Here is a 144,179-nt window from a genome sequence, read left to right as displayed (position 1 = left end):
TGTGGTCAATTCATTCATGTTAATCTCACTCTAGTTCTGTGTCTTGTGTAGGCACAATAATCTCTGTCTATTGTCACACATGCCTAAGGTCGGTACAAATATATATAAGAAGACAACTTAATTGCCCACAATTGTAGGACTTTAATCGGAGAGTCCAAAATAGACAAGGAAACCAATTTTCGCACATAACAAGAAGGTGTAACCAATTCAACTTTTGCACTTCTCGGAACTATCGTTGTAACCTAAATTACTCAAGAGCAACAAGTTGCATCTCCACAACACAAGTGCGACCGGTCTAAAGAAAGTGACCAATTGCATTTCTCTGTAAGTGTAATTTGCGAGTGATCAAGTTCCACAGCCTCAACAAACAGAAGTAGGCAATGTTTTAAGTAGGAATTGAAAATAATGTTGATGAAATATTTAGAAAAAAATTAATTAGTGGTATTGACTACACTAATTCAGTTTCAGTTAAGGGTAGACTTTATCATAGAACGAGTATTCTTTTTTTTTTTTTTTTTTTTTTTTCACATGTTTTTATGAAGACTTGAACCCTCAACTTTAAAGTTAAAAAATATCACTAGATTACCTTCTTTAGCGATAAGTGCTTAGACAAATTAAAATTGTAAGACGTTAAGCTTTCTTTGTTTTTGTTTTTGTTTTTGTTTTTTCTTGGCAAATGAACTAATTAACCCACTTCATTTTGCATGAAGACTTAAACTCTCTCCCTTCCACTATGATACACAATCTTTTGTGGTTTTAACTTGTTTATTTTGTAAGCAACCCATTTTCTAAAAATTTCCTTTACTCAACTCTTTCCCTGTTCTTTTTTTTTTTTTTTTTCCTTACAATATAACAGTTGTTATAACCCGCTTCTTTCCCATGTCTCGATGATGATGTACTGTGAAACTCTAATCGCTACTATAATTTTGAAAAAAGCTATAATGAAGGTGTTGTAACTACATAGATCTCCCATGTTTAATAAGTATGCAAAAGTCATGAGTACCCCTTATCAAACTTAAGTAAGCCTTTTACCTTTTTGTCCAGGACAGTTTTTCTACTATAAGTTGAGAAGTGTGCCAATGATCATCAGCCGGGGTGGTGTGCAACGTCTCAAGCCCCTTATCAGGAGTAATATTGAAAGTGTGAATTTAGCTTTGACTTTCACGAAGGAAAATAAAAGTAAAAAATTGTAATAGAACTAAAAAAGTAAGGATAAATGTGATATTTTGAATTTTAATTTTGCCAGCATATGTAAATTATGCATTTGACTTCATCAACTATTAACCTAAGAGGAATATATTAATTAGAAATTATGCATTTGACTTCATCAACCATTAACCTAAGAGGAATATATTAATTAGAAGGTTAATGAAATAATATTGAAGGTTAATGAAATAATATTTGAATTGTGAACTTCTTCGTAATCCAAGTGGATGAATTACAGTTTGTTGTAGAGATTTCGGTTTCGAACTTTATATATTTATTAATAGGAGAGATCCATTGTGATTAATCTTTCATTTTAGTTGGCTTATCTTTCACACGTTCCTGTTGATGGCTTTATGCCTCTAATAAATTAATGGAGGCTAACTTGATTCATGAATCATGAGTAAAACCATTATTTTTCCCTTGATTACTTTAATCAAATAGTACTTACATTTCACGTGTTCCTATTCATTTGTCCGCAATCCCCCACGTCATTTTCTTTAGTTTTTCTTATTTTTTTACTTTTGCTTTAATATAGGACCTATATAGCATAATGTTGTAAGGTGTCTTTAGCTGATAAGATTTGTTGAATCGACCAAACTAGGGATTGAAGGTAAAATGTTGCTTATTTATCATGATCACGACTCTAATCTTTATCTCAAGCAAATTAAATATTGATTTGTATCACATATTTTGAGCCAAATTACTAAAATAGACATAGGTGGCAAATTACCGACCTTATCAAAGAGTAGCAATTACTGTACTTTATAGTCTAATGAGATTAAGGCTCCGTTGGTTTGGACTTAAAATATTTTTTAAAAAATATTTTTTTATTCTCTGGTGTTTAGTTGGTAAAATATTTACGAAGAAAAGAAATATTAAAATTTAACAAAACAAAAAAAAACTTATCTATCAATTTTCGACAAATTATTTTGCATGTCTCGCCCGATGGACTTTATCTCAACCTCGACGTAAACCTTTGCTAAACACCGACAAAGTAAAAATAAAAGAATATTTTACCTGAAAAAAAATATATATATGTTTCAAAAAGAATATTTTACGTCGAAACAAACAGAACCTAAGAGACTTAAAATCCTTTTAGGGACATTACAGCCCAACACAGAGAACCCAGCTCAAAACATGGGCAACCCAGCTTATCCATTGACTATATCCAAGAACCAAATTGTAAATATTATCATATACATATATTATTATTATTATTATTATAATATAAATATATATATATATACAATCATCTTAATTTTCAAAAATAAAAACAAAAAAATTACAAAAACACTCCGTTGTGTCGAAAAAGAAATTTTAGGACACTACTAGCCACAACACTTCCGTGCTTTTTAACCTATAGTTGCACTTAAATTACCTCAAAAATTGAGTTACCGTTACAATTTCTACATTGGTTTTTACACTTCTAACCAAAACACGCATAAAAAAAGTTTGTTTTAGTGATATCACTATCCTAAAAGTTTTTAATGAAAGGCTAGTTTTAAAAACAAACAGAAAATTGAATTTGTTTATGAGGATGCCAAAAACAGCATGGGCCGGTTGCGACCCAGATCGCTAGAAGTGACCCGGGTAAGTGGTATTGGTTCGAACCAGATCCTCAAGGGTCTGGCCAAGGAATGTAAGATGAGGCTAGAAGCCCAATCCAAAGGGTCAGACCATGATCAAGAGGAAGCCCAGCATGAGGGGTTGGTTAGGAAACTTCTAAAAGGTTTGTGATAGTCTATAAATAAGTAGAAAATAGAGAGAAAAGTGGTTGGAAAAATTCTTGAAGTGTAGAGTTATTCTTTCCAAATCGAGAGAGAAATTTCTTGCATCTTCAATGGCGCCGTCTGTGGGAATTGAACCCACGACCAGGTTCCCTAGGAAAAATTCTTGAAGTGTAGAGTTGTTTACGCCAGCCCAGATGATGTTGACAAGGAATTGAAGATCAGTCCCCCAGGAGTCTATGTTGACTCGGACCCCACACTTACCGAGCGTATCTTTGAAGAATGACAAGAGATTGCATCTTCTAGGGTCGTTCCTATCCCTTCACCTGATCAACCTCTAGATGTTCCCCCTTTATCCTCCATGATTCCCCCTACACCTGTTGCTGAGGGCGGAACTCAACATAACGAAATGATAATCCAACTCGACTCTTCTCCCCAAGGAGATGGGACAGTTAATGATGGTGAGGAAAATGTCGAGCGTGGTCTAGAGACCAAGGGAACATATATGGCTAGCTAGGAACTTACAAATGTGCCATCCTTTTGCATTGTATTCATTTCATCAGGATACTTCATTCTTATAACTCAGAATTTGCAATGAATTGAATGGAATGAATGACTTTTGGCCGACTTTTGTTCCATCTCTTAACACTTATCTTGTTGCTTTTCCCTTTGGGCTCACACCTGGTGCTCATCCGTGATAACATTCCATTAGTCGATTTTTGGTGCAAGTTTTTGGCATTCGGCTCGTAGTGCCATTTGTCACTTACTTGGCTTAAGTGCTTAGCGCTCGGCTAGAATGCCACTTGCCACTTCACTTTTTTTTATTTATTTTAGTGCAAGTTTTCGGAGTTCAACTCGTAGTGCCATTTGCCACTTACTTGGCTCAAGTACTTGGTGCTCGGCTGAATGCCATTTGCCATTTCACCTTTTTATTTTCGTGCAAGTGTCTGGCGTTCAGCTCGTAGTGCCATTTGCTACTTACTTGACTTAAGTACTTAGCACTCGGCTAGAATGTCACTTGCCACTTCACTTTTTTTTATTTTGGTACAAGTTTTTTCCAAATAGAGATGCTGATAGCCAGGGGAGAGTTTGCAAGATATATCTAAGAACTAACTATGGAGCAAGGTCAGCCGGCAGAGCAAGTGAAGAAGAATTAAAAGCTAAGCTACCATAACGCACAGCCCGTTTGGATAATAAATGCAATTCACGGCCGACCAAAGCCAATCTAAGAGTCAGAAGAATTACTCTGAATGCGCCTCTGCTAAGCACAGATGAAGAAAAGGATCGACAACATCAACACTCTACACTAGCAGAGTGCATTAGTTCAGATAAAAATTTGCCAGAACAGATCTGCTGCGTGTACAGGTCCCACACGAAGATCCTCTGGTAGTCAGTTTGACAGTGGCAGAATGCTTGGTGTGGAGAGTTCTGATTGAGGGAGCAGTGCAAATGTCATGACGAGAATAACATTTGACTGGCTCGAAATTAAGCCAGAAAAGCTCAAACCCACCGGGAATCCATTGCTGGGGTTTGATGGGAAATGGGTAGAGCCCATTGGTATGGTGGAATTACCAATATAAGTTGCTGAAAGAGTTTTGACAGAGAACTTCGTGGTCATTGAGATCCATCCGTCTTACAACCTCTTGATGGGAAGAGGATGGATTCACAGGGTCCAGGGTGTCCCATCAACTCTACACTAGGTAATAAGATGTTTAAGCCCAGATGGAAGCAAGGTGATTGACATCCATGGGGATCAGATTGCAACCGAAGAATGTTACTTAGTGACCATAAAAATTATTGGTAAGGGAAAAGCTCTAGCCCGATTTGATAATACGAGATAGCAATTATAGGATCCTCCCCCCAAAGCGATCGGAGGGGAGGGTGAGGTTATGGTTCTTACCGAAGAGCCCCTCATTGATGTGCAGATAGATCCTCATAAGCTAGAAAGAACGAAAAGGGTAAGGTCAGGCCTTGTAGAGAGGGAGAAACAATAGTTGATTAACTTCCTATCCTAGAACGCAGATGTGTTTGCTTGGAGCCACTCGGATATGCCAGGGATCGATCCCTTTATCTCTTGTCATTCCCTCAATGTCGACCTGAACGTCAAGCCCATAAGACAGAAGCAGAGGAGATTCGCCTCTGAACGCAACCAAATCATAGTAGATGAAGTTGACAGATTATTGGAAGCAGGGTTCATTAGAGAATTTCAATATCCGTCATGGCTCTCAAATGTGGTTATAGTACAAAAGAAGAATGGGAAATGAAGAGTCTGCATTGACTTTACCAACTTGAACAAACATGCCCGAAGAACAGTTTTCCATTGCCAAAGGTTGACCAAATGGTGGATGCCACAACTAGGTACAAATGGCTAACCTTTCTAGATGCTTACTTAGGCTACAATCAAATCCCTGGATCCGAATGATGAAGAAAAGACTTCTTTTGTCTCTGAATGAGGGATCTATTGTTATAAGGTGATGCCGTTCGGATTGAAGAACGCTACGGCAATTTACAAAAGGTTGGTCAGCAAGATTTTCAAAGATCAAATAGGAAAGACCGGGGAGGTGTATATTGACGACATAGTGGTAAAGACCAGAAGGAAGGACCATCATTTGCAACACTTGTAAGATGTGTTCAGGGTGCTAAGAAGGTATAGAATAAAGCTGAACCCAACCAAGTGCTCGTTCGGTGTAGGTTCTGGGCAGTTCTTGTGGCATGTGGTTAATAATAGAAGGATTGAAGTCAGTCCAGCCTAGGCGGAAGTTCTGCTGAATAATGCAGAACCATGTATAGTCAAAGAGGTGCAAGTTCTCACCGGACGAATAGCAGCACTGAGCTGATTTATTTCTAAAATGTCTGATCGCTGTAAGCCATTCTTCAACACAATAAGAAGCCACGGCAAGCAGTCTTGGGGGGATGAACAAAGGCAGGCATTGACCAAGTTGAAAGAATATATGCGGAACCCTCCAGTCTTAATTGCTCCAAAACCAGGTGAAAAGCTCTTCATGTATCTTAGAGTGTCCAGCATTGTAACAAGCGCCGCTCTGATACGGTGTGAGGAAAAAAAGCAATTCCCAGTGTTCTATGTCAGTAAAACAATGACCAAGCCAAAAAGAAGGTATTCGAAGGCCGAATGAGTAATCCTGTCATTGGTGAATGCAAAGAGGAAACTGAGGCACTATTTCGAGTCCCATCCTATAGTTGTTTTGACCACATTTCCTATAAGGGTGATCTTGCAAAAACCTGATCTGTCGGGAAGAATGATAAAGTAGACAATAGAGTTGAGCTCATTTAACATAACGTAAGAACCTAGAACGGTAATCAAAGGGCAAGCGGTGGCTGATTTCTTATTGGAATGTGATGAAGGAGACCCCGAAAGAAATCCTGCAGGACCTTTATGGAAGCTTTTCGTTGATGGTTCTTCGAATCAAGCGGGGGCATGAATTGGGATCAAACTGTAGATGTGAGAAGGCACCTCGCTAAGTCAAGCAATCAGACTTGAGGTCAGAGCAACCAATAATGAAGCAGAATATAAAGCATTGTTGGCAGGACTAAGGTTCGCAAAAGAGCTAAAGGTCAAAAACCTAGTCGTATTTAGTGATTCCTAGCTGATCGTTTGGCAGGTGACTGGGGAGTACGCAACCAAGGATGAAGGCATACCATTCTGCTGTTATTCGTGAGGCAAAAGATTTTGATAAAACTGAGTTCTTCCAATTGCCGAGAGAACGTAACGAGGATGCTAATCGTTTAGCATGCAGTGCGTCAAGTTCTGGAGAAACACTGGCAAGGGTGATTCCAGTTGGTATATTGTGCCAATTATCTATCTTTGAGGAACCATTAGGCTAGGATCCTTGGCAAGTGAATGTCATACCGTATGAACTGAGTTAGATCGATCCAATCATAACATTTATACGAGATGATGTTCTACCCGAACAAAGGGATGAAACAAAAAAGATCAGATCGAATGCTGCAAAGTCTGCTATAGTGCATAACCAGTGGTATAAAAGATCTTTCTTAGGACTGTACTTGAAATGTGTTACCCCCACAAAAGCTAGGCAGATTTTACGGACTATCCATGAGGGCGTATGTGGTAATCATTCATGGGGGGAGATCTCTAGAGCACAAAGCGATGATGCAGGGATACTTTTGGCCAAACATATCATGTGATGTAGAAGAATACTCTAGAAGATGTGATAAGTGCCAAAGGTTCGGACCATTGATCCACCAACCACCTAGAGACTTGCACGTAATGACCAAACCATGGCCTTTCGTGCAATGGGGGATGGATGTGGTTGGCTCGCTGCCGACTGCGAGATTATAAAATAAGTACGTTCTGCTTGCAATAGATTATTTTACCAAATAGGTGGAGGAGGAACCATACCCCAGCATGACCCAGACTCAAGTGAGATGCTTCATTTGGAGTAATATCATTTGTTTATTTGGTGTACCCAGGTATATTGTTATGGACAATGGAACTAATCTTAATAGTAAGCAAGTGAGGGAATTACTTGAAGAGTATGGAATTAATCAAAAGTTGGTAGCGGTTAGTCATCCGCAGGAAAATGGTGAAGCTGAGATTACGAACAGAACAATCTTTGCTTGTATAAAAAAGAAGCTTGAAAAAGAAAAAGGGAAATGGTTGGACGAGCTTCCGAATGTCCTGTGAGCTTATAGAACAACTCTAAGACGACCGACTGGAGAAAGCCCATTCGCTATGGCGTACGGCACCGAGGCAGTAATACCGGTTGAACACTTAGTACCAACTATTTGAAGCTTAGCATGGAATCAAGAGCAAAACAACAATATATTAAAATTTAACCTCTACTTGCTAGAAGAGAAAAGAGACGTAGCAGCAATAAGGCTCGCATCCTATCAGCAGACACTCAGGAATAGTCACAACAAAAAAGTGAGGCATAGAGACTTTGCACCTGGTGATTTGGTTTTAAAAAAGAAGGTGGGGATTGTCAAGAAGATGATGTCACCATGGGAAGGCCCATACGGAGTGGCAGAAGCCATAGGAAAAGGGGCATACATTTTAGAAATTATAGCAGGAAGATTAGACAACAAGCCATGGAATGCCACGTCTCTAAAGAGGTATTACCAGTAGAAATTGAATTCCATTTTGAGCAATGTTCATTCTGAATTACACATTTATAAAATGTATAGAATCTCCAAGATATATAAAAAGAGTTCAGTTTGTTTCAAAGAGTTGATTAAAAAAAAGGGGGACGAACTTAAAACAAGCAAGTGGCAGATGGCGCTACGAGCTGAACGCCAGACACTTGTACGAAAATAAAAAAAGGTAAAGTGGCAAGTGGCATTCTAGCCGAGCGCCAAGCATTTAAGCCAAGTAAGTGGCAAATGGCACTACAAGCCGAACGCCAAAATCTTACACCAAAATAATAAAAAAAAGTGAAGTGGCAAGTGGCATTCTAGCTGAGCGGCAAGCACTTAAGCCAAGTAAGTGCCAAATGACACTACGAGCCGAACGCCGAAACCTTGCACCAAAATAAAAAAAAGTGAAGTGGCAAGTGGCATTCTAGTAGAGCGCCAAGCACTTAAGCCAAGTAAGTGGCAAATGGCACTACGAGCCGAATGCCAAACACTTGCACGATAATAAAAAGGTTAAGTGGCAAGTGGCATTCTAGCCGAGCGCCAAACACTTGAGCCAAGTAAGTGGCAAATGGCACTACGAGCTGAACGCCAAAAAACTTGCACCAAAATAAAAAAAATGAAGTGGCAAGTGGCATTCTAGCCAAGCACCAAGCACTTAAGCCAAGTAAGTGGCAAATGGCACTACAAGCCGATCGCCAAAAACTTGCACCAAAAATCAACTAATGGAATGTTATCACAGATGAGCACCAGGTGCGAGCCCAAAGGGAAAAGCAACAAGATAGATGTTAAGAGATGGAACAAGAGTCTGTCAAAAGTCATTCATTCCATTCAATTCATTGTAAATTCTGAGTTATAAGAATGAAGTATCATGATGAAATGAATACAATGCAAAATGATGGCATATCTATAAGTTCCTATGTAGCCTTATCTGTTCCCTCAGTCTCTTGACCACGCTCGACATTTTCCTCACCATCGTTAGCTGTCCCATCTCCTTGGGGAGGAGAGTCGAGCTGGACTATCATTTCATTATGTTGAGTTCTGCCCTCAGGAACAGGTGTAGGGGGAATCATGGAGGATAAAGAGGGAACATATAGAGGTTGATCAGGTGAAGGGATAGGAATGACCCCAGAAGATGCAATCTCTTGGTATTCTTCAAAGATACACTCAGCAAGAGTGGGGTCCGGTTTAGCATAGACTCCTAGGGGACTAATCTTCAATTCCTTATCAACATCATCTAGGCCGGCGTAGGAATTGGTTTGACCTTTAGTAGGAGAGCGGTCAGTGTAGCCATCTCTGTACCCTTCTGCGTACCTGAGGACCCCGATCCAAGAGAAACAACCATGGAGAGCTCTCATTCCATCGTCAACCATTCCAATGATACCGAGTAAGGCTTCATGTTCATGCAATGCTTTCTTCTCTAGAGCCAGTCGCATTGACCATTCGTTATCCAGCAAACACTGGAGATTTTCTTTTTCAAGCCTCAATGCTTCCCGCTTGGTCTGCAGAACGTTCTTCTCAATCTAAATAATGTTCTTCTCATCTTGAAGGAAGTTTGCATCCTATTTCAGAATGTCCTTTTCTTTCTCAACGTTGTGCAATTGCACCATCAATTTGGCATTTTTGGTGCTGATGATTTTGTTTTCTTTGTTGGACAATTCAAGACCACTGGCGAACCTACGTGCGCGAGCATTAGATGACTTAATATGCTTTTGCATTGTCATTATCCTGAATAAAGTCTGTAAACAGATGCATGAATACTAATTAAGCCGAATATATATTCAAAGAGGTCAGAGTATGAAGGCTTTCTTAATTTAACCAAGTAAGGGGTGGAAAATTACCTCCATGGAAGCCAGGGGAAAACGGCTGAATGTTTCCTTCTGGGTCAGCACTTTGGCCATTTCAATGTCCTTAGGGGACAACAAATGCTTGTAGTAGGCCAGAGTGGTATGGCCTTCCTTGAACATAGTTTCATTGGATTTGACGACCGACCCATCCGCTTAGATGAATTGTGGGGTCCATGGGATTGCTTCAGAAGGAGAGAAGGAAGCTTCACCGGTTCCAGGAGTGGCGGTAGTTTTGGTTTGGGAGGTTGTGGATGGACCCACCCCAGAGGCTCGAACCCTTCGTGATAGAGGAATGTCATCAGGGTTAGGTTTGCTATCAGGCTGAGGTCTTTTCCCTCACTTTTTATCCAGAACAGACACAGAGGCACTAGCAGGGTTACTTGCCCTCGAAGCACTATTTAGATGGATGGATAGAGCATTAACATTTAGACTGATGGCAGGAACAACCTTTAGAGTGGTACTGGAGGTGGTGGCGAAAGTAGATGCCGAAGCTGGAGAAGAAGCCAAGGCAGGAATAATGACATTCCTAGGAGGGTCCTTCCTTCTGCTGAAAGAAGTGATCCAGATCTAGTTCATGAGAGCGCCCTGGAGTGAGATGTCGCTGAGATTCTTGGATACAAAGAGTTCCGAACAAGAAGGAACATTGTTCAGAACATATTCCTTTAGGTGGTTGATCCTATCCCTGCAAATGCTGTAACTCAGTTCGTTATGATGAATACCGAAAGAATTGCAAAGAAAAGAGCAGAGGCGAGGAATGCAAACTTTACAGGGCAGTTAGTCTTATGGTTTTTGTATTTTTTGTATGAAGAGACAGAGCATTCATCAAAGGCACTCGGGATAGGGTAATCCCTAGTAGCTAAAGCAAACCAAGCCCCTCTAACCCCAACTATGTTTTTCTTCTACTCTTTCTCGGAGTCAAGTTTATCCGTGGAGATGGATCTTTTTTCAATAGGATAACAGTGATAGTACATGTCATCTAATCTAATCTTATTGACCTTGTAGCAAAGGAAAAGATCTATGATATTAAGATCTAAACCCCAATCACGGTTTAGAAGTAAGAGAATGGACAAAACCCTATGAAAATTGGGGTTTACTTAAAGAGGAGAAAATCTTAGTCTGTTAAAGACATAGCAGAAAAAAGGATGCAAAGGAAATCTAACAATGTTCAGGTGAAGGAGAGAGAATGGGATTTCACCAGGAAGAAGACCTGCACCGGTTCTAATGTTCACATTGTTGGGACACTCCCTAATAAGAATATTGCTGGGGAGTTGAAGTTTCATGCGAAGAATATCTAAATCAATGGGCATGGTGAAGATGAACAGAATCCTCAAGGAAATGTGTAAAGTTTTTAAAAAAAGATAAAGGGAAGCAAAACTAACCTTAAAAGGATTGAAGATTACAAAAGATGCTACGGGATAGCTAAGAAGGGAGAGTCTTTTGCAAGAATTCATCGAGGAAGATTTGATTTGCTTGAAAGGGATGAGCGGTGAGTTGATTGACAATGATGTGTGATAGAGACAATAGAGAAAGCTGAGAGTACGGATTGGGGGATTTATAAAGGAGAAGTGGATCCAGTAACCGAAACGTCCGAAAAATGAAGAGATTTCAAATTTCAAAACATTAACTTCTGAACCAACCACTTGCTCCCACACGCCGTCATCCCGAGCCGTCCAGTTATGATTAGGTCCCTTTGATAACTCACCCTAATTAATTAAGAAGAGATTATGGGGGTAGGTGAGGATGCCAAAAACGGCATGGGCCGGTTACGACCTAGATCACTTGAAGCGGGTCGGGTGTGTGTCGTCAATTCAAACCCAAAGTTTATGTAACGTGGCCAAGTTTTACATTTAGAAATTGCCACTACTACCTTTCACTAAAAATATAGCTAGGACAAGTAGGGATCGTCCCAAGGGATTGAGGGTCGCACTAGGTTGAGGAATCAAAATTAGGGTTAGTAGGTCGAGTGATCAAAATAGTGGTTGGTTGGCCAGATTACACTAGATGCAAATTAAACTAAGGTAAACAATAATGCAATAGAGAGAATAAAAGAGAGAGAGATCTTGGGGTTTAGAGATCACCACTAAGCATACTTTTCTACACCTTTAATGAGTGATTAATGAGGGGAAGAACATGTATTTCAACAAAGTGTGTGTGTGTGGTTGTTCCAACAAGCATGGATGACAAATTAAGCATATATTGTCTAAACAACATGGTGGATAGCACAACATATCAAATTAATCCATTAATCCTTTCTTTAAGCTCACAATCCAAACACATCACAAGGTTAGAGATATATGTTACTTGCTTTCATAAGTATGGAACATCAACAACAAGTATGGATTGTCTTCCTATTTAACAACTACACTACAACTAAGCTAATGACATGAAATTAAACTAATTAAACTAAGGGAGAGGTACAATCCATCAAGAAATGAGTATAAACCATCAAATAAATCACAAGAACATGACATTAAGCACTATGTCTTGACAATCTCTAAATCTATAGCATCAATACACATAGACATGCATCAATAACACAAGAAATAGAGACAAATACATGAACATCTATTTTAGCATACATAGACATATGGATAGAATTAAATAATTAATTGGAAACATTAAACCACATAAATCATTGAATAAGCAAGATCTATATAAATAAAAGTGTCAAGACATGAATCACAATACATATCCCCTCAAAAATACATAAATCAAGAAGTATAAAACATGCTTAGGGCTAACTCTAGCCCCAAGAGGATGTCTAGCCACTCATGGATGATGTCCTCCAACCTTCAAGGGCAAGCTCCGTGGAAGAAATCTGTTCCTTGGTTGATGAAGAGTCTCCAATGGTGTCTCTAGCCTCCTCATCTCCTTTTTTTCCTCACTAAGTATTCTCTTCTCTAGGTATGTGTATCAAAGTATCCAAAGTCTCCTCAAAAAGTGGCTCATATTCCTTATATAAGTAGGTCAAAAATCACCCCAAATGAGCTGGGCTCGTACACCAATAATCCTCTAATGATTGGATATGAGACAACTTTTAATGAGCTAGAATTTGGATTTTTCTCGGGATTTGGGAAGTTTGATCGATTGAACTTGAGGTGAGATCGATCGAACATGGCTGAGATCTATCGAATTGAAGTTGGATCGATCCTCAATGGTGGCGCCTTTTTGGATAAAAACAAATCTGAGATATTTTGAAGATATTTTTGGGAAAAGGACAAAAGTGGTTAGTAGGGTGGTACAACTGGATAAGATCAATCATTTGGATAAGGACAAGATGGTTCGATCGATTAGAGAATGAGGTTGGATCGATCGAACTTTGAGATTTTTGAATAGGAACAAACATGGCTCAGATCCATCTTGAAGTGCTGAGATTGATGAAAGTTAGATCGATCGAACTTTTTTTAAGATCGATCGATGTTGCTGAAATTCCATCTTTTGCTTCCTTTTGCTCTACTTTGCTCATTTCTTTGATTCATCCCGGAATTGCTTCAATTATGCTCTTATTTGGCTGAGTTAGCTTATTCTGGGGATAAGTACCTGGAAATGGAAATAATACAAATCAATCTAAAGTCGGAAAATAAGATAGATAAAGGTCCTACAATACTTAAGCTTAAGGGGTTTAAATGTGCATTTTTCAGCACTCATCAGTGGCGTTGGTTCGAACCAGATCCTCAAGGGTCAGGCCTAGGAATGTAAGATGAGGCTAGAAGCCCAATCCAAAGGGTCAGACCCATGATTAAGAAGGACCCAAGAGGAAGCCCAGCACAAGGGGTTGGTTAGGAAACATCTAGAAGGTTTGTAATAGTCTATAAATAGGCGAAAAATAGAGAGAAAAATGGTTGGCAAATTTTTTGAAGTGTAGAGTTGTTCTTTCCAAATCAAGAGAGAAATTTCTTGCATCTTCAGTTTAAAAAAAAACTTTCCTCGACAATAATATTTGGTGAAGATTCAAACAGGGAGGAAAGATCGAATTTCTGTCTAGTATGAAAATAAAGATAGAATATTTGGCAAGAGCTCATAGTATGGATCTTTGAAATTGGTTTCACGGACTCGGTGGAATATAATGCACCATACCAACTTGAGGGAATGCCTCAATGTATCAAACAATATTCATGTGTTGCAAACTTGCAATGCAACATCCTAATCAAGTGATCAAAATCAAAGTCTACACAACTAAACCTGAATGAGATGGATTCAACTTCTAGCCAAATATAAATTTAATTAGATTAGAACATTGGCCATAAGGTGTGACTATGAAGAAAGTTTAACTCAGAATAAATTCCCAAAATATCCGTCAAAACTCGGAACAATTAATTTTGATTCCAATCAAGCAACAATGATATTTGGTCTTATTGACATTAAAACTTTGCTTCAAAAAAATAGCTGAGAAAAACACACAAGATAAGGTCTAGTCACGTCCACAGAAAGAATCACTATACGACTGTATAAAGTAATACAAGACAGCCAAGTAGATTTATAATATTGTTTTCTTTCAGTCTATACTTTCTTCCAAGCTTGTCTGTAAGAGTTCATAGCATCAAGTACTATGTATTGAGACTTCTTTTCTTAAAATAAGTCAGCATGTTTTGATAAATTCCTCTAAATACTTCATAGAAAATTTTGAAACAATATTCTTTTTGGTTCTTGTGAATTTTTATTCCTTATTTGTAAAACTCAGTAAGTCATTGGTGTAGGTGTAATTCAGTGGAGAAAAATTCGACCAAATGGTGATTGCTAACCTCGAAACAAAAGAATTCAAAGAACCAGAGGCTAACCTCTTAAAGGTTATGTTTACTCCATTATTTTTGGCCCAATGGAAATGCGACATGTGCCGAATTCCAATGGAACTTACCATGCTGAATCGCAACCCTAATAAATTATTATTGGAAGTTATGTAATATTACGTATTAATTAGACAAGTGGGTCAGTATAATCCTATCATGTGGGGTTTTTCTATTTTTAAAAGGAAAGAGGTGAGTCCTATTAGGACTTGCCATCTTTAAAAGTAAGGGCCCATATCTTCCTATATGGAATGAATTTTACCACACATGTCGAGTTTTACTAAGCTTACTATGGTGCTAACCACGGTGCATCAATTCTTTTGAGAGTTGGTATTATGGAAGGTTTATGAAAAGATCGTGCTTTCAAAGAAACCTAGAAGGAAGGTTTTTGATTATGTCAAGACCAGAGTTGACAAAGAGAACGTGGGGACTAAATTCTCTCCTTATTTTTAGGGAACTTCAGCAAATTGTCCAAGCCAAGTCAACTTTTGTTGCTGACATTTATCAAGACGTGGGGGGTGTTTATATATTTTTCAAAATACACACACACACACACACACACACGCGCGCGCGCACGCGCACACACACACACACACACACACACACATATATATATATATTTATCTCTCAGATTAATCCCACGATGAAGCAGTAGCTGAAATTAAGGAGCTATGGCGTCATGAATTTTATGCCTAGAAAGGAAGGTTTAGTTGAGGGAAGTTATAGAAAATCAAGGGAACGTGGGCAATGATTTATATTTATGGATATATATATATATATATATATATATATATATTCATTATATCAGATACATACCCATGATGAGAAGAAGCTATTGTAATTTTGGAAGCCACGACGTCATGTACTCTAAACTCAGATGGAAAGTCTGAAGAAGGGAAGTTATAGGAATTGAGGATACCAACCCATGATGAGAAAGACATTGAAACTTAAGAGGACATGACGCCATGAAAGGAAAGATCAAGTAGGAAAGTCCAACTAGAAGGAAGTTACCCAAAGATTAGGGAACGTGGGTCTACAAATAGCTTCTATATACATGCCTGATGTATATAGAATTATACAGGTAGAATGATTCGAAAGAATGTGGAGGATGATATATATTTATGCATACATATATATATATATATATATATATATATTTATTTATATCTCAGATACACAACCTACGATAGAAAAGTTATTAAAATTGTGAGGAGGGCCACGATGCCATGATTCAGAAAGGAAAGTCCAAACCAGATTAAGTTACCTAAAGATTAGGAGATGTGGAATACTTTGCCCAATATGATATATCAGTTGAAAGTGGCGGTACCTTATATTATAACTACCACTAACTGAAGAGAATTATAAGAAATCGTGGGTGACAAGATTGTGGATCATGAAATCATGTCTAAAGAGGGGAAGAAGTCTGCGACAGAGGAGGGAGAAGATAGAAGAAAGAAGTTACAACTTTCAAGAGAATTTGGGGCACTTGGTAGTCCAAAATCTGGCCACGTGGAAATTGCTGGAGTTGCCAAAACCTGGCCACGTGGAAATTGCTGGAGTTGCCACATCAAGCTGCTGTATGCATGGAAAACTCTATAAGTAGAACACTTAGAGCTAGTTTGCAAACCCTGTTCAAATCACACAGCCCAACAACACTTCAATTTCTTTACATTCATGTAATACACTTTTAATATGTTTAATTCAAGTCATGCACTTATTATTCCTACTTTCCAGCATTTTACTTTGAAGTCCTGCACTTTCAATACTGCTTTCCTTTCCACTAGCCATAAAATAGTCCAAAAGTCCTTTTTCAAAGCTAAAAAAACCTTTGAAAGTGGTAAATCCAGTCCTTCATTCAATCGCCTGATCCCTACAATCTCCTACTGGATAGTTGTTCGGATATCTGCTTTGGAACGACAGCAGTTCTTGGCACGCCCGACAGTCACCCTCCTTTCCCTACTTGGAAAGGACCTCGGTTTTTAGGAGTTGAATATTATTGGCATGCCCGGCAGGACATTCTAGACAAACTGTTTAATGGCCATTGGAAAAAGGCAAGGCAAGTCTATCCAAGACCCTGCCGAACTACAAGAGATGCAAGCTAGTGAACTTCTAGTGGAAAGTTCACGATTTGCACTTGATGAAAATGATATGGTGGAAAATTTTTCTCAAACAATAGAAAATGGACCCATCATAGACAACATCTACATGATGGCAATGCAGCAAGATAGGTTTACACAAGACCAAGCTAGAGACGCCCAAGACTTAGCCAAAGTTGCGCAAGACCAATCTAAGGCTAGTCAGGACCATACAAAAGCCATTCTTACGAATGAGTGGAAGTTAGAAGAAATGGTAGACCGAATCTCTCAAAGGTTCGAGTCTATGTTGGAATGGACCCTTGGAAGCTTAAACCAAGGTTTGGCCCCTCGGCCAAACAATTCTGAAGGGTCTCAACAGTCGGCCTTCCAAGTTAGTAGGCCGGCCACATTTGTTGAAGGAAGTTCTTCTCAGCAACATGCAGGGCCGTTCCCTCCAACTCAACAGCAGGTGCAGTTCCTTCCAATGGCTCAAACTTATATTCCAGTTGCACCTGTGACAGCTTTAGTGGCACAAATGACTGTTCTATAAGCTGTGCCTATGCCAACTATCCAGCAAGTTCAGAATCCTCCACCTGTGGCATTTCCACAGCAGACTTGGCATGATCAGCTATGCCAACCATGACCATACCACATCTCTCAAGCACAACAGAATGTTCCACCTGTGAACACTCAGCCAGCTGCATCTGTTCCAGCAAGGCCACCTATGGTCATTCCTATGGCGGTTGGGGAGCAACCTTTTCTAAAGGAGCCACTTCTTGACCAAGGAGGAAGGAACCGTGGTAGGAACAACTATACAGAAGCCAACCCCATGCTTATGGTAGGTGGGGCGCATCAAGTGGCCAATCAACCTCAAGGTTGTCCAGGCAACAACCCTCCACAGCTTATGGCGCTTGATAGAGGCCAATTTATAGAATTCCTTCAACAGGAATTTGGCCTAACTCGAAGGGGTGGAAGGCCAACTTACAGAAAGCCCTATCCAGAGTTCATTTGTGAAATTGAATTTCCAAGGAATTTCAGAATTCCAGAGGTTGCAACGTTCAATAGAGTGGGCGAACAGTCTACCTTGGAACATATCAGTCAGTTCACTGTCCAATGTAGAGAAACCGCAGCCAATCCATGGCTGAAAATACGTTTGTTTCCAAACACACTGACTAGATATGCTTTTAGGTGGTATTCCAACTTGCCAGCCAACTCCATCCAAAGTTGGCAGCAATTTGAGGATTCATTCCATACTCAGTTTTATAGAGCTGAGCCTGAAGTGTCCATAGCAGACCTTTCCAGACTTCATCAACTACCTGGAGAGTCGGTGATGAGCTTCGTTTCTAGATCCAGGCGGGAGAAGTACAAATGTAATTTGTCTTTACCACCAGAAGAATATATGAAGGTGGCTGTGAACAGTTTAAAATTTAAACTTCGTAAGAAGTTTGAAGGTGTATAATTTCATGACTTGTTTGACTTGCCCGGTAGAGTGGCTAAGTATGAAGAGCTCCTTCACGAAGAGCAAGACCGGAAGAGCTCATCCAAGGGCACCTACTATCGTGATTCTAATTATGAAGTGTACACCACTGAAACTGATAGGGAGTTGGAAGTAAATGTAATCGAGCTCAATATAAAGAAGGCCTATACTTGTGAGGCTTTGGCAAAACCAAAATCAGCCATGGCCAACTTGCAGGCGGCCTTTGGTTCCAAGTGGAAGGGGTAGACCCTTCCAGAAGTTACTTTTTTGACATCTCTAAAGCCGAGCAAATTTTTGATTTGCTCATGGCTGACAAGCAACTAATATTCATAGCAGGCCATAAGATGCCAACAATATCTAAAATGGCCGAGAAAAACTATTGCAAGTTTCATAATTCGTGGAGGCATTCCACTAACAATTGTGTTATTTTCCACAATATTGTGCAAAAGGCAATTGAGGATGGCAGGTTGAAGTTTCCAGAAAAAATAGAAGTTATGGGTGTTGATGGAAATCCTTTCCCCAAGGTCGTTGCCACAAATATTACTTCCCTTGCCTCGGAACACCCTCAAAGGAAGGTGAACTTAACAGGTCTAGCGGCCAGTGGAAAACTGGAAATTCCTAAGGCAACAACATCTATGGAGGGAACAGTGGTTGAGTTGGAAAGGTAACTCCGAGAGGCTCAGATTGCTTTAATCTAGCAAGGTTATTGCCCCAAAAGTAAAATTCAAAATGAAGGCTGTCATAGAGATATTCCAAAGGAAAAACAGAAGGAGAAGTTGTCCGATGATGACCGAGGCCAAAAAAGGAAGGTCCATGACCGACTGACTTTCCAAAAGGTGGAAAACACAGTTACTGTAACCATTCCAGAGAAGGAAAGCCGGGTCTATACAGAAAGAAGGGTAGCAAAAAGGAGATCAGAATTCCTTTCAAGGAGTTTGGAAAGGAATAGAATTTCCTATCAGACAAGGGCTCGTCCTAGTAGAAAGTATGAAAGTAGTAGTTGGCAAGGTAGAAGCTCTGAAAGTGATAGGCATTCCAAGCCAAAAATAACCTCGGAGATATGGGTTAGAAGGGGGAATGAGCATCTCTGACCAAGAATGGTTAAGCCTCCTACCTCACAAAATGTGAGGTGGAAGAGGCTTGATCATCCCAAGTTCCCTATTCATGATGATTCCTATATGACCTGCACACAAAAGCGAAGGTAGCAAAGGAAGAGGGTTGATAGTATGAAGTTATGGGAGAAAGAGCATGGTTGGTCCAACTGGCCAAAGAAGATGGATAAATCATCAGACTTATCTGAACTTCCAACTCAGGGAGGAGTTAGAGATCCTGATGATTTATTGGATTTGGTTTCAGAAGTAGGCAATTCTTTGACTGTAGACGGCCCTCCTACAAAGATATAATAGACTTGGGAATCTCCAACAGTTCCAACAGCAGCAAGAAAATCTATTTTGGGAACCTTCCAGGTGAATTTACTCGCAATATGGTAATAGTTCTTCCTTTATTTTTTGAGCCATAGCCAAATCAGCCAACTTCAATGGAAGGAGATGTAGTAGATACAAGTCCTCTCAAGGAAAGCCCTGGACAGTCTAGTTCCGGGCCAATCATAATGGAACCAAATAATGATATCCATATAGAATAAGTTTTCGAAGATGAAACTGAGCATCTTTAGAAATTAAAGGGAGTTATGATTGAAGAAAATAGCCCCACGAAACCAAAGAAGATCATTCTGGAAAAACCACCATATGGTATGACTCAGCAACTCAAACCTTTATAAATAAAGGTACTAGTGGAAGGGAGACCCCTGGCAAAAGTTCTGGTGGATAATGGTTCAATATTGAATGTTATTCCAGTTAATGTTATGCGTATGTTTGGAAAGTCGCCTGAAGACATTATTCCAACTGATGTATCCATTAGTGGGTTGACGGGAGGAATAGTGAAGACACAAGGCATTCTACCTTTGGAATTAACGGTGGAAATAGAACTTCCATAACAGCTTTCTTTGTTATTGAATCTATAGCCTATAACTTGCTTTTAGGCCGCGAATGGATTCACCCAAAATTTTGCATTCCATCCTCACTCCATCAAATGTTGATATTTTGGGATGGAGATGAGGTAGAAGTGGTGGAGGCTAATAACCGGCCATTTGTGACAAGGGTTTACCATGCAGATGTCAAGTTGTATAGTGAAGAATTCGTTCCAATCAGATTTATTGGAAAGGATAGCAAGGCCCGTCCAAGGAAGGCTACCATGAGGAGAACTCTCACGGAAGATGATGTAAGGGAGCTTTTCCAAGAAACACCAAGGCCAAGAATTCTACCCAAGGCTGATGTTCAGTACTACATTTCAAATAAAAGTTTTTATGGAAGAGAAACCTAAAGAAAATAGAATACTTGGCCAGGCGGTTAATTGCTGCCTTGCTAGGTTGAAAGCATATCTAGCCGAGTTATGGCTGGAAGGTTTGCCTCTGCCAGTACTTTATTTTCAACTAATGTTTTAGAGATTATGGAAGATATTGAAGACAAGTTGGATGATATCCAGTTAACAAACTTGAAGACAGCACCAATGAAGTCAGACGATCTCAAGGCTGAAATATAAGATCCTCTTTTGGAAGTTAATCTTAGAACAGGGCAAGATCCTCGGCCTACCTACATCAGTAAGCTTTTGGAACCAACCTTTAGAAAAGAATTGATTTCCTTACTTGAAGAATACAAAGATTACTTTACATAGACATATGAGGAAATGCCAGGACTTTCCAGAGAGCTAGTAGAGCATAAGCTGCCAATTAAGGAAGGTTTTAAGCCTTTCAAGCAGCCTCCAAGAAGGATGTCCCAAGAAGTTGTTCTAAAGGTCAAAGAAGAGATAGAAAGGATACACAAGGCTAGTTGTATAAGAACTGCTAGGTATGTTAACTGGATTTCCAATATAGTTCTAGTTATTAAGAAGAATGGTAAGCTAAGGGTATGTGTGGATTTCTGGACTATCAATCTTGCAACTCCAAAAAATGAATACCCCATGCCTGTTGCTGACCAGTTAGTAGATTCTACTACCAAGAATGAAATTCTATCATTCATGGATGGGCATTCCGGTACAACCAGATTTATATTGCGGAAGAAGATATTGCCAAGACGGCTTTCAGATGTCCAGGATCCATTGGAACTTTTGAATAGGTTGTCATGCCATTTGGGTTGATGAATGCCAGATCAACATATCAAAGGGCCATGAATGCCATTTTCCATGACATGATTAGCCATTTCTTGGAAGTCTACATTGATGATGTAGTCATCAAATCTTCAGCCAAGGCGCAACATCTCAATAATTTAAAGACGGCTTTTGAAAGAATGAGGTAGCACAAGTTGAAGATGAATCCCTTGAAGTGTGCCTTTGGGGTTTCAGCTGAAAACTTCCTGGGTTTCCTAGTCCATCAAATAGGTATTGAGATAGATCAAAATAAAGCAAAGGCAATTATTGAAGTAAAGCCACCGGCCACTAAGAAAGAACTACAAAGGTTTCTTGGCCAGGTTGGATATTTGAGGAGGTTCATTACCAACCATATTGGAAAAACTCATGCTTTCTCCCCATTGCTGAAATTAAAAGGGGCTAAAGAATACAAGTGGATAGAACAACACCAGTTAGCCTTTGAAGGTTTGAAAAGCTACCTGGCTAACCCTCCAGTGATGATGCTTCCAATCAAGAAGTGGCCTTTAAGATTATACTTATCGGCCGCTGATGAATCCATTGGAACTCTTCTAGCTTAGAACAATAAATGGAAAAAGGAGTAAGCCATCTATTATCTAAGTAGGGTGCTCACTCCAGTGGAATGTAGGTATACTTCTATTAAAAAGCTGTGCCTTTCCTTATATTATGCGGCTATGAAGTTGAGAACCTACGTGTTACCGGTAGCCATGTATATCATTTCTTAAACAAATTTGATTAAGTATATACTTTCAAGGCCTTTGATCATTGGACGTATTGGAAAGTGGTCATTGGCCTTAATGGAGTTTTCTTTCAAGTATATTCCACAAAAGGCAGTCAAAGGAAGGGCGGTGGCAGAATTTCTAGTAGACCATCCTTCTACCAAAATTGATTCAGAAATATGTGACGAGGTGGATAATCTTTACCTTGACTATACACCTTAGACTCTCATGTTTGGTAGTCAAGCACTCATGATAGAGGAGGAGCTGGAATAGTCATCATTTCACCAAAGGGAAGAAAAACCACATTTTCTTTCTTCTTGGATTTCAAGTGTACAAATAACCAAGCTGAGTATGAGACACTAATTATTAGGCTAGAAATCCTGCTTGAGTTAAAGGTGGAGAAGGTCCAGATTATTGGAGATTTCAATTTAATACTTAGCCAACTTTCTAAAGAATATAGATGTCTTAACTGGCATTTAAAGCTTTTCCACTCTTTGGCCTTGGAATTACTTTGCCAATTTAATAATTTGCAACTCAAATATTAGCCAAGACGTTTGAATATGGAAGCTAATGATTTAGCACAACTAGCCTCTCGAGTGAAAGTCCCACCGGGTAGAAGAAACTTTGATCACAATCAAAAGAAAGACTCTCCCTTCTATAGAGTCACGGTATGAGATGGCAGGTCATTTCCAAACTGACAAGCCAGAAAGGATTAAACCTGCCATGAAAACATGGGAGATTTTCAATGTTGATATAGATGGATTAGACTTGGAAGATTAGAGAACACTAATTATCCATTTCTTGCAGGAGCCTAGTACTAATGTGGACAAAAGAATTCAGCTTTTGGCACCATATTATATTTTGACTGATGGAGATCTCTACAGGAAAAGTAAAGAAGATGGGCTTTTGCTAAGATGTCTTGGCAAGAATGAGTCAATGACAGTGATGGCAGAATCACACCTTGGAATATGCGGAGCACATCAAGCTGGAATCAAAATGAGATGGCTTTTGAGAAGGTACGGTTATTATTGGAAGGGTATACTAAAGGATTACATAGAGTTTGCAAAGACTTGCACTGCATGTCAGGAACATAGCCCGGTCCAAAGAGTTCAAGTCATCAACATGCAGTCGGTAGTAAAAATAAGGCCATTTAGAGGGTAGACTTTGGACTTTATCGGAAAGTTAACACATGTAATGACCCGGTATTTTTCCTTCCTTTCCTTTTTCTCAAATTTTACGCATAAATTTTTTTCGTTTAATTTTCTTTTTCGAATTCTGTTTCTCATCATTTAGTATCATCTTAAGTGCTTGAAAGTGGTTTCTGAGACTCTTACATTTGGATTGACAACTTCCTTTAAGGATCGAGTCATTTCCACATTTTCACTTTTTGGATACTATTCACTTTTCGTCCTTTTCCCTATTTTGTCTTTTCCCCATTTGTCACTTTTTGATACAACCTCACTTTTTGTGCTCGGAGTTGGTTTTTGACTTCATGTATCTTTATACTAAGTGGTTTCCACGAAATACGTATATTTACTTCTGTAGAAAAGTATTCGAGTTGCTCCCGGTGTCCATAGGGGTATGGATGCACAGTTCTTCAGAATCTTTTTCTTTTTTTGGGGTGTTTTTCATAAATATCTTTTGAACATATTTTATTTCAAGGGTTTTTAAGAAAATATTTCTAGAAGATATTTTCATTCTGGGTCATTAGTGCAGTTAACCCTTTTTAGAGGGGCCATTATGCAATTAATGAAAGTTATTGCAAAATACCTCATTTTGAGCCTAGATCCTCGTACGGGATTCATTTTCACATTTCGTTGAGTCGTGTACTCTTAGAATTTTCTTCTGGTCGTTTTTCTCCAGTTTCAGGGTTTCTTGCCCCGGTTACCGCCGAACTTATTTGAGGCATATTTCTCTGCTTGGGCTAAGTCTTGGGCGACTCTAGTTTGGTCTTGTGCAAGACAATGCCTTCTTAGACCATAAAATGACTTTTTCCCAACTTAGAATCAGATTTGTCTCCTTACATCTTTGAAGCACAAGGGATAAATTTTGGAGACAGGAGTCAAAGGAAGATCCAGAGACGGAGAAATCATCCATGAATACTTCCAAAAACTTTTCAACCATATCAGAAAATATGGACACCATGCACCATTGGAAAGTTACCAGTGCATTGCATGGGGCATGCATCTATAAGCAAAGGTTCCAAAGGGACATGTGAATGTGGTCTTCTCTTAATCTTGAGGATCAATTGCAACTTGGTTATAGCCAGAATAACCATCAAGGAAACAATAGTAGCTTTAGCCGACAAGCCTTTCTAGTATTTGATCAATGAATGGGAGTGGGAAATGATCCTTCCTAGTGGTAGAATTGAGCTTCCGATAGTCAATAAACACACTCTACCCGGTGGTGGTGCGTTGTGGCACGAGCTCTCCCACTGAATTTTTAACAACGGTGAGGCTGGATTTCTTGGGAATAACTTGGGTGGGGCTCACCCACTTGCTATCAGAGATGGGGTAGATGATTCATGCATCTAGTAGCTTGATCACTTCTTTCATGACCACTTCTTTCATGTTTGGATTCAACCAGCACTGCACCTCTCTAGAAGGTTTAGCGTCGTCCTCCATATGAATGCGATGCATACAAATAGAAAGGTCGATTCCTTTCAAATCAGCCACTGCCCAGCTAATAGCTTCTTTGTGCTCTTGTAGCATTGCTAAAAGGCTATTGTCTTGGTCCTTTAAAAGGTCCGATGCAATGATGACTGGAAGAGTTTTATTTACACCAAGAAATACATACTTGAGGTGCACCACGAGTGGCTTTAACTCAAGTTGTGGTGGAGATTTCAAGGAAGGGACAGGAGGAGTAGTGGAAAGTTGAGGAAGTGGTTCTCTTGGCACCTTTCAAGGAGGAAAGTCCATGATAGCACCAAAGTCGAGCAAAGAATTTACTTCTTGGATGGATTGGTTGATATCAAAGTTTGTGAAATCAAATTGAGACATGCAAGTTTCAAGAGGATCTTTGCTTAGAATGAAGGGGAGAGATTCTTCGACCACTTCATCTACCACATTAATGAGAAAACAACCATCCTCTTCGGAAGGATGTTGAGTTGTATGGAAAATGTGGAGTTTGACTTGCATATTTCCAAAGGCAATATCCATCACCACGGTTTGACAATTTATTGAAGCATTAGCCGTAGCTAAGAAAGGCCTACCGAGGATCACGCGAATATGTTTCTTTGGATTATGGACCGGTTCCTTGTCAAGAACTACAAAGTCTACCAGGAAGTAGAATTTGTCCACTTTGATTATGACATCTTTAAGAATGCCTCGTGGGTGCTTTACCGATCTGTCGGCAAGCTGCAAGACCATGGTGGTTGGCTTTAGATCTCCAAACCCAAGTTGTAAGTAAACTGAATACGGAATCAGGTTTACACTAGCTCCTAAGTCAAGGAGGGCCCTCTCTATCTTGTTGTCACCAATGACACACGAGATTGTAGGGGTACCCTGATCTTTATACTTTGGAAGAGTGCTGTGCTAAATTATCGCACTCACTTGTTCAGTTAGCCTTACCTTCTTTGGTAAATGACTTTTGGAAGTGCGCTTTTGAGTGCACAAATCCTTTAGAAATTTGGCATACGGAGGAATTTGCTTGATAGCATCCAAGAGAGGTAGGTTGATCTTTACTTACTTAAAGACCTCCCACATGTCCTTAATTTTATAACTTTTGTTCCAAAAATGTGTTGACTCTTGGAGACGTTAAGGAAATGGAGAGTTAGGCTCATAAGAGGTCTCCACATTTAGGGTCACAAGCTTAGAATTTTCAGTGCTAGACTTTGGATTTTCAGGAGTGAAATTTGGATTAGATAAGCTAGAATTTAGATTTTTGGGAGAAAGAACTTGTTCCTCTTTTCCTCCATCAACCTTGTTGTCCATAATTTGACCACTCCTAAGGGTGGTGATTGGTAGGACTTGTTCATAAGTAGGCCCACTCGGAAGAGGGGCTTTATTAATCACATGCATCCCTTTAGGATTCTCAAATGGTTGAGCAGGGAGTTTTCCCTTATTTCTTTGAAGAAGTTGGTTCATTGAATTAGTTATTTGTCCCACTTGATTCTCAAGTTTAGCTATTGACTGAGTATGGGAATGAACCATTTGGAGAGTGGGCTGAAATGATGTCAATAGTTGCTTGTTAGATTCTAACATTTGCTTGTTAAGAGATTCCATCATTTGCTTATTTGCAGTGATAATTTCATCAGTTGGAAACATAGGAGATGGAGTAGAAACATTTGGATTATAGGGTGGACGGTAACTTAAAGAGGCCTGAAATTACCTATTTGGAAATTGAGAAGGGGGCTGATTTTGATGCCCTTGATTTTGAAACGCCGAATTTTGTGGGGCGGGTTGCCTTACGAGAAATTCGGATAATCTCTCCATCCCGGATTGTAGTTATTGGAATAAGAATTATTCCCGGGCCTAGAAAACATAACATTTACTTGCTCTTGATTATTACTATGAAATTGCTCCGGTGTGGGGTAATCTTTCGAGAGATAGAAAGGGCTAGTGCATAATGCACACATCGCACTTGCTGAATTTTGAGACAAGGAGGGAGAGAGATGTGGTGCCATTAATTGATAGAATTTATGAGCTATGGCATCTACTTGAGAAGATTCTTCCCTCATTGTCTTTGGTTGACATAGATTGGTGTTCTTTGCATCGGTTAAGGTTCGAGCCCTACGAAAATTATGTTACAATGAGTTTTCACTCAAATTCTCGAGTAAGGTCCAAGCCTCATCCGCATTTTTAGATATGAACATCCCTCTGCATGATGAGTCAACCATGAATCTATGTGGGTCGGTTAAACCAGCATACAAAGCTTGCACCAATTGCCATTTTGGAATTAGGTAGTGCGGACATTTCCTAAGGAGGTCTTGAAGTCTTTCCCAAGTCTTATGGAGTTGTTCTCCATCGCTTTCTGAAAAGCGAAGAATGGAACGCCTTATTTGGTTGGTCTTACTCACAGGATAGTACTTTTTAAAGAATTCTTGATGCAATTGAGCCCATGTATTGATGGAATTTACAGTAAGGGAGTTCAACCAATACTTTGCCCTATCTTTTAAGGCGAATGGGAAGAGATGCAAATGGAAAGCATTTTCAGCGAAGCCCCTCAACTTGATGGTAGAACAGATTTCAAGGAACTCATCAAGATGCTTATAGGGGTCTTCATTTTTAAAGCTATGAAAGGATGGAAGCATTTGAATTATGCTAGATTTGATCTCATATTAGGCTGCCTCGATGTTTGGCATCACTATGCAAGAAGGAGAGGCATAAGTGGTAAGGATGAAATGGTCCTTAAGAATCATAGGTACCACATTTGGAATTTCAGCCCTATCATTATTAATTCCCTCATTCCCGACATTTTCTTCATTACCGGCCATTGTATTGAATTCAAGTTCAATTCCTCTTATGTTTGCAGATTCCCTAAGGTTTCTTCTAAGAGTTCTTTTAAGCGAATTTATGTCAATGGGAGATTCAAGATATGGTAAAGATAATGATCTATGGCCAAGCATCAACAACACACTTCACAACAAGTATAACACTTCTTCACCATAACATCCACATACAATATTCCCTTTCTCCTCAATTATCAACAAGACAGAAAATAAATGGCCACGACAAGGACCGATGCTTTGTAAAATAGTAGAACAGAAATAGCCTCGATAAGGGCTCCATAATCAAATATCTCTAATTTAACCACATGCAAGATATTCACAATTTTGAAGCTAGAACTTCAAAAAACTTACCTAAAGTCCTCTAGACTTACAATATTTTCAGTTTTTCCTCGGCAAGCCTTGAGTCCCTAGAATCTCACAAGAAAACTTAGAACACAATGTCACCAAAACCAACAAGAAAATATTCACAAGACACAATATTCACAATCAAACCAAAGTTCATCTTTGAACCTCGGTTACCAAACCGTTTGCAATCCCCGACAACGGCGCCAAAAATTAGTCGGGCGATCCGATTACAATTATAATCAACCCTCTACAATAGTACAAATCATTGTAAAATAAGGCTATTGTACGGGTAAGTCGAACCACAGAGATTGCTAGTTTATGGCAACTAAGGTCTTTAAAATCACTTAGTTTGATGAAGGGGGTATAGAGTTTTTGTTTGGCTTGTCACTAGGTGACTTGGAATTAAAATGTGCATAAAACAATAAATTGAAGGAGATTAAGAGGAAAGAAACTTAGGTAGAGAGAACTAGGGAAGTGAATCCACTACCTATCCTATGAACATGCTAGATTATGATTACTTGGGGAAACAATATATATAAGTGGCCATGATATGTAGCGACACAAGATTACTACACTATTTTCAAGAATTTCATAGAATCAAGAATTAAGCATAATCCCTTAAAGTTACACATGCTTGACTACCTAAATTAGAGTATAGCTTCACATATTCACTAAACTAGGGACTATAAAACCCCTCAATAACTATGGTGATAGCACATAGAGCCAAGAATCAAGAAAATTCCATCAAAGGGGGATCGTAAGCCATGGACTAACAAGGTTCTCAAATACATGCCAATAAAAACCTTTTCACAATCTTTTTTCCATTGTCACTATAAAAATGCAAGTTATATGATCATGAGAAAAAGTAATCTGAGACAAGATAATCAACTCAAAATGATCATTTAAAAACATTAATATCCATTACAACATGTGTATAACTCTAGATTGTAAAAATGCCAAATATATACATCATTTCCCAAATTAAATCAAAATTAAGGCATGCTTACAAGAAAGGGCTACATCACCTCCCTAAAAAGGGAGTTAGTTACCCATAGACACAAAGCAGGAAAGAGTAAAGGTGATCTTACCCTCCATTTTCGCACCTAGAAGCCACAATACCCATACACACTCAAGAACTCAATATTTCTCTCTCTAGAACCCCTTGTATTATGAGATATACTATTACATTGGATCAAACACTTAATAATCAACCATAGCCATCCAACAACTCCATTTTCGTGGTCCAAAACTCCTAGACAAGTGTAGAGCAATCCCCCAAATTAAGGGGATAACATTAGGTGAAATAAAGAGGGCCATGCTCTCTTATCTGCAGATTGGCGTGCGCCCGCGCGGTGTCAAGGAGGCTCGAGGGTGGCACTTCGCGGGGGCCCGCGAGGCACGGTGAGGCCCCGTGAAAATCAAAGCATTCTGCCTCAATCAGCGGGCGCCCGCCATGCTTCTGGGCACTTTATTTCATCTTGAACTTCTTTTGGCTCGGTCCGTTAATGTGGTCCTTTTCCTTAGCGCTTTTTGCAGGGACAACCATGAGTTCAATAGATCATAGGCTTGGCCAAAATGAAGGTCCTTGGCAACGGCATGCTTTGATTCTTCAAGAATTCATCAAAACCGCACTTTTAACTATCTTTGGGGAACCAACCTGAAAGTAAAAAAAAACACGCAAATAAAGCTAATATATACAATATGATCAACTAATGGACTTAACTAATGCAAATAAGGGCGCTTGAATATGCAATATTCGGCGCTTATCACATGATGAGAAAGACGTTGAAATTCTGGAGGCCATGACGCCATGAAAGGAAAGATCAAATAGGAAAGTCCAACTAGAAGGAAGTTACCCAAAGATTAAGGGAACGTGGGTCTACAAATAGCTTCTATATACATGCCTAATGTACATAGAATTATACAGGTAGAAGGATTCTCAGAAGGAAAGAACGTGGAGGATGATATATATTTATGCATACATACATACATATATATATATATATATATATATATATATATATATTTATATCTCAGATATACTGCCTATGATGGAAAAGTTACTAAAATTGTGAGGAGGGCCACGATGCCATGATTCAGAAAGGAAAGTTCAGACCAGAATAAGTTATTTAAAGCTTAGGAGACGTGGAATACTTTGCCAAATATGATATATCAGCTGAAAGTGGTGGTACCTTATATGGTAACTACCACTAACTGAACAGAATTATAAGAAATTGTGGGTGACAAGATTGTGGATCATGAAATCGTGTCTGAAGAGGGGAAGAAGTCTGCGATAGAGGAGGGAGAAGATGGAGGAAAGAAGTTACAACTGCCAAGAAAACATGGGGCACTTGGCAGTGCAAAATCTGGCCACGTGGAAATCGCTGGAGTTGCCACATCAAGCTGCTGCATGCATGGAAAGCTCTATAAATAGACCACTTAGAGCTAGTTTGCAAACCTTGTTCAAATCACACAGCCCAACATCACTTCAATTTCTTTACATTCGTGTATCTTTACATTCATGTAATGCACTTTCAATATGTTTAATTCAAGTCATACACTTATTATTCCTACTTTCCATCACTTTACTTTGAAGTCCTGCACTTTCAATACTGCTTTCCTTTCCACTAGCCATAAAATAGTCCAAAAGTCCTTTTTCAAGGCAAAAAGAACCTTTGAAGGTGGTAATTCCAGTCCTTCATTCAATCGCCTGATCCTTACAATCTCCTACTGGATAGTTGTTCGGAAATTCACTTTAGAACGATCGCAGTTCCTGGCACGCCCGACATTCACCCTCCTTTCCCCACTTGGAAATGACCTCGGTTTGTAAGAGCCAAATATGTTATATGTTTAATGTATTATGTAGCAACATGGTGGACATATATTAGATTTATTTCATATTTTAAAGTTTTTCTGCTATAATAATTGTGTTTTGGGTCATTATAATATTATAAATTGTTATGTAGAAGTAAATTCATGAATATACAATAATTGGAGTCAAGCACTCATTTATTGTTGTTTATTGACTTTGATCTCATGATATAGTCAATATAACTCCATAAATCCATCTATTCATAAAAAAAATTAAAATTAAAATCCTTAATTTTATTCTAGGTGGATTGATTTATGTTAGGCTTATCTCCAAATGCATGAGGTCACTCATGCCAACACTTAAAACATGTGTTTAAGTCAATTGTTCCATCATTAGATTATTACAAAATGACACTATTTAAATTTAGTTCATAGTATAAACGTTTAAAGCATATGTAAGGCATATCTACCTACATTAATTAAAAATATATTCTATTGGCAATCTTATAAACGTTTATCGTGCTAATGAAAATGATCACTCTATAAATATTACACTAAAGTCATTTTTGAAGAGTCTATCACTCTAATTTTTCACTAATTGAATTCACTCGCCCGTGATTACATTAACATCACGTTTATTGTGTTAAATTATAGTGTCTAATCCCTTGACACTAGAATTGTACTTATCCTATGATGATGATCATTAGATTATTACAAAATGACACTATTTAAATTTAGTTCCGTCAGTTGGAACATGACTTTTAGCTTAATAAAAATAATTAACCAGATTCAGTCACATTATTCATATTTATGTTAAGAGCAAAGAATATCCTCCGGTGAGGTCATAAGATCATTACATAAACAAGAGTTTCATTGGATGGATTAATTAACATTGTTTAGCAACAATGAGCACTAAAATCAAACAAGTCACCTAATCTAATTAAACTATAGAAGCTACTCTCTGATATGGTCTATGGATTTAAAAAGTGGTATTAATCAAACATGAATTTCATTGCCACCAATTACCATTTCAGTAACTTGGATTAAAATATATGATGAAGTTCTCTAATTTCAATGGACAACAAACTATATTTTATGACCAATCCAAGATTTAACAAATCTTATTAGCCAAACACTCCTCAAAATATAATGTTGTAGTTAGATATTAAAGCAAAGTTGAAAAATTAAAAATTAAAAAAAATTTAACAAAAATGATGTGGACAGATCAATAGGAACATGTGACATGTAGTTACCGATTTAATCATGCCTTTAGTAATGAAACATGTTAGCCTGCATTAAATTCATTATTGTACTCATTTATCGGAGGCCTAAACACATCAACAAAAGTAAGCCAACTTAAGAAGAAAATAAATTTACTCACCTCTCATAGGATATAGTATAATTATATTATCCTCTCTCTTGATGTTAGTATTTTGTAATATATTCCTCTCTTATTTTACTGGTTGTAAAAGTCAAATGACATAATTTATATATGTTGTCAAAATTCTTTGAGATATGAAATTTGTAATTGGTGAATTTTGTTGTCAACACAAGTCCAATCGAGTTGTGATTTTAAGTTTAAATTTCAAGTTCGAGATCGGAAGCGAAATTGAAGAATTGTTCGTAATCAATAGCATGATAACATTGAAAAGGGTAAGAACAACACCTTAATAAGCTTAGCTAAATGGTAGGGACACTTGCATATTTTCGAAAATAAGCATTACCGAATTTTTCAAAATGGAAAAGTCTTCAGTTCAGGTCTGGCCAACTTGAACCGGTTCAAGAGCAGCTGAACCGGTTCAAGTGTTAAAGCTTTGTTTTTTTAAAAAATACACTGGCCAATTTGAACCAGTTCAAGGATTGCTGAACCAGTTCAGGTCTGGCCAACTTGAACCGGTTCAAAAGCAGCCGAACCGGTTCAAGTGTTAAAGCTTTGTTTTTTTTAAAAAATACACTGGTCAATTTGAATTGGTTCAAGGGCTGCTGAACTGGCTCAAGTCTTTTAGCAGATTATGGTAACTTTATTTCCTACTCTGTTTTAACTTCCTATTTTGCATAGAATTTCTCCTAAAAGCTTATGCATGGAATTTCTCCTAACTTCCTATTTTCCAAGTACAATTAGGATTTCTAAAGTTTATAAAAATATATTTTTCTCACTTGGGCTGATATGGATTTTTGCATTAAAATTTTGATTTTCATTGTGAAATTTTTAAGAACATACACACTATATACACACGAGTGAATTAGGGTGTTGTTTAGTTCCTGATCGAGTTCAAGTCTATTGAAGATTGCATCTACAATTATCAGAGAATGCAGATCTTATTTCTTCTACCACAAATTCAGATTCAAAAAAGGAGATTTTCCGATCACACTTTGAAGGGATCAAGGCACTTGCGGAGTGTTGTTGATCTACTAGCAATCCTTCTACAAGATTTGAGGCATAAGTCTGAAGTCAAGAGCTGTTGGATAGGAAGTTGCAAAGGCAGGGGCGTTCAGCCGATTAATTCTTGGTTGAGTGAAGGGGTGTGAGCTTGAGTCAAAATTCGGTGTACTTTGCTTTATACATAGTGGATTGTTTTACGCTTAAGAGAGCGTAAAAATCTTGGAGATTTTCCAATTAGTTTCTTTGCTAAAATCCTGTGTCACTCTAACTTTACTTTCTCATTATTTTATGTGTGATTGTTATTTGACCGGTAATTTTAGTAGTATAAAAATTAGATAAAGAAAACTTGATTAATTGCACTCTCTAAAACAGTTTTAAAACTCAACTTTCTACAACCTATTCCGCTGCACAACAATATTCCAAATGTCTTTAGTAGTTTTACAATCAGAAATTCTAGCATACTCAGATAGAACAACATAATTAATAATTGTATACAAAGCTTTTCCATTAGCATCATTACGCTCAGCCTTAAATGTAATGTAAGTGAAGGTGTGGCGACATTGTGGACGGGTGTGTGTGAGCATGTGCAGGTTCCACCAGTAGGCTATCATATTGGGTGAGCTACAGGTGCACAATCTCACATCGCCTGGGTATGAAAAAGGCAAGTGCTATATCTAGATTCAACACCCTTCTTTAATACAACGCGTTTTAAAGCCGTGATAGTCATGAACCCACCAGAACTCTAAAGTTAAGCTTGCTTAACTTGGAATAATATCAGGATGGGTAACCCTTTGGGAAGTCTCTGGTTTGGGGAAGCTAGAAGCGAACAATATTATGTCTGGGATAGGTGAGGGTTGTTATAAATGGTATCAGAGCCTAACCCAGCCGAAAGTGTGGCCAATGAGAACATTAGGCCCCAAATGGGGGGTGATTGTGGCGACCTTATGGGCCGATATGTGTGAGTGCCTACAGGTTGCACCAGTAGGATGCCACACTAGGCGAGTGCACAATTCCACATCACTTGGGTGTGGAAAAGACAAGTTCTATATGCAGATTCAACACCCTTCTTTGACATAGAACGTTTTAAAGTCGTGATGACCGTTAACCCACCAGAACTCTAGAGTTAAGCATACTTAACTTGAAGTAGTACTAGGATGGGTGACCCTGTGGGAAGTCTTTGGTTCGGGGAGTCAAAACGGACAATATTATGTCTGGACAGGGTGCGGGTTGTTACAGAAGGTGTCCTTCGAAACCTAAACAATCTTACCGTCTTGTGTCTTTTCTTCAGTTAAAGGTGTATAGTTTTCCTCAACAATAGCCCAGACTTTACTTCTTAAATTTTGTAAATAAGCTCTCATCTTTGATTTTTAAAATTATAATTGTCTCATTCGAATAAAGGACAACGCTGATTAGATCCACCCTTTTTCAAAACATAAGACATGATGAAAGAATTTTTGAAAACAAACAAAAACTTTCCACTACAATCAACATAATGTGTAGAGATTAGCTTTGATACCAATTGTGAGTTGTGTAGCGGAATAGATTGTGAAAAGTTTGAGTTTTTATAACTGTTTTGAGGGACGAATTAATCACATGTTTCTTTATCCAATTTACTCTACTAAAATTACGAGTTAATTAAAAATCACACATAAATTATAAGTAAGCAAAGTTTAGAGTGACACCGGATTTTAACGAGGAAACCAATTGGAAAACGTCGAGATTTTGTGCGCTATCCCCAGCGTAAAAAGATCAACTATGTATGAAGCAAAGTACACCAAATTTTGACTCAGACTCCAACCCCTTTGCTCTACCAAAACTTAATCTGCTAAACGTCCCAAACTTTATAACTTCCCTTCCAACAGCTCCCGACTTCAAACTTATGCCTCAAACCTTATAAAATGATTGTTGGTAGATCAACAACACTCTGTAAGTGCCTCGATCTCTTCAAAGTGGGATATGAAATTCTTCTTGTTCAAATCTGAATTTGATGTAGAAGAAATAAGATTTGCTTTCTCTGATCGTTGTAGATTCAATTTTTAATAGACTTGAACACGATCAGGATCTGAATAATACCCTTAATTCACTCGTGTGTATGTTCTTGAAAATCTCACAAAAAAGCTTTTAATCAAAATGAAAATTTTAATTTAAAAAGCCACATAACCCTAGATAAGAAAATATGTTTGTAAAGACTTTCAAAACCCCAATGTCACATGGAAAACAAGTTAATTTTGTGCATGAGTTTTTAGAAGGAATGTAATAACCGTGTCATCTTTTCTTTTCCCAATATATATATATATATATATATATATATATATATTATATCTTCTATTATTATTATTATATTATTATTATTATTATTATTATTATTATATTTTATTTATTTCTTTGTTGCCTTAGGGTTTTGAAAACCTAAGGTATGGTTTTGGTGTCTGGGATTGGTTCCCGACGCTCCATGCATTCATGCTAGTGCATTTCATTCTCATGGTATGATTCATTTATATAATAACGCATACTTGTTCATTTTCATTTTCATTTTCATTTTCATGGGGGTATATGTTCTAACTTTCTTTGAGGACATTTTTATTTTTGGTGACCTTTGTGCGATTATCTTTTGGAGATATTTTATTTTGGGGCATTAGTGTTATTATCTTTTGAAGATATTTCTAAGAAGGACTTTTGTGCAATTAAGGAAAATTTGAGACAAGTGTCTCATTTTCATTGAACCATGTGTTAAGAGGGGATTGGTGGCATATGTAGGGCTTGGATGATGCCAAGTATGTGGTTGGATGTGTGTTTTGTGTAGAGAGTTAAGATTGTCACAAGTGGAGGGTTTAGATGTTAGTGTGTGAGAGAGGTAATGCTAGGGTATGTGAAGTTGGTTTATATCATCACCTTTATGCACTTTTTCCTCTACTCTTCTTCTTCTTCTTCTTCCTCCTTGCCTTCTCTCTCTACCTCTATTGATTCTTAACCTTAGAGCTTAGATTTCGCCATCTTCCTCTCACCTTTTGCTCACACCAATGAAGGAAGAAAGCTTGCTTGCACCTTCGCCTACAAGGCTCTTGTCTTCGATTTCTCATTGTTCATCTTTTCCTTGGATTCTAGAAAAGCTTTCTCTAATGATGTGTGGGGTGTAGTATGATTGTAACCTAGGAGTTTTCATTGTGTTTTGGGGTTTACTATGAGTTATATGCTTGTTGTGTGAGTTGTAGGAAGATTCATAAGATTATCTTTCTTAACTTAAGCTTTTATATTGTTTCAAAGCATGTATATATATATTGTCTTATAAGCTTGTTATTCACTTGGTAGAAGGATATGTTAATACTAGTCTCATTGAGATATAACTCTTATAGTCTTGTATTATTCTTGCCATTATAACTTGCTAGAGATTTGTATAATGCTTGTATAGTTGTGCAGTCAAGGTATTAGAGACCTTGAGATGCTAGTATGAATTAATCTTTAAAAGTTGATTTCTTAATGTTAGCTTATGCGATTATACACCTTGCTTGATATCATGTTGGTGTGTCTAAGCACCGGAGCATGGAAAAGTGTATAGTGTGGCCAAGTTTAAATTTATAGAATGCCACTACCACTTCCAACTAAAAATATAGCTAGAGTGAGTAGGAATCGTCCTAAGGGAAAGGAGGTGTATTTGTGCTTGGAAATTAATGTCAGGTTAGTAGGTCAACTGATCAAAGATTGTTGGTGATTGATTAAGTAAACTAAAAAGCAATTAAAAATAATGTGAGTAAATAGCAATCTAGAAAAGAGGGAAAAGATATAGGAGAGAGGTCTTGGGGCTTAGAGTCACCACTAAGTTTCACATCATCAAATACTAGCAATTGTACATTAATGGAGAAATTTAAGCTGTAACTTGTGTGTGTGCGATAGTAATTGAAACTAAGCATGGATGGCAAATAAGTATAGATTGTTTAGTCAATATTAATGAATAGCACAACTTATTAAATAAGACCAATATCCATTCAATAAAACTACAATTAATACGCACACAAATATCTAGAGACATGCACTCCTTGCCTTCATAAGTATGGAACATTAAGAAACAAGAATGGATTGTCCACCTACCTAAGGAATTAAAGCAATTACACTTCAACTAGGCTAGAGACACGAAATTAAAACTAATTAAACTAGAGATGTGGTACAATCCATTAAGAAACAAGTGTGAACCATCAAATAAATCGTAAGAGTGTTCAATTAAGGACCATGCCTTGACCATCACTAGATTAACATCATCAACACACATAGACATGCATTAATTTCATTAAATCTAGAGACAAAAACATGAACATCAATTCTAGCATACATAGACATATGACTAGAGCCAAATGATCAATTGAAAGCATTAATCCATGCAAATCAAGTAGAAATCACAAGATCTATATTTGTTCATGCTCAAAACATCTATTACAACTAAAATCCCCAAAAATACACAAAAGGTAGGTTTAAGAAGCAAGCCTAGGGGCTATCTCTAGCCCCAAGAGAACGATTTAGCCACTAATTGTAGTGGTCATGGAACTCAAGGGCTAGCTTGGAGGTTGTCATCATCATCTTTATCCTTACTTTCTTCCCAAAACCCTAGTTCTAGACAGAGGAAATTTTTTTTTTTTTCTATAATTGGTAATATCTATCTATGATGGTATGATACAATATCATCCAATAAATCAATTACATAATCTTTTAAGTAAGGACCAAGTTAAGATTGTAGCCTATGATTAGAGGAAATTCGCAACTACACAAGTTAGGTAGAAATCGGCGCACTCGGGAATTAGAAAGCTCACTGTCGATCGAAGAGTCTCGATCGATCTAACTCTTAGCTTCGACCGATCTAACTCTTAGCTTCGTTCGATCAAAGTTGACGTGGCTCAAAAATATCTTCTTTGGCTTTATCCAATTAGCTGAGCTGGTATCGCCTCATTTCGATCAATTGTAGACCTCTTCGATTGATCGGGAGTTCCCTTCGATCGATCGAAGCTCTTCTGGTGCATTTTCTTGGTTTCGTTCCAACTTTGCTCCTTAGCTCCAAAATTAAGCTAAATGGCTCTTGTTAGCTTGTTTGAACTTTATTAATCTGAAATAGGCAAAAACACAAATAAGTATCTAAGACATGAAAGTAAGATAGATGAATGGACTAAAATACCCTAGCTTAGGTGCTAAAATGCGTCACATTTGAGCACTTATCACACCCCCAAACTTAGATAGTGCTAGTCCCTAGCAATGAACTACAAGGAAGAGAAAGAAATAAACAACTAAGTAACTATGAACTAGAAAGCAATAAAAAGGGACTGCCACTTTCGTAGGGAACACGATTGCATTTAGCGTATGCAACAAGCCTTTTAAATCCCTAGGTTACCCCTAGTGGATGAGTGAAGTCTCGTGAGGGTTTCCAGAAATGATATCCACAAACATTGAGCTCTTTCTCACAAGGGAGGCACCAATATACAAAACTAGCATTAGGAGAGAACTACCTCAAGTATGCAATTTTTCAACCCTTTCCAAGCAATCTACCAAAATTTCAACATCAAGCAAGCAAGTATGGTCCTCTACACATCAAGAAAATGATCATATAAGTATAAACAATTCTAGAATTCTTTTTGAGTGAACCGGCATTAAATATGTTGCTATCTAAGCCAACTAAAGAAATGATCACATCTTTACCCTCAAACTAGCACATAAATCTAGTACCAATCATCAAAATAAAGAGTAAACCATTTATTAAAGCTTTATTCATCTAGGAGCGCTTATTCTTTTCACTCGATTTTTTTTTTTTTTTTTTTCTATCCCTAAGGATCAAAGATGCAAGCATAGTGCAATGTGTTGATCTATTAAGCTTTCTAGCAATCCATGAGGTCGAGCGTTAGGTTAATGAATCCCAAACTGGACGGCTTTAAGGCATTAGGTGTTTAAATACCCTTAAGGACTTACAAGCTTAAATCAACTAGGCTACAAATCAAAATAACCTCCATCTAATCATTTCCCACTTCTTACATTTTGGGAGAATTCCTCACTTTTTTATTTACTTTTGCAACAACATTTTTTTTTTTCCCTTTTTCTTTTTTTCTTTAGAAATTATTAACCTAGAGTTTGGGCCTTCCACCTTTCGGTACGAGAAATTCAGTGCTTGATGAGGCTAGAATCCCAACTACTCAATGAAAAAGGATTGTTATCCACTTTTGTTAAGATGAAAGCTTTTAATGCACTACTAGCTCAATTGGGATATAACCAAATCAATAATCAACAAAGTATGTACCCCACAAATGAATACTAATGTGTGTCTGTACTAGTGTAGAATCCTATAGTGAATCTCAAAACAATCAAATCAAGATGATATGGACCATAAATGCAAGCAAGATATCAATCTTTCGAAAAATTTACTCCTAAATGGTATCCACAAGGCATACAAGGAGTATTGGACTCTCAAGTCAAGCAATTTTTAAAATTTAAGTATTATGGTGCTCAAAAGATCAAAATCACAGCCCAGGACTCTCAAATTATATCACATGCATAGAAAGTAAGTGCGACATGTAAAGTATGCAAATACACCCCCATATTTAACCTGTGCATTGTCCTCAATGTGCAAAGAAACAACAAAGAATCGAAAGAGTATACCAAAGGGGTAAAGTAAAAGGGACCCAGCAACGGAAGCTTAGCTTTGGAAGGCGCACCCCCAAACTTATATTCCGACAACCTGTCTGAAAATGGTCACACTAACAACTGTCAAAGCATATGCATCAATGATATAAATGAGAAGTGAAACTGAGAACTGGGCAAAAATCATGGCATCTAGCAATGTAAAGCTCATAATATCCAAAACTGATATCAAAGATCCAAAAATCCATATATAAAATATAAATGCAAGATCAAATATTGACAAATCAATGTACCAGTGCAATGGAAGCAATAATATCCAAAAATATCCAAAACATCCAAACAATATCCAAAACAATATCCAAATAATATCTAAATAAATATCTAAAACCAGTGCAAGTAACTAAATGGTGTAGAAAATCATAGTTATAGTAGTGCAGATAGCATTGATAGGTAATGAGTAGGAAAGAGAGAGAAAATGGAATTAGACGGTAGGATCTAGAGTAATCATGTTCGCAATATGCTGCTACATGGGAAACATCTCGGTACTGTAACGAGTGAGAGAATCGGTAAGGTTAGTGCGTAGTGTACCTAGCTCATGTCTCACCTCAGTATGGCTACCTGTGCTGCTGCTCTCTACTGCTGTGCATGTAGTCTCTTCATATCCGTGTTTGCCCTGTTCTTATGGCATGAATTGAAAGTCTTATTCCACCAGGCCAGATCATAAGCTCTTTTTGCACGCTCTGCATCAGGATCTGGAATCTCCTCGGGATCAAACTGATACCCCTGGTCTAGAAACAACTGAGTAATTAAATAGCCAAAAGGTAAAGGCCAGGTCTTTACTCTAGTACTGTGCGTGTGATGCAAGTTCTTCCAGAACTTGTGCATGAGCCCCTATATAAGTGCATGAATAGAAATCCAGTACCCTTGATTTAGACAATATCTGGCCTGAAAGATCTCCTCTCACCACTGAGTACCGCCTATCGGGAATGCATTGAGGTGCAGCACTGAATCAAAGAACCAATACCGGGGATCAATCTCGACCCGGTCTGCAAAAGTGTGCCCTTCAAATGCTACATGTGGAGATAATATAGCTACCATGGTCAGCTCAATGGGAAATGGTGTATGTGTAGGGTACAGAGGCTCTTGAGAATTATCTGCCAATGGAGAAGTATGGGGGCAGCGATTAGCAGCAGCTATGGCCAGAATAGAAATATCAATCTTCTGGCCGTTAATGGTAGTGTGTACAAGAAGTCTGTCATCCTCATCCATCAGGATGCACTGCTAGAACAAAGCAACTAACCGGGGATAGATGACTGTGTCTGCTGGAGTCATAATGGCATCAATGCCCCGCCTCACGAGCTCATCATAAGACCACTTAGTTTGATCCAGGGTGGAGAATAGGTTTCTATCAAATCTGTACTCGGTCTCCCATGCCTTACTGGCGTAAGACTCAGCAGGGACATCTTGGATAATAGCATGCTCAGCGTCCATGGCAGATGGCTCAGACTAGACTGATGCCAAAGATGAAGAAGATGAAGGCTTTTCAACTGGGGATGGAGGCTGTGGAACTCTGTGAACCCATTTCCTAGCAAGAGTCTTTCTTTTACACTGCATCTGCAAAAACACAAGTATAAATCATTACACAGGTATAAGATAAAGTAAGCAACTGATAAGGGAACACAAAGCAGTTCTGAATTAGATAAGAACAAAGGATAGATAGGAAAGATCATGCTTATGTAAGAAATGAATAAGAAAGCTTCAGAATCATCATCTTACATGCCTTAGCTAAATAGAACAGATCAGATATGCAATAATGGCATAGAGGGCAGAAAAGTCACATATGGAATATTCTGAGCAAATATATGATCAGCAAGACAAGTATAGGCTGTGATGTGCAAAAATGATGCACGCGCATTCACAAACCTAAAACTCAAGTAGATGTTGTAATGACATGACAAGTAGACCCTAGGATGACATCGTATCAATTCCTAAGCAAGAATGTCTACAAGTGCAATAGTGAAGATCAAATACAGTAAACAGGATAACATGGAGCATATAGGCTTGGCAAATGTCAACCTAAGAGTCAAAAAGCAGACATGTCATGTAATAAAGACTAAGTGAAATGTATGGTTGCAAAATACTACAATCCAAGGCATGTTATAACAAACAAGTTCAAGAATGAATCCTGGACATGGTATGCAATAAGATAGCATATATCAGAATGATGCACATATAACAACAACTCCAAACAAAGTAATATCCTGTACTACAATGCAACAAAATCAACATCCTATGATCACTCATGGCTCGTAACCTCCTCTATTGCTTAAATGAAGGATAAAATGGTTAAATACTGAGAATACAAGAAGCTTACCATCTGGAAGTCAGAATCTGGATCGGAAAGACCTTCGGTCATCAAGAATAGATCACAAGTGTATAAGATATCAAGATAATGGCATGTAAACCGATAAACATCAATATCAAGCAAACACAGTCCTAACTTGGTTCAAATTGCATTTCAAAATCTCAAGTAAGTGCAAGAATTGATACTAAGGCTAAAGAACCGATACAACATCCAAATCATGCATTGCAACTCAAGAATCCATAACACCCCCAAACTTAGTCAGAAATCAAATCAAGAAAATAGGCTCAAAAGCTACATAGAAAATCTCAAAAACTGGCAATGTGATACAAATGTGTGCAAAATGGTGTATATACAAGCAACAGGTTGCAATTATTCCAAAAGGCATACAATTATTCAAAAGAGATCACATCAGACAAGTTTCAAGGTCATTTAAGCAACAATGGAATTAATTGACTTCAAACAGATGGGTTGGAATGGCAATTCAACTCAGTTTGCAAGAGAAAATCAAGAATCATGATAAGGAAGTTCAAGAGACATCAAACTTATGCCTTAGCATGCCAAGAATCAAGAATTATATCACAAACAAGTTTAAAGGCACTTAACATCTACAAATGGATACAAAGGAATCAAATAGAACAAGTTTCAACTCAAACAAGGGCATTTTGTTCAATTTTGGAATTTCTCAATAATTTTGGAGCAAAATTAAAATTTTTGAAAACTTTGGGGTCAAAACATTCAATTACATTACAGAAAAACTTCATGATAGGAATCATGCAATGAATGAACAACAAAAGAAGGAATCATGTAACTCAACTTCACATTTTTCAAACAAAGTTAAAAAATTTCCCTTTTTAATCATTTGAAGCCCAACAAATGTGATCACAAAACATTTTAACAATGAAAGATCATTTTATCAAAATAATGCACTCAAGTCAATCAAAACTTTTAAAAGAGGTCCATTTGGAAAAAAATTATGCCTTGAAGAGAAGACTTAGCATTTTCTATTTCAAAATCACAAAATCAAATCAAGTTATGCTGCAAGTAAATAAGACAACTTACAACACATCCATGCACTTCATATTCAAGAAAGCAAATGAGACAAGGTGAAATTATGCTCACAACAATTCAAACTTTTCAATGCCATTTAATTTCATATAATATATCAAGTCCAAAGAAAATTTTCTTTTACTAAAAATATTTCTTTCTTTACAATTCAAATTCAACATCTAACTCTAAAAAGTGTTTTCACATTCCATCTCAAATTCCAAAATCAAACCACATGCCTTTTTTGTATTTTTTAAATCAAGGTTCAAAAATTTTACGAAAATCCAGCATGGTCTCCCCTTAAAAATGGACATCCCAAAAATTTCAAAACACATAAAATATCATGCATTTATCATTCAAGACAATCAATCAACTTCACATTCAAATCAATCCCATCATTTTACCAATAAGGGACACCGCCCACAACAATTCATAAACCCAATTCAATATTTGCCCGTTCTCCTTCTGATAACTACAATTCATAACCACAATTTATCATTCATTCTCAAAGTGTGCCCATTACCATTGCCATTCAAAAATAAAAGTAAGCAATCCAAGTTTCTTGTCCCAAAAATTGTTTCATTTTTCATCTCCTTCTTTTATAGAAATTGATTTTTTTTTTTAAAAAAAAAATTATTTTGTTTTCCAAATTATTTTATTTTTTTGTTTTCGTTCTTTCTTTTTTAATATATACAAAATGATAATTAAAATGCAAAACTAAGTAAAATGGAAATGGAAATAAAAATAAAAAATAAAAAATAAACAAAAGTAAAATAAAATAAAAATAAAAATAATAAAAATCAAATCGGAACATACCCGACTCAAAGAAGCAAAGAGGAGAGTGAAATGAAGAGATTTGGGCGAAAATGGGAGTTTTCTAACTTCACCGGCGTTAGAGAAGATGACCAGAGGCTCGCCAGAAAGTTCAGAGCTCGCCGGAATTTGAAACCAGATCTCTTTGGCCTAAATGGGCTGGAGATAAAGACTATGATGGAAAATGAGAGAGATTGGAGAGTTTGAAACTGGTTTTGGCCACTTTTGGGCCAAAAGCTCGCCAGATTCAATGGGGGTTGGCGGCGGCTTGGTGGCTTGCTTGCTTAGGGTTGTCGGGAATGAAAACGGGTGGTGATGTGGAGTGGTGGCACTCGCTGGAGTTTAAGGGAGTGAGAGTGTGAGAGATGGGAAGTGAGGGAAAGAATAGGGGAGAGAATGATGGAGGTTAGGGTTTGGGTGAGAGAGAAGATGAATAGGAAGAAAAGAAAGGGAAGAAAGAAAGAAAAGGAATAAGAAAAAGAAAAGAAAAGTAGGGAAAAAAGGAAGAAAAAGAAAAAGAAAAGAAAAATAATATTAAATAAAATAAAATTAGGGTTGGGGAGCTGAACGGCCAAAGTGATTTTTTGGAAAATTCAAATGACGCATTTTCGATCAATTGAAGGACTTCGATTGATTGAACGCTTAACTTTGATCGATCCAAAATGGGATCGATTGAGCTGGACTTTGATCGATCAAAATAGAATTTGAAAGGTCCTCAACACAGGTGATTCGATGGATCGAAGTGGATCAATCGAACTGGAGTTCAATCGATCGAAACCTCACAGGTAGTTCTCAAAATGCAGGAAATGGCCCATAAGCCAGATTTTTCAATTCAATATATATCTAGACGACATAGAAACATATAAAAACAGAAATGAGGAAGGAATAGGATTGTGAAACCCTACGGAATGCACTAGTCTTTAACGTCTCTAGCAAGACGTTGGGCTCTTTTAGGCCGGATCAAAAACCTTGTCGTGCATCCCCTCCATGACGGGGTGAATGGCATTTTGAATCCCACCCAACAAATTGTTCCCTAAAGAACTTGTTGGATTTGATTCAAAGGAGATTGATGGTCCTTTGTCAATCCAACTCTTGGGCTTCCATGCCCTTTCAACATTTGGTTTTAAAACACTTTTCTTTAAATTCTCTTTAGAAGCCAAATCATTGGAGGTTTCAACTTCAAATAAAGACTCAAATTTTTCAATTTCATTTTCAAGACACTTTTCAACAACACATACTTCTTCATGCTTGTCCATTAAACTCGAGGTTGGATTGAATATGTTCAATTTCACCTTCATATGCCCAAATGAAATTTTCATTATCCCCATCCTATAATTTATGTTGGCATTAATGGTTTCCAAGAAGTGACGGCCAAGGATAACGGGAATTTGGCTCTTGGGATTTGGGACCTGTTCCGTATAAATGACAACGAAATTGATCGGGAAAAAGAATTTATCAATTTTAATCAACACATCTTCAATAATACCCTAGGGCTTTTTGATGGATCGGTCAGCTAGTTGTAAAACTACCGATGTCGATTTTAAGTGTCCTAAGCCCAATTGAACATACACCGAATATGGAAGAAGGTTAACACTTGCTCCTAAATCAAGAAGAGCCCGGTTAATGACATAGTCACCAATGATGCAAGAAGTAGTAGGTGAACCAGGGTCCTTAAATTTTGGAAGAGTGTTGTGTTGCAAGATGAAGCTTACTTGCTCGGTCAAGACTAATTTCTTTGGTGCTTGGCTCTTGTTCTTCCTCTTTTGGGTGCAAAGATCTTTCAAGAATTTGGCATAAACCGGAATTTGTTTAATTGCATCCAAGAGAGGAAGATTTATCTTCACTTGCCTAAACACTTCAATTATTTCATTGGCCTTAGTCTTTTGCTTTTTTAAGAGAAATGGATCCTTTTAAGGCATCCAGAAATGGAGCTTTTAGCTTAAAATCTTTTTCAAAATCCTTTTGGGAATCATTTTCAACACAAGACTTTTTCAAATCATTTTTCAAAACTTTCTCAACAAAGTGTTCATGCACATGTAATGAAGAAGGAATAGAATGTGAGACGGGACGGGTGTCAACTTTTAGTTGCACCGATTCACTCTCTTCATTGTAAACACCAACCTGATTGTCAACAATTTTTCCACTTCCCAAGGTTGTCACCCCGTCGACATACTCAATTATAGGACCTTCAGATGAGGAATTGGTCTCCACAACAAATTATTGCTTTGGTGGATTCAAAGGCATGTTCCCTTTTTCCCTAGTATTCAATGTACTTGCTATTTGCCCAACTTGGGTTTCTAGCTTTGCAATGGATTGGGAATGAGAATGAAGTAATTGGGTATTTGCCTCCAAAGTACCCAAAGCGGTCAACACTTTTTCCTCAAAAACGGGACTCATAGGATTTCCTTGAGAATAAGATGATTGATTAGGAAAATGAGAGTTAGAAAATTGGTTTCCATGTGATGATTGAAAAGATGATCTATAACCTTGGGAACTTTGGCATTGCATTGGGGGCAGAACATACTTGCCTTGAAAACCACTTTGGGGAGGGTTTGAGCCTTCCCCTTTGCTTTTCGAAAAGAAGTTTGGATGATTCTGTAATGACCCACTCCACCACATGGTATGATATTGTCCACTTTGGGCCTGAGCCCGCACAGTTTTGCTCTTGGGCTTCACCCCAAAAGGCCTCGTACCAATTAGAGATGACACACTTACATATAAGCACTTCACATTTCCCTTACCTAGGCGATGTGGGACTTGTGCACCAATAGCTCGCCAGTATGGTAGCTTGATAGTGTCTCTCACACTCGCCCACGGCACACCCGCCCACAAGGTCATCACAATACACCCCCCTTAGAGGCCCGACGCCCTCGTCGGCACACTTCCAGCTAGGTCAGGCTCTGATACCAGTTGTAACGACCCACTCCACCACATGGTATGATATTGTCTATTTTGGGCCTGAGCCCGCACGATTTTGCTCTTGGACTTTACCCTAAAAGGCCTTATACCAATTGGAGATAACACACTTACATATAAGCACTTCACATTTCCCTTACCTAGGCGATGTGGGACTTGTGCACCCATAGCTCGCCAGTGTGGTAGCTTGATAGTGTCTCTCACACCCGCCCACGGCACACCCGCCCACAAGGTCATCACAATACACCCCCCTTAGAGGCCCGACGCCCTCGTCGGCACACTTCTACCTAGGTCAGGCTCTGATACCATTTGTAATGACCCACTCCACCACATGGTAGGATATTGTCCATTTTGGGCCTGAGCCAGCACGATTTTGCTCTTAGGCTTTACCCCAAAAGGCCTCATACTAATTGGAGATGATAAACTTACATATAAACACTTCACCTTTCCTCTACCCAGGCGATGTGGAACTGTGCACCCGTAGCTCGCCAGTGTGGTAGCCTAATAGTGTCTCTTGCACTAGCCTATGGCACACCCGCCCATAAGGTCATCACAGATTCCTCCACCCGGGATTGTAATGAGTGCCATAGGGATTATTCCCTTGGTTGACAAATGTGGCATTCACTTGTTCTTGGTGTTCACTTTGCACATGTTCATAGGGATAATTGGAAGTAGAATGTAAGATGCTATAATAAGTCATACAAGCTTCATTGAAATTATGATGATGATGACTAGGGGAGAATGATACTTGATTCACCGAATTTTGGTTGATCAAAAATTGATTAAACCTTTGATATAAAGACTTGACTTCGGCGGCTATGTCATTGGAATTGTCAACTTGATATAAGCCGACAATCTTTCTTCCACCTAGATTTCTACCATTCTTAGAAGACAAGGATCGATGCATTGAATTATCACTCATGCTCTCATAAAGACACTATACATCATCCTCATACCTATTAAGATATGAACCACCCATGGAAGCATCTACCATTCCTTTAAAATTATCCGACAAACTTTCAAAGAAAAATTGAACCAATTGCCATTTAGGATTGTCGTGATGTGGACACTTCCTAAGCAAGTCATTGAGGCGCTCCTATGCCTCATGAAACAATTCCCCTTCCCCTTGAGAAAATTCTCTAATTGAAGTTCTCATTGCATTGGTTTTTGAAACCGAATAGTACTTTTTCAAGAACTCTTGTTCTGCCCAAAAAGTTATCGAAAAAGGCCTAAAATTGTTGAACCAATATTTTGTCTTATCTTTAAGGGTGAAAGGAAAGAGTTTTAATCTCAAAACCTCTTCCGACATATCCGTGTATTTCACGGTGGAACACACTTCAAGAAACTCATCCAAATGCTTGTAAGGTTCTTCACTTGGAAGTCTATGATAATTAGGAAGCATTTGAATAGTTTGTGATTTAATTTCATAATGATGTGCTCCAAATGGGGCCAATTGAATGCATATAGGTAAATTATATTCATTTGGCACAAAATGATCATGCAAACCAAGAGGAGGATTCATAATTGGTGGCTGGACATAAGCACCTTGATTGCCTTGAATAATGGGAGGTTGTGGAGCAAAAATTAGCCGAGGCATTCCTAGTAGAACATGGCCTTGTTTTTGTGGTGGAATGAAAGGTCTTTGCATGCCTAATGGTACTTGAATGTTGTCATGATGCACATTAGGGTGAAGGATACCTTATTGGTGATTTGACCAAGGTCCTCCACATGGTCCTCATTGTGTTCCTCCATTGATGAAATAGAGTTACTAGAATTACCTCGTCCTTTAGAATTATGAAAAAATGGATTCAAGATTCAAATTAAGGGGACAAGAGTAGGATTTAATGACCTACGACCATGCATGGACAAACAAAACAAGCAACAAGCAACAAGCAAGTAGCAATCACTTCTCCTCCGTAACAAATCAATCAATAAACCTCCACATACAATGATCCCATACTCCCATGCTTTGAACAATATGCAAGAAAAATTAAATTTCATCTACGCGGGCTCACGATCTATCTAAGAAAATAAAGACTTGCCTCCACGCGGGCCGACGATTTAACTAGAGAAAGAGTTTAAAAAAGCTCAGAAAGGGTCCTTAAGCAGCTTTAAATTATTTTACAATTTTTTCTTTGCATTGGTTTGCTTTGCAAATTTTTTATTTTTTATTTTTTATTTTTATTTTTGAGCTTTTTATGCTCTTGCTTAGCTTTACTTGGCTTGCTTGCTTTTTTTGTTTTACAAATTCCCTTTGCTTTACTCTCTTGGCTCAATTCACCTAGCTAATCAAGAATAAACATAATAAGTAACCAAAATAAAATAAAAATAAAGACAAGATCAAAAGAGTAGTAATTCCTAATTAATTCCCAAAATACGACAGTGCCAATCCCCGGCAATGGTGCCAAAACTTGGTGTGTTAGAGCACCGAAGCATGCAAAAGTGTGTAGTGTGGCCAAGTTTAAACTAATAGAATGCCACCACCACTTCCAACTAAAAATATAGCTAGAGTGAGTAGGGATTGTCCCAAGGGAAAGGAGGTGTATTTGTGCTTGGAAATTAATGTCGGGTTAGTAGGTCAAGTGATCAAAGATTGTTGGTGATTGATTAAGTAAACTAAAATGCAATTAAAAATAATGTGAGTAAATAACAATCTAGAAAAGAGGGAAAAAATATAGGAGAGAGGTCTTAGAGTCACCACTAAGCTTCACTTCATCAAACACTAGCAATTGTACATTAATGGGGAAATTTAAGTTGTAACTTGTATGTGTGTGGCAATAATTGAAATTAAGCATGGATGGAAAATAAGTATAGATTGTCTAACCAATTTTAATGACTAGCACAACCTATCAAATGAGACTAATATCCATTCAATAAAACCACAATTAATGCACACACAAATATCTAGAGACATACACTTCTTGCCTTCACAAGTATGGAACATCAGAAACAAGAATGGATTGTCCACCTACCTAAGAAATTAAAGCAATTACACTACAACTAGGCTAGAGACATGAAATTAAAACTAAATAAACTAGAGATGCGGTACAATCCATCAAGAAACAAGTTTGAACCATTAAATAAATCACAAGAGTGTTCAATTAAGAACCATGCCTTGACCATCACTAGATTAACATCATCAACACACATAGACATGCATCAATTTCATTAAAGCTAGAAACAAAATCATGAACATCAATTCTAGCATACATAGACATATGACTAGAGCCAAATGATCAATTGAAAACATTAATCCATACAAATTAAGTAGAAATCACAAGATTTATATTTATTCATGGTCAAAACATCTATTCCAACTAAAATCCCCAGAAATACACAAAAGCTAGGTTTGAGAAGCAAGCCTAGGGGCTATCTCTAGCCCCAATAAAAGGATTTAGCCACTCACTGTAGTGTTCATGGAACCCTCAAGGGCTAGCTTGCAGGTTGGCATCATCATCTTCATCCTTGCTTTCTTCCCAAAACCCTAGTTCTAGAGAGAGGAAAATATTTTTTCTATAATTGGTAATATCTATCTGTGATGGTATAATACAATATTGTTCAATAAATCAATTACATACTCCTTTGAGTAAGGATGTGACGGCCCAAGTTTTGTAAACCCGGTGCGTCAATGATGACCAAAAGATGACCCGATAACGGATCCGAAATGCGGAAGTAAAAGGTGAAACAACGGTCTATAGGGATAGAATGAGTCTCTAAGACACCAATGTGACCCTCAATGAGGTCATGGAACCCAAAGGAAAACAAATGTGGAAGTGTCGTTTCAAAAACGGACAAAAAGGAACCTAGGGGCAAAATGGTCATTTTGTAAAAAAATGGATTCAAGTGCTATCGAGCACACCACTGGGAAGACAATGAAAAACTAATCATGATGGACTTAAGAATTTCATTATTCGGATTCCGGATGAAGGAGAAACGATAAAACAAAGAAAAACAAGCAATAAAGCTAAAAGGGTAAACTGGTAATTATCGAAAAATATTTGGGCACAAACGAGCACATTACTGGATAAACAATGAAAAAATAATCAATTTAAAAAAAAAAAAAAAATTAACTTGATTTGGCGCCCGGATGAGGGAGAAAGGTCAAAAACAAAATTGACGTTGCGGCGGCCCGACGAAGGCCGTGACAGCTACAGTGCCGTAAACCCACTACTACTGCAACTGAGAGTAAAAATGGGCATCTAAACGGACTCTTCTAGAAAAACTCAAAGAAGAAAAACCACTTAAAATCAAGTTTCCTACCCCGACTGCGGACGGAAACAAAAAAAATGCATTGTAAAATGCCCAGAATGCCCTGAAGAAAATTTGGTCAATGGGGTAAAAAATTTTCCGAGCTACTGCCCAAAGAAAGGAAATTAGGCTTCGAGAGGTTTTTAAATTACCTAAATTGAAAATGCAATCTTAAAATACACCGACAAGACCCCTGGAAGTTTCGGATCGGTCGTCACACTTTTCAAAAAAAAGTCGATGAATAGTACCAAGTACATTTGCACTAAAAATCTGCAAAACCTGGCAGCAAGGATTTTCCGGACAAATCTGGATTTTGAGGGCCAAGATGCCATTTTTTGGAAAAACACAAAGAAGAAAACCCCCTCAAAATTGAGTTTTCTACGTGACAAAAGAGGATAAATGAAAAAAACTCATTGTAAAGTACCCGATATGCCCCTGGAACAGAATAGGGTAAAACTCCATAAAAATGCTACTTAGAGTTTTTGTTTCATCAAGATGGTGTTGTTTGCCAAAGTTAGTATACAAGTGCATGCAACATGATAAAATAGATGTACCAACATGGCCTAAAGCCTCTTTACATTCCATTAATAAGTTTTAGCATACAAAGCCTCCATTTCTCACAAATAAGCTACAATGGCAATACTTGAGTTTTAGAGGAAACATACTTGTAACCTTTCAAGTTAATGGCCCTTGGCCTCATGTCATACATGTAAAATGAACACTTCCAATGTACTTAGATACTTATTACAAAAAGGAAGCCATCTTAACTTCTAAAATACCATACATCCATGGCATACAAAATATAACATCTAAAAGATAAAACATGTTAAACAAGTCTATGTCCATATACAAAAATGCTTCAAGTACTCATGAGCCCCTATGGATGATGAGCATCCACAATTATTGTCTCCTTACCTGTAAAATAACCCACACAACTAGGGTGAGTAATCAAGTTACTCGTAGGATGTAGTGCATGCGCATACCCTATAGTTTCAAGTATAATGTGAACCAAACATAGATCATCACTAGGGTGCATTCTACCTAATGTCTATGTTTTCGAGGTTCTATAAGGGATCATCTCAAGCTATACAAATATTTGAAATGACAACCACATAGCATTCAAGTATACATGAGCAAGTACACTAACCGCACTGAAACTAAAATCACCAAATCACAAGCTACAAGAAATCCATGATTTACAACTTGGAATATAATGCAAATCAAATAATGGAAAGACTAGGATATGTGGCCACAAGACCAAACAAGTTATTTTGGGTAATTACGACTCACAAGGTACTACCTAGTGCGTACTATGACTTAGGAGAATTCCTATCCTCCGTCTTAGAGCCAAACCCTAGCCATCAACATCTCATATCCTTACAAGCTTCCAAAAATCAACAAGTTCATGACATCTATGCAATCTCAATGCATGAAACTACCTACCAAGCACAAGTAGGGTAAAACCACACAACCCATGTCTTAAGGTTACATGTCTAAAGTGGCAAGTTAATGATATTACACATCATGTTATATCAATTTACTATCAATATAGGCCATAATTGTAAATTATGAAATATAGTAATCTACCTACAAGTAATTATAAGTGCCACACACAAGATTTTCATACTAAGCTTTCAATGAAATCTATATTACTTAACATCATAAATGTAATCTTAAGATATCCATAATAAAACCTCAATGGAATCATAAGTATTAGGCAATTTATTAGACAATAGCCTACCTATACAATTTAATAGTCACATACATGCTTTAATTCACAAATCCTAAGTCAAGCATATAAAATCTTTATTTACATGCTAGTACAAGAATTTAAAAAGGCATGTAATCAATATATATTAAGCTCCAATATATATAAAACCCAAAGAAGATAAACATACAACCACCCCTACCTCAATAGAGAATTTAATCTCTATAATCCAAGCAACCAAGCTCAAAATGGAAAACAAGTTTAAGGTTAATGAAGAGGGGAGTGAGAGGAAGCTTTTGTCTTCCAAGGTTTTATGTCTAAAGTGGGTGGAAAGAGGCCAAAATGAAGAAGAAAGATATTAACCAAGCTTTTCTCCAATGGTGGCTAGGTTATGGTTCTTGAAGACAAGTGAAAATGAAAATGATAAAGTGTAGAATGGTGAGTGGAAGTGCTAGAAATCCTCCACTATGTGCTCTTACACTACCTCTCTCACACACACAATGCAAGACTAAATGGTGAACCTACATTTGTCATGAATCTATGATTTATTCCTAGGCTTAATCTCAAGCCTACACTTGTCACCATCCTGTGTAAACTTCCAAGACTTAATATTGAACTTACACTTGTCAACCATCCATGCCAACAAGTGTACCAATCTTAGGCCAACAAGTGGGTGAATCTCCACCCTCCACATGTCATCATCCACGGTATCAAAGTGTTTCCACACAAATGTCAACAAGTGGACCAATGAGAGTGTGACACTTGTCACAATTTCTGAAAATTGCAAATAAGTCCTTTTTGAAAATATCTTCCAAATTAAATGGCAAAATGGTCCCTAAGACGAAAAATAATTACTTTGCATAATTACACTAAAACCCCTCAAGTTTAGGTTAATTACTAAAAAGTCATGATTTCATGCACTTTACAAGAAAAGTAAACATCCAATATGTTTTTCTACAAAAGTAAAAATGTAGATATCATAGAAATGAAATATCGTAGATGTATGCCAAGCCAGAATCAAATCCGAGCACAAAAAGTGAGGTTAAGTAAGGAAAAATGAAAAACGACTAAAGGACGAAAAAGGGAAAAAACGAAAAAATGAATAGTGTCAAAAAACAAAAAAATGTGGAAATGACTCGGTCCTCAAAAGAAGTTGTCAATCTAAACGAAAGAGTCTCAAAAACTATTTCCGAGCACTCGAGACGACACTAAGAGGCGGGAAATCGAACCCGAAAAAGAAAAGACAATGGAAAAAATTTATCCGCAAAATTTGAAGAAAGAGAAAGAAATGAAAATGACTGGGTCATTACAACCTTCCCACCTTAAAGGGATTTTGTCTCCAAAATCCAGCCCCAAGAAACTAAAGGTGAAACCAGGATAACTACGGAGTACATCTCCGAGTACCCCACACGACGTGCTACAAAAGCAATTCCAAAGTTGAAAGACAACGTACAAACCAATGTCATTCGCACCCACGTGCTTACGATAGGACAACCTCTCAAAAAGAAATTGACCACACGGTCACACGACAAGTCAAAAGTCACACACACAGAACCCAAGGTTGGACAAAGGAACGGAAGACAACAACCATAAGCATTCCTCCTGATAAATCATCATACCGATCCAAAAACAACCACCAAAAGAACTCTAAGATAACCACGTATCAAATCAGGGTACAGAACAAAGACAATGTGGCAGTACGAATAGCGACCATAACCCGCCCACACTTACTCGTCAGTAAGGTAGCATGACGGTACTATGTACTAATTCATGACTTGCCTCCCACTAGGTCTACCCATGAAACCTCTCGATACAAATGACATCAATGTCGGGAAAAGATCATCACCAAATACACTATGAAAACCAGGCATCGTGTGAGGGTTGGGGTAGCTAATCCCAAAACTTTGACAACAATGTCATAGGCACCACTATGCTTAAGGTCTTAAATCCTCAATACAACAAAACCAACTCCAATGTCTCAAAACACTCCTATTAACAACATCAATCAAAAATTCGAAGCCTGCCAAATAAATCAACACCACCATGAATCAAAACGAACCTCAATATAAGACATTTCATCGAAAGTCCCACATATCTCCTTGAAACAGATCAACTACAAAACTACACCGAAATTAAATATCAGATCCACATCCTTATCATGGATAACTAAGTCCTCGAAAAATAAGTCCACCACGTGGCATACACATCAAAATTTTGACAACCATGGTCATAAAAACAGAGTCTCTTAAAACCGTGCTTGGCAATACCAGGCTAAATCAAAATTCCTCAATTTCATTCCATACCCAATCACTGGAATTACAATTCCTCAAAACGATGCCTAGCCATAACTAGGACGAGAAAACTTCACAAACAAGCCAAATCCAACTACGATCCTTCAAAACCTCTCCTAAGGGTCAACCACATCCAGGTCTCCAAAATCGAAACAAGTCTCCAAAAGACATTCTCAAAAGAGCATTGAGCTCACCTCACGAATCAAAAAAATCCTCAATAATATGGACACAAGTCCTCATAAAATGATCTCACACAAATCAACTTAACTTGAGTACCATAACTCCGTCAACAAACACGGTAAAAACTCCCCAAGGGAAGACACGAAAGAAAGAAAACCACCAGTCCTAAGAAGGACAACACCACGACTCCACCTCTGAAATAAAAGACAACAAGGTCAAAGACTTCACCCCCTACTTGGAAGTAAGTCAACCAAAATCCACCAAACCTTCACCAAGGACTTAAGACAGCCATGGTGATCCGCACGGACCAACCAATCCCAAAACTGTGCACGAGGCGACGAAGAGAAGAGACAACCAAGAAAAAGAGGAGGAACCCTATCCCCCCATGAGTGTTAACACAACGAACACGAAAATGGAGTGTTCTTCCCACCTTAGGGAAGCGGACAACTCAAAACAAAACAAATGTGAAAACTCCTCCACAAGGAATCTTACCATGGAACCATTACAAAAACCGACATACGCACTAAGTGCGACCGGAGGAAACAAAAGGGAAAACTAAACATGAAAGTCATGCATATGACAAGGAATGCAACTACCAAATAAGTAAATCTACTCACATAGATAAAATCAAAGGTACATGCAACATGTTTCCACGTAACGCAAAAGCATATTATTAAAACATAGTAACAACATGGCATCTCTAAACATGTAAATAAGGTATGCTAATGTCATACAACAAGAAAACAAACGTGGATAGACCTCCACCTACTCATGCATTGTAATAACATAAATCATACTACTAACATGGTAGTAAAAGAAACTGTAGAAGATAAGATGATGCAACAATGAACCTTATGGACATCGTGTCCTAGAGTCTCTAGGTAAAAGGAAAACAAGTCCTAACTATAATCTGACTCCAAAAACAAATATGACAACAACCTGACTCAAAATAAACGTGATCCCTCACCACAATGGTAAGACTCTAACAATCCATCTCTAAATCTAAAGGTGACACTATGAGTGACACTAACAATGCAATGCTCTCACTAACCTAAAACATTGATCAATCGACTCGACCACAAAAGCATCATCATGCAAGGAGAACTCAAAGAAAATGACAACTATAGCCATACCATCAACAACCAAACCAATCTCAAGAATCGTCCCTAAAACGACCATCAATCACTAACCAAAAGGACTACGCCTATCGGAATAAAAACCAACGCCAATTCCATCTAAATTGCACTCGTAGCTAGCCAGTACGGTAGCATGACAGTGCCATGCCCCTACCCACAAACGTACCCGCCCACGAAAATTATAATCTCAGAGAAACCTTCCAAAATAACTAAGGATCCTAAGAGGTTCATAACCTCATCATAGTCCAAAACTAACAAATCCAGCCCTACAGCTACGCTTAATGACTCAACTCACGAGAGCCTAAAAAATTGGTGTCTCTCCACCTACCTCAAAACTGATGCTAGATCAACAATGACCTAAACTACAATAAAACTATGACTACAATCACCATCAATCTTAACTCGTGCCTCAATGACCAATCCCGTGTCATACCAAATATGCAAAACAGTTATGCATATACAAATCTAACTTAGCATACATCATATGTCATACTCTTTACAATGGAATATAATCATACTAAACAAACAGCATACCACATGTAGCACGTAAGCACATAAACATGTTATCAAACCAAAACATGTTATCATGAAGCATATAAACATGTAAAATGAAGCAACAAAATGTGATATGCACCCAAACCCGTCGTCCCAAGGTATTCAGACCTAGGAGCTCTGATACCACTTGTGACGGCCCAAGTTTTGTAAACTCGGTGCGTAAGTGATGACCAAAAGATGACCCGATAACGGATCCGAAATGTGGAACTGAAAGGTGAAACAACGGTCTCTAGGGATAGAATGCATCTCTAAGACAACAACGTGACCCTCAATGAGGTCATGGAACCGAAACGAAAACAAATGCGGAAGTGTCGTTAAAAACGGACAAAAATGAACCTAGGGGCAAAATGGTTATTTTGCAAAAAAATGGATTCAAGTGCTATCAAGCACACCACTGGGAATACAATGAAAAACTAATCATGATGGACTCAAGAATTTCATTATTCGGATTCCGGACGAAGGAGAAACGACAAAACAAAGAAAAACGAGCAATAAAGCTAAAAGGGTAAAATGGTAATTATTAAAAAATATCTGGGTGCAATCGAGCACATCGTTGGATAGACAATGAAAATTTAATCAATTTCAAAAAAAAATTCACTTGATTTGGAGTCCGGATGAGGGAGAAAGGTCGAAACAAATTTGACGTCGCGACGGCCCAACGAAGGCCGTGACAGCTATAGTGTCGTCAACCCACTACTGCTGCAACTGAGAGTAAAAACGGGCATGTAAACGGAATTTTTTGGAAAAACTCAAAGAAGAAACCCCCCCCCCCCCCTGAAATCAAGTTTCCTACCCCGAACACGGACGGAAACAAAAAAAATGCATTGTAAAATGCCTAGAATGCCCCCAAGAAAATCTAGTCAAAGGGGTAAAAAATTTGCCGGACTACTACCCAAAGAAAGGAAATAGGGCTTCGGGAGGTTTTTAAATTGCCTAAATTGAAAATGCAATCATAAAATACACCCACAAGACCCCTGGAAGTTTCGGATCGGTCGTCACACTTTTCAAAAAAAAGTCGATGAATTACCAAGTACATTTGCACTAAAAATCTGCAGAACCTGGCAGCAAGGATTTTTCGGACAAATCTGGATTTTTGAGGGCCAAGATGCCATTTTTTGGAAAAACACAAAGAAGAAAACCCCCTCAAAATTGAGTTTTCTACGTGAAAAAATAGGAAAAATGAAAAAAACGCATTGTGAAGTACCCGAAATGCCCCTGGAACAGAATAGGGTAAAACTCCCCAAAAATGCTACTTAGAGTTTTTGTTTCATCAAGGATGGTGTTGTTTGCCAAAGTGAGTATGCAAGTGCATGCAATACAATAAAATAGATGTACCAACATGGCCTAAAGCCTTTTTACATTCCATTAACAAGTTTTAACATACAAAGCCACCATTTCTCACAAATAAGCTATAATGGCAATACTTGAGTTTTAGAGGAAACATACTTGTAACCTTTCAAGTTAATGGCCCTTGGCCTCATGTCATAAATGTAAAATGAACACTTCCAAATGTACTTAGATACTTATTACAAAAAGGAAGCCATCTTAGCTTCTAAGATACCATACATCCATGGCATACAAAATATAACATCTAAAAGATAAAACATGCTAAACAAGTGCATGTCCATATACAAAAATGCTTCAAGTTTTCATGAGCCCCTATGGATGATGAGCATCCACAATTATTGTCTCCTTACCTGTAAAATAACCCACATAACTAGGGTGAGTAATCAAGTTACTCGTAGGATGTAGTGCATGCACATACCCTATAGTTTCAAGTATAATGTGAACCAAACATAGATCACTACAAGGGTGCATTCCACCTAATGTCTATGTTTTCAAGGTACTATAAGGGATCATCGTAAGCTATACAAATATTTCAAATGACAACCACACAGCATTCAAGTATACATGAACAAGTACACTAACCGTATTGAAACTAAAATCACCAAATCACAAGCTACAAGAAATCCATGATTTACAACTTGGAATATAATGTAAATCAAATAATGGAAAGACTAGGATATGTGGCTACGAGACCATACAAGTTATTTTGGGTAATTACGACCCACAAGGTACTACCTAGTGCGCACTATGACTTAGGAGAATTCCTATCCTCCATACTAGAGCCAAACCCTAGCCATCAACATCTCATATCCTTACAAGCTTCCAAAAATCAACAAGTTCATGACATTTATGCAATCTCAATGCATGTAACTACCTACCAAGCACAAGTAGGGTAAAACCACACAACCCATGTCTTAAGGTTACATGTCTGAAGTGGCAAGTTAATGATATTACACATCATGTTATATCAATTTACTATCAATATAGGCTATAATTGCAAATCATGAAATATAGTAATTTACCTACAAGTAATTATAAGTGCCACACACAAGATTTTCATACTAAGCTTTCAATGAAATCTATATTACTTAACATCATAAATGTAATCTCAAGATATCCATAATAAAACCTCAATGGAATCATAAGTATTAGGCAATTTATTAGACAATAGCCTACCTATACAATTTAATAGTCACATACATGCTTTAATTCACAAATCCTAAGTCAAACATATAAAATCTTTATTTACATGCTTGTACAAGAATTTAAAAAGGAATGTAATCAATATATATTAAGCTCCAATATATATAAAACCCAAAGAAGATAAACATACAACCACCCCTACCTCAATAGAGAATTGAATCTCTATAATCCAAGCAACCAAGCTCAAAATGGAAAACAAGTTTAGGATTAACGAAGAGGGGAGTGAGAGGAAGCTTTTGTCTTCCAAGGTTTTATGTCTAAGGTGAGTGGAAGGAGGCCAAAATGAAGAAGAAAGATATTAACCAAGCTTTTCTCCAATGGTGGCTAGGTTATGGTTCTTGAAGACAAGTGAAAATGAAAATTGTTAGTCACTAATTGACTCTAGAAGGGGGGTGAATAGAGTCAAGGATCAATTTTTTTAATTTAAAAATTATATTTCTACCAAACTGTTGAATATCAGTTTATTGAAATATTCAAGCAAAATAAAGCACAAAAATAAGAGAGATAGAGATAAGAGATTGCAAACAATGACTCGGTGATTTAGCGAGGTTCGGAAACTCCTACTCCTCGGCTCAAGATCCCCCTTGAGACTTCCCAAATTCACTAGAGCTTCTTCTTAATGGTGGAGAGCAAACCTTCACTTTTGAAACAAGATCTTGCTTCTCTTCTTTGCTAGGAGAACACCCTTCTCCTAGGCTTTCTTTTGGGTTACACCAACCCTTTACGATAGCTTTGAAATTTGAAGAAACAAGTGTACAAGAATCTCTCAAAGATAGATTACAGAGTTTAGCTCACAACTATAGAAAAGATGAATATACGTGAAGCATAGAATTGCTACAGTGATTGAAATAACAGAGAGGGAATGAAAGCTCAGAATACTTCTTTAATGCTTTTCAAGGAATGATAGAATGTTCTCTGTTAAAAAGGTATTTTAGTTTGAAGACCAACCTCAGTATTTATAGAATCAACAGAGTTCAATATAGCTGTTAGAGGTTGTTGAGAACATTTAATGAAAATGTTTACGTTACAGTTCAAAACCCTAAAGAGAGCCGTCTCTTGAAAACCAAAGAGCCTGCTCTTTGTTCATTTTCATTGGAAAGAGCCTGCTCAATAAAAACGTGAGCCTGCTCTTTATTTTGAAGATCCATTTTCGTAGCTTTCTTGGAACAAAAAGAGCCCTCTCTTTCTTTTGATTGAGCCCTCTCTTTTTCTTAAATACTTCTCAAAGACTTACTGGAGTTAAAGAAAAGAACCTTCTCAGAGCTCACTGAATAAGAGAAAAGAGCCTTCTCTTTATTTTCTGGAGCCTTCTCCATCTCACATTATGATACTTAATATGAAATTCTTTAAGTCCTGTGAATGTGATCATGAGCTGATTTTATTTTCTTTGAGAAATAAAATGGGAATGCAATGCATGGATTGAATTTTGAGCTTCAAATATATTCAAATTAACTTTGACATTAAATCTTAAGCTCTCACCATCTAATCTACCCTTTTCTTCAATCTTTGACCATGATCGATTAGCCTTTGATGGAGTACTTGAATAATCTTTGAATTCTTGCAACTTCAATGCTTCCTTGAATCCATTGCCTGAGTACTTGGAATGCTTCTGGCTCATTATGGAGGATTGAATTAATTGATCAACTATATAGCACTCAAGGAAAATATTAGTACATAAACATCATTAATGGTTTGTAATCATCAAAATATAAGATTGACCTTTAGATTAAATCCTTAGGCCAACAATCTCCCCCTTTTTGATGATGACAAAACATTAATGTGTTTATTGTCAAGGTGGAGTTGCATTTGGAAATAATGCTCCCCCTATCAATAAGCATATCTTGAATTCATGTCAACAACAAATATTTGAAAAAATATATGTCTCCCCCTATCAATGTGCGTCTATCAAAATAGCAATGCAATAAAATAGACACAATATAACATAGAACACATCTTTCTCCCCCTTTGTCATATCAAAAAAAATCTTCCTTTATCAATGGGAAATACTGACCTTTGCATGAAATATCAAAATTGATAAATAAAAGAGCAATTAAATAGCAAATATGGCATTTTATAGAAAGCAGAAGTTGAAACAGAAGGAGAATTAGAAGACAACTACCATATGGGTAGATAAAAGCATAGTTCATGATAAGGAGTTCAAAATGAAATAACATAAGTAAATAGAACATATCTAAAAATATGATTTTCTAAAGCAGATATAGCAAATGAGACCATAAAAATAGGTTTTAGACGGGGGTGATACTGTGCTAAGGAGAAGGAGGTCTATTTCCTCTGCGAAATGCTTCAAAATCTTCATTAAGATGAGTGATTGACATATGCACTTCGTCAAGTTGTCTTTGCTGTCGTGCAAGAGTGGTTTGTTGTTCTTCAAGAGTGGCTTGATTTTGACGAGTAGCTTCGAGAATTTTCAATAAAAGATCACGATTGGTGCAATTTTCAGCTGGAACATCGTCATCTTCAGCACTGTCATCACTGTCATGTTCTTCTTCATCCTCATCATCAACTTCCTCAATTTCTTCTCCTCTATCTCGAGCCTCTTCAAACCTTCATTGCTTATGATAGAACCACATACCATTTGAATCCCTTTTTAGCCCCATTGACGAAAGATTTAAAGCAGTGAGCATGTGTCTTGACCCTAGTTTAACTGCTTCAGAACTATCTAGCGGAACTTTCATATCCATGAATATGTGAGTGAGAACCATGGCATAATAAAGAGAGACCTTTTTCTTTCTCTTACAAGCAAGCAAATGATGAAATATTATGTATGCAAGATCAAAGGGCTTTCCATTTAAGACACACCAGATAAGGAAGACGTCCATGTGAGTGACTATGGATCTACTGCCGGATTTTGGAAGAATGGAGTACATGATGATCTTGTGAATCAATCGGGCTTCCATAGTTAATTGCCTGGTGTTTACCACTTTTGTATTGGTTACACGGGAATCATAACTCATTTGCTGAATAGTCATGAGTTTGTCAAAGCCTTGTCCAATAAACCATTTGGAAGGAGAATAGAATTGGATGCCACCCTCAAGTTTGAGAATTCGAGCAATGTTACTTCTATCAAGGTAAAAGTGAACTCCAGCTACATAACAATTAAGTTTGTCTTCTCCAGGACTTTCTTCAAGGTGAGTGTAAAATAACTTTACGAATTTTGGATAGTATTTGGTACTCAACCCAACAAAGTTTCCTAGGCCAATTTCGTCAAACAATCTATAGGTGTTGAGATTAAGATCATCGCAAATTTTTTTGGACAATACCATTGTTGCGGCCAATTTTCTATGTTGATAGATAGTGTCAAATGCTACTTTGTAGGTGGGGTTTCTATAAAGCATGGTAGCAGAGATTTGAGTTTGTGTACTAGGACTTGAACCAACATCTTGAGATCTTTGAGAGTTCCGTTTATGACCACGAGGAGGATTCTTTCTAAGAGAGGATGAAGCCGTGGACATTTCTAGAAATTGAAACTAAAATTTCAGAAGGAATACTTAGAACACATATCTAAAGAAAAATTCACTTAAATTTGTTTGGAGTAAAAAAAATTCAATTATCATATATTGGAAATTTCAAAGCTCAAATTGGTTTTGACTGAGAATTAATGATTATAATTGAAAATGATTTTGAACCAATGTACCAATTTAAGTTTTATACTAATTTAAGTTTTATGCTTAAAAAACCCAAAAAAAAAAAATTCAGATAATATGATCTAGGTAATAAAGTTTACAAATTCATCAAAATAAAATGGAATTCAAAGATAAATTGAAAATAAAGGGGTCTGAAAACAACATATATTTCTAAGATTTAATTGACATGAAATAAATTCATAGATTAGTCATATGACAAATGCATAACTACTAGAAATTTGAATTAACAAACCAAGAGAGTAGTAATTTCTACTCAAATATGTTCTTTCCATGCGAGGAGAAAGTCTACAGTGAAATCAAGGGTTTCATGGATGAGAGATGAAAAAGCAATGAACTCTGAAATTTGTTGAAAATAGATCAACTAAAATGCAAGAACTCATAACTTTGAGATGGAATTTGAGGAAAAGAGTTACCTGTGAAGATGCCCAATGGAGGAAATATTTCAACCCTAGCCGAGAGAGTGCTCTGGAATAAGCCTCTGTTATGTCTAGAATGGAGTCAGTATGCTGAATGGAAAGTGCCGAGATGGATTATGAAAGCCTACTGTGCACTTAAAATGAAACCGAGAATCTGTGTGTGTGGGTTTCATTGATTGAGCCGGCTCACTAGTTCATAGAGCCGGCTCAATGAAAGTTCTTGGAGCCAGCTCACTAGTTCATAGAGCCGGCTTAATGAAATTTCTTTGAGCCGGCTCTTCTATTTCATGGAGCCAGCTCTTTCATTCTTTTGCCCTGCATCCAAGTGCAAATGTGAGATGCCGAGAACAAGGAGATGTAATCCATCAATTGAGCAGGCTCCTCCTTCTAAAGAGAGACGTCTCCATTTATGTGTATTGAGCCGGCTCAAGCAAAATTGGAGCCGGCTCTTTACAACCTGTATGAGATCCCGAGAGTTGAGTGTTTAAATGAGTGTGTGTGAGCCGGGTCATTATGGAATTGGAGACTGCTCTTTCTGAAATCTGCATGAGATCCTGAGAGCAACAAAAGTGTATGCAGATTATGGTTTAGGTTAGGAGCCGTCTCTTGTTTTTATAGAGCCTGCTCTCTTAGTTTGTAGAGACTGCTCTTTCTCAAAAACATAGAGATCCCGAGAGTATGCACTTTGAAATCATTTGTGAAGCCTGCTCTGCTTTGTGTGGAGACAGCTCTTTTTCTGAATGGAGCTGGCTCTTTAGCTGCTAGAGTTACTTTAATATTTCTTCTTCTGCAGACATACCTATTTCTCTTCTGAGCAAGCAAAATCTATCCTCTTGGAGTGGTTTTGTGAAAATATCTGCTAGTTGTTTTTCAGTATTAATAAATACAAGCTCAATGTCTTCTTTTGAGACATAATCCCTAAGAAAATGGTACCTAATTTCTATATGCTTTGTCCTTGAATAGGATTTTTTGAGATACATATTGCACTTGTATTATCACACATAATAGGAGCATGATCAAAGTAAAGTCCAAAATCCTCAAGCTGTTGCTTAATGTAAAGCGTTTGAGCGCAGCAACTACCGGCTGCAATATATTTAGCTTCTGCCGTTGATAGAGCTACGGAATTTTGTTTCTTGCAAGACCAAGATACTAATGATTGTCCTAAGAAATGACAAGTTCCGCTAGTACTTTTTCTATCAACTTTGCATCCTCCAAAATCAGCGTCCGAGTAACCGACAAGCTCAAATGATGTATGCCTAGGATACCAAAGCCTTAAGAATGTAGTAAAACTTAAATAGCGAAAGATGCGTTTAACGGCACATAGATGAGATTCTTTAGGGCAAGATTGAAAACAAGCGCATAAGCATACACTAAACTTGATGTCCAGTCTACTTGCGGTTAAGTATAAAAGACTACCAATCATACCCCTATATTTTTTAATATCTACATTAGTGCCCTTTTCATCTTTGTCAAGTTTCAAAGATGAGCTCATTGGAGTATTGGCATGTTTGACTTCCTCCAAGCCAAATTTCTTTAGCAAATCTTTAACATACTTGGATTGGCAAACAAAAATGCCATCAAGTGTTTGTTTGATTTGCAACCCTAAGAAGAAAGTAAGTTCACCCATCATGCTCATTTCGAATTCATTTTGCATGCTAGAAGCAAATTTTTCACATAGCACACTATTGGTTGATCCAAAGATAATATCATCAACGTAAATTTGAATAACCAACAGGTTTCTATCAATGGTTTTAGTAAAAAGAGTATTATCAATTTTTCCTCTAACAAAACCATTAGCAAGTAAGAAACCACTTAGTCTTTCATACCAAGCTCTTGGAGCTTGTTTCAAACCATACAAAGCTTTTGATAATTTGAAAACATGGTTTGGATAAATGTAGCTTTCAAAGCCTGGCGGTTGTTCTACATATACTTCTTCTTCAATGAATCCATTTAAGAAAGTACTTTTTACATCCATTTGATATAATTTAAAGTTTTTATGGGATGCAAAAGCAAGGAGCATTCTTATAGCTTCAAGTCTAGCTACGGGGGCAAAGGTCTCCTCATAATCAATTCATTCTTCTTGATTATAGCCTTGAGCAACAAGCCTTGCCTTGTTTCTCATAATTATTCCCGATTCATCCTTTTTGTTCCTAAATACCCATTTTGTGTCAATGATAGTTTTATCTTTAGGCTTTGGAACCAAATGCCAGACTTTATTCCTTTCAAATTGGTTAAGTTCTTCTTGCATGGCCAAGAGCCAAGATTCATCATTTTCTGCTTCATGAATATTTTTTGGTTCAAGTTGGGAAACAAAAGCCACATAATTGCAAATGTTACTCGTTTGAGACCTAGTGCTTATTCCTTTAGATGGATCGCCAATGATTTGATTTATCGGATGATTAGGCACTTGCTTCCAAGGCTTAGGAAGAGTGTCTTTATGAGAGAGACTTTCTTTTAGAACATCTTTGGAGCTATCTTCAAGAGAAGAACCATTTAAATCAAGATTTTCAATATTCTTTTCAATCTCAATCACATCTTCATTATCATCTAATGAACGTCTAAGAGGGGGTAAGGGTGATTCATCGAATACAACATGTATTGATTCCACAACCACTCGTGTTATTTTGTTAAACACTCTAAATGCTTTGCTACGAGAAGAATATCCTAGAAAAATACCTTCATCCGATTTAGGTTCAAATTTTCCTAGATTATCTTTGTCATTTAACACGAAGCATTTACACCCAAAGACTTTAAAGTATCCAATGTTTGGCTTTTTTTTGTTCCAAAGATCATAAGGAGTCTTATTAAGGAGTTTTCTAATAATGACTCTATTTATAACATAGCATGAGGTGCTAACGGCTTCGGCCCATAGAGATCTAGGAGAATTATGTTCATTTAACATAGTCCTAGCCATTTCTTAGAGAGACCTATTTTTTCTTTCAACAACTCCATTTTTTTGAGGAGTCCTAGGAGCTGAAAGATTATGATTGTATCCATTGTCATCACAAAATCTTTCCACATCTTGGTTGTCGAACTCTCTACCTCTATCACTTCTAATGGACTTAATTTTACATTCTTTTTCATTTTCAACTCTCTTACAAAATTTAGCAAAGATTGTATGAACCCCATTCTTGTGTGTAAGGAAAAATACCCAAGTGAATCTAGAGAAGTCATCCACAATGACAAATGCATAGAGTTTTCCACCAAGACTAGCAATTCTCTCCGGACCGAATAAGTCCATGTGAATTAATTCAAGTGGTCTTGAAGTCGTTATATCATTTTTCCTTTTAAATGATGACTTGATTTGCTTGCCTATTTGGCATGCGCTACATGTTTTATCTTTAGAAAAATTAGTCTTTGCGAGGCCTTTGACCAATTCATTCTTAGATAGTTTTGAAATCAAATCCATACTAGCATGACCCAACCTTCTATGCCACAACCAACTATTTTCATTTGAGGATACAAGACATTTGACATCTTGATCATATAATTCACATAAAAGCAAAGTATATACATTACCATTTCTTAGAGCATGGAAAACTTCTACATTATCCTTTTTGACAATGCACTTGTCCGATTTAAACAAAACATCATATCCTTTATCACATAATTGGCTAATACTAAACAGATTATGCTTTAAGCCTTTAACAAGTAACACATCATCAATAGATAAGGAGGAGGAGATACCAATAGTTCCAATGCCAATGACCTTGCCTTTTGAGTTGTCGCCAAATGTGACGCTTCCTCCTTTATGAGGTTTAATGGAGCGAAATTTTGATTGATCTCCCGTCATATGCCTTGAGCATCCGCTATCAAGGAACCATTTGTCCTTGGATGAATATGGAGACTTCAAGCAAACCTACAAAAGAAATTTGAATAATCTTCTTTTGGTACCCACATTCTCTTGGGTCCATGAGAGTTAGGAAGAGGTGTATAAGTCCCTTTAATAACCCAAACTTCTTTTGTCCTACATAGCCTAATAGGACAATGATTGATCTTATGTCCTATTTTTTTACAATAGTTACATTGTGGACTAAAAGAGGAATTTTTAACAAAGTAATTGTTCAAAGGTATTCTCTTTTTCAATAAACAAGAATCTTTGTTGTGAGGATCAAATCCAAGTCCATCCTTGGCATAAGCATTTCTTTGCTTTCCAAGTATGAGACCCAAATTCTCTCTACCTTTTGTGAATTTAGCTAAAGTTTCAATTTGATCTTCAATTATAACTTTCAATGATTTATTTTCAGAAATTAAATCAATTGAAACCGATTCTTTAGCTAATTCTTTTTCCTTTTTCAAAGCTTCATTTTCAAGTTGAGATTTTTCAAGGTTTTGAGAGATGATATACATTTCCCTCTTGAGAGTAGCACATTTTTGAACCATTTTGCCTAATTCATCATGCAATTCTCTAAAAGCATCTAGCAAATAGTTGTGTACATCAACCAATTCATCATAAGTAGTTTCCAAATCAAATGAGTTATGATTAGAATTTACCTCATCTTCATCGGCCATGAGACAAAGATTAACCAATTCATTTAGTTCATCGTCACTTTCGGATCTATTTGAATCATCATCCTCCCATGTAGCTTGCATGGCTTTGCCTTTCTTTTTCCTTTCCTTTTCATTTTTGTAGGCATAGCAATCGGACTTGAAGTGCCCTGGTTTTCCACAATGGAAGCAAGTAGGTGCTTCTCTTTTTCCTTGCTCACTAGATGACCCATTTCTTTTGAAGTGGTTGCTCTTTTGGAACTTCTTCATTTGAAAAATTCTTCTTACGGTTTTGGTAATGAGAGCAACTTCTTCTTCTTCTTCATCATGAGGAACTTTATCAATTGTAACTTCTTTGGTAGTAGCTTGTAGAGCTATATCCTTCTTTTGAGTTTCTTCATCTCTATCATTCATTTCTAGCTCGTAAGCCATTAATGAACCAATAAGTTTGTCAATGGGAAGTGTGTTAAGATCTTTGGCTTCTTGGATGGCGGTCTTCTTAGCTTCCCAATTCTTTGGCAAAGATCTAAGGATTTTTCTTACATTGTCGGATGATGTATATTTTCTTCCAAGAGCTTTCAAGGGATTAACAATGTTAGTAAAGCGAGAGTACATTTCACTAATAGTTTCTTTGTTATTTATGGTAAAAAGTTCATATTTATGGACAAGCATATTCATTTTGGATTCTTTAACATGACTAGTGCCTATATAGGTAACTTCAAGTTTATCCCAAATTTCTTTGGCCGTTTCGCAATCCAAAATTCTATTGAATTCGTCTTTGCTTAAGGCACAATAGAGATTAGTGATAGCCTTGACATTACATTGTACAAGCCTACGGTCATTGAGGGTCTATTCAATATCGGGTGTTCGAACATTTTCACCTTCTACTATCTTGGTTGGAACATGGTCTCCTTTTTCTATGGCTTTCCAAACATCTACATCTATGCCTCTTAAGAAGGCTCTCATTTTGATTTTCCAATATTTATAGTCACTTCCATCAAACCAAGGGGGTCTATTGTTAGATTGACCTTCTTGATGGAAAAATGTATTGGCCATGATCGTTCTCTAAGATGATTAGTCTTTTTCTAGAGATTAGGCTCTGATACCAATTGTTAGTCACTAATTGACTCTAGAAGGGGGGTGAATAGAGTCAATGATCAATTTTTTCAATTTAAAAATTCTATTTCTACCAAACTGTTGAATATCAGTTTATTGAAATATTCAAGCAAAATAAAGCACAAAAATAAGAGAGATAGAGATAAGAGATTGCAAACAATGACTCGGTGATTTAGCGAGGTTCGGAAACTCCTACTCCTCGGCTCAAGATCCCCCTTGAGACTTCCCAAATTCACTAGAGCTTCTCCTTAATGGTGGAGAGCAAACCTTCACTTTTGAAACAAGATCTTGCTTCTCTTCTTTGCTAGGAGAACACCCTTCTCCTAGGCTTTCTTTTGGGTTACACCAACCCTTTACAATAGCTTTGAAATTTGAAGAAACAAGTGTACAAGAATCTCTCAAAGATAGATTACAGAGTTTAGCTCACAACTATAGAAAAGATGAATATACGTGAAGCTCAGAATTACTACAGTGATATGAAATAACAGAGAGGGAATGAAAGCTCAGAATACTTCTTTAATGCTTTTCAAGGAATGATAGAATGTTCTCTGTTAAAAAGGTATTTTAGTTTGAAGACCAACCTCAGTATTTATAGAATCAACAGAGTTCAATATAGCTGTTAGAGGTTGTTAAGAACATTTAATAAAAATGTTTACGTTACAGTTCAAAACCCTAAAGAGAGCCGTCTCTTGAAAACCAAAGAGCCTGCTCTTTGTTCATTTTCATTGGGAAGAGCCTGCTAAATAAAAACGTGAGCCTGCTCTTTATTTTGAAGATCCATTTTCGTAGCTTTCTTGGAACAAAAAGAGCCCTCTCTTTCTTTTGATTGAGCCCTCTCTTTTTCTTAAATACTTCTCAAAGACTTACTGGAGTTAAAGAAAAGAACATTCTCAGAGCTCACTGAATAAGAGAAAAGAGCCTTCTCTTTATTTTATGGAGCCTTGTCCATCTCACATTATGATACTTAATATGAAATTCTTTAAGTCCTGTGAATGTGATCATGAGCTGATTTTATTTTCTTTGAGAAATAAAATGGGAATGCAATGCATGGATTGAATTTTGAGCTTCAAATATATTCAAATTAACTTTGACATTAAATCTTAAGCTCTCACCATCTAATCTACCCTTTTCTTCAATCTTTGACCATGATCGGTTAGCCTTTGATGGAATACTTGAATAATCTTTGAATTCTTGCAACTTCAATGCTTCCTTGAATCCATTGCTTGAGTACTTGGAATGCTTTTGGCTCATTATTGAGGATTGAATTAATTGATCAACTATATAGCACTTAAGGAAAATATTAGTACATAAACATCATTAATGGTTTGTAATCATCAAAATATAAGATTGACCTTTAGATTAAATCCTTAGGCCAACAAAAATGATAAAGTGTAAAATGGTGAGTGGAAGGGCTAGAAATCCTCCACTCACTATGTGCTCTTACACTACCTCTCTCACACACACAATGCAAGACTAAATGATGAACCTACGCTTGTCATGAATCTATGGTTCATTCCTAGGCTTAATCTCAAGCCTACACTTGTCACCATCTTATGTAAACTTTCAAGACATAATATTGAACCTACACTTGTCAACCATCCATGCCAACAAGTGTACCAATCCTAGGCCAACAAGTGGGTGAATCTCCACCCTCTACATGTCATCATCCAATGTATCAAAGTGTTTCCACACAAATGTCAACAAGTGGACCAATAAGAGTGTGACACTTGTGACACTTTTCGAAAATTGCAAACAAGTCCTTTTTGAAAATATCTTCCAAATTAAATTACAAAATGGTCCCTAAGACGAAAAATAATTACTTTGCATAATTACACTAAAACCCCTCAAGTTTAAGTTAATTACCAAAAAGTCGTGCTTTCATGCACTTTAGAAGAAAAGTAAACATCCAATATGTTTTTCTACAAAAGTAAAAATATGGATATCATAGAAATGAAATATCATGGATGTATGCCAAGCCGGAATCAATTCCGAGAACAAAAAGTGAGGTTAAGTAAGGAAAAATGAAAAACGACTAAAGGACGAAAAAGGAAAAAGACGAAAAAATGAATAGTGTCGAAAAACAAAAAAATATGGAAATGACTCGATCTTCAAAGGAAGTTGTCAATCCAAAGGAAAAAATCTCATAAACCATTTCCGAGCACTCGAGACGATACTAAAAGGCAGGAAATCGAACCCGAAAAGGAAAAGACAATGGAAAAAATTTATCCGCAAAATTTGAAGAAAGGGAAAAAAATGAAAATGACAGGGTCATTACAAAGGACCATGTCAGAATTACAGCCTATGATTGGAGAAATTCACAGGTACACAAGTTAGGTAGAAATCGGCGCACTTGGGAATTAGACAGCTCACTGCCAGCAGGTATTTCGATCGATCGAAGATTCTCGATCGATCCAACTCTTACCTTCGATCGATCAAAGCTGATGTGGCTCGAAAATATCTTCTTTGGCCTTATCCAATTGGCTAAGTTGGCACCGCCTCATTTAGATCGATTATAGGTCTCTTCAATCGATTGGGACTTCCTTTCGATTGATCGAAGCTCCTCTGGTGTATTTTCTTGGCTTCTTTCCAACTTTGCTCTTTAGTTCCAAAATTGAGCTAAATGGCTCTTGTTAGCCTGTTTGAACTTTATTAACTAGAAATAGGCAAAAACACAAATAAATATCTAAGACATGAAAGTAAGATAGATGAATGGACTAAAATACCCTAGCTTAGGTGCTAAAATGCGTCACATTTGAGCACTTATCACATGTCATATTAGCGTTGAAGACTTAGGACATGAAATACTTGATATATGCATCTTATGTGTGCATGGAAGGTAAAACTTGATCATATACTATATCGGTATATTGTGTGACATTATTCTTGATTTTGGGAGAATCTTGGAACATTGCTACTTTAATAGCTAGAGTTTGGCTGTATTGAGGGAGGTATAAGTTCTCCCCAATTATAGTGGCCACTTGGGTAGTTCCTGACGGGTTAGCATCCTGGAAGAGTTAATTTTGTCTTGTTTGTGATATTCATAACCAGATGTTGGAGTCCAAGATATCCTTACTTTGTGATTTCATATTTAAATTCCAAGTTAACAACCCTATGTACTTGTAGCTTGGGTTTTTGTTATTGGATGTCCCAAAATTGTTAAAGTGCATTTTCTATGATGTGGATTTAAATTATGATACTTCAATGCTAGTTTTAGGATGATCCATTAGCTTCACATTAAATTAGACGCATAGGAGGCATGTTCCATGTATATGTATCTTATGTTATTCTTGTGAGGCTAATGAACCCTTAGGTTATCCTCATAATTTACTTTCCTACGGGGTAAATTAAATTATTCACACCTGTTGATAAATGTTTTTCAAGTAAGGAGGTACTTTTCTCAGATGCTCATCATCTTTGGCTCAGATATACTTTTGTGATTTTGGACATCTTTTGTTTTGTATACATGCAATGTGTTTAACATGTTTTGTTTAACTTTTGGGATATTGATATGTAATGTAACCATAGATTACTTGGCTTATCTTTTGAAGAGAGGAAATAGACTTAGAACTTGTCAATCTTTTGAGTGAGTTCTAAGTTCAATCCCATTATAGTATTCTCTTTTTGTATGACTTTGCAATCCATGTAATAAGGCCAAGGGCCATTTCTTTTTAAATGCATGTTAATGTGCTTTTTGTATCCAACGTATAATGGTGGTATCTTATAAAATTTAGGGTGTTTTTACATCGTTCTATGCTTTATTTAACTTGGTATAGCCCTTAGAGGCATTAGGGTTCAATTTAGAGCAAAGGGGATTAAGATACACAAATTGCATTTTTATCATTTTGGCCAAAAACACTATTCACCAGAATGTTGGCAAGCTGGCTACTGGTCACCCAAGCTAGCGACTGGTGGCCGCTTGTTATGGTGTGCCAGCATAGTGCACGTGGGAGTGCCCCCAGGGTGCTAGGCGACTAGTTGCATCCCCTTTTCATAACACCCTTTTTTTTTTTGCCTTGACCAATTTCTTCAACCGTTTTGTAACGACCATATCTCTTTCATCCCAAATACAAATTGGATGGTTCTTAAATCTAAGTTTATTTATTTTTCGTTGGATATCCATTGGTACACACCATAGCATCCAGTTTTGTTGTGAAATGACCATTTTACCCCTAGCCTCATATTATGACCATTTTGACTCTTGAACCTACTTATGTACCTATGTCTATCATACATGCTTAGCATTGATATGTGAGAGTGTCTTGAGTTCATGTAGTTCATTCTATCAAGATATTTGACCCTTTTTACCATTTTGACCTTAGCTTCCGTATTCGTTTTCTACTTGAGTCCTGTGACTTTTGTTGCCTAAGAGGTAGTGTCTATCTCTAGAGACCTCTTCACCTTTCTTGCTTTCGTGTTTCGGACTCGATATCGGGTCAGTTTTTGGGTTACTCATCAATGTACCAGGTTATGGAAATTCGGGCTGTTACAAGGAAATCTATGCAAAACAGGAAGTTAAAATAGAGTAAGAAATAAGTTACCTAAAACTACTCAGAAACTTGAACTGGTTTAGCTGCCTTGAACCGATTCAAGTTGGCTAGTGTTTTTTTATAAAATAAATAAAAATAAAAATAAAAATAAATAAACAAATCTTTACATCTTGAATCGGTTCAGCTGCCTTGAATCGGTTCAAGTTGGCTAGACCTGAACTAAAGGCATAAACACCTAGAAAAATTTCGGCAATGCTCATTTTGAAAAGCATACAATGTATGCAAGTGTCCTAACCTTCTAACTCAACTTTCTAAGGTGTTGTTCTTACTTTTTTGTAGTCTTCAAGCTATCAAACATGAATTACTCTTCAATTCCGCTTTCGATCTCAAACTTGAATTTTGAACTCATAATTACAACTCGATCGGACTAATTTTGACAATGAAATTAGCTAATCACAAAATTTATATACCTTACAGAACTTTGATATACATCTTCTGGTTTTGAATGAAAGGAATTCTCTTGCTATAATATTTTATATATCTATGTTTGTTAAATTGTCTAAACCAATTAATAGTGAAGGGATGAGTGATGTAGAAAAGATTACAGATGACTTTGGAATACGTTTTGACCGTAAAAAGGTCAAATGACTAGGCTGAGTAGTATTTTTTGGGATAATGTTGACAAGTCCATTTTGACCTGAAAATTAAAACCCTAGTCTGATCAGAAACGACCAAACTCACAAAAATCAGAAACTTTTCTGCTAAGGTAGGACGCCTTTAAGCCGAATTCAATTGTTTATGGCTTGGGAATTGTGTTTTCCCAATTTTGAATATTTCAGAATTTTTGTTAGAAGACCAAATAGATTTGAATTACTTTTATTTTTGGTATTTAATAGTTTTTAGCAATTAGGTTTCGTACTTTATTTTTACAGAATTTTTGGACAAGTTTGATTTTGAGCAGTTTCTTTATCCTGCTAGTTTCCTTAATTATGTTTTTAGGGTTTCCTTTGCTGATTAGGGTTTTATTTATAAATACATTTACTGCAGAGTAGATCACTCATTCAATTATCAATACAATATGATATTTTTCTTTTAAATTTCTTTTACTTTGTGGATTCAAAGTAACCATGTTCCTTGTGACCCTGTTTCTTGCGAATAATACACAGTTTTCTGCTACATCAACTAGACTAAACAAAAAGGAAAAGAAAATGATTAAACTGAGGAAAATAATATAGAAAGTGATATAATTGTTGTGACTTAACAAAAAATGAAAAGGGATTGAAATCTATCAAGAAGCCATCATTATATTCTATCATGGAAGAATGTTTAGAAATTGAGACTTATATGCATATATTTATTATTTTTCTATTTCTAATTGTGTACAACCATTTTTTATTTTTTATTTTTTGGTCTCAAAACTCCAAACTAATGAACAATGCATTATTTAAAAATAAATTTAAGTTTTTTCAGTTTTAAGTTTAAGGTGATGCTCCAGAACTTCTTGCATCTACATATCATACTTATACTCTAAATTTCTTCCCCTCTTTGAATTTTATTTTTCATTTTTAATTTGATCAAACCATCACGCATCCATGCAGCTAAACGATCATATTAATAGACTATGCACTGAGACGAATATTTGAAATATTTCCATGAAACTTAAAGACCCATAGAAAAAATCTATAGTAATTTGTTGCATAGTGATTTTTTTTAGCTGTCTACTGTTTGTTATTGTTTTTAATACATATAATGTGAGAAAGGCAATATGGAAATGGAAAAGGGTAAAATTAGGATATCAAATTTACTTTATGTCAATTTTTGTTTAAAAATGGTTATAGGGGTGTATTTGCACATTTTTTAAAAATAAATAAATAAGTGATGAACCAAGAGGTCATAGGGGTTCTTCCACTTCTTTTAAATACTTGTTTTAACACTTTGTCAATTTTCTGGTTTACTTGAGGTGTTGTGATCACAGTTTGTTACAAGTGTTTGGAACCACAATGCAATCACTGAGACACGATTTTTTACAAGGAAAACCCTTCTCAATAGGGATTTAAAAAAAACATTGGTTCTTGGGCTCACCCAATGTAAATCCACTAGTTATGTTGCAAATTGATACACACTCAATTGTCTCACACTGTACACATATACCATAGTTCACCACAGTGTATACAACACTCCCCCTATCCTAAGCACCCCTGCTTGGACCTCATGAGCTCACGTAGCTCCTCAAATACATGAAAACATAAATAACAACATTATAAAATGGCTTTTAGAACTAATAAGAGTGAGATCATTACTGAAAGATGAACACAATTGAAACCCTTGTTTAACTTCTATAGAATCTGAGGTTTGAGATGTCAATTCACAATGCAGCTTTACCACAAACCTAACTTTGACATCCACAGCCTTTACTCAACTAAATACACTCTCACATATAACAAACACAATGAACACAACAAGGTATAGCAGCTTCAATACATAGAGCATGCCATTTTCTCAACCAACAGTGATTAGTTAGCTTTGAGGATTCAAACCCAGAAGCAGTCTGAGCATAACTTAGTTCTCAGCACACATAATCTCAATAGGTTATATTTCACTTACTCAAAACATATTATTTAGTGGTATAAGCAAGGATAAACAATTTAACTATAGAACAGTAACAAAAAACATAGCACAGAAACTTGACAACATGAATGTATCTTAGAAGTGAGGTTTGATGTGTCAAACTCAATTTTAGCTTCAATGAGGACTTGAATTTGATTTGTATAGCCTTATATCATCAACATACTATTACTAAATTAGTAAACACAAAGAATATAGCAAGGTATAACACTCTCAACTCAATTCAAGGCTAATTTCAACAAAACTAATAAAATGGTTAGGTTCACACTGTCAAAATCTATATTGACCATTTCTCTAACCAAAAAATCACTTTGCGCAGCCTTAAATCAACTATATAAACATACTCAGATAATAAACAAGATATTCACAACATGATAACAACAATACAAACTTATATCAGAGGTATTTGCACCAGAAAACGCAACAAAGCGAAGATATGAGACATGAAACTCTACTACAGCGATAATATGAACATGAACACAGTTTTTGCTGATATAAAATGATGAAATAAACTTGCCTCAACCTTCACACAACACCAGAAATAGCTCAGATCAATTTGGACACTTTAATCCATGAATTTACTCCATAAAATTGATTTATGAGGCTTCCATCATCACTTTAGTGAAATGCTCTCTTACAAACAGAATTCTGAGATGAATTTGCAGCTCAATTCTTGGATCAAAACTCAGAAAACGTTGTTCATTTGGTCACTCGAGATTAACAATCACATTGCAGCTCACAAGGGTTTCAAAATACACCTACTAGAGGCTCTAAATCTGCTGATGTTATAACAGTGTGTATATACTAGTACACTGAGTTGTAATCCTACCCTAATGAAGAAAGAAATGTGGCACATTCCACCAATCATCGGTTAGGGAATATTCTGACATTCCTTGAGTGAAAGGGCCATAATACCCTTGCCAGCTTTGAGGTTTTTGTCCTTTAGTGCACCAGCAATGTTAATAGCTCACAAGAATACATATATTTGATATATACACCAAGCTTAGAGCCAAAGAAATGAATAGCTGTCCTTACTCTCTCACTCTAGGACCACTGAGCACATGTCAAGCAAATTCACTATATACACAATGACCAAAATACCTTTCTAGAGGATACTTGTCTCAATATTACCAAAATTTGTGTTGCAGCCTGTGTACATGCTAACCAATTTAATTTTTGAGCTCTATAGTGCAATGTAGTATCCTCAACAACTGTAAAATGATCTCACACATGTGTGAAAGGACTAAAATACCCTTAAGAGTAACTAAGATCAGAAATAATGTGTTGTACCAGAAAATTGACAATGTAAACCTGTAAAACTGATATGTGACACAATGTACATTTCTTTGAGAATTTTAAATAATCTCAGGATACTTGAGTGACCATATTACCCTTGTGAATATCAGAGAAGATTACTGAAATGCCCTTGAGAGGACAAATGCCCTTGTATATCAGAAAATTTTACATTTTCAGCCTGTTTTGAAAGTTTAAGATACAATGTACCTTCTCAAATGAATTTCAAAGGACCTCACATATGTAGAAAATTATAATACTACACTTGAAGCAACCCGTAGTGACCAATGCGGACTAGAATTCAAGTTTATAGCAGAAATGGACCTGTGAGTACACCTTTGACAATAAAAGGGCAAACCCCGAATAACAAGTTGGGACCAACAATAAGGACTGACATTGCTCACTTTTTAAAAATAAGAGGTCAGTGTGCACAAAACCTATAATATACGGTGGATGTATGCACTTAACCCGAAAATAAAATCATCAAGACACATTTTTCTGTTAGTAGTACCTCAGCAGCTAGGCCTTGAACCAAATACAATCAAGCAGTTAAACTACACCGTCCCCTTTTACTGAACATATATATGTTAGTTCATACTTTATTCTTAATTATGGACATTTACACAAGTCCAATATAATAATTAAACATATAACTTGCTTAACCATGCATATGTTAAATACAAAACCAAACAGTACTGATAAAATATTTCTTCATCATCAAGGATAAACCTCAATGAGAGACCTTAATCCCAGTATGGGGGTTATCTTATAGTCACTGAAACCAGCATCAAAGAATAGTTTTGCCCATTCTCTCTCGTTTCTCTCCCTACCGGTGACAAGAACCATTATCAGCATGTCGAAGAAGAGCTGAGTTTCTATAGATTCATCATCTCCTTTCCCATTTTCCACCTTCATGTCTATGACAATCACCTTTCCTCCCTTGTCCCTACTCGCAATTGCTTCTTTGCATCTTTTCAGAATCTTCACACTCTCTTCGTCGCTCCAATCATGAAATATCCACTGCTTGTCATTTGCACTGATATTATCAGTAGCATAAACTTTTCAAAATCATGACTGAAAAACGTGAAAAACTACTTAACTAATTAACTGAGCTTTAAAAGAACAAGTAACGTACCAAATTAATTAATTAAAGCCCCCTTCATTTGGATTAATTATTGTATAGAACAAGTAACTATCATAGGCTCATTGCTTCTGTTTTGTTTTTTCAACATGCTATATACTATAAATTTCTTGTGATTGAAACAGCTAGTAATATTTTATATCACTAACTTATGCTTGAATAATTTCACAATATTTATGGCTAGATGTATTTTATCAGAAATTATAAAGAAAAAAGTGTACATATGTAACAAGACTACATATGTTTATGAGACTATTTGACATTTCTAGCCGTTAATTTGACTTAAACTCTAACAACAACCCTCCCCGATAAATGATAAATTTAAAAAAAATTAAAAATGAAGTTGATATATATTTAGAATGGTTTAAAATGGTATTGATATTATTCAATTACCAGTTAGGGGTCAAGGGTTCAAACTAAATTCTCAAGGCTTTATCAGAGCATCAATTAACTAAAGAAAGAATTAAAACAAAAAATAAAACTGAGAAATTTAAGATTGTCCTGGACTCGATCAAAAATCTCAAACTAAAAACGTAGACTAATAAGCGTTTAATAATATATTACACACACACAAAAAATAAATAAATAAAAAATAATAAAAATAATAAAAAATTTGAGACCTTCCAAAGCCATCTCCATCTATGAAGGTTATTTATTAAAACTGCTCCACTTGTGTGTGTGTGTGTGTGTGTATATATATATAGATAGATAGATACATACATACATACATACATACATACTTGGCACACAATTGTGCACAACTACGTGACTTTGGTAAAGTTGTTTTACCAAAGTGATAGGTGAGCCTTAAATCCCTTAAAGCCGGTTTTGATTTTCAGAACAACAAATATGATTCTATATATGTTTCAGTAATTAGTAATACATGTCAATTTTTATATTTTGACAATTAAATTTTGAAAAAACAAAGTTAAGAGTGAAGTGCCCACTAGACATATATTATAGATCATATATATATATATATAAACCAACTGTTAGACACTAACTGACTCTAGAGGGGGGTGAATAGAGTCAATGGGCAATTTTTCAAGTTCACAAATTTAACTTCCAATCAACAAGTATGCAATAAACAATTATAGTAGATAAATCATACAAAGCATAAATATAAGAGAGAGGGATAAGAGATTGCAAATAGTGACTCGGAGATTTTAGCGAGGTTTGGAAATTCCTACTCTTCGGCTTAAGATCCCTCTTGAGATTTGCCAATCCACTAAAGCTTTTCCTTAAGGGTGGAGAGCAAACCTTCACATGAAGCAAGCCCTTGCTTCTCTTTCTTGCTAGGAGAACACCCTTCTCTTAGGCTTTTTTGGGTCAAACTAACCCTTACAAGTTTGTAGAAAAGTTTGTAGTTGAAATACAAGGTTGAATCTCTCTCAAGATAGATATACAAATGTAAGCTCACAAGACTAGAGTAATAAATGAATCAGAATGAAGCTCAAGTCTAATATGGTTGAATGAGTAAATGCTCTTGAATGGTATTTCAAAATTATCTCACAACCGCGCACTTACCTTCTTCAATGCTTGGCCTTATATAGAGAAATGAGGAAGATGAAGTGCATAAATTGCTCAAATATGACTGTTGGAGTTGGTAGCGGAGCATTTAATGAGTAAATAACCGTTGGAGCCATAAATACTAGAGTTTCAAATTTGTCTCAGCTTATTTAAAGTACTCGAGATAACGAGTTTGGATCTCATCTAACTGGTTACAGGATTCTTCCTAACCGGTTACATCATCTAGGAGACTTTTTTAGTTTAAGACCAACTACTCGAGTACAGGAGACTTCCTAACCGGTTACATCATTGGCTAAGAGAAGTGACATTCTATTTAAGCGAAGATAGCCAGTTACATAGGTTTTCCTAACTGGTTACATCATTGGCTAAAAAAAGTGTTATGTTGTTCAAGCGAAGATAACCGGTTACATAGTTTCTTCTAACCGGTTACATCATTGGTCAAGAAAAAATGTATTCGGTTTGAGTGAAGGCAATCAGTTACTTGGGTTCTCCTAACCGGTTATGAAGGGTCATAAAAGGATGCATCATTCTATGTGTGTTGATTTACTCGGTTAGAACCAACTTTCTAACCAGTTACAAGATGGATTTGATCAATTAAGTGTTCTGTCCATTCACCTACTCGGTTAGATGAATCTTCCTAGCCGATTACAATATCTGAGGAAATTTTTATTTTTCTTTTAAATGCAAGATTTCAAAAAATGTTTTTGAAGCAAATGCATAAGCCTATAGATATAAGCTTCAAGTCAATTCATAAATTAATTTGACAAGGATCCTAATCACTCACCAATCTATCTATCCCTTTTTCTTCAAGTTGATCATGATTGCATTATGCTTGAGGTAAACTTGATTTTTCTTGAAATGGTATCTTTGTCTTGTTTGCTTGGTTGTAATTGCTTGGCGTGTTTTATCCCTTTGCTCAGCATGCTCAATGTAAACATTAGTCCGAGAACACTTTTAATGTTTTGTAATCATCAAAATCATTAGACGGTCTTTGAATAACCTTTAAGGTCAACAATCTCCCCCTTTTTCATGATGGCAAAACATTGATGTGTTCATACATACGAGAAATAAACATATGACATATCTTAAATGCAAAATTGAGATTTCTCCCCCTGTCATGCTGCATAGGATAAATATAGCTTTAATTATGCATGAAAGAGATACTTTTGCAGAAAAAAAAAAATTTAAATGAATAATTCATGATAATTTCATTTAAGCATTTGCAAAAATAAGCATCATCTTAACACATCATTCACTTCACTATTCTCCCCCTTTGACATCTCAAAAAGGTAGGGGGGTCCACAAAGAAAGATAAGAGTAGCATAAAGTAATCTAAGGTCAACCACATCAATCAACAATCTCGACAATGGGGTCACGACGCTTAGGAGGTGGGTTGGATGAGGAGGAGGAGCATCGGACTTCTTGTGTCGCACTGGAAAGACAAACCCTGGAGGAATGATTTGAATACGCTCAGCTACCAATTTCAGGAAATCCTTCATAATTTTGGCATTGGCATTGTGGATGGCTAGTCGGCGATCAATGAGATCATAGGTCTCCATAGCTCGCTGAATTACGACATTTAAGTCAGATGACTAATCATAGGAGCGAGAAATAAGTGATGTCCCAATGCTATCAGGTCGAGTCTCAAGAGTTGTGACTCAGTCACCCAGAGCTCAAATAGCTACCATGGTCTCGGTGTGCTGGTCATGAAGGTGCCGAGTGATATCGGGAGAAACAAGAGGTGGATGCTGAGGCTCTACTGGGACCTCGGGAAAGAAGTCATCGAGAGGAGCAAAGTCAAATGGATTATTCTGAAAGGGATCAACCTCTGGCGAAGGAAGAGTAGCTGTAGGGGCAGGGGCAGGGGCAAGGGCTGCAGGAAGTCTTTCCCAAACTCCATTGACTTTGTGACAATACATATTCTTCAGGATTTTTAGAGAGAGCTTGTCTTCTCTAGGATCTTTCTTGTTAAATTCTGATTCAAGAGGAACGTGAAAATGTTTAAAAATCCTAGTGAGGACCATCCCGTATGGCAAGGTGGCGGAAAGCTTTCTAGGTTTGTCAGGAGCGGAAGGATTGTCATCTGGGTCAGCAAGAAATTGTAGGATATGCTGAAAATAATGTAGCCCAGATTTAGTTTATCCCCATAGTGATACACCAGATTAGAAACAGCTCAAGGTGTGACACGTGAGTCCTGCCACTACCTCAAGGAGTAATGTAGTAGAACAAAGCACTGTGAATGAGTCGGGCTTCAAGTGTAAAGTCTGTGGTGGTGAGAGGAAATACTTTAGTGTGGAAAATTTTTTGAGTGAGATCCATCACTTCCATCATCTCATTATACCAATCAACCTCGATCTCAGATCTGTAAGCATAGATTTTCTTCCCTTTGTTTTCAAGACCTAAGATTGTATTTATGGTTTTGTAGTTAAACTTGATGTTCACCCCTTTAACATTGGAGTAAAGATACCCATTTCAGAGAGTGAGGTAGGTGTAGAAGACTTGAATAAGGGTGGGGTAGTAGGGTTCCTCGATTCCAATGAATGAATCCCAATCCATGGCTCAAAATTTTTCATAAAATGAAATATTCTCTCTAATGCAGAAATCAGCCACAAAGATTCTACCTTGAGCAACTCCTCTATTGCGAAATTGAGTATTGAATAATAACTCCATTTCTTCAGTGAGATAAGAGGCAGCAAGAATAGGAGCATCAGTTTGTGAGGTGCCTTCTTGAGATCTAGTCCTTTTTCACTTTCTGAGTTGAGTTTCAGGAAGGGATGGATTGTACTTTTCTCCTGATAAAGAGTTTTCTTCGACGAAAAAGGAGGATGAAGTTTGTTACAGAGTACCTCTGCTGGAGCTATGACCACTATGACCTCCTATTATAGGAGTGTTCTTAGAGCGAAGACCACCACTTCGACCCCTAACCATGGTAGAAGAATGGAGGCTTGAGGAAGAAGAGGATGAAGTGATCGAGTAGGAGGAGGGTTGTAATCGAGTAAGACACTTGAAAGTGACATGTGGTTTTTATAGAGAAAGTACAACTAACCGGTTAAGAGGCGAGAAGTACTCGAGTACTTTAGATCTAGATCTTCAGTAACCGGTTAGAACCCTTTCGGTAACCGATTAGATGAGTTAAGAGATTTAAGATTTAAATACATGTAACCGGTTAGATAATAGGATCTGATCGGTTAGTTCAGATTTAGATCTGATATAACCAGTTATGATGTGATAACTAAACAAGTAGAAGAGTTTTGTAGGATAATGGAACTGGTTAGAAAAGATTTGATAACTGGTTAGAAAAGAGGTGATTTTGAAATTTGAAGGCACTGGACTTAGTTTGTCTTACCGGTTATAAGGAGATTTGATAACCGGTTAGAATATATACAAGTTAAATGATGAGGTTACTGGTCTTAATTCATCCTACCGGTTAGGAGGAATTTGGTAACCGGTTAGATGACTTACCTCAATGAGATCAAATTTCAGAGATATTTGTCATTCCCAGTTCTCTTCGAATAGCAAGAAAGCTATCTTCTTGAAGAGGTTTTGTAAAGATATCAGCCCATTGTTTGTCGGAATTGACAAAAACAAGTTCAATGTCTCCTTTTGCGACATAATCTCTAAGAAAATAATAACGGATTTCTATATGCTTGGTTCTTGAATGTTGAATGGGATTTTTAGAGATACAAATTGCACTAGTGTTGTCACATTTAATTGGAATGTGGTCAAAGAAAACACCATAGTCCTTAAGCTGCTGCTTGATGTAAAGAGCTTGAGCATAACTGCTTTTAGTAGCGATATATTCGGCTTCTGCCGTAGATGGAGCAACGGAGTTATGTTTCTTGCATGACCATGAGACAAGTGAATGACTGAGAAAGTGATAAGCGCCACTAGTACTCTTTCTGTCAATTTTGCACCCAGCAAAGTCGGCATCCGAATAGCTTGTGAGATCAAAGGAAGTATGACTGGGAAACCATAAACCTAAATTAATAATACAACATAAATAACGAAAAATTCTTTTAACGGCACATAGATGTGATTCTTTGGGACAAGATCAGAATCTAGCACATAAGCATACGCTAAACATTATATCCAGTCTAATTGCAGTCAAATATAAAAGACTACCAATCATGCCTCTATATTTTTTGATATCCACATCTTCACCTTTCTCATATTTGTCAAGTTTTAAAGATGAACTCATGGGGGTTTTGGTATGTTTGGTTTCCTCTAAGCCAAATTTCTTTAGCAAATCTTTAACACACTTGGATTCACAAATAAAAATGCTATCAAGTGCTTGTTTGATTTGCAATCCTAGAAAGAATGTAAGTTCACCCATCATGCTCATTTCAAACTCGTTCTGCATACTAGAGTCAAACTTTTCACAAAGTAGTCTATTGAATGATCCAAAAATAATATCATCAACATATATATGAATAATTAATAGACTGCTATCAATGGTTTTGGTAGAAAGGGTGTTATCAAAATTTCCTCTATTAAAACAATTTTCGAGAAAAATGATGATGTGCTGTTCCTATACGCCAAAATAATGTACTGAATGTGCTGTTCAAGAAAAGCCCTTTAGGTTAAGTTTAAATTTTTAAAAACCACTACAACCACTACTGCTAACGTAGCAAGAGTGAGTAGGGATCGTCCCAAGGGATTATACATGTTGGAATCTAACTTTGACTCTAGCATATCACAAGATTGCAAAGAAGGGTTGGTTGGTTGATTACTCTAGAAAATAATTAAATTAAGATGCAATTAAAGTAAACTAGTGAGAGATAGGGATTTAAAAGATATGAAGAGAGGTCTTAGGGTGTTGGAATCACCACTAAGCTCGTGTAATTAACCACTTGCTTTCCATTAATGGGGAATACATTGTTGTGAACAAAATGCGACTACCTATTACAATATTAAGCATGGACCATCAAATTCATTTATAAATTGTCTACCTAACCAACAAATAAACTAAGTGTAGAATAACCCATCAAATCTAAGCATGACCCATCTAACTAGTCACAATTGTAGCACACATCAATCTAAAGAATCATGGAATTTGCAATAATAAGTCATAGAATATCAAATCAAGTATAGATTGTCTACCTACCTACAAGCATGAATTAAATTGTAGAATAACCCATCAAGCATAAGAATAATCCATCAAATTAATTGACAAACCCATTCAATAAAAACCCATACTTAACCATCACTAGATCCTTAATTAATTACACATAGACATGCAACCAACATAGAGAAACTAGTGTGGAGATCAATTCACAAATAATCACACATAAAACAACATGTAATCAAATAGAGAACCAATAGAAATAATTAATCCATACGAATCATGTAAGAAATAATTCCTAATTTAATCACGCATAGACATGTAAATAAACTATATAATTTATAGGAAGAATTAAACCATAGAAATCATAGAAATATACCAAGATTCATTAAATTCACAAGGCTAGAACACTAATCACAACAATATATAAAAATTCCCAAAAATAGAAATACAAGGGCTTAGATTACACAAGACTTAGGGCTCATCCAAGCCATAAGTGTAGATCTAGAAAATCATGGAGGAGGTAAATGTGGTCTTGAAACCTTCAAGGGTAAGCTCCAAACATGACTCCATCTTCTTTTTCTTCTTTGAAGCTCTAGAGAGAGAGAGAGATTGGATCTTGAGATGTGCCGCCACTTCCCTCTTTTCTTCTAACCCTAATCTCTAACTTTTCTAGAGAGAGAAAGTGAAATTGCAATGTAAAAATAAAATGATAAAAAGCTCTCTTACAAAATGGTTCAATTACCTTTATATAGAAATTCCTTTTCTTAGTCATTAAGTCAGAAATATAACCCCAAAAATATCTAATCCTGTACTATGTGGTAGGTGGAAATCAGTCCGCTTGGGAATTAGACAGGTCACTGCCAGCACATTTTCGATCGATCAGACTTTTCTTCGATCGATCAGAGTCGGTTCAATCGATCAGACTTTTCTCAGATCTATCCAACTTGGCAGTTTTTCAACATCAGCCTCCTTTTGCTCCAAATTAGCCTCCTTTTGCTCCAAATTATCACAAAGACTTAGTTTAACTCCAAAAAGGCCTTAAGAAACCATTTTTAGCACGTTTTAACTTTATTGATCTAAAAAAGGAAATAACAAGAAATTAGTCTAAAATGGAAAAATAAGATAGATAAAGGTCCTAGAATACTCAAGCTTAAGGGGTTTAAATGCGCACTTTTCAGCGCTCATCACACTCCCAAACTTAAATATTGCTAGTCCTATAAATGAACTATAAAGTAAAGGAATGAAATGAACAACTATACAACTATGAACTAGAAAACAATAAATGGATAATGCCACTTTCGTAGGGAATATGATTGCATTTAGCATATGCAACAAGCCTTTTAAACCCCTAGGTTACCCCTAGTGGATGAGTGAAGTCTCGTAACGGTTTCTGGAAATTATACCCACAAACATTAAGCTCATTCTCACAAAAGAGGCACCAATATTGCAAATAAGCATTGGGAGAAAACTACCTCAAGTATGCAATTTTTCAACCCTTTCCAAGCAATCTCCCAAAATCTCAACATCAAACAAGCAAGTATGGTCCTCCATACATCAAGAAAATGATCATGCAAATTAAAACAACTCTAGAATCCTTTTTGAGTGGATCGGCATCAAATATGTTGCTATCTTAGCCAACTAAAGAAATGATCACATTCTTACTCTCAAACTAGCACACAAATCTAGTACCGATCATCAAGACAAATAGTGGACCTTTTATTAAAGCTTTATTGTTCTAAGTCCACATATTCTTTCCACTCGTTTTTTTTTTTTTTTTTTCCTAGAGGATCAAAGATGGAAGTATAGTGCAATGTGTTGATCTATTAAGCTTTCTAGCGATCCATGAGGTCAAGCGTTAAGTCAATGACTCCTAAACCAGACGGCTTTAGGGCATTAGGTGTTAAAACACCCCTAAGGACTTACAAACTCAAATTAACTAGGCTCTAAATGAAAACAACCTCCATTTAATCATTTCCCACTTCTCACCTTTTAGGAGAAGTCCTCACTTTTTTTATTTACTTTTGCAACTTATTTATTTTTTTTTTTTTCAATTATTAACCTAGAGTTTGGGCCCTTCACCTTTCGGTGCGAGAAATTCAGTGCTTGATGAGACTAGAATCCCGGCTACTCAATGAAAAGGGTTTGTTATCCACTTTTATCAAGATGAAAGCTTTCAATGCACTACTAGCCCAATTGGGATATAATCAATTCAATAATCAACAAAGCATGTACCCCATAAATGAATGCTAGTGTGTGCCTATGCTAGTGTAGAATCCTAGAGTGAATCTCAAAATAATCACAAGATCAGGATGATGTGGACCACAAATGCAAGCATGATATCAATCTTTCAAAAAATTTAATCTTAAATAGCATCTATAAGGCATACAGGGAGTATTAGACTCTCAAGTTAAGTAATTTTTAAATTTTAAGCACTATAGTCCTCAAAAGATCAAAATCATCGCAAACATCGATCTCAAATCTCAAACATGCATTTAAAGCTCAATTTTAAGTAGAATGCAACAAAGACACCTTACCCCCAAACTTAAACTGCACATTGTCCTCAATGTGCAATAAGAACAATGGAAAAGATGGAAAGAGTATACCGTGGTGGCGAAAGTACGAAGCCCGGCAATGATCCAATATCAAAAGGATCTCCCCCAAACTTGGAATCAACAACCTATTTGAATAACCACGCTAGCAAACTCACATCAAATATTAAATGGGATAAGAGTAATCAAATCATGCATTCTAAGGCAATATAATACAAGATGAAAGAGAAATATGAGATTAAGTATAATAGAAAATATAAAAGTAGCATGACTACACATAAGGGCATAATGGTGAAAAGTTTTTATATTATTCATTTAGTGAAAACAAGTATATACAAAATGCAATAAAATCAAAGAAATAAAAATGAAAATGAACCTATATGATACAAGAGATAAAAGACACAATACGTCATGTGGGTGCTAAGTTTAATATCTCTATCAAGACAGAATGCTACTTTGAAAAACTACTTTTGTTTTTAAATGTTTTTATTTATTTATTTATTTATTTAAGAAAACAAATATGTACATAAGCAAAAGATAAAAAGACAAGTAAATAAAAATGTAAGAAGTAAAATGGAAGGAAATAAAGAATGCAAAATCTTTTTTTTTTTTTTTTTTCAAAGAGAAAAGTAACTAAATAAAATAAAAGAAAATAACAAAAGTAAAAGAAAATAAAAAAGTAAAATCAAAATAGAAAGAAGAAAAAATCAAAAAGTCAAAGGGGCAAAGGGGCAAAGTTGTGATCGATCTAAGGATGATCGATCGAAACTCGATCGATCAAAGATGTGAAAACCTGCAGACAAGCTCGATCGATACACAAAGAGGTGAAAAATGCAGAGCTCTAAAAAATTTTCTAAATATGGAATGAAGATCGATCTGAGGAAAATCTCGATCGATCTTGGAACACTCAGATCAATCTGAAATGAAATTCGCTCGATACATAGAGAGCTGATTTCTGCAGAGAATTGACTGCAGAGAGGTTCGATCGATCGAAGGGACACTTGTGATCGATCGAACTGATAACAAATGCCTAATTTTGAGATGAAAGTGCAGAAAATCCTATGCTAAGCCCCATTGATGGTAACAAGAATGGAGATTGAAAAATGAATGGAAGATTGTACACAAGAATGAAAAATAAAAAGAATTAAGGGAGGAATAGAGTTGAAAACTCTATGAATACTAGTGTTTAACGTCTCTAGCAAGACATTGGTTTGACTCACTAGTCGAACGTATCAAAAACCGGATATGAGACATCCTTATTGATCCTCTTTTCACTTTTCTCATTTAATGTCCCACTTATAACAATGAAATCATCCTCCAAAAGAATGACTTGAGAAGAAATGAAAGAGATGATATTGTTCCTTTCGTCCACGGTCTTGAAAAAAAATCAATTATGGTTGGTCTTGCATTTTTGTTGTGTTCTTCAAAAACATTCAAATGATCATTCACTTTGATAATTGGTGAGGCATTGTCTTTCAAAGACTTATTTGGAATATCAAGAAACACATTCTCTTTATCCTTTTCCTCTTCCTCAAAAATCACCATCTCCTCACCTTCCAAGTTAGCTAAGGAGTCCATTAGAGAGTTCATTTAATTTTTGGAGCTTTCAAGGTCAATACCACAATTTTTATACATTTCAAAAAGGCATGTCTCAAGAGGATCTTTGGAGATAATAGAAGGAAGGTTCTCTTCAATAAGTTCCTCCTCCTCCTCTCCTACCTCTAAAGTGATCAATATCTACTCACTCTTTAAAGTATCAACGGCCAAGATAAAATCATAATTAAAAAAAGGAAAGTCCTCATTAATCATGTTATGCTCTATTGGATTAGCCACTAACTCATTTGCCACTTCCTCCTCTATACATGATAGAGTGCTAGGCCTTAGCTCACTTGTTACTTCTTTCTCACTCTCCTCATCCTCATCTATATACATTGAAGTTCTTACCATTTTTTTATTTGGCTCTTCCTCCTCTTGTTGATGAGAAAGAGTACTTGCAATTTGCTCAACTTGAGCTTCAAGTTTGGGTAAAATTTGAGAATGTGAATTAATAAATGGAGTTTGTGAAATATGCACATCAAGTAAAGCTAACATTTTTTCTTCAAATCCGGGTGAGTACCTAGAAGGTGGTGAATTTGGTTCATCATAAAATGGTGGGGGAGGGTAATAGTCATAAAAAGGATTAAAAGAGTGATTAAGTCCATGATAAAATGATACATGTTGAAATGAATTGGACTCAACCTTATAAGGATCAAAATATGGTAGAGAAGCATAAGGTGAAGAGAAGAAATTTTTCCCCAAACTTGGATCAAGCAATGGCTCTATCCACTTTCAAAATCCAAATGCAAGAAATAATGGCCTCCACACGGGCTGATGCTTAGACAAAAATTTAAGCAATATAATTAGCCTTAACGAGGGCTATCACAAGCATACAAAGAAGTGAAACAATTAAACTATGAGATTTTCAAGAAATGCTCACAAAGGTCTTTAAGCAACTTCAAACTCCAATGCTAGCTTTAAGCTCCAATAATTGCTTTAAAATCCAATGTTTCCCTTTCTTGCAGTCAAGTACCTAATTGAACAAATAATATCAAAAATAAGAAAAGAATATACAATGGGAAAATAAAATAAAAATAGAAGCAATCAAATGAACACTATTTCTAGTCTAATTCCAACAAAACCGTTAATCCCTGGCAACGGCGCCAAAATTTGACGATGACCGTTCCTATACGCCAAAATAATGTAGTGAATGTGCAGTTTAAGAAAAGCCTTTTAGGTCAAGTTTAAATTTATAAAAACCACTACCACCACTACTACTAACGTAGCAAGAGTGAGTAGGGATTGTCCCAAGGGATTATATGTGTTGGAATTTAACTTCGACTCTAGCGTATCACAAGATTACAAAGAAGGGTTAGTTGGTTGATTATTTTAGAAAATAATTAAATTAAGATGCAATTAAAGTAAACTAGTGAGAGATAGGGATTTAAAAGATATGAAGAGAGGTCTAAGGGTGTTAGAATCACCACTAAGCTCGTGTAATTAACCACTTGTTTTCCATTAATGGGAAATACATTGTTGTGAACAAAATGCGACTACCAATTACAATATTAAGCATGGACCATCAAATTCATGTATAAATTGTCTATCTAACCAACTAATAAACTAAGTGTAGAACAACCCATCAAATCTAAGCATGACCCATCAAACTAGTCACAATTGTATTACACATCAATCTAGAGAATCATAGAATTTGCAATAATAAGTCATAGAATATCAAATCAAGTATAGATTGTCTATCTACCTACAAGTACGAATTAAATTGTAGAACAACCCATCAAGCATAAGAATAATCCATCAAATTAATTGACAAACCCATTCAATAAAAACCCATACTTAACCATCACTAGATCCTTAATTAATTACACATAGACATGCAACCAACATAGAGAAACTAGTGTGGAGATCAATTCACAAATAATCACACATAAAACAACATGTAATCAAATAGAGAACCAATAGAAATAATTAATCCATACGAATCATGTAAGAAATAATTCCTAATTTAATCACACAGACATGTAAATAAACTATATAATTTATAGGAAGAATTAAACCATAGAAATCATAGAAATATACCAAGATTCATTAAATTCACAAGGCTAGAACACTAATCACAACAATATATAAAAATCCCCAAAAATAGAAATAGAAGGGCTTAGATTACACAAGACTTAGGGCTCATCCAAGCCCTAAGTGTAGATCTAGCCAATCATGGAGGAGGTAAATGTGGTCATGAAACCTTCAAGGGTAAGCTCCAAACATGACTCTATCTTCTTTTTCTTCTTTGAAGCTCTAGAGAGAGAGAGAGAGAGTGGATCTAGAGATGGATCTTGAGATGTGCCTCCACTTCCCTCTTTTTTTCTAACCCTAATCTCTAACTTTTCTAGAGAGAGAAGTGAAATTACAATGTAAAAATAAAATGATAAAAAGCTCTCTTACAAAATGGTTCAATTCCCTTTATATAGAAGGTCCTTTTCTTAGTCACTAAGTCAGAAATATAGCCCCAAAAATATCTAACCCCGTACTATGTGGTAGGTGGAAATCAATGCGCTCGGGAATTAGACGCTCACTGCCAGCACATTTTTGATCGATCAGACTTTTCTTCGATTGATCGGAGTTGGTTCAATCCATCAGACTTTTCTCAGATCTATCTAACTTGGCAGTTTTTCAGCATCAGCCTCCTTTTGCTCCAAATCAACCTCCTATTGTTCTAAATTCTCACAAAGACTTAGTTTAACTCCAAAAAGGCCTTAAGAAACCATTTTTAGAACGTTTTAACTTTATTGACCTAAAAAAGGAAATAACAAGAAATTAGTCTAAAACAGGAAAATAAGATCGATAAAGGTCCTAAAATACTCAAGCTTAAGGGGTTTAAATGCGCACTTTTCAGCGCTCATCAAAGAAAGCCACTTAATCTTTCGTACCAAGCTTTTGGAGCTTGTTTTAAACCATACAATGCTTGTGACAATTTGTAAACATGGTTAGGATGATCATAGCTTTCAAAACTCAGTGGTTGTTCCACATGCACTTCCTCCTCAATAAAACTATTTCAGAAAGCACTTTTTACATCCATTTGATATAGCTTAAAGTTTTTAAGGGAAGCAAATGCAAGAAGCATTCTAATAGCTTCAAGCCTAGCTACGGGAGCAAAGGTTTCATCATAGTTAATTCCCTTTTCTTGATTATAACCTTGAGCAACAAGTCAAGCCATGTTCCTCAAAATAGTTCTCGATTCATCCTTTTTGTTCCTAAACACCTATTTTGTGCCAATGATAGTCTTATTTTTAGGTCTAGGAACCAATTTTCAAACTTCATTTCTTTCAAATTGGTTAAGTTCTTCTTGCATAGCCATGATCCAAGACTCATCATTTTCAACTTCAAGAAAATTCTTTGATTCAAGATAGGAAACAGAAGACACAAAATTGCATATGTTACTAATTTGAGATCTTGTATTGACACCTTTGGATGGATCACCAATGATTTGATTTATTGGATGATTAGGCACTTGCTTCCAATCCTTAAGAAGTGTGACTTTATGGGGATGACTTTCTTTTGAATCATCTTTGGGGAGATCTTCAAAAGATGGATTGTTTATATTAAGATTTTCAATACTCTTTTCAATTTCCATTACATCCTCATTATCATCTAATGAACATTTAGGAGGGGACAAGGGTGATTCATCAAAAACAACATGTATAGACTTGACAACCACGAGTGTTCTTTTGTTGAACACTCTAAATACTTTACTACGAGAAGAATAAGTTAAGAAAATTCCTTCATCTGATTTAGTTTCAAATTTTCCTAGATTATCTTTATCATTAAGCACAAAGCATTTACATCCAAAAACTTTAAAATAATTGATGTTTGGCTTCCTTTTATTCCAGAGTTCGTAAGGAGTTTTGTTGAGGAGTTTTCTAATAACGACTCTATTAATGACATAGCATGAGGTACTAACGGCTTTGGCCCATAGAGATCTAGGTGACTTATGTTCATTCAACATAGTCCTAGCCATTTCTTGTAGAGATCTATTCTTTCTTTCAACAACTCCATTTTGTTGAGGAGTTCTAGGAGCCGAAAGATTATAATTGTAACCATTTTCATTACAAAATCTTTCAACATCTTGGTTTTCAAATTCTCTCCATCTATCACTTCTAATGGACTTAATCTTGCATTCCTTTTCGTTTTCAACTCTTTTACAAAATTTAGAGAAAATAGAGTGAGTCTCATTTTTGTGTGAGAGGAAAAATACCCAAGTGAATCTAGAGAAATCATCAACAATCACAAATGCATAGAGTTTTCCACCAAGACTAGCTACTTTTTCCGGACCAAATAAGTCCATATGAATTAATTCTAGCGGTCTTGACGAAGTTATATTCTTTTTCTCTTTTAAATGAAGACTTAATTTGTTTTCCAATTTGACATGCACTACAAGTCTTATCTTTGGTGAAATTAGTCGTTGGGAGGCCTTTGACTAACTCATTTTTAGATAACTTTGAAATAAGATCCATGCTAGCATGACCTAACCTTCTATGCCACAACCAATTATTTTCATTTGAGGATACAAGGCACTTAACATCTTGATCATGCAATTCATATAAAAGCAAAGTATAAACATTTCCATTTCTAAGAGCATGAAACAATTCACTATTTTCCTTTTTAACAATGCATTTATCAGATTTAAATAGCACATCATATCATTTGTCACATAGTTAACTAATACTGAGCAAGTTATGTTTTAAACCTTTTACAAGTATCACATCATCAATAGATAGGGAAGAAGAGATACCACTAGATCCAATGCCAATTACCTTGCCTTTTGAGTTGTCTCCAAACGTGATGTTCCCTCCTTTATGAGGCTTGATAGAGAGAAATTTTAAGCGATCTCCTGTCATATGTCTTGAGCACCCATTATCTAGGAACCACTTGTCCTTGGATGATGATGAGCTCTTCAAGCAAACCTACAAAGGAATTTAAGTAATCTTCTTGTGGTACCTACCTTTTCTTGGGTCCATGGGAGTTAGGAAGAAACATATATGTTCCTTTAATAACCCAAATTTCTTTTGTCTTGCATGGCCTAATGGGATAATGATTAATCTTATGTCCTAGCCTTTTACAATAATTACAATTTAGATTTTGAATGGAATTTTTAACAAAATAGTCGTTCAAGGGTTTTCTTTCCTTCATCAAACAAGAATCTTTGTTGTAGGGATTATATCCAAGCCCATCCTCAGCATAAGCATTTCTTTGCTTACCAAACATAAGACTTAAATTCTCTTTACCTTTTGTGAACTTGGTTAAAGTCTCAATTTGATCCTCAATTATGACTTTCAATCAATAGATGTAAAATCTTTAGCTAACTCACATTCTTTTTCCTTTTTCAATGCTTCATTTTCAAGAAGAGATTTTTCAAGCTTTTGAACGATAATATATTTTTCTCTCTTAAGACTAGCACACTTTTGAACCATCTTACCTAATTCATCATGCAATTCTTTGAAAGCATCAAGCAAATAATTGTGAGCATCAACTAATTCATCATAAGTAGTTTTAAGTCAAATGAGTCATGGTTAGAGTTTACCTCATCTTCATCGGCCATAAGGCAAAGATTGACCAATTCATTGAGTTCATCATCACTTCTAGATCCATTTGAATCATCATCCTCCCATGTAGCACGCATGGTTTGCGCTTTCTTTTTTTGTTCCTTTTCATTTTTGTATGCATAGCAATCTGATTTGAAATGCCCCGGTTTTCCACAATGAAAACAAGTAGGTGCTTTTATTCTTCCTTGCTCACTTGTGGAGCCATTTCTTTTGAGATTGTTACCTTTTTGAAACTTCTTCATTTGAAGGACTCTTCTCATGGTTTTGGTGATGAGTGCAATTTCTTTTTTTTTTTCATTAACAAGAACTTTCTTAACTTCAACTTCTTTGGTAGTGGCTTAAAGAGCTAGATCTTTCTTGTGGGCTGCTTTGTTGTCATCTCCATCATTCATTTCTAGCTCATATGCCATCAAAGAACCAATGAGCTCATCAATAGGAAGTGTGTTGAGATTTTTGGCTTCTTGAATAACGGTCTTCTTAGCTTCCCAATTCTTAGGCAGAGACTTGAGAATTTTTCTCACATTTTTGGAAGTTGTATATGACTTCCCAAGAGCCTTCAAAGGATTGACAATGTTACTAAAGCGAGAAAACATTTCACTTATTGTTTCTTTGTTGTTCATGGTAAATAGTTCATATTTATGGACAAGCATGTTCATTTTAGATTCCTTAACATGACTAGTGCCAACATATGTAATTTTAAGTTTATCCCAAATCTCTTTGGCCGTTTCACAATCCAAAACTCTATTTATATTCGTCTTTGCTTAGAGCACAATGGAGATTTGTGATAGCCATGACATTACATTGAACAAGCCTACACTCATTTTGGGTCCACTCATCATCAGTTTTGGGAACTGTTATGCCTTCAACAACTTTGGTTGGAATATGATCACCTTGTTCAGTGGCTTTCCAAGTGTCGATATCTAGGCCTCTTAGAAATGCTCTCATTTTGATTTTTCAATAATTATAATCATTTCCATTAAACTAAGGAGGTCTATTGTTAGATTGATCTTCTTGATGAAAGTTGGCCATGATCGTTCTCTAAGATGATTAGATCTTTAACTAGAGATTAGGCTCTGATACCAATTGTTAGACACTAATTGACTCTAGAAGGGTGGTGAATAGAGTCAATGGGTAATTTTTCAAGTTTACAAATTTAATTTCCAATCAACAAGTATACAATAAACAATTATAGAAAATAAATCATACAGAGCATAAATATAAGAGAGATAGGGACAAGAGGTTGCAAACAGTGACTCGAAGATTTTAGCGAGATTAAGAAATTCCTACCCCTTGGCGCAAGATCCCTCTTAAGACTTCCCAATCCACTAAAGGTTCTCCTTAAGGGTGGAGAGCAAACTTTCACATGAAGCAAGCCTTTGCTTTTCTTTCTTGCTAGGAGAACACCCTTCTCTTAGGCTTCTTTGGGTCAAACCAACCCTTACAAGTTTGTAGAAAAGTTTGTAGTTAAATATAAGGTTGAATCTCTCTCAAGATAGATATACAAATGTAAGCTCACAAGATTAGAGTAATAAATGAATCAGAATGAAGCTCAAGTCTAATATGGTTGAATGTATAAATGCTAGAGTAAATGCTCTTGAATGGTATTTCAAAACTATTGGTTACAGAGCATTAATAAGTAAATAACCATTGGAGCCATAAATACTTGAGTTTTAGATCTGTCTCAGCTTATTTAAAGTACTCGAGATAATGAGATTGGATCTTATCTAACCGATTACAAGATTCTTCCTAACCAGTTACATCAGCTAGGAGACTTTTTCAGTTTAAGACTAACTACTCGAGTACAGGAGACTTCCTAACCGGTTACATCATTGGCCAAGAGAAGTGACATTCTATTTAAGTGAAGATAACCGGTTACATAGGTTCTCCTAACCGGTTACATCATTGGCTAAGAAAAATGTTATTCTATTCAAGTGAAGATAATCGGTTACATAGCTTGTTCTAACCAGTTACATCATTGGTTAAGAAAAAATGTATTCTGTTTGAGCGAAGGCAATCGGTTACTTGGGTTCTCCTAATCGATTATGAAAGGTCATAAAAGATGCATCATTCTGTGTGTGTTGATCTACTCGGTTAGAACCAACTTTCTAACTGATTCCAAGATGGATTTGATCAATTGAGTGTTCTGTCCATTCACCTACTCGGTTAGATGAATTTTCTTAACCGGTTACAAGATCTAAGGAAATTTGGATTTTTCTTTTAAATACAAGATTTCAAAAAATGTTTTTGAGGCAAATGCATGAGCCTATAGATATGAGCTTCAAATCAATTCATAAATTACTTTGACAAGGATCCTAATCACTCACCAATCTATCTACCACCTTTTTCTTTAAGTTGATCATGTTTGAATTATGTTTGAGGTAAACTTGATTTTTCTTGAAATGGTATCTTTATCTTGTTTGCTTGGTTGTAATTGCTTGGTGTATTTTATCCCTTTGCTTTGTATGCTCAATGTAAACATTAGTCCGAGAACACTTTTAATGTTTTGTAATCATCAAAATCATTAGACGGTCTTTGAATGACCTTTAGGGTCAACACCAATTACTCTCTTCCTTCACTTAACTAGAGTAAATCACAAAGAAAACTCCATATATAATAAGTCTCAAGGGTTGGCCTAGTTAGAAAAGAAAAGAATTGGAGTGCCTTACACGATTAGAGTTTCTAAGTGAAAATATTTTTTTAAGGTCCATACTTGCATACATAGTTGGACATTTATTCAATCCGTGTGGGGGCGCATTGCACTGATCCCCTAAATTAGTCAAGGTAAAACCCCGAACACCCAAATTATGAAGGAAAAAAAAAAACCAACATCAGTAGGAGGAATTGCCTTAAATATGTCACCACCAAAATAGTTCAAGTTATTAGTCCCTTACAAGCCAGCAACCACATGAGGTAGATCAAGCACAGTACACTGCAAGTGTGGGAACCCGTCCACGATGGCTTTTGCCACAGTCCCTATGCCACCCCCAACATCAACCATTGATTTCAACACCTCAAAAACACCCTTACAATCTTTAATAACCACACTAGTTACCAACTTTGCATCACTAGCTATATCATCATTAAAGAAATGGTTCAGCTTTGGTTCATGGCCCGTGTAGTCCCAAAATGTCCTCCTACAAGACATATCAAACGACGTAGGATCACCATTTTAGAACCACTGGCTCACATGATGCCATGGCTTTGTTAAAATAGGATCCAATATGGCTAGCAAAAATGGTCTCACCCTCAATGGCTCATCCTTGAGGAGGAGGCGAGAAGCCGGTGTAAGCAAATAACCATCTTCTTCTTCATTTTCAGATACTTTTTGCTTGACAAAGAAGACAGAATGAACTAGAATATGTATGAGGTGATAGATAGAGAATGTTTTGGCCTAGTTGATATTAAGCACTATAACAAGCTCGGAGAGAGTCATGGGTTGTCTATGGTTGTGGATGATGCCTGGTATACTTAGTTGAATTGTACATTTAAGTGACATGGAGTTTATGAAGTTGAATATTGTAACGACCAGGGTTTGGATTCAACTCGGTACTACAGTGATGAACCGAAGATTGACCCGATAACAGATCCAGATACGGAAGCAAGAAACAAAATGATGGTCTTCCAAGGCACAAAACTAAAACCCTAGGATGACCCTCCATGAGGTCACGAAACTCAAAGAAACAAGGTGCAGAAGCAAAGGACCGGAAGAATGACAATTTAAGCCCCTAGGGGCAAGGTGGTCATTTCTAAAGTATGAATTCAGGTGTTACCAAGCACACCACTAGAAAGGAAATGAAAAACTAATCAAGATGGACTCAAGAATCGTATGATTCGGAGTCCGAACGAAGGAGAAACAGCAAGATGAAGAGGAACAAGCAAAACCCTTTAATCAAGGGTAAAGTGGTCAATTTTCAATTAAAAGGGGGAGAATTGACTCTAAACAAGTCAAATGAGGTCCACACAACCTAATCCAATTGTTTCACAACATTCCAAGAGGTTCCAAGAACATTGGACAAGAATCCCACGAAATGCCCCTTCCCGGTTGAAGTAAAAACTGATACCCTCTCACTAAAACATAAATAACTCTCACCACAATTGGATTTTGAATGCATTGCTAGTGTCATAGGAAATCTGACTCTAAGCTCATGAATTTAGGCTCAAGAATCACCCCATTTGGGTTAGAAACGAAGAAGTTATGGCCATTCAAAGTCGGAGCAGCAGTGTTAAACCTAAACTGAGGCTACTCTCAGGATCAGGTTATTTTGGTCGACTGAAATAACCCATTGGATGACTGAAATGACTTAATTTTGTACTAAAATCATGTTTTCAAGGCTTGGTTGTATCAGTAGACCGAAATGAACCATCGGTCGACCGAAATAAGCCATTGGTCGACTGAAATGGCCCTGAACAGTGAAAATGGCTACTGGAAATGCATGTTTTGAAGTTCAATCAAAAACCAAAAGGCTTTGTTCGCCTGAAATGCCATTTTGGTCGACCAAAATGACTCGAGAAGGTGCAAAAATTTCATGTTATGCACTAAAGGCTGAAGGTCTACTTGGAATCCCCTATGGTATGTTCAATTTGCATTATATGCAAGTGGGTGATGATGTGAACATGCACGCAAGCGTAATATGGATATTTAAACATGTTACAGTGGCCTATGGCCTTATTACATCTCATTTACAAGATTTGACATGTCAAACCTCTAAAGTTGGAAAAATTACATTTCAAAGGTAAAACTTAAAGTTTACATACATAGACTTGAACTTAAAGGTTTGTGGCCCTTAGCCACATGTCATACATATCAAAGGCATTAAAAAGGGTGTACTTATGTACACTTTACATACATAGAATCAAGAATACAAGTTTTGTTATAGGAAGCCACAAATCACCCAAGCAATGAAATCTTCAAGTCTTGAGTCCTGTATGTGATGGCCCAAGGTTTTTCAACCCTGTGCGTGAGTGATGAATCGAAAGATGACTCGATAATGGGTTTGAATTGTGGAAGCAAAAGATGAAATGACATCCCTACGGACACAACATGTTCCTAGGACACCAAAGAGACCCTCAATGAGATCACGGAACCCAAAAAAAACAAATACAGAAACAAGATTTCAAAAATGGACAAAAAGGAACCCAAGGGTAAAATGGTCATTTTCATCATAAAAGTGAGTACTACCGAGCACACTGTTGGAAATACAACAAAAAAATAATGAATTTAGACTCAAGAATCACTTGATTCGGAGTCCGGACAGCAAAGATATCAAATCTTGAAGTCGAAGGAAGAAAAACCCCATCCGGTTCGAGCCAAAAACCGACACCCCTCCACTAAAACTTGAATAACTTGAGCTACCAAAGGAATCTGAAACTATAATTAGTACCATTGGAAAGATTATTTTGATAAGGTCAATTTAGACTTAAGAACGGACCAATTTAGAGTTAAAACGAGGAAGATAGGACAATTTGAAGTTGGAGGTGCAGTGTTGAACCAAGACACACAACACACACCTATGAACAGTACTTTGAGCACTCAAACTAGGACTTCGAATGCTCAAACAGTACATGCCCAAGGCCAAAACTTTCTGCCCGAACTTCGAGAACTCGAACTCCCCTTTAGAGCGCTCGAACTCCTGTAGCTGCACCTGAAATGCAACCTTAAAATGCAATTTTGAGGACTTTCTGAGTCTTTTTTGGAAAAAAGTTGTGAAGTAACCCCCCTTAAAATCATGTTTTCTAGTCAACCATGTCAAGACAAACATTTATTTTTCAAGTGAAATACCAAAAATGCCCTTGAGGTCTGATTTAACAAAAATATGCAAATGAATGCTACTCTAACTGTTCATTTCATCAAGAATGGTGTTGTGTGCCAAAGTGAACATGCACACATATGTAAAATGAGTAAATACACATGTTCCAATAGCCCATGGTCATAGAACATGTTATATACAAAATACAACCTGTCAAACCTCGAATTCTCATCATTTCATAAGACAACTATGGGATTAAACTAGCATACATGTGATATAAATGTACATGGCACTTGGCCTCATGTTATGCATACAAAATAGACATCTTCAAGTGTTCTTAGATATACATTACACATTAAGGAAGCCATCTTAGCTTCTACAATACCATACATCCACGGTATACAAAATTTAACATCCAAAAGGAAGGCATGCTAAACAAGTGCATGTCAATATACAAAAATGCTTCAAATAACTCAAAATCTTCTAAGGATGATGAGCATCCAAGAACATGGTCTCTTTACCTGAAAAACAACCCAAACCACTAGGGTGAGTAATCAAGTTACTCGTAGGAGAAGCATATGCGTATACCCTAAAGTTTCAATATCATTGCAAGATTAATATAGACGAATACAAGGGAGCATTACACTTAACATCTATGTTCAAGGTGTTCTAAGGGATCATCTTAAGCTAACTTAAAGGTTTCTTAGCAACATAATATCAAAATGGAAATAGCATTGATTGTCAACTTGGAAATGAATGCGAAATCAAAAAAAAGTGGAATCCTTGGATACCTAAGCTCGGAATTCTGCCGAGACCTCAACGGTTATTCCGGGCATTAACCCGCAGGGAAGACCACCCTAAGTGCGTACTATCTCAATTGGGGAGAACTCATACCTCCCGTACTAGAGCCAAACTCTAGCCATGTTACTAGTAACCATGTGCCAAGAGAATCCAAAATATATATCAAGTTCAAAACTTATATATATAAATAATAAAGCATATCAACCACCTTACAAGCACAAGAACTTTGAAACCACACAACCATGTCTTAGGATTCCAAGTCTAGAATGGCATGATAGATGACAAGTTCTTAACATGATATGATGCACAAAACAATATCATTAACTTATCAATTTGAGCATGCCTCAACAATAAGCCATATATACTAAATGTTTTCATTTTAGCAAATAGCTTCTAAAACAATCATGATTATGAATAGTAATCTACTAGAATGTAGGATTACCATCATAATAGCATAGTAACTCAAATCATTAAGAATTTTATACAACTTCAACAATCCTACTCAAGATATATACACAACATACATGCTTGATCAATGAAATCCTAAGTCAATCATAAGGATTTCCTATAGTATGCAATACTACAATTCTAAAAGCATATATACAATATATATTAAACCCCAAAGGATTTCAAAACACTTAGAAAATAAAAATACTATCACCCCTACCTCAATAGAGAATTGTATCTCTATAATCCAAGCTACTAAGCACAAAATGGAAAACAAGTTTAGGGTTCTTTAAGAGGAGAATGGGAGGAAACTTTTCTCTCCCAAGGTTTTTAGTCTAAGGTGTATGGAAGTGAGCCAAATTGAAGGGGTAAGCTATGAACTAAGCTTTCCTCCAATGGTGGACTTGTTAGGGTTCATATGAGATAATGAAATGAAGAAGTAAAGTGTAAAAATGGTGAGTGGAAGGACTAGAGATCCTCCACTCACTATGTGCTCTTGCACTACCTCTCACACACACACATTACAAGACTACATCATGGCCTTACACTTATCACTAATCCAATGCCTCTTCCAAGGCTTAATCCTAAGCTTACACTTGTTAACAATCCAATGCCTCTTCCAAGACTTAATCCCAAGCTTACACTTGTCAACAATCCAATGTTTACATGTGCACCAATGTAGGGCCAACACATGGATGAATCTCCACCCACCAAATGTCTAGAGGTCATGGTGCCAAGTCTCTTCACCTAAATTCCAACAAATGGCTCCATGAGAGTGTGACACTTGTCACACTTTTCAAAAATTGCAAAATGGTCCTTTTTCAAAATATCTTCTAAAATAAATTGCAAAAAGGTCCCCCAAACAAAAAATAATAATTTTGCATAATTACACTAAAATCCCAAAAGTTATGAGTAATTACACTAAAGTAAGCATTCATGCCCTTTATAAAAAAAGCAACTAGCGTGCTTTTCAACAAAAGTGAAAATACCAATGTCATGGAAATCAAGTATCATGAATGCATGCAAAACCGGAATCAAATCCAAATACCCGAAATGAGGTTAAGCAAGGAAAAACGATAAACGAGTAAAAGACGAAATAAGAAAAAAAGAAATGAAAAAAAGAAAATCACTGAAAATGGAAAAGGAGGAAAAAGACAGGGTCATTACAACCTACCCTCCTTAAAAGGATTTCATCCTCGAAATCAAGTCGTACCTGAAAGAGAGAACAAGTGGGGATACCGAGAGCGAACCTCCTGCTCGAGCTCCCAGGTAGCCTCCTCAACACCATGATGTCTCCACAAAACTTTAACCAATGAAATGGTCTTGGTCAACAAAACCTACTCCCGTGAATCAAGAATCTGGACTAGACCCTCCTTGTAGGTCACATCTTCATCAACAACAACATCTGTCCACCGTAAAACATGCGATGGATCCGGCTCATACTTCCTCAACATAGATACATGAAAGACGTCATGAACTCTATCCAAGTCTGGCGGCAATGCCAAACGATAAGTAACTTCACCAACGCGCTCCAAAATCTGAAATGGTCCTATGAACCTAGGAGACAACTTGCCCTTCTGTCGAAATCTCAGAAGTCCCTTTAGTGGAGAAATCTTAAGAAAGACGTGGTCCCCTACCTCAAAAGACAAGGATCTTCTCCTCTTATCAGCATAACTCTTCTGCCTGCTCTGAGCTGTAGCCAACCGCTGTCGAATCAACTTGATCTTTTCTGTAGTCTCAATGACAATGTCGGGACCCAAGGTGACTGTATCACCTACCTCGGTCTAACAAACTGAAGATCTGTAAGGTCTGTTATACAACGCCTTAAAAGGTGTCATTTCGATACTGGTTTGGTAACTGTTCTTATAGGCAAACTCAACTAAGGGTAAGTAGTCTTCTTAACTACCCCCAAAATCCAAAATGCAAGCCCGTAGCATATCTTCCAATATCTGAATGGTACGCTCCGACTGACCATCAGTCTAAGGATGGAATGCGGTGCTAAAGTGAAGCCCCGTGTCAAGAGCCTCCTAAAAACTCTGCCAAAAGTGAGACGTGAACCTGGGATCCCTATCCGAAACAATGGATACTGGAACCCTGTGAAGCCTGACAATTTGCCCCACATACAATCCACTAAGTCTCTCTGCATCGTCCATCACTGCTATAGGCAAAAAGTGAGCCGTCTTAGTCAATCTATCAACAATGACCCAAATGGCATCATTCCCTGCCTTGGATCTCGGAAGTCCCGTCACGAAATCCATAGTGATGTGCTCCCACTTCCACTCTACCACTGGTAGTGATTGCAACAAACATGCCGGTCTCTGATGCTCTACCTTCACTTGCTGACAAGTAAGGCATTTAGCCACGAACTAAGAAACATCCCGTTTCATACCCTTCCACCAAAACTGTCTCCGCAAATTGTGATACATCTTCATACCACCTGGATGAACTGCGAGTCGAGAATGGTGAAAATCCTGAAGAACATCATCATGACAAGACAAAGGGACAAACATCCTCCCTCTGTACCTGAGACCACTGTCTGAATGCAAGGTCCAACCCTCTACATTCCCACCACCTGAAATCTGATCGTAGATGGACTTCATCTCCCCATCCTCCTGCTGTGCCTCAATAACTCTGCTAACAAGAGCCGGTTGAGCCACAAGGCTAAATAAAATAGTCGATAAAACATCCTTATACAACTGCAAACCAAGATCTGCAAGCTCTTCTAGCATCTTCCATCTGTGAATGGAAATGCTAGCAAGAGTACCCCATGACTTCCTACTCAATGCATCGGCCACCACATTGGCTTTCCCCGGATGATACTGCAACACAAAATCATAGTCCTCCATGAACTCAACCCATCTGTGCTATCTCAAATTCAAATCCTTCTGAGAGAAGAGATATTTAAGACTCTTGTGATTGGAGAAAACTTCGAACTTCTCCCCATACAAATAGTGTCTCCACCCCTTAAGGGTAAAGATAACTGCTGCCAACTCCAAATTATGTGTCGGATAGTTCAACTCGTGAGTCTTCAACTGTCGAGACCCATAAGCTACCACCCGTTCAGTCTGCATCAGAACATAACCCAAACCTTCCTGTGAAGCATCACAATAGATCACATAACCTAAACCACGTTTAGGTATGATCAAAACTAGAGCTGATGTCAACCTGACCTTTAACTCCTGAAAAGCAAAATCACAAGCCTCATTCCATATGAACTTGACTCCCTTGTGAGTAAGTCAAGTCATTGGTGCCACTAGACGAGAGAAATCCTGAACAAATCTCCTGTAATAGCCGGCTAGGCTAAGAAGGCTCCGAATCTCAAACACTGTCTTCGGCTGCTCCCAATCCATTATAGACTCAATCTTTGACAGATCCACTACAACACCTCCCCCTAACACGACGTGTCCAAGGAACTTTACCTCTGGTAGCCAAAATTCGCATTTCTTGAACTTGGCATACAATTGGTTATCCCTAAGGATCTGTAAAACTGCTCTCAAGTGATACTCATGTTCTTCCCTTGAAGCTGAGTACACGAGAATGTCATCAACGAACACCACCACAAACTTATCAAGATAGTCACTGAATAAACGGTTCATCAAGTCTATGAAAGCTACTTGAGCATTGGTCAAACCAAATGGCATCACCAGAAACTCATAATGGCCATACCGTGTACGAAAAGCAGTCTTGGATATATCCTCATCCTTAACCCTTAACTGATAGTAGCCCGACCTCAAATCAATCTTCGAAAAGCACGTCGCTCCCTTCAACTGATCAAACGAGTCATCAATCCTAGGCAAAGGATACCTGTTCTTGATCGTAGCTTGATTCAACTTGCAATAATCGATGCAAAGTCTCAAAGACCCATCTTTCTTCTTCGCAAAAAGAACTGGTGCTCCCCATGGTGAAGCACTAGGATGAATAAAGCCCTTAGCTTTCAAATCATCCAATTGACCCTTCAGTTTATCAAGTTCTGCTGGTACCATACGGTACGGTGCCATAGAGATGGTGATCGGTTGGTCAATTATACATCAACCTTCGCAATAGCACGAATCATTGTAAAATAGGGCTATTGGTCGGGTAAGTCGAACCACTGGGACTACGCTAGTCTAAAGCAACCTAAATGTCTAGAATCATTCTTAGGATGATGAGGTGTAATAAAGAGTTGTTGATTGTTTGTCACTTATACTATTAATTGAAATATGCATTAATGAAAAACTTGCAAGAATTTAAGGGATGAAAGACGAGTAAAGAAGACTAAGGAAGTGAATCAGCCTCCATCCCTATACACATGCTAGATTAGACCTAGATAAGGGAAAAACAACATATGATGGTCAAGAACTACATAGCAACACATAGTTGCCATGTAAGTAATCAAGAGGTACATTAGGTCTCAAACAAGTATAATCCATCAAAAGGGTAAACATGTTTAGACTACCAAACTAAGGTATAGCTTATACACGTTTACTTAAATGAAAGACTATCAAATTCTTGACAAAATGATGAAGCACATGGAGCTAGAGATTAAGCGTACACCATCAAAGGATTTCCTAAGCAATGGTCTATCAAAGTCACCTATCAACATGCCATTAAATCATTTTATAACCTTGTTTCCATTCTCACCATGTAAACTCAAGCAAAAAGATTAATACAAGACATCACCTAACATAAGATAATGAGCTTGAAGAGATCATCCATACATATATAAACATTCATTACACCAAATGAAGTGCTCTTAGCTATGAAAAAGACCATAAATATACATTGCAATCCCCCAATATAGACTACCCTAGGACATGCTTACAAGGGAGGGACTTCATCACCTCCCTAGAGAAAGAGTTAGTTACCCATTGCTAAGCTAGAAGAAAGAAGAAGCTCCATCCAAGACTCCATTTTCGTGCTCCTTCCTTTGCTTGAAGAACTCCTCTCTTTTTTTTCTCCCTCTCCTCTATCTTGCTAGAATATCTATTTTGATGCATGTGGCCCTTAGTTGCCTTATGTCTTACAACCAAGCTCTCTCTCTCTCCTCCAAAGACATTCCCAACCACTCCATAAAGAAGGAGGGTGGAAAATGTGGAAACCAATGCAAAAGTGGGCTGAAGAGGAAGAGTCCCGAGCTGCATTCTGCCTGAATCTCGAGTGCTCAAAATAGGGCCTCGAGCACTCGAAATTGGAGCAGATTGCTCCATGCTTGCTTTGTTTCGCCCGGACCACTTTGGTAAAACAGCTATAACTTTGTGCTCCGAACTCCAAATGACAAACCATTTGAAGATTTGGAAATATGATTTAGAGCTCTAAAAAATTTATGTTTTAGTGGAGATCCAATTCTCAAGTATGGTTGGTCGAAATTGAAGAGCAAGGCAGAAACTCATTGCTGCCAGGCAGTTCTGAGCACCTCTGATAAGAAGATCATAACTCTCTGCTCCAAACTCCGAATGACAAACTGCTTGAAGATTTGGAAAGCTGATTCAGAGCTCTAAATATTTCATGTTATGAGGGAAGTCCAGGTCTCAAGTTTTGAAGGTCAAAATGGCGAGCAAAGTCCAGGTTCCACTGCTGCCAAAAATTCAGCATTGTGACCTTTGATGTTCAAAACTCCACAAAGCATCCTTCTTGCTTCTTTTTGGCCAATGAACCTGAAAATTTGCAAAAACGTGCATATGAAGGTAATCTACATAAAATAATCAATTAATAGACTTAACTAATGTAATTTAGGGCGCTTGAATATACAGTATTCGGCGCTTATCACACCCCAAAACTTACATTTTGCTAGTCCCTTAGCAAAACTAAAATGCAAAGCTCAAGGGAATAAAAAACATGGGAATGCTATTACAAAAATATAAACAATGGCAAATATAAATATAAACATAGCTCAAATACAACTTGAAACAGATAAAGAGCTGGAGACGGGATCATTGGGAAGACTACCTTGCATATATGAAGCATTGATACAAAAATTGGCAAAAACCATTTCAACATGCATGCATCAACATCATAGTCCATATAAATAATTCAATTGTCATCTCTTAAATGGAAATAACTCAAACTCCAGTGAAAGTGAATTGAATTCTCAACATGCGGCTTTTACTTTCTTTTCCAATTCCAAGGCACAAGTTTTCAAATCAATGAATTCCCCTTTACATGAAGTCCCTAAGGCATGATTTTATTTTCAAGACAACTTTTGTTGCCTGTTAAGAATTTATTATAACTCAAAAGTGAAACATAAAATGGTTGTGCAGTGTTGAAATCCTTTAAGCTTTCTAACCAACCTATGTAGCGAGCGTTAGGCCAACAACTCCCAAACCAGACGGCTTTAGAGTGTTAAGTGTAAAGACACTCCTAGGGCTTAATAGCTCAAGTTGGAAAGGCTACGAATTCCAACAAACCATGTTTATTACACACATTTTTTTGAATGACCGTGCAATGTTTAAGTCCTTTAAGCTTTCTAACCAACCCATGTAGCAAGCGTTAGGCCAACAACTCCCAAACTAGACGGCTTTAGGGTGTTAAGTGTAGAGACACTCCATAGGGCTTAATAGCTCGAGTTGGAAAGGTTACGAACTTCAACTGGTCATTATTTTCTTTCTTTCTCATCTTCATTTTTTTTTTTTTTTTTTTGACAACTTATATCATGCCAAAGATATTCATCTATCTGGTTTATCAAATCAGATTAACTAGGCCAAGGTCAAGGTCAATCAAGTTGCATGCCTCACAGTTAAGTTTCCAATGTGCATCTGTGCATTGTGAAGCTTATAAGAGTGTAAATCTAGCAAGAATCTAATTGAGGCATTTATACAGACTACATTGTATTTTGCATGATTACTTCAAATTCAAATTTCTTTATTTTCAAAAATTCTCAATTGCTTCTATACACAAGGTGTTAAACATATGCTTTGTCTCCGACAAGTTTCAAGCTATACTATCATTGCTTTACAAAATAGTGATACCAAAATTATGCCAAAAATGCAATATTGCACCCCCAAACTTAAACTACACAGTGTCCTCAATGTGGACATGGGTTGAAGTTAAAGACAAAAAATGACAGAAAAATAAAAAGGAACAAAAATACCCAGGGGTAGGAAAAGGCATGGGGAGAAGAACACCCAAACTTGAATTGGACTGCGCAACCTAGATAGCATCATGAAAAACAAAAAGAGACAACTACAAAAAGCATTAATAGCACAAGCATAAATACAGAAAAATAATGTACATAAAGTTAACAGAAAAGAGAGAATTTGCATTTCAAAAAGAGTTTACATGATTACAAAAAGAGCTGTACAGGGATCATGTCTACTAGAGCAACCTATACATAGCAAATTCTTACAGTGCAAAAGTAAAACAACAGATACAAGAGAAATATGTTCATATGAAACAAAAAGATAAGGTCCAACACTCGCAGCAGCTATGGTCCAGAGGGAAGACGGGCGAGGATGGAATGGAGGAGAGACTGAGTCTTACGCCGGTCGGCTTAAGCCAAATGACGTTCCTCAGCTGCGACACAGCGGTCTTCAGCAGCAAGACGACGATCTTCTTCGACACGGGAAGAAGTCGCACACATAGTCCGAGTGTACGCGGATAAAGAATTTTCAAAATGATCCATCCGCTCATGAATACCGGCAATGCTAGCCTGGATGAAAGCCTGGTTCGGCTGAGAGTCGACCGGAGGCTTTAACCTTGCAGCGGCTGTTGCCATGGAAGCATCCTCAGAAGGAGGAGGAGGTGGAGCTTGGATGAACAGGGGAGCAGCAGGCTGAGGGGTGCTAGAATGGCTAAGAAAATTGATCCACCGGCGCTTGGTAAAATTTTTAGTCTTTTCGCCTTTTGGTTCATGGGGAGGAACAATGAAACCCTTGTGCTGAAGGAGCCGAGTGATGAAAAACGGCAAAGGCAATTTCCGATTTTCAACTCGCGAAACCCGTGCATTATGAGCGTCATGCCAAAATTTCATAAATGTTGTCCAAATGAGCTCCGGGATGGAGAACCATTGGCCTTGGTCCATGGCATATAAGGCTTGCAAAAGGAGGCCCCTACGCTAGGTGCTATGCACCAAAGGGCAGACATTGTGCTTGAAAACAGTGTCAATGAACCAGAGGCGTTCCGGAAGATTGGTTTTACGGATAAAAGACCGGGGCCTATTAGGATCGTTAACATTGCCAATGGCTGCCACTACCTGCTTAACAGTCATATCATCGACCAGCTAATACAACGTATGGCCAGTAGGGTCCAAAAGGTCAGCGGGGCACTCAATGGGGCAACTAGAAACCTGAATGATGTCAGTTATAGTGAAAGCATAGGTGGTGCCATCAATGGATGTAGTGAGAGAAATGGGTAGCTCTTCAGGGCATTGGAGATTTTGGTAGAAGAGGCGCACTACACGGGGGTAGGCAACCCTGGCAAGGGGCGCGCAAATGTGCTGCAGACGCCGGTTAGTCAATTCGGCTACAGCCTACGAAGTAGTGGGTAGAATGTCAAAGGCATCCGTGAGCGGAAAAGAAAGCTCGTAGTTGAGTTGTTTGCCAACCAAAGGATCACGTGGTTGCTTACGATTGACAGCACGGGCACCCGCAGAGGGTCTAGGAGGGCGAGAAGGACCGGCACGAGACATTTAGAGAGGTGGACTTGGTTGAGGAATTTCAACGAACACCTGGCGTGCACCACAAAAAGGAGAAGGTGAGAGTGAGTGGGATGGAGGAGCAAACCCAAAAATTTTGGCAAGAAAACAAGCTCTAGGATAGAGCTATCATCAACAACAAGCAACACAAGCATCAACAAAATCACCGACATGCAATCCCATCCTCCTTATGATGAAATAAAGACAAGGAAATGAGAATAATAGGAAGCTCACATACCTTGGGAAAGAATGGGAAATGGGAAATGCAAACATGCAGGGGCGGTGGCAATGTTGGTTGGTTGGTGGTGGATGAGAGTTGGATTGGTTGTTTTGGGTAAAGAGAGAAAGTGGGTTGCATGCATGTGGTTCATGGATGGGTTGGTTGGAGGTTGCCGAGAGAAAGGTGGTGTGATGGTGTGAGGGTGTGGTGCATGCTTGGGTTGAGAGGGAGAGGGAGATGGAGTGGGGAGGTTGGTTGGTTGGTTTGGGGAAGGTGATAAGCCGAGAGAAAGGGAGTTGGTTGTGAGGTGTGAGATGGGTTTGTGGGTTTAAAAGAAAGAGAGGGAGGGAGCTTTGAGTGAGAGAGGGTGTTTTAAAAGAGAGAGGAAGTGGGTGTTTGGTCGAGTGCTCGAAGCTTCACTTCGAGCACTCGAAGTGGAGGCAGTAGGCTCGGGTGGTTGTTGTGTAAGAACTTAAGCAAGGGGCGAGCACTCGAAGCTTGGCTTCGAGTGCTCTAGAATTTGGCAGAGAGGTCGAGTGCTCGGGTGGTGAATGAGAGAGCTTGGGTGAGGTTGAGAGGGGGTTCGAGCACTCGAAGTTGGACTTCGAGTGCTCGAAAAACTGGCAGTGGTTGCGGAAGGAGAGGGAGATGCCGAGAGTTGAAAGATGGGTTGATGGGGGTTGTTTGGTGGCATGATTACATGCATGGGGTTTGCATGCATACATGCAGGTCGTGGAGAATGGTTGCATGGAGTGGGTTTGATGGTTAGGAGAAGGGGGTGGAGTGGTGAATGGTGTGGTCGAGCACTCTAAGCATAGAAGTAGAGTGCTCGAATTGGGACCGGTAGGCTCGGGGATTTGGTGGAAGGGATTTCGAGCACTCGAAATAGGATTTTGAGTGCGTGAGTTGAAGACAGAGAGTTCGGTATTTTGGGCTGAAAATGGATAGCAGCTGCGAGCACTCCAAAGGAACTCTAGAGGGCTCGAAAATGAGGCAGTGGCTGCTTATGAAGGGCTGAAATTAAAGGACATCAGCGAGCACTTGAAGCTTGGTAGTAGAGTGCTCTAAATTAGGACAGTGGGCATGCAAACCGGATGAAATCACTGGGAAGGATTTTTGAAAAATTGCAACATTATGCCAATGGAAAATTTTCCAATCTTGATACTTTGCAACATGATGCAAAATGGATGGAAATCTCAAAAATGAAAATTTCAAGCTTAAAACATTGCAACATGATGTAAAATGGATGGAATTCTCAAAAATGAAAATTTTAAGCATAGAGAATTTTTTAAAAATTTGCATGTCAGTCCTAAATTCAAGCCATGCATGGAAAATTTAAAACTTGGCACATTATTCCAATCCAATGCATGGATGGATTTTTAGAAAAATTTGGAAAACTTTTTAACTTCTTTCTAATGCATGGATCAAATTGGAAATTTTTTCAAAATGTAACACCTTTCCAATGCATGGATGATTTTGAGAAAATTTTCAAGCCTTGGAACATCTCTTCAATGCATGGATGGGATTTGGTCTCTTCAAATGCATGGATGAATGTAGGAAATTTTTTTTTTAAACCTTGCACTTCATCTCCAATGCATGAAAAATTTTGGGGAACCATGATCCAACAATGCATTGAAAATGAGAGGTTGTGCACATGAGTTGCATGCCAAAGATCCTATGAAATTGCTAGAAAGTGATGGAAATTTCCGGGAATGAAAATTAGAACTCAGAAGGTCTAAGAGGCCGGTCTAAAATTGCAGAACACAACTGAAGACCATTTCAGAAAAATCAAATTTTTGGCTTTTCGAAACCATTTCCCAGAAAATTTCAAGGCTCAGGCAATGGAAAGAGGGGGGGAAAGCTTGGAAATTAGAAGAATTACTTCCCTTGCTTTGCTAAATTTAATGTCGATAGCTAGACGAAGTTAGAGTTGGCACTAATCCTCATAAATTGGGTCCGTCAAGAGGACTTCCTCAACTTTTCAGGTTGGGATTGTGCCATCAATGCAAGGCTTAAGCCGTTGGCCATTAACCTTGAAGAGTGATCCTTTTGTAGGATCATGAAGTTCGATTGCTCCATGAGGAAAGACAGTAGTGACAATGTATGGACCATCCCATCTTGACCGGAGTTTACTGGGAAAGAGTTTCAAGCGGGAATTGAAAAGCCAAACCTTTTGTCCGGGGGCAAAAGACTTCTTGACGATGTGTTTGTCATGAAAACCTTTAGTCTTTGCCTTGTAGATTTTTGCGCTTTCATACGCGTCATTACGCAATTCCTCAAGTTCATTTAATTGCAACGCACGATTAGAGCCGGCTTGTTTGAGATCAAAATTGAACCTTTTTATGGCCCAATAAGCACGGTGCTCTAATTCTACTAGGAGATGACATGCTTTGCCAAAGACAAGTCGATATGGTGACATGCCAATGGGTGTCTTATAAGTTGTCCGGTAAGCCCAAAGCGCATCGTTTAGCCTTAATGACCAATCTTTGCGGTCCGGTCTAACCGTTTTTTCCAAAATATGCTTAATCTCCCAATTAGAAATCTCTACTTGACCACTCGTTTGAGGGTGGTAAGGTGTAGCAACCTTATGAATGACGGAATACTTGGTAAGGACGGATTTGAGATAACAATTTCGGAAATGAGATCCGCCATCACTAATGATTGCTCGGGGCGTACCAAAACGACTAAAGATATGGGACTGAATGAATTGGATCACGACTTTATGATCATCGGTTTTGGTAGCCTCGGCTTCAACCCATTTAGACACATAATCCACCGCTACAAGGATGTACTCATAGCCATAAGAAGATGGAAATGGTCCCATGAAGTCAATCCCCCACACATCAAAAATTTCAACAATTAAAATGTTGGTGAGGGGCATCATGTCTCTTCGGGACATGGATCCAAGTTTTTGACATCGTTCACACGATTTGCAAAAATTGTATGCATCCCGAAACAAGGTAGGCCAAAAGAATCCACTTTGAAGAACTTTGTTAGCGGTCTTTTTCGCACTGAAATGGCCTCCACAAGCAAGAGTATGGCAAAAATTTAGAATGCTTGTGGTCTCGGTTTCAGGAATGCATCGCCGGATGATTTGGTCCCGGCAATACTTGAATAGTTCCGGATCTTCCCAAATGAAATGCTTGACTTGGGAGAAAAACCGGTCCTTCTCTTGTTTGGACCAATGAGTTGGAATTTTGCCAACCGCAAGATAGTTGACAATATCCGCAAACCATGGAAGATTGAAATGTGAAACTTGAAGAAGTTGCTCATCCGGAAAGGAATCACGGATGGCTGCGAATTCGGAAGATTTTTCAATAAGTAAGCGAGAGAGATAATCGGCGACAACATTGTCGGTCCCTTTTTTGTCCCGGATGTCAATGTCAAACTCTTGAAGTAAGAGGATCCATCGAATTAAACAGGGTTTTGTCTCTTTTTTCGCTAACAAATGCCTAAGAGTGGCATGATCCGAAAAGACAATGACCTTGGAGCCAAGAAGATAAGAGCGAAATTTATCCAAGGCGTACACCACAGCTAGCAATTCTTTTTCAGTGGTGGTGTAGTTCAATTGGGCATCGCAGAGAGTCTTGCTGGCATAATAAATGACATGCGGAAGTTTATCCACACGTTGGCCCAAAACCGCCCCTAATGCATAGTCGGATGCATCACACATGATCTCAAAGGGAAGAGACCAATTAGGCAGTTTCATGATTGGGGCGGATGAGAGGAGAATGCGAAGTTTGATGAAAGCTTCCATGCAAGCGTTATCAAAATTGAACGGAACATCCTTAGCTAAGAGATTACACAAGGGCCGTGAGATTTTGCTAAAATCTTTGATGAAGCGACGATAGAATCCGGCATGGCCAAGAAAAGAATGAAATTGACGGACGGAATTCAGAGGAGGAAGATTAGAGATTAACTCAACTTTTGCCTTGTCTACCTCGATTCCCCGCTTAGAAATGACATGTCCTAAAACAATGCCTTCTTGGACCATGAAGTGGCTTTTCTACCAACTTAGAATGAGATTCGTCTCTTTGCATCTTTAGAGCACAAGAGACAGATTTTTGAGACACGAGTCAAAGGAAGAGCCAAATACGGAAAAATTGTCCGTGAAAACTTCCAAGAACATTTCAACCATATCCGAGAATATGGACATCATGCACATTTGGAACGTCGCCGGCGCATTGCAAAGCCCAAAAGGCATGCGTCGATAGGCAAAAGTACCAAAGGGACATGTGAATGTTGTTTTCTCTTGATCTTGGGGGGTGATTGCCACTTGGTTATAGCCGGAATAACCATCAAGAAAATAATAAAAGCTTTGTCCGGCTAACCTTTCTAGGATTTGATCAATGAATGGAAGTGGAAAATGATCCTTCCTAGTTGACGAATTGAGTTTCCGGTAATCAATGCACACACGCCACCCGGTGGTAGTCCGTTGTGGCACGAGCTCACCCGCTGAATTTTCAACAACGGTGAGACCGGATTTCTTGGGCACAACTTGGTGGGGCTCACCCACTTGCTATCAGAGATAGGGTAGATGATTCCCGCATCTAACAATTTGATCACCTCTTTCATGACCACTTCCTTCATATTTGGATTTAATCGGCACTGGACCTCTTTAGTAGGCTTTGCGTCATCCTCCATATGAATGCGGTGCATACAAATGGAGGGGTCAATTCCTTTCAAATCTGCCACTGTCTAACCAATAGCTTCTTTATGCTTTTGGAGCACCGCTAAAAGGTTGGTCTCTTGGTCTTTTTGAAGGTCCGAGGAAATGATGACCGGAAGGGTTTGCTTTGGACCAAGGAACACATATTTGAGATGGGCCGGGAGCGGCTTAAGCTCAAGTTGTGGCGGAGATAGCAATGATGGGACCGGAGGAGTAGTGGAAAGTTGGGGAAGTGGTTCTTTTGGAATTTTCTAAAGAGGTACATCCATGATAGCATTAATATCAAGCAAGGAATTGACTTCTTGAATGGCTTGATCAACATCAAAGTTTGAGAAGTCAAAATGGGACATGCAAGTTTCAAGAGGATCTTTGCTTAGAATGAAGAGGATAGATTCTTCAACCACTTCATCAATGACATCCACAAGAAAACAATCATCCTCATTGGAGGGATGTTGAGTTGCATGAAAGATGTGGAGTTTGACTTGCATGTTTCCAAAAGCAATGTCCATCACCCCGGTTCGGCAATTAATTGATGTATTAGCCGTGGCTAAAAATGGCCTACCAAGGATCACGGGAATGTGCTTTTTTGGGTCATGGACCAATTTTGTATCAAGAACCACAAAGTCTACTGGGAAGTAGAATTTGTCCACTTTGATGATAACATCCTCAAGAATGCCTCGTGGATGCTTGATTGATCTATCGGCAAGTTGCAAAACCATGGAAGTCGGCTTAAGATTTCCCAAACCAAGTTGTAGGTAAACTGAATATGGAATTAAATTCACACTAGCGCCTAAGTCAAGGAGGGCCCTCTAGATTTTTCTGTCACCAATGACGCAAGAGATTGTGGGGGCATCCGGATCCTTATACTTTGGAGGAATGCTGTGCTAAATGATAGCACTAACATTTTCAGTCAACCTTACCTTTTTTGGCAAATGATTTTTAGAAGTGCGCTTTTGAGTGCACAAATCTTTGAGAAATTTTGTATAGGGAGGGATTTGCTTGATAGCATCCAAGAGGGGCAAGTTAATCTTCACTTGCTTGAAAACTTCCCACATGTCTTGAATTTTACAATTCTTGTTCCCAAAATGTGTCGACTCTTGAAGACGTTGAGGAAACGGAGCTTTTGGCTCATAAGTAGTTTCCACATTTGGGGTGACATGTGTGGGATTTCCGTGAATGGTATTTGGACAAGAATTTGGATTGGAAGAGCTTGGATTTGGATTAGAAGAGCTTGGAATTGAATTTTTCAAAGGAGGGTTTTTCTCACTTGTGTCTCCATCAACCTTGTTGTCAACCACTCTACCACTCCGAAGGGTGGTGATAGCTTGAACTTGCTCATGAGTCGGCCCACTCGGAGGAGGGGTTTCATCAATCATATGCATTCCTCTAGGATTTTCAAAAGGTTGAGCGTGAAGCTTACCCTTATCCTTTTGGAGCAATTGGTTCACCGAATTAGCTATTTGGCCCACTTAATTTTCAAGCTTAGCTATGGATTGAGTATGGGAGTGAACCATTTGGAGAGTAGGCTGCAAAGATGTCAAGAGTTTCTTATTGGAATCCATGATTTGCTTGTTCAATGATTCCATCATTTCCTTGTTTGCAGCTACTATCTCGTCAGTTGGACACACAGGAGGTTGATTGGAAACATTTGGATTGTAAGGAGGACGGTAGCTTGAAGAGGCTTGGAAAGGCCTACCTTGATATTGAGAAGAGGGCTGATTTTGAGGCCCTTGATTTTGAAATTGGGAATTTTGTGGGGCTTGTTGCCTTCACGAAAAATTCGGATGGTCCCTCCAACCCGGATTATATGTATTGGAATACGGGTTATGCCCGGGCCTTGAGAACATGGCATTAGCTTGCTCTTGGTTGGGATTGGGAAATTGGCTCCGGTGTGGGGCAATCTTCCGAGAGATGGAATGGACTAGTACATGAAGCAAAAACAGAACTTGTCGAATTTTGAGACAATGAAGGAGGAAGATGTGGTGCCATCAATTGGTAGAATTTATAAGCTATGGCATCCACTTGAGATGATTCCTCCCTTATTGATTTTGGTTGACAAGGGTTGGTGTTCTTTGCAATGGTTGAGGTCGGAGCCCTACGAGAATTATGTTGAAGTGAATTTTCACTTAAATTCTCAAGTAGGGTCTAAGCCTCATCCGCATTCTTGGACATGAACATCCCACCACAAGAAGAATCAACCATGAATCTATGGGTTTCGGTCAAGCCGGCATAGAAAGCTTGCACTAATTGCCATTTTGGGATCAAATGATGAGGACATTTCCAAAGAAGATCTTGCAGCCTTTCCTAAGTCTCATGGAGTTGTTCTCCATCAATTTGAGAAAAGTATAGAATGGAACACCTCATTTGGTTGGTTTTACTCACTGGATAATACTTCTTAAGGAATTCTTGTTGCAATTGAGCCCAAGAAGTAATGGAATTGGGATCGAGGGAGTTCAACCAATATTTTGCCCTATCCTTTAGGGAGAATGGGAAAAGATGGAGATGGAGTGCATTGTCCGAAAAACCTCTCAACCGGATGGTCGAACAGATTTCAAGGAACTCATCAAGATGCTTATATAGATCTTCATTATCAAAGCCATGAAATGATGGAAGCATTTGGATAGTGCTTGATTTGATCTCATATTGAGCTGCATCGATGTTTGGCATTACTATGCAAGAAGGAAAAGCGTAGGTGGTAGGGATGAAATGATCTCTAAGAGTCATTGGCTCGATATTAGGAATTTCAGCCCTTTCATTCCCCGGATTTCCTATATTATCTCCCATTGTATTAAATTCAGTTTCAAGATCCCTTGTAAGAGTAGATTCCCTAAGGTTTCTTCTAAGAGTTCTTTCAAGAGAATTGATATCAATGGGCGAATCGATTATGCGTAGAGAGAGTGACCTACGACCAAACATCAACAGCATAGCATATAATCAACAAAGCAATTCATTATCCACAACTCCACATACGATGTTCCCTTTCTCCTCAATTATTAAGACAGAAAATAAATGGCCACGACAAGGACCGATGCTTGAACACGAAATTAAAACAATAATATAGCCTCAACAAGGGCTTGCAAATAAATTAACTACTTCTAAGCTTAACACATGCACAATATATAACAATGCGAAACTAAAAAGTCAAGAAGCTTACCTAGGGTCCTTTAGACTTACACTTTGCTAGCGTTCCCACGGCGAGAGTCGAGTCCCTAGAATCTTACAATACGAAAATGGTTAAACCACACGAAAAATATGCACAAAAAACAATATGCACAATCAAACTAAATTTAACCCTAAACTTTGGTTACTAAACTGTTTGTAATCCCCGACAACGGCGCCAAAAATTGATCGGTTGGTCAATTATACATCAACCTTCGCAATAGCACGAATCATTGTAAAATAGGGCTATTGGTCGGGTAAGTCGAACCACAGGGACTACGCTAGTCTAAAGCAACCTAAATGTCTAGAATCATTCTTAGGATGATGAGGTGTAATAAAGAGTTGTTGATTGTTTGTCACTTATACTATGAATTGAAATATGCATTAATGAAAAACTTGCAAGAATTTAAGGGATGAAAGACGAGTAAAGAAGACTAAGGAAGTAAATCCACCTCCATCCCTATACACATGCTAGATTAGACCTAAATTAGGGAAAAAAACAACATATGATGGTCAAGAACTACATAGCAACACATAGTTGCCATGTAAGTAATCAAGAGGTACATTAGGTCTCAAACAAGTATAATCCATCAAAAGGGTAAACATGTCTAGACTACCTAACTAAGGTATAGCTTATACACATTTACTTAAATGAAAGACTATCCAATTCTTGACAAAATGATGAAGCACATGGAGCTAGAGATAAAGCGTACACCATCAAAGGATTTCCTAAGCAATGGTCTATCAAAGTCACCTATCAACATGCCATTAAATCATTTCATAACCTTGTTTCCATTCTCACCATGTAAACTCAAGCAAAAAGATTAATACAAGACATCACCTAACATAAGATAATGAGCTTGAAGAGATCATCCATACATATATAAACATTCATTACACCAAATGAAGTGCTCTTAGCTATGAAAAAGACCATAAATATACATTGCAATCCCCCAATATAAACTACCCTAGGACATGCTTACAAGGGAGGGACTTCATCACCTCCCTAGAGAAAGAGTTAGTTACCCATTGCTAAGCTAGAAGAAGGAAGAAGCTCCATCCAAGACTCCATTTTCATGCTCCTTCCTTTGCTTGAAGAACTCCTCTCTTTTTTTTCTCCCTCTCCTCTGTCTTGCTAGAATATCTATTTTGATGCATGTGGCCCTTAGTTGCCTTATGTCTTACAACCAAGCTTTCTCTCTCCTCCAAAGACATTCCCAACCACTCCATAAAGAAGGAGGGTGGAAAATGTGGAAACCAATGCACAAGTGGGCTGAAGAGGAAGAGTCCCGAGCTACATTCTGCCTGAATCTCGAGTGCTCGAAATAGGGCCTTGAGCACTCAAAATTGGAGCAGATTGCTCCATGCTTGCTTTGCTTTGCCCGGACCTACTTTGGTAAAATGGCTATAACTTTGTGCTCCAAACTCTGAATGACAAACCGATTAAAGATTTGGAAAGAAAATTTAGAGGTCTAAAAACTTTATGTTTTAGTGGAGATCCAATTCTCAAGTATGGTTGGTCGAAATTGAAGAGCAAGGCAGAAACTCATTGCTGCCAGGCAGTTCTGAGCACCTCTGATAAGAAGATCATAACTCTCTGCTCCAAACTCTGAATGATGAACCGCTTGAAGATTTGGAAAGCTGATTCAGAGCTCTAAATATGTCATGCTATGAGGGAAGTCCAGTTCTTGAGTTTTCAAGGTCAAAATGTTAAGCAAAGTCCAGGTTCCACTGCTGCCAAAAATTCAGCATTGTGACCTTTGATGTTCAAAACTCCACAAAGCATCCTTCTTGCTTCTTTTTGGCCAATGAACCTGAAAATATGTAAAAATGTGCATATGAAGGTAATCTACATAAAATAATCAATTAATGGACTTAACTAATGTAATTTAGGGCGCTTGAATATACAGTATTCGGCGCTTATCTGATGGGTGCCGTACCGGGAATGACATTAATGGCAAAAACCACTTCCCTTAAAGGAGGTAACTCTGTTAGTTCCTCTGGAAGGACATCAACAAACTCCTCAACAACTGCCGGAAGAACAGACTACTAGCAAACTAGCCAAGTAGGATCTGTGGCGACTCCGGTCACCAATACTGAAAACCATTGCCGGGTGGGATTCACTCCGATCTCCCATAAAATGGAAACAATCTCCCTTAGGAGTGTAAACAGACACCCTCCCGCGGAAGCAAATGATCGTAGCCCAGAAGAATGACAACCAATCCATCCCAAGAATGACGTCAAAACCCCTCATGTCAAGAACAACAAAATCAAACTCCAAAGTCCGTCCAGCTATCTCAATAGCACAACCCTAACAAACACGATCCAAAGACACTGGACCCCCTACTGGTGTGTCAGCAGAGAGAAAATCGTCCCGAAGTGTGACCTCCAGACCCAATGAATGTGCAAATGATGCAGAAATGAAAGAATATGATGCACCAGTATCAATAAGAACTCGTGCCCAAGAACTAAAAATTGGAAAGATACCTCGAACTGAAGAGGAGCCTGTGGAAGCATCCGCCTATGGAAGAGCGTAAGCTTGTCCCTGAGACCTTGAGCCCTGTTGTGAACTGCCTTGATAACCTGACTGATGTGTAGAAGCAGTAGGTGTAGAACCTCTGGCTGGATAAGTGCCAACTGGCGCCACTGGCTGTGGTGCTTGAGGAACTCTGAAACCAGACTGAACTACTGCAGACTGAGCCGGTACCATTTGTGAATCTATGCCACTACGTGACTTATTCAATAACTTTGGACGATCCTTTCTGAGATGACCTGGCCGCTAGCAATAGAAGCAAGCTCCCTGCCCTATCTTTGTAGAAACTGAAGTCTGACTGGCCTGTGCCCGAAGCTGTGGGCAACGAGGCTTCATGTGCCTCGGCTACTGACAATGGTAATAAACCAGTCCTTGGGTTGATCCCGAAGATACAGGAACTATGGGTGTAGAATGATTCTGCTGTGATGCCCCCTGTGAGTGAGTACTGTTCCCTACCTTAGCCTTCTTCCACTGACTCCCGAAAGATGATGGATTATCTCCACGAGGCTGCTTGTGTGAACCCCTGATCCGTAATTGATCCCGTTACTTTGCTTCAGCTAGCATAGCCCTCTGAACCACCTCTCTGTAAGTCCTCAAATCAAGAATTGAGACCCGTGGCCTGATGTCAAGATGTAGCCCATCTTGAAACTTCATTGCCCTAGCCTCGTCTGTTGCTACCATATCCTCGGCATAACGAGAGAGAGAGAAGTAAATCGTGTCTCATACTCAATGACACTCATGGTGCCTTGATAAAGACCTGAAAGCCGTGTTCTCATCTCCCGCCTCATAGCCCTAGGAAAGAAGGCCTCGAAGAACAAACCCCTAAACTCATTCCAAGTCATCGACTCAACATTGTGGACATTGGTCATAGACCTCCACCAGATATCTACATCCCCCATGAATAAAGAAGCGGTCAAGGAAATCCTCAACCTGTCCGTGGGTACCGCCATACTATCTAACTTGCGAACCATGAGGTCTAACCAAGTTTTTGAGACTAGCGGATCTGAACTCCCTGCAAATGGATCAATCATGACCCTCTAAAGTCGCATAAAGTACTCTAGCACCTCATTGACTATCGGTGCCGGTGTCGGTGCTGGAATCTATATCCCTGCCACCTGTCTGAGTATCATCTCATGTAAGGATTCATCAATTCCCTAAGTGATACCCTAAGCCACTCAGTCGGTGCCCGCGGCAGATCAGCATCCGCGCTACGAACTAGAATCCTGGGCCTCCCCAGACCCCTAGTGAACTCGGTGTCAGCCACCTGCTCCTCAATGCCCTAACGTGAAGACTCTCCACGCATGATAACCATGATGCTAAACCTGTAAAACAAGGGAGGTCAATAATAACACAAGTTATTATGACCAAGTGCACTTCACACTATGAATGTGCAAGACACGAAGCAAGACATGATATGCAACATACTGTCCTGCTAAAGCAATCAAAGAAAGCTCTAAAAATAGTTAAGCACTTAAAACAAATAAGCATACATGTTTAACTAAAATGCTCTTAACCACATAAGCATATAAGCACAAAGACATGTCATACTACTAAGCATGTTATCACGAAACATCTAAACATGTTATAAAGTCAAAACATGTTATCAAAAGCATGTGAATGCATCAAAGTGCATCAACAAAAGCATGATATGCACCCAAAACCCATCGTCCTAAGGTGTTCAAACCTAGGAGCTCTGATAACACTTGTGACGGCCCAAGGTTTTTCAACCCTGTGCGTCAGTGATGAACCAAAAGATGACCCGATAACGGGTCCGAATTACGGAAGCAAAAGATGAAACGACATCCCTAGGAACACAACATGTTCCTAGGACACCAAGGAGACCCTCAATGAGATCACGGAACCCAAAGAAAACAAATGCGGAAATAAGATTTCAAAAATGGATAAAAAGGAACCCAAGGGAAAAATTGTCATTTCCATCATAAAAGTGAGTACTACCGAGCACACCGTTAGAAATACAACAAAAAATAATGAATTTAGACTCAAGAATCACTTGATTCGGAGTCTGGACAGCAAAGATATCAAATCTTGAAGTCGAAGGAAGAAAAACCCCATCCGGTTCGAGCCAAAAACCGACACCCCTCCACTAAAACTTGAATAACTTATGCTACCAAAGGAATCTGAAACTCTAATTAGTACCATTGGAAAGCTTATTTCGATGCGGTCAGTTTAGACTCAAGAACGGACCAATTTGGAGTTAAAACGAGCAAGATATGACAATTTGAACTTAGAGGTGCAGTGTTAAACCAAGGCACACAACACACACCTATGAACAGTACTTCGAGTGCTTGAACTAGGACTTTGAGCACTCAAACAGTACATGCTCGAGGCCAAAACTTTCTACCCAAACTTTGAGCACTCGAACTCCCCTTTAGAGCGCTCGAACTCCTGTAGCTGCACCAGAAATGCAACCTTAAAATACAATTTTGAGGACTTTTTGGGTCTTTTTTGGAAAAAAGTTGTGAAGTAACCTCCCTTAAAATCATGTTTTCTAGTCAACCATGTCAAGACCAACATTTATTTTTCAAGTGAAATACCAAAAATGCCCTTGAGGTCTGATTTAACAAAAATATGCAAATGAATGCTACTCTAAGTGTTCATTTCAACAAGAATGGTGTTGTGTGCCAAAGTGAACATGCACACATATGTAAAATGAGTAAATACACATGTTCCAATAGCCCATAGTCACATAACATGTTATATACAAAATACAACCTGTCAAACCTCGAATTCTCATCATTTCATAAGACAACTATGGGATTAAACTAGCATACATGTGATATAAATGTACATGGCACTTGGCCTCATGTTATGCATACAAAATAGACATCTTCAAGTGTTCTTAGATATACATTACACATCAAAGAAGCCATCTTAGCTTCTACAATACTATACATCTACGGTATACAAAATTTAACATCCAAAAGGAAGGCATGCTAAACAAGTGCATGTCAATATACAAAAATGCTTCAAATAACTCAAAATCTTCTAAGGATGATGAGCATCCAAGAACATGGTCTCTTTACCTGAAAAATAACCCAAACCACTAAGGTGAGTAATCAAGTTACTCGTAGGAGAAGCATATGTGTATACCTAAAGTTTCAATATCATTGCAAGATTAATATAGACAAATACAAGGGAGCATTCCACTTAACGTCTATGTTCAAGGTGTTCTAAGGTATCATCTTAAGCTAACTTAAATGTTTCTTAGTAACACAATATCAAAATGGATGTACTTAACAACATCAAATCGCATATAACAAAATTTACAAGTTACAAATAGCATTGATTGTCAACTTGGAAATGAATGCGAAATCAAAAAAAGTGGAATCCTTGGACACCTAAGCTCAGAATTCTGCCGAGACCTCAACAGTTATTCCTGGCATTAACCCGCAGGGAAGACCACCTTAAGTGCGCACTATCTCAATTGGGGAGAACTCATACCTCCCACACTAGAGCCAAACTCTAGCCATGTTACTAGTAACCATGTCCCAAGAGAATCCAAAATATATATCAAGTTCAAAACTTATATATATAAATAATAAGGCATATCAACCACCTTACAAGCACAAGAACTTCGAAACCACACAACCATGTCTTAGGGTTCCAAGTCTAGAATGGCATGATAGATGACAAGTTCTTAACATGATACAATGCACAAAACAATATCATTAACTTATCAATTTAAGCATGCCTCAACAATAAGCCATATATACTAAATGTTTGCATTTTAGCAAATAGCTTCTAAAACAATCATGATTATCAATAATAATCTACTAGAATGTAGGATTACCATCACAATAGCATAGTAACTCAAATCATTAAGAATTCTATACAACTTCAACAATCCTACTCAAGATATATACATAGCATACATGCTTGATCAATGAATTCCTAAGTCAATCATAAGGATTTCCTATAGTATGCAATACTACAATTCTAAAAGTATGTATACAATATATATTAAACCCCAAAGGATTTCAAAACACTTAGAAAATAAACATACTACCACCCCTACCTCAATAGAGAATTGTAGCTCTATAATCCAAGCTACCAAGCACAAAATGGAAAACAAGTTTAGGGTTCTTGAAGAGGAGAATGGGAGGAAACTTTTCTCTCCCAAGGTTTTTAGTCTAAGGTGTATGGAAGTGAGCCAAATTAAAGGGGTAAGCTATGAACTAAGCTTTCATCCAATGGTGGACTTGTTAGGGTTCATGTGAGATAATGAAATGAAGAAGTAAAGTGTAAAAATGGTGAGTGGAAGGGCTAGAGATCCTCCACTCACTATGTGCTCTTGCACTACCTCTCACACACACACAATGCAAGACTACATCATGGCCTTACACTTATCACTAATCCAATGCCTCCTCTAAGACTTAATCCTAAGCTTACACTTGTCAACAATCCAATGCCTCTTCCAAGAGTTAATCCTAAGCTTACACTTGTCAACAATCCAATGGTTACATGTGCACCAATCTAGGGCCAACACATGGATGAATCTCCACCCACCAAATGTCAAGAGGTCATGGTGCCAAGTCTCTTCACCTAAATGCTAACAAATGGCTCCATGAGAGTGTGACACTTGTCACACTTTCAAAAATTGCAAAATGGTCCTTTTTCAAAATATCTTCTAAAATAAATTGCAAAAAGGTCCCCCAAACGAAAAATAATAATTTTGCATAATTACACTAAAATCATAAAAGTTATGAATAATTACACTAAAGTAAGCATTCATGCCCTTTATGAAAAATAAAAGCAACTAGCATGCTTTTCAATAAAAGTGAAGATACCAATATCATGGAAATCAAGTATCATGAATGCATGCAAAACTGGAATCAAATCCGAACACCCGAAGTGAGGTTAAGCAAGGAAAAACGATAAACGAGTAAAAGACGAAATAAGAAAAAAAAAAATTAAAAAAAGAAAATCACCGAAAATGGAAAAGGAGGAAAAAGACCGGGTCATTACACTGTACCTGAAATATGCCCCAGTAACGTAAGGGTGAGTAACATAAAGCTACTCGTAGGAGATGAGCATGCATCGACCTAACATTTTACAAAAATATCACCTTAAGGTGAAACATGTCAAAGGGGCTCATGCCACCTAATGTCTATGTCACGATGAGACTCAGGGAGCATCCTAAGCTACCCTAGAGTACTAACAACAAGAATCATAATATATACTCATATGAAACAAGTCAAGATTTGGGACAACCCAAGAACACGACAAGAAGCATACTCGAAATCAAGAACTAGGCATAAAAATTATGTAAGTAAACAAGGATAGAATACACAACATGAAGAATGCTTGAAATCAAGAACGAATCATAATATCTATGCAAGTAGACAAGGAAGGAACACCCCATAAAACACGAAAAGAAGTATACTTGAATCACGAATAAGGTATAATATCTACACTAATGACAAGATTAGAACATTCTAATTTACACGATAGGAGTTATACAAGGAATCAAGAACAAAGCCTAATATCGATGCAAATAACAAGATTGGGATAATCCAATTAGCAAGACAAGAGTTATACACGAAACCAGGAACAAGGCATAATATCTATGCGATTAACAAGGTTTGTGCATTTCATAAAACACGTCAAGAGGTAACATATGGAATCAAGGACAAGGCATACTATCTATGCAGGTAAACAATGATAGAATATTCCATATAACACGACAATAAGTATACTTGGATATAAGTTAACAAGAATTGCACTATTAATGCAATTTACATGGTTGGACTATACCAATTTACATGTCATGAAGTATACTTGAATGAATGAGGCATAATATCTATGCAATTAATAAGATTGGAGCATTTCATATAATACAACAAGTTTTAAATCTTCAAGGAATGGCAACTTGAAATTTAAAGAGTGAAATCAACCATTGTGAAAACTTGGATATCGCCCGGATTAAAACCGTACTCTTGGGATCACTTTAGGGTTATCAGCCCAAGGGTACCTTCCCCTAGTCTTGGGATTACTTTAGGGATTATCAACCCAAGGGTACCTTCCCCTATCCTTGGGATCACTTTAGGGATTATCACCCAAGGGTACCTTCCCCTATTCTTGGGATCACTTTAGGGAACATCACCTAAGGGTACCTTCCCCTATTCTTGATTGATATCCTAAGTCCTAAAATCAATAAGTTGTGCAAGTCAAGATTGTATCAAAATACTAGAAACACATTAACCATGTCTCATGCACAACCAAGATTTTGAAACGTACAAGTCATACCCTAAGTTCGCATTAATATGATTGATGAATGTCGAATCTTCAGTGTGCGATTCGTTACACGCTATACATGAAGGATGTTTAATGCGAAGTGTGCAAATCATTGCACAAGGCAAGTCCAATGTCGAGTTACAAGTTCATTCTAAGCAAGATACAACCATGTGAATTAAGTTCTATGCAAAGGAATTAATTAAATATAAGTTTCAAAACTTATCCGATTATTCTCGATTTGATACACGTGAATGAACTTGTCTAGAAAATCATGAATACAAGGTTAGAAACTGAATCAAGACCAATGAACCATGAAATGGATTTTAATTACTTCATTTAATTAAAATCTCTAGGCTTTGAAATTCATCTAAATGATCTCAAATTAATATATGTTATACAACATGCCAAGACTTGATTTAAAAACACGACACAATTGAATTCCATACAAGAGAAGACCACGAGTATTAAACTTTAATACTAGAAAATAAATAAATGAAAGGTTTCAAAACCTAATCAAATATTCTAGATTTAATATATGTGAAACCATATAGCATGCATATCAAGAATGTCAAGTCAGAATTCCAATGGGGTGAATAGTACACCCAGAGCAAATTAATTAATAAATACTAGATTTTAAAACAACTCCGATTACTCTCAATTTAATCTATGTTGAGGAGTATACTAAGGCCTAATATTATATGCTAACACATATTGATTTCAAGCTAGTTAAGGCCATGTGAATTAATCTTTCACCTAAGATAAATATTAAATAAAAGCTTTAATACTTATTCAATTGGTCTAAATTTAATACATGGCAATGAGCATATCAAGGGGTAATATAATATCATGCTACATGTTTAAACCAAGTCATGAGTAACTGGGAAAATCAGATCCAATACAAGAAAAATAAATAATAAAATCTCTAGATTTTATATTTAAGCGTGGAAACAAGTAGTATAAGCATCAATATCATAGAAAATAAAAGTGCTCCGAATCCGACGATACCGAAGGGTTTTGTCGGGGACTACACCGGGAACAAGGATCTGTAAGAAGCCCCATGAAAATCTTAACTTGACCTCAAACCTGAACTCAAGAAATCGTCAAAAATGAGTTCTAATAAGGGCATAAGGTAGAACACGTCGAGGGGAGCAATAAACGTTAAGGCCAAAGGATTTCTACCAAGGAAAAGTGGACCAAAAGAAGAGAGAGAAGGTGGCAGCCATCGCTACCATGGATTCCGGCCAGAAGAGAGGAGAGAGAGGGAGAAAATTCTGACTTTTTCTTTTAAGGCCTCCTATTTATAGAAAATCTCAAAAAGTGCCCTGAAAGGGCCTCGCCGGGTCTGGAAAAGTGGATTTTGAGCAGACGCGCTCAAACGGCAAAACTCTATGAATGAAAAAGATTCCAAATGAGAAAATATGATCAACGGAAGAAACACTATCAAAAGCTGAGTCCCGAGAAGAGAGATATGCCCCAAACAAGTTTGACGCAACTAGGTCCAAAAACTCTAAAACTGGAGGAAAACAACCAGAACGGAATTCTATGAGTACATGACTCGACAAAATGTGAAAATGAATCCCGTACGAGGATCTAGGCTCCAGACAAGATATTTTTGCAATAACTTTCATTAATTGCACAATGACCCCCACAAAAAGGGTTAACTGCAAAACTGCCCCAGAATGAAAATATCTTCCAAAAGATATTTTCTTAGATACCCATGAAATAAAATATCTTCAAAAGATATTTATAAAAAACACCCCAAGAAAAGAAAAGAATTCCAAAGAATTGTGCATCCATGCCCTTATGGATACCGGGAGCAACCAGAGTACTTTCTTGAAAAAGTGAAGATACGTATTTCGTGGAAACCACGCAAGATCAAGATATATGAAGTCAAAAACTAACTCCGAGCATGAAAAGTGAGGTTATGCCAAAAATTGACAAATGGGGAAAAGACAGAATAGGGAAAAGGATGAATAGTGCATAGTGTCGAAAAACTAAAAATGTGGAAATGACTCGATCCTCAAAGGAAGTTGTCAATCCATGGAAAAGAGTCTCAGAACCCATTCATGAGCACTCGAGATGACACTAAGCAATGAGAAACTGAGCTCAGCGAAGGAATTTAAACGAAAAAAATTCATTCATAAAATTTCAGGAAAAAGTAAAGGAAGGGAATTTTCCGGGTCGTTACAAATATGTGGTTCCATATGTGAGCTTGAGAATGGAGAAGCTCTTTATCAAGCTCACCATTGGTTATATCCATCTTATAAACTAATAATAGCCTAACCTCAAGTCAATCTTCAAAAAACAACTGGCTCCACTCAATTGGTCAAACAAATCATCTATCCTAGGCAAAGGATACTTGTTCTTGATAGTGTCATGATTCAACTTCTGGTAATCAATGTACAACCTCAAACAACCATATTTCTTCTTAGCGAACAAGACCGGTGCACTCCACAACGACACACTCGATCGGATGAAACCTTTCATCCTCAAATCATCAAGCTGCTTCTATAATTCTTCCAATTCTATTGGTGCCATGTAATATAGTGCTATAGAAATTGGTGCAATACCTGGCATTAAATCAATAGCAAACTCCACCCCTCGGTGTGGAGGCAACTCTATCAAGTCCTTCGAAAATACATACATAAGATCCCATGCAACTACTTGATAATCAACCTCACAAAACTCAACATCATCATCAGCTAAAAGACTAGCCGAGAAAAATCCCTATAGATCTCGACCTCTAACACCATAGAAAGAAGGAATGAGAAAGTCACATTGATTTCCCACAAAACAGAAGCAATCCCTATCCGAGGGTACAAACTGACATTCTCCCCCTGAAATAGTCAATAACAGCTATGAAGGAAGACAACCAGTCCATCCCAATAATGACGTTAAACCTTACCATCTCAAGAAGGATGAGATCGAATTTAAGTACCTGTCCAGCAATGGTAATGGAACAACCCCGACAAACTCTACCAATAGTGACTGAACCCCCGACAGGCGTGTTAACACAAAGTGGCCTATCTAACTAACTAGCCTCCATCCCCAATGCTCGTGCAAATGATGAAGCAATGAAAGAGAATGAAGCACCAGAATCAAACAACACTCTGGCCCAAGAATGGGACACAATGAACATACCCCTGATGGCTGAAGAACTGGATGATGGCTCAGCTGGAGTAAAAGTTGGAGTGACTGTATACACACAACCCTGGGTTATCTGCCCCTAAGAACCATCAGCCTGATAACTAGACTACCGAGTAGGTGCACTAGATGGGGCTCCCCTGCCCGGTCGAGAAATCTGGGATGACATAGCTGGCTAAAATGGCTGAGGTGGTGGTAGTGGTTGAAATCTTAACTGAATTAAAGCGAACTGCGTCCGCTTCTGCTATGAACCTCTACCCCTACCTGAACCACTACCCCACCGTAGACAATCTCTCACTATATGGCCCTACTGGCCATACCCAAAACATCCTCCTAATGCCAACTGAATCTTTAGACACTGTGACTTATAATGCCCGAGCTGCCTGGACTTGAAACACACAACATCTGGTTTGGAAGACCCCATAAACACTGAAGCTATGGGTGCAGATCTGGCTGACTACTGTCCCCTAAACCCTGACAGTTCATTTCTCTACCTCTTCTATGACTGGCTCTAGGAAGTAGCACCCATACTCCTTCCATACTTGTAAGATTCCTTGATAGCCTTTCTTTCCTTACTCTCAGCTTTAACAACTAAGGCCTTCCTTACTGCCTTTGCATACTCTGTCAACTCTATGGCGGCCATAATTAGCCTAATAGTGAAATCAAGGCCATTCACAAACTTCATAGTCTTTTCCACCTCGTCATTAGCAATCTTTGGTGCAAACCTCGAAAAGGATGTGAACTTGTTCTCATACTCTGTAACAGTCATTTTCCCTTACTTGAAGTCTACTAACCCTTTCTTCAACTCTCTTCATTTGGGTTCCGAAAAGTACTTCTCATAATAGAGTTTCTTAAATGCATCATAGGTCATAATGTTCACATTGTAAGTGTGAGAGATGGTCTTCCACCAAATCTCTACATCCCCTATAAAATTGTAAGTAGCCAGTATAATCTTTAACCTTTTCGACGTCAAATTCATAGCATTAAGGTACTTCTCCACCCTGTCCATGAAACTATCCGCAACAAGCGGATCCGGACCGCCCTCAAACAAAGTCAGCATCAACTTCACAAATTTAGCAATGTGGTCAAAAGTCTTCTCTAACTCACTCTTCTCTAGTGGTGGTACCAGCTATGGCACAACTTGTGACGATGGCGCCACTGTAGCCTGTAGTATTAATTTAAAAGAACATATATATATATATATAGAGTTCAGATCTCTTGCTCCCCATGGAGCAAGAAAATTAATCCACACTTTCTATATAAACCATTAGATTAAATCTAACAGTTATTTTTCAAACCCACCTATAGCCTTTCCATTTAACACAAAACCACTCTCACCCTATTTTTAGTTTCTATATTTAATTTTACCATTATCACCTACTGTAACAATAAAAGGTAATTACCAAAACAAGGTTGTGAGAAGAGCTTCACCAATTTTTTTTGGGTTACATTGTTGTTTTTGAGGTGGATTCTATAGTCCCACCATAGTCAGTATACCATCATCATCCAATAACTGAACTCACAAATTCACAGATTCAATAATGAATTTCACCAATTGCCTAACTTATAATTGAAATAGAAAGAACTTTTGTTCAAACTTTAAATGAAATTTTCTTCAATTTCAATTCCAATGAATCAATTCAATATTCCAAAATGCAACATTACAGTATATTTGTTGCTAAATATATTTATACTAGAGAAGTATATTAATTTACCTATACTGAGAACAATAAGATGTTTCTTAGGAAAATGCTATAATATCATATTATTGTTGCAAAATTGAAAGATACGGGTATTGTTTTTCTTTCAAAGAAATACCTAAATAAAAACAATTTTTTAGTAAAATATACGGGTATTATTTTTTTTCAAAAGCTTTCTATTTTTATTTTGGTAATTACATTTTATTGTTACAAGAGGTGGTAATGGTAAAATTAAATATAGAAACTAAAAATAGGGTGAGAGTGGTTTTGTGTTAAAAGGAAAGGCTATAGGAGGCTTTGAAAAATGACCGTTAGATTTGATCTAACAATCTATATAAAAAGTGTAGATTAATTTTCTTACTCCATAAGGAGTAAGAGATTAGGACTATATATATATATATATATAGCTTAAGAGTATAAATCATTTTAAATAAGAACAAATATTCCAATCACTATAAGAAAACGAGGCTTTTGGGATGGATTATTTGGGACGGTTTAAAATTTGTCTCAAATGAGCTTGGTTTTTGGGATGATAACATATCTACTATCCCAAATGAGAAAAAAAAATGGCCGGGAATATTTTTGGTGGGAATATTTGGTTGTATTGTATACTTGAAAAACTTTGATGCTTGATTTTACACTATCCCTAATTAAAAATTTTCACGTGCAAAATATTAAAAAATATCCAAACTACACCGTTTTGTAAAGTTGTAAACCCACTTTCACTCTCTTCTCATTCTCATCTCTGTCACTCTACAATTTTTTTTTTTACCCTGGCAAAAAAACCGCCAACAGACGATTACAAGAGCAAACAACAACAAATGATACAAGGCATCACCAACACAAAAGAGAACCACAAAATACCAAAAGCAAAACTACTCCAAGAAACCTAACACTAAGCTAAAACATGACTACCATCATGATAACCAAAGCTTAAATAGTTCTGGAGCAGTGGAGTGCGAAGCACCAACCAATATAGCAATTTTAGTAGCAAAAGACTGAGACAAATCCGATGTAAAAGAATCCAATGCCTGCATCCCAGTCCTTTCAGATGAAATTGACTGCATACCAATAAAGCCACTTGGAGGACCCAAATCTGCCATCGTCCTAACTACACCACCCCCCATAACTTTCAATTTCTTATCCCCCTTTGCAGCATGAGAACCTCCTGAGGTAAATTGATGGTGTTTATAGCCCTTATGAACCAGAGGCGATCCTTGACTATTAGAGGTAGCAGAAGAATCAGACATACGCCCTTTCGACTTAGTCACCTTGGTTTCCCCTTCTTTCATTCTTTCGCCATTTGATCCCATCGATCCAAAGGCAATATCTTACTTTTAGTAGGAGATGTAACTTGAGCACAAAACATAGCTTCATCTTGTTGCACTGAAGCCACATGGCTTTGAGAAGAAGAACTCGGGAGAAAACCCCCTTTAGGCACAGGGAAATGTTCGCCAACAGGATTAAAATCCTTAACCACTCCTTTCCCTTTAGGGTTGATAATAGGCAATGCTTGGACATCAATAGCAGCCGTAGATCCCTCCCCATGACCATCCCTACCAACAACTCGCATGGGATCACTAATACTCAATAAAGCAACCACTGCAGGTTGTACATGAATCAACTGCTGAAATTCTTGCCCTGGGAAGGACTCCCAAACATCCCACGAGACTCAATAGGCCATCCATGAAGTTAATTGGATAAAGAGGAATTACTGAAAAAACCTTAGTGCTCAGCCCCATCCGAATCATTATCGTCAACATACAACCACTTTTTGCCTAAGTTATCCCCCTTAACATCATTTAAGTCTTTCTCCGAGTGCCAAAGATCCTTACAAAGAAAACCTTCAACCCCTAACCACCTACCATACTATGTTAAACCCACTAAGGAACAAACCTTTTCAACTAGATAAGTTTTCCAGTGGTGCCCAATAACACCACATGAAAAATAAAATGAGGGTAACTTTTCAAACCTTACATGAAACCGCGATTCAACACCAGTATGACTAGTTAACACAACATGACGATGAAGGGGCTATAATATATCAATCTCCACTTTAAGCCGTAATACACGACTTTTAATAACAAATTGTTCTTGGCCATCCACTATACCTTTATCCCGTAATTCCACCTTCAAGCATCGCCCAAAAGAATCGGCAATCCATTGGCCCACCTTCTGTGAAAGAAGATTGGCCTTGACACCCGTAATCTGAAACCATAATGGGGACACCTAAAATGGGCCATCAGAATCAAACAGCCCTTCCTCCCACGCTTTGATCACCACCAAATGCCCATCAGACAGCCAATGACAGCCATGAAAAATATTATGATGAATAATCACATCTGGAATGAGTAATTGGAATAAGTTCGCCACCACTTTAAACACTTGGAGTAGCTGAGAAGAATTATTATGATGATCATTCGGCCATAATTTAGAAAATAACTTATCAAATGTAAACTTTGCTATGGCAAGAGTAATCATTTTAGAGGTCCAAACTTTAGCAAAGAGGCTATCCTTGCAGACCTAATCCCCTTGAGCTGTGTCATCCTCAGATAAAAAAATGGGCTCCTTTTCAACCGTAGTCAACTTCAAGCCCCTTAATTGATCCAGTATACCTTACACCATCACGCTCGTAGATAGAGTATCGATACAAAGACAAATGAGGAACACAATTAAACCCCACCAAGAGTACAACAAAGGAAATCTAAAGTATGTAAGAGAAGGACATGGCAAGAAAGGCAAAAACACAGAATAGATAAACAAATATGGACGCAGATGCCAATACGCGATCATCATTTTCAAATCCCTAATTTCAAAGAAATAAGACTGACACCAGTTGAAAATCCACTCATGCATAGCTCAAGGGAAAATAAATGGAGGAAGATCAGTAAAGAAAGCGTACACAAGACGATAATGAACCCCAGCCACACATACAGGCAGTACAATGCCAGAAATAATAAAAAGAAGCGTACCTAGTAGAGCCGTTGACAGATATAGTAGGTGATGTGTTAAAAAAATGACGTGCACAAGCCCACCACCATCCATCCAAAGACGTCTTCGAAAAGTAACTGGTACGTCAGCCTCGACGTCATCACTAACCAAACTAGCACCCCTTTAGCTGACCTTGCCAACCGACACTCCAGCAATCGCAGGCCAACATCACACCAGAATCTGGTGGACCAAGCACTCCACCGGCAAGGATACCACTAAGAGTAAGGGAAGCACCAATAGGACCTATAGAGCCACCTTTATATCCAAAGCTTAGATCCATGAGATAAAGTAGGAGAAGAAAACCACCGAGAATAAAATAACACCCAAAATCCACATAAAAAATGAAGAACAAACACCCCCAAGATCCAAGATTGGATCAAACCACCACAAAAAAAAAAAAAAAAAAAAAAACCCACCAAAAATAGAGAACAAGATAGACAACAGACCAGACTTATAAATCAAAAGTAACGGAAGAGGACACCACCAAAATACCCAAATAATAATCACAGTAACAAGAACAATATGAGATCTAGAATAATTACAAAAAGGAGACATAACGACAAAAGAAACCAAAATCGAAAGGAAAATGAAGAACAAGTGTTGGTCCTAAGATCCTCTAAGTTCTATTTGCCTGTTTAATGTCAAAACTTTGGTTTTGTGTGCTTTAGTGCATATTCTATCTGTATTGTGGGTTAACATATATCACTTGGGCAGCATTGACATTTATATTGCAGTGACAGTCTTTTTACATTGGCATGATTTAATTCATCGTAGCTGGTAAACTTGTTTCAGCCAAATTGAATGGTTTCAGCCAGGATCATCATATAAAGAACTTCTCACAGGTGCTTTTAGGGGTACTTTTGTATTTTCCCAGATGTATTCTATGGATACTCGTATGGCCGGATAGCTGCATTGCACTGAATTGCTGTGGTGAGCCTATATTGTGTCTATTACAATTTCAACAACAGGATTTTACTGAATATAATTTACAGCTGGTATAAGGCTTGTTTGTACAACTTTTGAAGTATTTTCAGGAGTGTGACACGTGGCTGTGGTCCAGGTATATAGTGTCCTCCAATGGTGTTGTAGACCTTAGTAGCTAAGCAAAGGCAAATATCAATGTGTCCTCACTTGTATAAACTGTTCTTACTGATGCATGAGGTGTCACTATTTGGTGAGATATCAAGGGCAACATTGTCTTTTCATTTAGGGAATGTTAGAATTATTCTTATGTAATCATTGGTTGAAAGGTGACAGTATTGAATTAAGAGAGGTGTAGTCTAACATTTTTACTGAAATTTATATATGCTGTTATAGGTGTCTTTTAGGGTTAATGGCCTTTTATATAAATTAATAACAAGCTACAGAAGAGAACCTCGAGCTCCTTTTCATTGAACAAAGTTCTTCTGTGATTTGTAATGATGATTTATGCTAGAAAAACCCACCGACTCAAGCCTTGTGTGTGATCAATGTGCTGAGATGCTGCTGCTGTTCAAATTGCTGAAGAAAGGGCTAGATTGAGTAGTAAATCTGAGTTCCAAGCTACTGTGGTCATTTCTAAGGGTTGTCATAGGTACAACTATGCTATTTACACTTGCTTAATAGTTTGCTTTGAATTGAAACATGTTGAAATGGATTTTGAGCTCTTAGATCAGTTGATAAGTCTGTTTTTCTGCATAAACTGTGATTCAAGTGCAAAATGTTTAAGGCTAGCTATTCTATGAACTATCTATGTGCTAGCAAGTCTATTTTGATGAATCAAAGCTATTGAAATTGGCTGTGGGGCAAAATTTTGATAGACTATGGTTGTGACCTTGCAAAACCTCTAAAACTGAGTTGAGCTATACTTATTTCTTAACTGAGATTGAACATTGATATAGACTCATGCTGTGCTGACTTGCTTAAGGATGTTAACATAAGTATTGTAGTAAATTAAGACTGTAGAAGCTACAGGTGAACTAATCTCGAAGGAAATTCTAATTTTACCCTTCAATCACTTGTTGTAACAGTTTAGTGATCTTAAGGCAATAACTTGGTATTTTGTATTTCTTAAACTGTTTCACTTGAAGAAAAAGTTTTATTATCTTGTTTATCATTTGTAATGATGTATGTGGAGAGCTATATGAGCTTTGTTGGTCCAAGCAAGGGTGCTTAGGACAGGGGGAGTGTGTGTGTGCACTGAAATCAGCTAGTGTGTGCATTAGTTGTGAAAGCTAGTGTCTATTCTTATGCTTGGGTGTGTGCAGAGGGTGAGACAGTTGAGTGTGTAACAAGGTACATACAGCTAGTACTGATCTTCATTGGCCATGGCCAAGAACCAAGGTTTTCCCTAGTTGAAAGGGTTTCCTTGTAAATCTTGTTTTAAGTTCTTATTGCTTGATTGCTGAATTAGTTCATTGATTATGTTAAGAAAGAGATTAACCAATTCACCCCCCCCCCCTCTTGGTCCATCAACAAGATATCGCCAAATCGCCACCAAATCAGGACCTTCAACCAGATCTCCATATCAAACCACACCCCACCGGACCATTCGAATCCACAGATTCAAAATACCCAAATCCAGCAAAAGCTCCAAAATAAAATAAAATCAATTGATCCAAGAGATCCAAAGGATAGCAACAACTAAAAATGAAATGATGGAAAAAAAAAAAAAAAAAAAAAAAAACACTAAACAAGATCAAAGAAAATGAATAAGCAAGAAGCTCCTAACAGCGCCACTTTAACAGGTAGAGAACCTCCTATGAAAGGAGAAACTTTCGATCGTAGTCAGTTGAGGACAATTCATATGCCAGTAGAAGAGGATAGAAGGTAGGGAGAGAGAAGAGAAAGGAACCACTGCCGCCTTTCAATTTGTAGCTTCTGGGACTATTGCCGTCTTCCAATCCCACCACTGCCATCTTCCGATTTGCATCATATTTATCCTCATTGCATCTACAACTGAACCTAATGTCATATATCATCTATCTACTCTCTCTGTACAACCGACGCTGCACTAGTTGCAACTATTTCGTGCCGTCGAGTTCGGCTTTCCACACTCTTCTCGGCGTGGAGGGATATACATATGAAAAACCAAGGCTAAGAAGGAATTCATTTGTAGAAGCATAATGAGGAGGATCGATTGAATTTGGAAGGTCTGCTTTTTCACTACTTCTAATCTATCTCGTGTCAATTGGAGCTCACTCTCTCTCTCGATCGGTGATTGAAATCGACAACTATCCGTAAGTTTTCGCAATCATTCTTACTGTTATAGTGTGCATAATTTCTTCAATGGCCTCCACCTACCACGTCCTTTCCACTTTCCCATTCAATTTTCCAATTTATTGTTTGTTTCCTTAGAAAACACCTCATATACATACATACATATATGCATATATATGGTTTGGCATTGACTGATCGATCCATCTATTTATGTGGATGCTAGTAGTTTTAATCTCGGTGGATGAGCAGATTTTGGAGAACTATCTTAGAATAGGAAAAGGTACATATTTATGTGGCTTCGGTTATAGAAAGAAGGCTCCATCAGCATCCTCAAGTCCTAAGAGGAAAACAAATGTAGAGTGGGAGGCAGAGTTGGAGGCTAAAAGGAGGAAGTCTAATAGAGCTGAACAAAAATATGATGAAATGTTGGAGTCCATAAATGATTTGAAGGCAACAGTGAAAGGTATCTTGGAGAATCAAAGGGTGTCTTCTCCTCAATTCATGTTCACACCATTCGGCGGATATCGTCCTAGACTTGGCAGCCCACAGCAGCAGGAACCTCCTTATGGATGTTTTGGCAGCCTATTAAATAATCCGCAGCCACCGAAGTTTAGCCCATTTGGTCTGTACACATCACTTAACTTCGACTCACCAACAAATGATGAATGATTCCAATTATGTCATTGATATTTACATATTATGCTATTAGGTACTAATTTGACCATAATTGATATCACTTTGTTTTTTAATTAATGGTTATTAAATTTAACTTTTTTGAATTAATTTTGACTTTACATTTACCTTCTTTATAGTTTTAATGAATGAACAATGGATATAAGATATTACAGGCAGTAATAGCTAGGCATTAAAATAATAAAATGAAAATAGGGACATAGAAAATTCTGTCCCAAATACTTAATTGGGACAGAAAAACATCCGTCCCAAATACTTATTTGGGACATAAAAACAACCGTCCCAAGTATTTGGGACGGAGGCGAATCTTCCGTCCCAAATAAGTATTTGGGACGATTTTTTATTCTGTCCCAATTATACCGTCCCTAAAACTCTTTTGGGATGCAACTAATTGAGACGGTGACATTAAATCGTCCCTAAAAGGTAATAGGGACGATTTTAGTACTCTTAGGGACGATATTTTTTGTTCCTAATAACTAAAATTCTTGTAGTGAATTTCCAACTTACCCTAAAAAAAAATATATTCGAATGTCCAAGTGAGAGTTTGAAAGATAAAGTGAATCACTATATATATATATATATATATATATATGACTAATTAAAGCACATTTAAAATGAGACTGTCATTTCTTAATTAAAAATGTCTATACAAATTGTCAGTGGGAACTTAACATTAACAAAAACACTGCTTAAGTTTAACTAACTGTGTGTCTCAGGGAAAAAAAAAAAAAAAAAAAAAAAAAAAAAAAAAAACAGCTTAACTAACTGGGTTAATTCAATGCATACACGTGGCCTATCTAGTAAATTGATTTTGAACCCCCCTACACATAGTAGGAGTAATACTCTTATTAAAACCCCTTTTGATGCACTCAGTGCAACATGTCACAGACTTCAAAAACGTATTTCAATTGCATAAAATTCACACCTCAAATTTAAAATTTTAAACTGAAATTGAAAGAAAAATTAGTAACATGAATTGAAATTTTAAATCCTTGATAGATTCGATGCGTGAAGTACAACACACTAATTTTGTAACTTCAAAGAATAATCAAGGAATTTTTTTCTATGACAGGGAAACTCATCTCCCTTGGTCCTCTCTCTCTCTCTCAATATGTACAAAACCCATATGATTTGGTTTGGAATGCCTCTCTTTGTCTTCTAGGGTGGAGTCAGGATTTCAATCCACCGGCATAGTGTATTTGATAAGAATAAAAAAATTTAATGACAAAAATAGAATATTCACATAACAAATTAAAAAAATAAAAATAAAAAGAATTACGTGGCAAGCTGAGATACTAGATGAATTAGTAGTCTATAAGCAATTCCAAAGCAATCATACCCATTCTATGAGTCTCCAAGCGCATAGTAAATCCTGACAACCAAAGCAAACACAATTGCATGTATTTCATAATTTTTATCTTAAACTAAGATTGAAACTAGATGTTCTTCAATAATGTGAATTGAAAATACTAATAAAAGAATTTATTTGTTTATCTAAAGAACTAAACAGGTAACAAGTTGTTATGATAGTTAAATAAAAAGAACTAAAGTAGAATACTTGACACATATAAGATCCAAAATATTGATATATTTCATTTAAGATAATTAAAACTGCCCTCGACGGCTTTTCAACTTTTGAAAGCGTTGAATGATAGCCTCATTATCTATGCCCCTAAATAATTATTTTTTAATATACACAACCAAGCTATCATTCATAAATTGATCTCCCATCCGATTATGCAATTCATTCTTTATAATATTCATAGTAGAAAGCACCCTCTCCACCGTGGTAGTCGTGATTGGTAAGATTAATGCCAACATCACAAGTGGATACACCAATGGATACACCTTGTCTTTTTTTTGTTTCAACCATTTTGTGACAGCCCTGGTTTTTAGGCCAGTGTGTCATGTGATGAACCGAACATAGATCCGATAACGAATCCAGAATGCTGAAGCAAGAAACAAGACAACAGTCTCCTAAGCCACAAGACACCTCTAAGACACTTCGATGACCTCCCAGGAGGTCGTGGAACTCAATGAAAAATGACACGGAAGCAAAAGATCAGAAAATAACAATTAAGCCCCCAAAGGCAAAATAGTCATTTTACATGAAAATGATGGCCCTAGAATGTATATCATTCCCAAACACAATTGTAACTTCCCATGAAATCACAGAACTCAAAAGAAAATAGCGGAAGCGGAAAGCAAGAAAAAAAAGGGTACAAAAATGGCCCCAAGGGCAAAATAGTTATATCTAAAACTATGGATTCGGGTGCCACCAAGCACACCGCTGGAAAGACAATGAAAAACTAATCAATATGGACTCAAGAATTGCATGATTCAGAGTCTGGACGAAGGAGAAATGACAAGACGAAGAAAAACGAGCACTTAAGGCTAAAAGGGTAAAATAGTAATTATTCATGAATATTTGGGAGCAACTAAGTACACCATTGGATAGACGATGAAAAAATAGTCAAGATCAAAAAAAAATTCACTCAATTTGGAATCCGGATGACAAAGTTATGATCAAATAAAGAAAAGGGTTAAAAAGATGCAACTCAGGACCATCTAATCGATTAGATGATCCATCTAATCGATTAGATGCCAAAACAGAATGCTGAAAATCCCACGGAAGACCATCTAACCGATTAGATGGCTCATCTAATCGATTAGATGAGGCTGACAACAAGAAATTTTTTTCTTTTACTAGAAAATTGAATTTGAAATGGGATTTTTGTGTCCGAGACGACTTTTTTGGAAAAACACAAAGAAGAAACCCCCACTAAAATCACATTTTCTATATGACCATTTTAAGAGAAGTTTTTATTTTTCAAGTGAAATACCCAAAATACCCTTATACTCAGTTTATGCAAAAAAAAAAAAAAAAAAAAAATGCAAAATGAGTCCATGGGAGGCTCAAATCACCAAGGAAGAGGTTTTTCTTGAAAATGATCATGCACACAAATGTAACTTACCTATTATGACGTGCTATAATGGTCCATGGCTTAAAAATACCGCAGATGCAAAATCCGACCCCCAACGGCCAAAAAGGCGATAATGAACTTGAAATGGAAATTTTCAAATCCAAAATTATGAAATGGTTTCAAATTACCATTTGGCCATTGGCCACACTTCATACATGATTAATGAGACCCTATAAAAGAATAAAAATGGAATTCCCACACCTGATGTAACCATGGCGAAACAATAACTCAACATTTTCATAATATTTCATGAAGTTAAAAGTACATAGGATGCAATATAAATGTCATTGGCCTTCAGCCTCATCTAATATAAGTCAAATACATCGTAAAAGGTGTACTTATGTACACATTACACATATGAAATCAAAGATACAAGTTTTGACGTATAAAGCTACAAAATGACATTTCATGCTAACATTTGCATGAAATGAAAACTTAAAAGGTATAAGTCATCCAAAGAATGATGAGCATCACAAACCAAGCCTTCATACCTGAAATAAATCCCCAGTAACTTCGGGATGAGTAACATAAAGCTACTCGAAAGAAATGAGCATGCATCGACCTAACATTTTACATAATTATCACCTTAAGGTGAAACAAGTCAAAAGGGCTCATGCCACCTAACATCTATGTCAAAATGAGACTCAGAGAGCATCCTAAGCTACCTTAGATCATTTCTAGCATAAATCACATCATTCATGCAATTTAAACAACATAGAAGCATGTTATACAAAGTAACAAAATATAGATTCTCAAAGTCCTCAACTTGAAATCTAAAATACGAAAACAACTAAAGTGTATCATGCCACCTAACGTGTAACAACCCGGTCATTTACCTCCCTTTCTATTTTCCTGAAATTTTATGGATAAATTTTTTTTCCTGTTTAATTTTCTTTTTCGAGTTCTGTTTCTTGTCACTTAGTGTTGTCTCGAGTGCTTGGAATTGGTTTCTGAGACTCTTTCATTTGGATTGACAACTTCCTTTGAGGACCGAGTCATTTCCGCATTTTTATTTTTTTGACACTATTCATCTTTCATCTTTTCTCGGTTGTCACTTTGTTGGCATAACCTCACTTTTCATGTTCAGTTTTGCTTCCACTTTTGCATGCACTCATGATATATGATTTCTTAGAGACGTGTGTTTTTACTTTCCTAGAAATGCATGCCATTTGTGTATTTTCTTCCTTAGGGGTGTGGATGCACACTTTTCTTGGAATTTTCCTTTCTTTTGGGGTCACAAGTGTAATTACTGAAAGTAATTATTTTTCGTCTTAGGGACTATTTTGTAATTTAATTTGGAAGATATTTTCAAAAATGACCTTTTTACAATTTTCGGAAAGTGTGACAAGTGTCACACTCTCATTGGTCCACTTGTTGACATTTGTGTGGGGACACTATTGATGCCTTGGATGATGACATGTGGAGGGCGGAGATTCGTCCACTTCTTGATCTAGGATTGGTGCACTTGTTAGCTTGGATGGTTGACAAGTGTAGGCTTGAGATTAAGCCTAGGAAGGAGCCATTGATTTGTAACAAGTGTAGGCTCCAAATTTAGTCTTGCAAATTACTTTTGGGCAACTTAGGGATTATGGTTTTAAAGAAGGGTTTTGGTGCAATTGACTAAGACTTGTGTGTGTTGACCATGGTGTAAGATCATATAGTGAGTGGAGAATTTCCAATTCCTCCACTCACACTTCATCTCATTATTTCATTCTCTTCCTTACAAGAAAATCCTAGCCTCCATGGATGAAGCTTAATGCTTAAGCTTTGACCTTGATTTTTGAAGGCCTTCCACTCACCTTAGACTATGAAGCTTGGAACACTTTTTGTTCCTCTCACTCTCCTCTTCATAACCCTAGAAGGGTTTGCCATTTTGTGTTGATTTGCCTTGGATTCTAGGGAGATGCTTCTCTAGTGAGGTAGGGGATGTTATAGGTATATATTCTTGCTATCTTG

At 37.4% G+C, this 144,179-nt stretch overlaps 1 pseudogene; it reads right to left on the bottom strand.

The window, feature by feature from the left end:
• Window positions 1–78,352: 78,352 nt before the first annotated feature.
• LOC132309245 (trans-resveratrol di-O-methyltransferase-like) lies at window positions 78,353–129,773 on the bottom strand (annotated as a pseudogene).
• Window positions 129,774–144,179: the final 14,406 nt, after the last annotated feature.

Source organism: Cornus florida, unplaced genomic scaffold, assembly GCF_030987335.1.
Source record: "Cornus florida cultivar Cherokee Brave unplaced genomic scaffold, ASM3098733v1 CherokeeBrave_3.0.0_Hap2_Chr05, whole genome shotgun sequence".
Taxonomy (NCBI): Eukaryota; Viridiplantae; Streptophyta; class Magnoliopsida; order Cornales; family Cornaceae; genus Cornus; species Cornus florida.
Note: the sequence above shows the minus strand (reverse complement) of the source record. Positions and strands in the feature narration are given on the sequence as shown.